Here is a 126,964-nt window from a genome sequence, read left to right on the forward strand (position 1 = left end):
GTTTTTTGTTTTTTGTTTTTTTTTTGCGGTACGCAGGCCTCTCACTGTTGTGGCCTCTCCCGTTACGGAGCACAGGCTCTGGACACGCAGGCCTATCTGCCATGGCTCATGGGCCCAGCTGCTCTGCAGCATGTGGGATCTTCCTGGACTGGGGCACGAACCCATGTCCCCTGCATCAGCAGGTGAACCCTCAACCACTGCGCCACCAGGGAAGCCCGCTTCTGTAGTTTTTTTTTTTTTTGAGGTACGCGGGCCTCTCACTGCTGTGGCTTCTCCCGTTGCGGAGCACAGGCCCTGGACACGCGGGCCCAACGGCAATAGCTCACGGGCCCAGCCGCTCCTCGGCATGTGGGATCCTCCTGGACCGGGGCATGAACCCGTGTCCCCTGCATCAGCAGGCGGACTCTCAACCACTGCACCACCAGGGAAGCCCCGCTTCAGTAGTTTTGACAGGCAGGCTCAGTAGTTGTGGCTCGTGGGCTCTAGATTGCAGTCTCAGTAGTTGTGGTGCATGGGCTTAGTTGCTCCACGGCATGTGGGATCTTCCCGGAGAAGAGCGTGAACCCGTGTCACCTGCATTGGCAGGCAGATTCTTAACCACTGTGCCACCAGGGAAGTCCCTGCTTTATGTGTTTAGGTGCGCCTATGTTAGGTGCATTTATAACTGTTATGTATCTTTTTATTAGGTTTATCCCTTTATCATTATGTATTGTCCTTAGTCTTGTGTGACTGTCTATTTTCAAATCTATTCTGTCTGATGTAAGTACTGCTACCTCGTTTTTATTTTTGTTTTTTTAATTTCCATTTGCATGGAATACTTTTTTCCATCCCCTTACTTTCAGTTTGTATGTTCAGATCTGAAGTGAGTCTCTGGTAGGCAGCATATATATTGGTATTGTTTTTGTAGCTGTTCAGCCATTCTATGTGTTTTGATTGGAGCATTTAGTTCATCTACATTTAATGTGATTTTTGATAGGTATGTACTTATTGCCATTTTGTTAACTGCTTTGGGGTTGTTTTTAATAGTTGTTTTTGGTCCTTCTTTTGATCTCTTCCCTTGTGATTTGAAGACTTTCTTTAATGTTATGTTTGAATTCCTTTTTTCTGTGTGTTTATATTATAGGTTTTTGGTTTCTAGTTACCTTGAGGTATCTATCTATCTGTGTGTCTATCTACCTACCGATCTATGATTATTTTAAGTTGCTGATCTCTTAAGTTCAAATGCATTTCAACAATCCTGCATTTTTACTAATCATCCCCCCATGTTAACTGTTTTTGACATCACATTTTGCATCTTTTTTTTGTGTGTATCCCCTCACTACTTATTGTGGTTATAGACAGTTTTACTACTTTTGTCTTTTAAGCTTCTTACTAGCTTTGTACATAGTTGACTGACTACCTTTACTGTATATTTGTCTTTACCAATGAGATTTTTCCTTTTGTAGTTTCCATTTTTCTAGTTGTGGCATTTTTTTTTTTCTTTTTTCCACTTAGGAAGTCCCTTTAACATTTCTTGTAAAGCTGGTTTGCTGGTGCTGAACTCTTTTAGCTTTTGCTTGTCTGTAAAATTTTTGATCTCACCCTCAAGTGAAAGCCTTGCCTGGTAGAGTATTTTTTGTTGTAGGTTTTTCCCTTTCATCACTTTAAGTATATTGTGCCACTCCCTTCTGACCTGCAGAGTTTCTACTGAAAAGTCAGCTTATAGCCTTATGGGAGTTCCCTTGTACATAAGTAGTTGCTTTTCCTTTGCTGCCTTTAATATTCTCTTTAATTTTTGCCATTTAGTTTTTTTAAATATTTATCAGTCATTTATTTTGGCTGCACTGACTCTTAGTTGTGGCATGTGGGATCTTATTATTATTTTTTTTTTTAGTTGTTCCATGTGGACTTCTTAGTTGCAGCATGTGGACTTTCAATTGTGGCATGCAGATTCTTAGTTGTGGCATGCATGTGGGATCTAGTTCCCCGAACAGGGATTGAACCTGGGCCTCCTGCATTGGGAGTGTGCAGTCTTACCTACTGGACCACCAGGGAAGTCCTGCCATTCAGTTTTTGTTTTGGTGTGGTCCTCTGGGTTGATCCTGTATGGGACTCTCTGGGCTTCCTGGACCTGGATGTCTGTTTTCTTTCCCAGGTTAGGGAAGATTTTAGCTATTATGTCCTCATATATATTCTCTGCCCCTTTCTCTCTTCTCCTTCTGAGACTCCTATAATGTGAATTTTGGTACACTAGATGTCCCTCAGGTCTCTTAAACTCCTCATTTTCTTTTTTTTTTTTTCTAATTGAAGTATAGTTGATGTACAATATAAATTTCAGGTATAAAACAGTGATTCACAATTTTCAAAGATTATACCCCACTTATAGTTACAAAATATTAGCTATATTCCCTGTGCTGCACAATATATCCTTGTAGCTTATTTATTTTATACATAGTAGTTTGTACCTGTTAATCTTCTGCCCCTATCTTGCCCCTCCCCTCTTCCTTCTCCCTTCTCCCCATTGGTAAACACTAGCTTGTTTCTATTTGTAAGTCTGTTTCTTTTTGTTACATTCACAAGTTTGTTTTGTTTTTCAGATTATACACATAAGTGATATCATACATTATTTGGCTTTCTCTGACTTATTTCACTAAACATAACACCCTTCAAGTCCATCCATGTTTCAAATGGCAAAATTCCATTCTCTTTTATGGCTGAGTAGTGTTCCATTGTATATATACCACATCTTATTTATCCATTTGTCTGTTGATGGACACTTAGGTTGCTTCCATATCTTGGCTATTGTAAATAATGCTGCTATGAACATTGGGATTGTCCTAATTTCTTTTTATTTGTTTGCTTGTCTGTTTGCTTTTTCTGTTCAGCTCCAGTGATTCCCACTACTCTGTCTTCTAGCTTGTGGATCCATTCCTCTGTACCATCTAATCTACTGTTGATTCTTTCTAGTGTATTTTTCATTTCAGTTATTGTATTCTTCATCTCTGTTTGGCTCTTCTTTGTATTTTCTAACTCTTCGTTAAAACTGTATAACTTTTTGCTCTGTTCAGCCATAGATATCTAAAGTTCTGAACATCATTATGATCATTACCTGGTGACTAGGGCTGTATGCTCTAAGGGTGCCCCCTATTTGGGCTGCTTGAACCCTTCTGTTGTGGTGGGCTGATTACTATGGGCCATCTTGGTGGGTGTGGCTGGCCCTGTTCTGGTTGGTTTCCAAGCCCTGCCTTGTGCAGAGGCTGCCATCTGCTGGTGGGTAGGGCTGGATTACAAGGTTGCTGGCTATGGGGCCCTGGGGGATCCTGGGCTCCAGCTAATCCACTAGTGAGTGGAGCCAGGTACTAGAGTGGATGGTTATGGGGATGGAGGTGGGGGAGTGTGTCCTCGATCTAATGTTGGCTTGCTGGTGGGTGGGGCCAGTTCCTGACACAGCTGGCTGCTGGGTCTGAGGTGTCCCAAAGCTGGTGTTGGCCCACTGGTGAATGGGGCTGGAGGCTGGGGCAGCTGGCTAATGGGTCCAAAGGGTCTTGGAGCTGGTGTCTGCCTGCTGGTGGGTGGGATTGGGGCCTGGGGGTTCCTGGGGCTGGTGTTGGCCTGCGGGTAGACAGTGCTGGAGCTAGTGCTAGCTCACTGGTGGGCAGAACTGCATTCCCAGGTCTCTGGCTGCAGGGCCCTAAGGGTCGTAGAGCTGGTGTCCTGCTGGTAGGTGGGGCTGGATCCTGGACCAGCTGGCTGAGGGTCCCAAGGTGTCCCAGAGCTGATTTTGGCCTGCTGTTGGGCAGGACCAGGGCCCAAAGGGTCTTGTGACTGGTGCAGGCCTACTGGTGGATGGGCTGGGTCCTGATACTGTAGGCTGCAGGGCTGAAGTGGTCCTGGGGCTGGTGTCCACCTGATGGTGGGCAGGGCCAAGGCCCAGGGTGTCCTGGGGCTAGTGCTGGCTCACTGGTTGGCAGATCCAGGTCCTGGGGTCTTTAGCTGTAGTGTCCTGGGGGTCTTGGAGTTGGTGTTTTGGCCTGGTGGTGGGTAGGGCTGGTGCCCATGGGATCCCGGGACTGGTGTCTACCCACTGGTGGGTGAGCCTGGTCCTGTGGCTAGTGCCAGCCCATTGGTAGGCAGGGTCAGGGTCTGAGGCCTCTGGTAGACAGAGCCAGGTCCTGGGTTGACTGTGGGCTCAGGGGATCTTAAGGCGGCAGGCCTCGTGGTGGGTGGGGCTGTCTCTCCACCTGGTTGGTTGCTTGGGCTGAGGCATCCCAGTACTGATAACCACGGGCTGGTGGGAGGGGCTGGATCCCAAGGCTAATAAGCTAGAGCAAGGACTCCAAAATGGCACTTGCCAGCAGTGTTCATGGGGTAGAGCAAACTCCCAAAGATGGTTGCTGCCAGTGTCTATGTCCCCAGGGTGAGCTGCAGTTGCCTCCTACCTCTCCAGGAGACTCCAAGATCAGATGGTGAGACTGATGCTCCTTTCAAATTACTGCTTATACTCTGGGTCCTGGAGGATGTGAGAGTTTGTGTGCACCTTTAAGAGTGGTGTCTCTATTTCCCACAGTCCTCTGGCTCTCCCAAAAGTAAGCCCTGCTGGCCTTTAAAGTCAGACATTCTAGGGGCTCATCCTCTTGGTGCAGGACTCCCCGGGCTGGGGAGCCCAATGTGGAGCTGACCACTCGCTCCTTGGTGGGTGACACACCCGCGGTATGGATCTTGACTACTACGTCACCACCCCTCTTACCCTGCTCATTGTGGTTCCTTCTTTATAACTTTGGTTGAAGATCTTTTCTGCTAGTCTTCCAGTTTTTCTCATCAATAGTTTCCCTATTGTAATTTTGGTGTGCCCATGGGAGGAGGTGTGCTCAGGGTTTTCCCTTTTCTGCCATCTTGGCCACATTTCTCCCCCATTATAATTAGTTTTGTTAAAATAAAAATTATATTTGAATATCATCTATTTGGATAATCAAAGGCAGTAGTCTGGATATGCTTCTTTTGTTTTGGAAGGACCATGCCTGCCCACTTTGGAAGTACACATATATGGGCAGTTGGGAGCCTCTAAGGCATCGAATAAGACCAACATGAGAGAATGATGTTACAATTTAGTAGGGCCACGAAATGCTGTTGTCTCCCTATCCTGTTCACTTGTGTTACCATATGGCAGCCTGGCTTAAGTGGTTTCTCAACACGTGATAGTTCTGAACGGTCTGGAAGGGATGTAGCTAGTGCATGGATGGGACTAGGGTTAGCTACCCTGTCACTTGTCAGCATGAAAAGCCCTATCGTAATTGCTTGTAACTCCTCTGTGTCATCTATGAAACTAAATTCCATGAAGCCAAGAACATCTTCTTGATTGTGATACACATACAGGTAGGTGCTCAATAAGAGTTTATTGAATGAATCAAAGCACTGGGACTTAAGTCTTGAAGCCGGCTTTAAAAGCAGGAGATTGTGGGTCCCAAAGCTAAACCAGGGTTAGTTGTTGGCATAATTTAGATTTTTAATTTTAATAAATGTTTTAAAGGTACTGATTAGTGTTTAGGTCTGTAGGCTGATGACAATAACTGCAAGTAGTCATTCATTGTATTGTGAAAAGTTGGTAGTTGCATTTTCTGGTTATGTGGATTCTGAATTGGGTTTTGATTTAGTATTTATAAAAAACTATTTCTTAATAATTATTTCTTTAAAAAGTACCAGTTGTTTAAAAGTTTGTAGCCATATTGTCTATCATGCAGCCAGCTTTCAATTAGATATGATAGGGAATTTTTGACATTTACAAATACTGCTTTAAAAAGATAATTATCTGAAAGCACCAGCACATTTAGAAGGTGCTCAGAAGTGTTTAATTATAATAACAAATTGTAAAATGAACTGTTAACAGGAACTAGCAAAGAGCAACAGAAAATAGAACAAGGGCATTGTGAAGTGACAAGCAGTTGGGAGACTCCACGTGTGTTTAGTAATTTACTAGCAGGTAATGTATTTGAAATTATATATTAAAATATTGTTAGAATATTATTATTTCGGATAAGAGAACCATAATTGATTGTTTTTAGGAGGGTGGTGATCCTAAAACATACTTGAATTCTTATCACTCTTCTAAAACTCTCCTTTAAAAATTCCTATTTTAAAAAATTGATAGACATTGCCTCTCTCTCTTTTTTTTTTTGCCGCGGTTTGCGGGATCTTAGTTCCCTGACCAGGGATGAAACCAGGGCCCATGGCAGTGAAAGCATTGAGTCCTAACCACTGGACTACCAGGGAATTCCCAACATTGCCCTCTCATCCTTTCAGTCCTATAGAGCTGCCTTCAGAATACAACTATTTATATGTTCACCCAACAACTTGAAGTCAGCGTAACAAAATATCTTTCATATTCACAATTTCAACTTTTTCAAAACATTTTTTTTTACTGTCATGTTAGGTGAATTTCATTTATTTCTCAGTTAAGTTTTAGTATTTTTATGTGCTTATTTTTGGTCCACACCTTTCCAGGCAATACCCTGTATTAGGCCTTCTTCCAAGATCACAGTAACATCTGCCTAAGTTGACTTCACCTTTTTTTTTTTTTTTTGGTTCATTTATAGATAATTTACAGATATCTTCATGTTGCTTCCCTGATTTAAATATTAAAAAACCCCAATAATTTCACTGCTTGTTGGACATTATCTCAGATGTTTGCCTGATCATTTTACTTTTACAGCTGTCTGTGGAACAGGTGCTTTCTTTTCACCACTCTCTTCTCTCATCTTTCTTGCTGCAACAAAGGTCATAGGCCTCCTGAGTCTCTCAAGACTTTTAATTTTCATCCTAGTGGACCGGGACAGGCTAAATTCAAAATAGCAGATCTGGTACTTACCTGCTTAGTGGACTTAGAATTAGAGACAATAAATGCATAGAGCCTGGGATGGAGTCTGGCAGGTGGGAAGGACCAGAAGTCGTTTAATATCCTTCTTGCATCCATTCATGACCATAAACCCAGTGAGCTAGACTTGAATTCACCCCGCCCTTTTTTTTCCCACGTTGCCTGGTACTCTGTTCACACTTAAATTCACTGCCTTGCTGCTTTGTATCTTTCAATAGCAGATTGTAACATCCTTTTGTGTTGCCTTGTTCCCCCAGGTGCCTCATCTAATGCATTGTGTGCACAGTAGGCATTCAGTAAAGGATGTTGCTTGGCAAGGAAATCAGCTGTGCAGTTTTCTCTAGTTTACAAGAGGACAAGACACTTGTAAGAATCATCCTGAAAAAATATTGTCCATGCAATAAATTACTTAAATGGCAAAAGAGAAACATTTTAAGGAAACAGTGGTCTTTAAAAGTTGATATGGTATCAGACTTGTAATAGAATTGGGAAAGCTTTTCTTAAAAACAGAACAGCCCTCTGTATTTAAAAAAAATACTTTTTTTCACCTTTTCTCACAATCGTTCATTTTTCTTTTTTAAGAGGCATGTGAGACCAGGTCTCTGTAGTTAAGCACTTTAACCACCAGGTGGAAGCACCGCATTGGGAGTTCTCGGAAGGCAACCGTCAGCTCCTAACTACTGGTAGGTAGATTCCTAACAGTAAGTACAGAATACTCCTGGAAGACAGATTGCTGGGCTAGAAAGCAAAGAAATAATGGGAGTTGTTACACATTTTGGTCCTGAAATCTTTCACTATTCACCCTTCAGGGCTTCATGAGACAAACACTGTGTAAAAATACTATATGTTAGTGTTGAAGAACATGTTCTTGATCAATTAGGGAAAAGTTTAATTAACTGAGCTAAGTTAATAAACTTATTTCAAGATCTGGAAATTTCAATGAATATGTAAGAAGGTGTAGCAATTGTGTACGCTGGCGCTTCTGAAATTTGAGGTTTCTTTTTTTTTTTTTTTTTTTTTTTTTTTGCGGTACTTGGGCCTCTCACTGTTGCGGCCTCTGCGGTTGCGGAGCACAGGCTCCGGTCGCGCAAGCTCAGCGGTCCCCAGCATCGGCAGGCGGACTCTCAACCACTGCGCCACCAGGGAAGCCCTGAGGTTTCATTTTTTAGATCAGTTGCTTTTCTTTCATTCTAAAAGTAGTTAGTAGAAAATTTCAAAAATGAAGTAGGAAAAAACGGAAACATACTACCAACCAAAAAGCTGACTAATCCTTTTTACAGTTTATCTTCTTTTACTTTTTTCCCCTCTATGTCTAATAGCTTAAAATTTAGTTCATTTGTACTTTGCTTTGGACGGTGGCGTAGGGAGTAATAAATGCTATAAGGAGCTGCAAATTTAAGGATCAACGTCTAGGGACTTCCCTGGCGGTCCAGTGGTTAAGACTCCACGCTTCCACTGCAGGGGGTGTGAATTCGATCCCTGGCTGGGGAACTAAGATCCCATATGCCGCGTGGTACGGCCAAAAAATTTTTTTAAAAAAGTATCAAAGTCTAGCTAAGATATACCAGGAAACTCCTGCTAAAGGCGGTCCTATATAATGAATTCTCTTTTGAAAATAGAAAAACTGGCCCCAATTCATCTTCAAAATTGAGACATTTGTCACTTTTTAGAAATTGGTACCTGTAAATTAGTTCCTACTCAGTCTTGTCTTATTTAAACTATTATTTGTTTAGCATGTTTCAGGGGGCAGACATACACTTAAGCCCAACCTCTCTGTCCTATGACTAGAAATTCGATGTTAAGAGGTTGCATCGATGAAGGGATGAGGGTTAGGGCTGTTAGTTATCCAATTCCTAGAAGAGGCAAATTTTTTATTATTCTGTGTTTCAAAAGCACTTTGAAATCTATAAAATATTATTCAAGACAAAAGACCCCTCCCTATATACCAGCATTTCCCAAAATTTCTAGATATATAAGTTCAAAGAGATGGTACTAGGCTAAATTATTTAAGAAAATGGTTCCATGGCTGAGTCTGTTTGGGGAATCCATTTCTTTCCTGCTTGATTTCTCAGACCCTTTACAGTGTGCGCTGGGAATTTTCCAAAGATTTTGTGTGTGTGTGTGTGTTTGTGGTATGTGTTTTTTGTGTGATTTTTTGTGTGTTTGTTTTTTGGGTTTTGTGCCAGTAGGCACACTTTTCATCCATTATCTCCCCCATGGCACAAAGTAATTTGGATAGGTATATATCATATAAACTTCTGGAAGGACTCTCTGGGCTTTGAAGAATTATTGCAATATTATTGCCTCATAAAAGGTCATTAGATTCGGTCTTTATTTGATGGCAATCAGTTCTCTCTGGTATGTGGACTTTGTACACTGGTGTAAGTATTTGTTTTCAAAGTAATGTAATGGAAAGAAACAGCATTTGTCGTTTACAGAAATATTAATTCTTTATTGAGAATCAGAAATATTCTTTTACTGAATTCAGAGGTAGTCTTGGCCCCTGCCCCATAACACTTTTTAGTCTTAGACAATTTGTGCATTTTAAGTTTTTAATTATAGTACAAAAGAAAATCACTGAGAAAACTTATAAAATCAGCTTATGCAACATTTATAAAAGGCTATGGAGTAGTTCATATGCTGAAGTATGATAAAATGGTTTGTGAGCAATACAGTACAATATCTGCTTATCAGTGATACAATGTAAAGTCTGTAATGAAGTTAGACTGTTTCCCCAAATTTCTACGTTAGGTGCTGTGAACTTTTTTTCACTTTAACCATCATAATTTTCTCCCCTTCCCGCCAATCTAAATCTGTCATGACATAGGCATCAACTGTATTGTCACCGTGTAGAATAAGAACCAAATTTCTCAATAAGCAACTTCCCCTGTCACAGTGAGACAATATGCTATGCTCATTTTTCTAGATTCCCTAGGAAAAGATATTTTTAATCCAGTGACAGATATTTTTACTTTCTAAAGGTAGAGCTAACCTCTCATACCATTTTAAGAAATACTACAAATGCAAATTTGCTTCTAGAACAAAAATGTTGATTTCTTAGACTTTCAGAAATATTGAGAAGAGGCTTTTTAACATTTCTGATACATCCAACAGCTCAAGTCTGTGATAAATTAAGCACCAAAGTCAACACTGATAGTACCTGCAGAGACTTAACATTTCTCTAAAATACTCCCCACCATTTAAATTCATTCATGTTAACATTTATTATAATTTGAGGAGGTACGTGGGTAAAAGCTGTGTTATTTCATGAACATTTCCTTAAATATTATTAAATGGTCATTCTAGCTAGCCACTGTTTCAGCTTTCAGACCAATTCTGTTTATTGGTCTCTAATAAGTTATACTGCCTTCAAAATATTTATGCCTCTTGAGTGTTAATTATCCTTCCTCCACCTGGGCAGGTACCCAAAACTGGCACCAGAGTGTGGCATCTTACACCGCTGCTACTGATAATCATAGAATCACAGTCAAGCAGAGACCTTCATTTTACAGGTAAGGAAACTGAACTGTGGTGGGTTGAATCACAGGGCTCCTGCCTCCTAATTATCATTCTATTATACATGCTATTTTCTTTTCGCCTATCTTGAAAATCTTTTACTATGTTGGTTTCTCTATAAAAGGAATTACACCTGAACTTAGAACCCGGGGAGCATAATCAACAGCCTAGGAGGGTGGAGAACAGTAGGAAAGGTGTTGGGGATCTGGTCTCACTGTAGTCAGAATTCCATGGTCGTTTTTTCTCTTGAACACGTCACTTGATGAGTGGAGGGTGTAGCTGGGATTCTACCATACTAAATCCTTGCAGCAAACTTCACTTTCAAGCACAGAGCTGTCGCTGCAAAATATACCTCAAACCTGCTCTGAACTAAATTCAGGTTTGGTTTATATTTGGTTTGGAAATTTTCTAAATTGTTTTGCTTGTCTCTAAATGGTTTTAAGTTTGATTCTGATAAAATTTCTGATTTTAAAAGCATTATTTCCTTCAGAAATTTACATTAAGGTTCATGTCCCTTCAGAATTGCTATCTTAGAAAAGGAAAAGTTAGAACTCAGAATGCCTGACTGAAAATTGTTTAGGACTTGATAGTAAATCAAGTTGAGTTTTGTATACTTTTATCTGTAATATTACCAAACTCATTTTCTGCAATATTATATTAATATATACTTTCAAGTATATAATAAATTACCACTTATTTAAATAAAAATGATCAAGATATTTAGGTTATTACCAGATTTAAAAGAGGTCTACAAATATTGCTGATATTAACATGTATGATTTTGTGCATGTAGAATAAACTGGCATAGGAATAGCTCCTAAATGCCCATGTATCTCCCTTTCATTTGTGGGTCTCAAGCAGGTACCAAGCCCAGTACAGTTTCTGTTTCCAGACCCTATGGGACTTTCAATTTAAAATAAGAGCCAAGGCAACTCACTTTCATGAGCGATACACAGCACTCAGAAACCTGCTCGCCAGAGTTGCTGGTCTGCTGTTTGATACCCCCACCTCCCCTAATTCTTGCATATAATGTTTTAAGAGCAGCAGTTTGCTGGAGCACTTGGTTCATTCATTCAGGTCTCACCATGTGATAGGGTTTAGAATAAGTTTTTCAAACAAATTAAATAGACCCTGGTCTCAGAGACCTCTCACTCTGCCAGAGAAAATCACTCATGGAAATAGAAGAGCATAATGCAGTGTTATAAATCCCACAACAGAGGTAACGTGTTTAATTTGTGGAGCAAAGGGGCTGGGAGGGGGTGAAACTGAGTGGAATGGGACAATGGTCAGCAAAGGTTTCCCAGAGGAGTTGATACCTGAACTGTTGTTGTTGTTTTTTTTAAGGGAATCATCATTGATCTTTATATTTTACTTGTTTACTCTTTAACAGACTAGTCTTTGTTTCTGTTGGAGTTTCACCTAAGTAAGATACGTAATTTACACAGCATGTATGCCTTGGAGCCTTCACTTTCTAGAGTACATTATTATGAAGCACCTAATGAAGCATTATTTTAATATTTAATAGTCACTATCCTCTTTTTTTATTGTGGTATAATATACATAACATAAAATTTACAATTTTAACCAGTTTTGAGTATACAATTCAGTGGCATTAAATACTTCACAATGTTGTACAACCATTATCACTATCTATTTCCAGAACTTTCTCATCATGACAAACAGAAACTCTGTACCTATTAAACAACCTGAACTGGGTTTTAAAGGAGGAGTGGGAAAGAAAATGTAGTGGGTCAGAATGTCATTGCAGACACAGGGGACACACAGTGTGTTATGTGTGTAGGAACTACAAGCAGTTGATTGCTGATTTTTGTTTTAAATAGACCCCTTTCCCCAGTGCTGTGTGGAGGTTGGATTTGAAGAGGAGAAAGCTGGAAGCAAGAGGCCAGTAGAGCTGTTGCCGTGGTACAGGTGAGCTATGATGGCCTAAACCTGGTGGTGTTAGTAGCCATGAAGAGAGGGTAGAATCAATCAACACATACAAATAACATCAATCTTTAGTGACTGACTGGATAGATGGGATGGAGGAGGAAGAGGAGGTATCAAGGGTGACTCCCAGGTTTCTAGTTTGGTGCTATCAGTAACTGAGACAGAAGGCAGGAGGAAGAGCAGCTCTGGGGAGAGAAGTATGTTCAATTTTTCAACATGATGAGTTTGAGGTATCTATGGGTCACATCCAGGTAGATGTGTCCAGTGGGCAGTCAGACCTGAGTGTGAAGCTCAGGCATTTGGGGGTCATCAGCATAAGAGAAAACTGTGGCATCTGGTTGCAGAAAGGCAGGGACCCTTACCTTAATTGACCTATTATTTTGGGGCTCAGTAGACAAATTTGTCATCCCATCAGGCCCATATTTTCTGTTTTCTCTCATATTTCCTTAGAACGTTGGCAAAACTTAATATTCCCAGTCCTATCATCATTTTTCCCTGCACTGAGAATTATATATGGCACTATCTCTTCACATATAGTACACATGGCAAGGTCTTGTATATAGTAGGTGATCAATAAATGTTCATCTTCATTGCTTATATTCAAATGGCTCTCTGTATACAAAATTACCTCCTTTTTTTCTTGCAGGAACTTCTTTCACGCTTCTCAAGTTTAACTTCTTACAAATTTCTAAGACTACTTCAAGATTAAGTGTAAGTGAGCAGTACTTACTTGATGGGTAGGTGTCTTCCATCATTAAGACTAAATCATTCCTTTCATTATCACCATACTTTGCTTGTTGCAGGATTTGGAAACAAACATTTCTCTTCTTAGGGAAGGACCGTGGAGTTTATCCAGTCAAGGTCCCACAGAGGGAGTTAGAGTTGCAGTAACCTGGCGTGAGTAAGCCCTGATTCCAGGTGGTGATGGGGGTTGAGTTTCACATTCTGCTTTATTTGAACAATATGTGAAAAAGAGTCACTAAAAATAAGAACAGACTGGGCTTTGTTGCAGCTGAGTGGCCTTGCAAATCTCTGTAAAGAGGAATTATAGGACATAAAGGATCTGATTCTGGGATATGATCCAATTGCCCTGTGAATGGAAGTAAAATATCCTTTTTAAGAGCACTGAAGTTCTGGGATTTTGGGGGAATAGTCACTTCTGTGAGATGTGGATTGTGTCCAGGGACTGTAACCTGAGAGGAAACAAGAAAGTTATCTGAGTGATTTCAGATGTTTTGTGGTGCCAACAGTGAAAAACACTGATATCCACCACTAAAATGCAGCCTTTATGAAACACATGTAACAACCTGCCAGGTCTCCCCAGGCTAGAAACAGCTTCAGTCCTGCTCGGTGAATGAGTTACCAAGTGCCTACTGATATGGACCGCAGTTGTTAATGCTGTTGCTGAGAATTACAAAGTGAAATAAAGACAGTTCCTTTATCTGAAGATGTAAGTCAGAAGCAATAGACTGATTTCTGTCCCCATCGTTTTCATGGAGCGCAAAGGTAAAGAGTTGACTGTTTCTCTTTGTCTCAAGTCTGTACTTAATATCCTGATTCTGTGTCAAGATTATTTATAAGTGGAATTTTTTTCTCAATTTATTCCATTTTCCTTGCAGCTGATCTAAGTGTATATATAAGTTATTGCTTCTTTAAAAAGCTTTGATTTTACCTGGTTTTGTCCATGAGTCTGAATCTTCAGCTAGATTTATCTTTTTGGTGGAGGAAATGATCAGGAAAATAATGACAAATACTAAACTAACTATAGACTATTGCTACTGAGAAATGCTTTTATTATATATGGTAGAGAGGGAAAAGAAAAACATTTATGTAACCACTAATTGGCATGTATTTTAGCCATTCATTTCAGCTTGCAGAGTCTGTCTTACCTTGTTTTTGTCCTAGAGCTAGTAACTAAAGCCAACTTGTGCATAACTTTATTCTATAAATATGTGGCTTATTTTTAAAATTTTTTATTGGAGTATAGTTAATTTACAAATTGTTAGTTTCAGGTGTATAGCAAAGTGAATCTGTTATACATATATCCAAGATGTGGCTTATTTATGGGATTGCATAAAAACAGTTTGTTGATAGATTCACTATAAGGAAAACCCTTTTTTTTCACAGAATGAAAATGTCACAGTAAATAACAGGAAAATAAAGGGTCTGTTTAGGCAAAGATTCATAGTGAGTTGAGGTCTTTCCAGCTCTATTCATGTCCTCGGTAGGAGGAAAGATACTCAAGAAAAGCATGAGCCCCTCACTCAAAGTGCTGAGTACTTTGGTGATAACCTATGGAGCAGGGGTTTTTAATCCTAGAGTTTTATGAACTGAAAACCATGCCCTTTATTATGTCCTAAAGATGAAACAACTACAAAGCCAGTTTTTACTACAGAATAGATGACTACCTTCTCTCAGGAGTAGCTCTATACGGAATGACTAGTATGGCTGGCGTTAGACCCACTAAGCAAACTAGATGAATCTTGACATTCTTAAAGTCACATCAAAGAGGAAGAGTCATAATCTGGCCAAATAAATCAGATACTTATTCATTTAGTTCATTCACTAAACTCACTCAGCCTCAAACTAGTCCATGCGTCCTTAGAGGAAGAAAAGCCTTAGAAACATGCATCTAAATAAAATTAAAATCTGGAATTTTACTTGCATTGATTGGAAAACTCACCATCGTTTGCTTATGAGCAGGCTGCAAAATATTTATCACTTAATATAGTGGTAAACTTTGTGGATCAAATTTTATTTGTAGTGAATTCTAAGGAACTTGTGTTGCAATCAATTTTTAATAGTAGAAGTTATGGTTCACGGAACAGATGTTCAACTGGTATTCCATGAAGCTTGGAAGAACTGTGGCCACATTGTATTTTTGTTTGTGTTTTTAAATTTTTATTGGAATATAGTTGCTTTACAATGTTGTGTTAGTTTCTGCTGTACAGCAAAATGAATCAGCTCTATGTATGTATATATCCCCTCCTTTTTGGATTTCCTTCCCATTTAGGACAACGCAGAGCATTGAGTAGAGTTCCCTGTGCTATACAGTAGGTTCTTATTAGTTATCTGTGTTATACATAGTAGTGTATATATGTTAATCCCAATCTCCCAGTTCATCCCACCACCCCACATTGTTTATTTATTCTTATTAATAAGGTTTGTTCCATTTTTTATCATAAAAGGTACCACCCGAAATGGGATTTGGCTTCTATTTGAAAAATTGCCAGTTGGGGAAAAAACATGATTTTCTGAGTTTCTTCCTATTATTGCCACCTCACCCACTCCCTGCTAAATGCAAGTTGGCCTTTTATTCTGTCCTGATATATCTACTTTTGGACTTTCCAGACTTATTTTAGATCCTTTCTAGGTAAGTAAGTATTGTGAGTTCTATAATATTTTAATAACAATAGTTATTAGCATTGTATACTTACCTCTATTACATAGACCCCAGGCAAGAGAAGGAGGTAATACTCTCCAAATTTGTTGGTTCTATAGGGGCAGACATGTTTTCTGTCTTGGACTTCTACAGTTACATTGGGTAATGGAGTCCCATTCTGATCAAAAATTTGACCCTTTACACCTGCAAGACAAAAAGAGAATGAAATGTTAATATCACATTTTATGGCATATGAAAAAAAATTCTTGTAATTATTTAAGAAAAATATGCCCAATATTTATTAGCTGTTTTGAGTTAATTGAGTGTTTCAGAAGGGATGGTAAACTTTAAAAAAATTTGAGATATAATAAAAATGTAACATATTAGTTTCAGGTGTACAACATAATGATTTAATATATGTATTGTGTAACAGTCACCACAATATGCCCAGTTAACATACACATTTTTTTTCTTGTGACGAAAACTTTTAAGATTTACTCTTAGCTAATTTCAAATATACAATACAGTATTTAACTATATTTACCATGCTGTACATTACATCCCCAGGACTTATTTATTTTATAACTGGAAGTTTGTACTTTTTGACTGCCTTCACCTATTTTTCCCCACCCCCTGCCTCTGGCAACTACCAATCTATTCTCTATATCATGAGTTGGTTTTTTTTTTAAAGATTCCACATATAAGTAACATCATAAGCTATTTGTCTTTCTCTGATTTATTGATAATTTCACTTAGTATAATGCCCTCAGTGTCTGTCCATATTGTCACAAATGGCAAGATTTCTTCTTATGGCAGAATAGTATTCCATTGTATAAATATACCACATTTTCTTTATTCATCCATCCAATTAAGTTGCTTCTGGGTCTCAGCTATTATAAATAATGCTGCAGTGAACATGGTGGGTGCAGATATCTTTTCAAGTTAGTTTTCTCATTTCTTTTGGATAAATACCCAGAAGTAGAATTACTGGATCATATGGTAGTTCTATTTTTGATTTTTCTTAGAATCTCTATACTGTTTTCCATAGTGCTGCACCAATTTGCATTCCCATCAACAGTGCACAAGGGTTCCCTTTTCTCCACATCCTTGCCAACACTTGTTGCTTCTTGTCTTTTTTGACAATAGCCTTTCTAACAGGGGTAAGGTGATATCTCTACTTGTCTTTAACTCTTGATACTTTAATTACAGTGTGTCTTGATGTGGGTCTCTTTCGGTTCATCTTATTTGGAACTCTCCAGGCTTCCTGGATCTGGATGTCTGCTTCCTTCCCCAGGTCAGGGAACTTTTCAGCCATTTTTTCTTCAAATAAGTTTTATATCCCTTTTTCTCTCTCTCCTCCTTCTTCTGGGACCCCTATAATGCAAATGTTTGTCTGTTTGATGTTGTCCCATAAGTTCTTTAAGCCATCTTCACTCTTTTTCATTCTTTTTCTTTTTGCTGCTCTGATTGGATGAATTCCATTGTCCTGTCTTCAGGTTCACTTATCCTTTCTTCTGCCTCATCTAGTCTGCTGTTGAACTCCTCTACTGTATTTTTCAGCTCTATGACTTTTATTTGGTACTTCCTTATATTTTCTTTCTCTTTGTTGAAATTCTCATTTTGTTCATGCATAGTTCTACTGAGCTCAGTGAGTATCTTTATGACCATTATTTTGAACTCTTTATCAGGTAAATCACCTACCTCTATTTCATTAAGCTCTTTTCTGGGGTTTTATCTTGTTCTTTCATTTGGAACATATTCCTCTGTGTTGACTCTCTGTGTTGGTTTCTATGCATTATATAAAACAACCATCTCTTCCAGTCTTGAAGGAGTGGCTTTGTGTAAGAGGTGAACTTACTGTTCAACCCTGCCCCAGCTCTGGGTTTTCTCTCAAACTTTTATGATTATCCAAGCAGCTTACTTTAGTCTTAATGGCTCCAGTAGTTGAGGGGGTGCCAAGACCTGTCTGTATCCCAAAGGGGAGTATCTCAGTCAGCACAAAGGTTCAGGCAGATTGGGAGCCAAACCCGCAGCTTCGAAAGTATACAAATATACCTCTTCTGGGGGAAGACTGGGAGATGGGTGTTTCTGTCTACTCCCTCTGCACTGAGCCCTGGGGTGACTGACAGCCAGTTAAGAACCATTTCTTTGTTTGCTTTGTTCATCTCTTGCACTCATGAACACAAGCCATGTTGGCCAAGAGCCAGGCTATCAAGGGATGTGTTCTCTGGGCAGTAGCCAAAAAAGCCAAGGGGTACAGATGGGTACACAGGCTCCTTTCTTGGAGACACTGGTGATCTGGGGTACGGCATAGGTTGAGAGTGAAGATGGTGCCCAGTGGCCTCTGATGAATGATTGTAGTCAGCCGCTAGATGTGTATTTAATTAGAATCCTGCTCCTCAGGCCACAACTATGAAGATAAACTAATAGTCCTCTTTCACAGAAAGACTGGGTTTTCAGTCTGCTGCCTCTCCACTGTGCCCTGAGTGTAGCTGGTTAAGAACTCCTTCTCTGTTTGTTACAGTTCTGTGGGATTTATGAACACAAGACGTGCTGGCCAACAGACCCAGGAAATCAAGGGGTAGCCTCTGGGTGGCAACTGCAAAAAACAGTGCACCAGACGAGTGCACAAACTCTTTTCCAGGAGATTCCAGGATCCTGGAGGGAGGTGGAGGAACAGGGCAAAGATGGCAGCCACAAGCATCCATCTTTGGAGAGTATTTCAGTTGGCTCCTAGATGTATGTTAAATTAGATGACTGCCCCTCAGACTGAAACTTTCAGACAAGCAGATACGCCTCTTTCACAGAAAGACTGGGCACTTTTCAGTCAGCTGCCTTAGTGCTGGGTCCTGGGCGGTAGCCAGTTAAGTCTTTAAGAACTGTTTCTCAGTTTGCTATAGCCTTGTAGGTCTCATGGATGTGAGCCCCATCATTTTCAAAGCTAGATGTTTCGAGAGCCTCCAGAAGGAACCAGCCCTGCCAACACCTGGACTTTAGCCCAGTGAGACTGGTTTTGAACTTCCAACCTCCAGAACTGTACATTTAAATTCACTGTTACTTGAGAGGAGACAAGATGGCGGAGTAGAAGGTGAGTTCACCACTTCTTATGGAAACACCAAAGTCACAACTAACTGCTGTACAACCATTGACCAAAAAATGCTGAAACCTACCAAAAAAGATACCCTGCATCCAAAGACAAAGAAGAAGCCACAACAAGACAGTAGGAGGGGGTGCAATCTCAATAAAATCAAATCCCATACATGCCAGGTGAGTGACCCAAAAACTGGAAACAGAAGTTCTCCCACAGGAGTGAGAGTTTTGAGCCCTGTGTCAGGCTCCCCAGCCTGGGAGTCTGGCAATGGAAGGAGGAGCTCCCAGAGAATCTGGCTTTGAAGGCCAGTGGGTTTTGGTCACAGGGATTCCCCAGGACTGGGGGAAACAGAAACTCTATCTTGGAGGGTGCACACAGGGTCTTGTATGCACCAGGACCCAGGGGAAAAAAGCGGTGACCTCATAATAGACTGGGCTAGACTTACCTGCTAGTATTGGAGGGTCTCCTGCAGAAGCAGGGGGTGGGGGCAGCTGTGGCTCACTGCAGGGACAAGGACACTGGTGGTGGTAGTGTGGTAGTTCTGGTCGGTACTCATTGGCATGAGCCCTCTTGGAGGCTGCCATTTTCTCACCGAGTCCTGGCCCCACCCAACAGCCTGTAGGCTCCAGTGCTGGGACCCCTCAGGCCAGATAACCAACAGGGTAGGAACACAGCCCCACCCATCAGCAGACAGGCTGCTTAATGTCTTCCTGAGCACACAGCTGCCTGATATACACACCCCCTGACATGGCCTTGCCCACCAGAGGGACAAGACTCAGCTCCACCCACCCATGGGCAGGAACCAGTCCCTCCCACCAGGAAGCCTACACAAGCCTCTTAAACAGTCTCATCCACCAGGGGGAGGTGACAGCAGAAGTAAGAAGAAATACAATCCTGCAGCCCACAGAATGGAAACTGCAATCACAGAAAGTTAGACAAATTGAGATGGCAGAGAAATATGTTCCAGATGAAGGAACAAGATAAAACCCCAGAACAACAACTAAGTGAAGGGGAGATAGATAGGCGATCTACCTGAAAAATAATTCAGAGTAATGATAGTAAAGATGATCTGAGATCTCAGAAAAAGAATGGAGGCACAGATCAAGAAGATACAAGAAATGTTTAACAAAGACCTAGAAGAACTAAAGAACAAACAAACAGATGAACAATACAATAACTGTAATGAAAAGTACACTAGAAGGAATCAATAGCAGAGTAACAGGTAGAAGAATGGATGAGTGACCTGGAAGAGAGAATGGTGGAATTCACTGCAGTGGGACAAAGAAAAACGAAAGAAAAGAAATGAGGCCAGACCAAGAGACCTCTGGGACAACATTATATGCATGATCATTCTCATTATAGGGGTCCTAGAAGGAGAAGAGAGAGATAAAGGACCTGAGAAAATATCTGAAGAGATAACAGCTGAAAAATTCCTTAACATGGGAAAGGAAACAGTCACCCAAGTCCAGGAAGCACAGAGAGTCCCAGGCAGGATAAACCCAAGGAGGAACATACGAAGACACATAGTAATCAAACTGACAAAAAATTAAAGACAAAAAGTGTTAAAAGCAACAAGGGAAAAGCAACAAATAACATACAACGGAATTCCCATAAGGTTATCAGCTGATTTCTCAGCAGAAACTCTGCAGGCCAGAAGGGAGTGGCACGATATATTTAATGTGATGAAAGGGAATAACCTACAACCAAAAATACCCAGCAAGGCTTTCATTCAGATTCAATGGAGAAATCAAAAGCTTTACAGACAAGCAAAAGCTAAAAGAATTCAGCACCAACAGACCAGCTTTGCAACAAATACTAAAGGAACTTCTCTGTGGGCAAAAGAAAAGGTCACAACTAGAAACAAGAAAATTACAAATGGAAAAACTCACTGGTAAAGGCAAACATACAGTAAAGGTAGGGAATCATAGGCACACAAATATGATATCAAACCCAGCAACTGTGAGAAGAAGAGAGCAAAAATGCAGGATACAGGAAATGCATTTGAAATGAAAAAACTGGCAACTTAAAACAATCTTGTTTGGGCTTCCCTGGTGGCGCAGTGGTTGAGAGTCTGCCTGCCGATGCAGGGGACACAGGTTCGTGCCCCGGTCCGGGAAGATCCCACATGCCGCGGAGCGGCTGGGCCCGTGAGCCATGGCCGCTGAGCCTGCGCATCCGGAGCCTGTGCTCCGCAATGGGAGAGACCAGAACAGTGAGAGGCCCGCGTACCGCAAACAAAACAATCTTGTTTATGTATAGACTGCTATAGCAAAACCTCATGGTAACCACAAACTGAAAATGTACAACAGAGACACACACAAAAAAGGAAAAGGCATTCAAACACAATGCTAAAGTTAGTCATCAAATCACAAGAGAACAAAAGAGGAAGGGAAGAAAAAAGACCTACAAATCCAGAACAATTAACAAAATGGCAATAAGAACATACATATCAATAATTACCTTAAACATAAACAGATTAAATGCTCCAACCAAAAGACATAGACTAGCTGAATGGATACAAAAACCTGTATATATGCTGTCTACAAGAGCACTTCAGATCTAGGGACACATTTAGACTGAAAGTGAGGGGATGTAAAAAGGCATTCCATGCAAATGGAAATCAAAAGAAAGCTGGAGTAGCAATACTCATAGCAGACAAAATAGACTTTAAAATAAAGACTATTACAAGAGACAAAGAAGGACACTACATAATGATCAAGGGAGCAGTCCAAGAAGAAGATATGACAATTGTAAATATATATGCACCCAACATAGGAGCACCTCAATATTTAAGGCAAATACTAAAAGCCACAGAAGGAGAAATTGACAGTAACACAGTAATAGTAGGGGACTTTAACACCCCACGTTCATCAATGGACAGATCATCCAGACAGAAAATCAATAAGGAAACACAGGCCTTAAATGACACATTAGACCAGATGGACTTAATTGATGTTTATAGAGCATTCCATCCAAAAGCAGCAAAATACACATTCCTCTCAAGTGCACAAGGAACATTCTCCAGGATAGATCACATCTTGGGTCACAAATCAAGCCTCAGTAAATTTAAGAAAACTGAAATCATATCTAGCATCTTTTCTGACCACAACACTATGAGATTAGAAATGAATTACATGGAAGAAAACGTAAAAAACACCAACACATGGAGGCTAAACAGTACGTTACTAAATAACCAAGAGATCACTGAAGAAATCGAAGAAGAAATCAAAAAATACCTAGAGACAAATGACAATGAAAACACGACAATCCAAAACCTATGGGATGCAGCAAAAGCAGTTATAAGAGGGAAGTTTATAGCTATACAAGCCTACCTCAAGCTACAAGAAAAATCTCAAACAATCCAACCTTACACCTAAAGGAACTAGAGAAAGAAGAACAAACAAAACCCAAAGTTAGCAGAAGGAAAGAAATCATAAAGATCAGAGCTGAAATAGAAACAAAGAAAACAACAGCAAAGATCAATAAAACTAAAAGCTGGTTCTTTGAGAAGATAAACAAAATTGATAAACCATTATCCACACTCATCAAGAAAAAGAGGGAGAGGACTCAAATCAATAAAATTAGAAATGAAAAAGGAGAAGTTACAACAGACACTGCAGAAATACAAAGCATCCTAAGAGTTTGCTACAAGCAACTCTATGCCAATAAAATGGACAACCTGGAACAAATGGACAAATTTTTAGAAAGGTATAACCTTCTAAGACTGAACTGGGAAGAAACAGAAAATATGAACAGATCAATCTCAAGTAATGAAATTGAAACTGTGATTAAAAATCTTCCCAAAAAACCAAAGTCCAGGACCAGATGGCTTCACAGGTGATTTCTATCCAATTAGACAAGAGCTAACACCAATCCTTCTCAAAGTCTTCCAGAAAATTGCAGAGGAAGGAACACTTCCCAACTCATTCTATGAGGCCACCATCAGCCTGATACCAAAACCAGATAAAGATACCACAAAACAAGAAACTTACAAACCAATATGACTGATGAATATAGATGCAAAAATTCTCAACACATTACTAGCAAGCAGAATCAGACAGCACATTAAAAGGATCATACACCAAGATCAAGTGGGATTTATCTCAGGGATGCAAGGATTCTTCAGTATATGCAATTCAATCAATGACATATTAACGAATTGAATAATAAAAATCATATGATCATCTCGATAGATGCAGAAAAAGCTTTTGACAAAATTCAACACCCATTTATGATAAAAACTCTCCAGAAAGTGGGCATAGAGTGAACCTACCTCAACATAATAAAGGCCATATATGACAAACCTACAGCAAACATCCCTATCAATTGTGAAAAACTGAAAGCATTTCCTCTAAGATCAGGTACAAGACAAGGATGTCCACTCTCGCCACTATTATTCAACATAGTTTTGGAATTCCTAGCCATGGCAATCAAGGAAGAAAAAGAAATAAAAGGAATCCAAATTGGAAAAGAAGAATTAAAACTGTCACTGTTTGCAGATGACATGATAGTATACATAGAGAATCCTAAAGATGCCACCAGAAAACTATTAGAGCTCATCAATGAATTTGGTAAAGTTGCAGGATACAAAATTAATGCACAGAAATCTCTTGCATTCATATACGCTAACAATGAAAGATCAGAAAGAGAAATTAAGGAAACAATCCCATTCACCATTGCAACAAAAAGAATAAAATACCTAGGAATAAAACTACCTAGGGAAACAAAAGACCTGTATGCAGAAAACTATAAGACAATGATGAAAGAAATTAAAGATGATACCAACAAATGGAGAGATATACCATGTTCTTGGATTGGAAGAATCAACATTGTGAAAATGACTATACTACCCAAAGCAATCTACAGATTTAATGCAATCCCTATCAAATTACCAATGGCATTTTTTACAGAACTACAACAAAGAAACTTAAAATTTGTATGGAGACACAAAGGACCCCAAATAGCCAAAGCAGTCTTGAGGGAAAAAAGCGAAGCTGGAGGAATCAGACTTCCTGAGTTCAGACTATACTACAAAGCTACAGTAATCAAGACAGTATGGTACTGGAACAAAAACAGAAATATAGATCAATGGAACAGGATAGAAAGCCCAGAGATAAACACACGCACATATGGTCACCTTATCTTTGATAAAGGAGGCAGGAATGTACAGTGGAGAAAGGACAGCCTCTTCAATAAGTGGTGCTGGGAAAACTGGACAGCTACATGTAAAAGTATGAGATTGGATCACTCCCTAACACCATGCACAAAGATCAGCTCAAGGTGGATTAAAGACCTAAATGTAAGGCCAGACACTATCAAACTCTTAGAGGAAAACATAGGCAGGACACTCTATGACATAAATCACAGCAAGGTCCTTTTTGACCCACCTCCGAGAGAAATGGAAATAAAAACAAAAATAACAAATGGGACCTAATGAAACTTAAAAGCTTTTGCACAGCAAAGGAAACCATAAACAAGACCAAAAGACAACCCTCAGAATGGGAGAAAATATTTGCAAATGAAGCAACTGACAAAGGATTAATCTCCAAAATTTATAAGCAGCTCATGCAGCTTAATAACAAAAAAACAAACAACCCAATCCAAAAATGGGCAGAAGACCTAAATAGACATTTCTCCAAAGAAGACATAGAGATGGCCAAAAAGCACATGAAAAGCTGCTCAACATCACTAATTATTAGAGAAATGCAAATCAAAACTACAATGAGGTATCACCTCACACCAGTTAGAATGGGCATCATCAGAAAACCTACAAACAACAAATGCTGGAGAGGGTGTGGAGGAAAGGGAACCCTCTTGCACTATTGGTGGGAATGTAAATTGATACAGCCACTATGGAGAACAGTATGGAGGTTCCTTAAAAAACTAAAAATAGAATTACCATATGATCCAGCAATTCCACTACTGGGCATATACCCAGAGAAAACCATAATTCAAAAAGACACATGCACCCCAATGTCCACTGCAGCACTATTTACAATAGCCAGGTCATGGAAGCAACCTAAATGCCCATCAACAGATGAATGGATAAAGAAGATGTGGTACATATATACGATGGAATATTACTCAGCCATAAAAAGGAACAAAATTGGTCATTTGTTGAGATGTGGATGGATCTAGAGACTATCATACAGAGTGAAGTAAGCCAGAAAGAGAAAAACAAATATTGTATATTAACAGATATATGTGGAACCTAGAAAAATGGTACAGATGAACCAGTTTGCAGGGCAGAAATTGAGACAGAGATGTAGAGAAGAAACGTATGGACACCAAGGGGGGTAAGAGGTGGGGTGGTGGTGGTGGTGGTGTGATGAAATGGGCGATTGGGATTGACATGTATACACTGATGTGTATAAAAGTGATGAATAATAAGAAAAAAATGCAAAACGTATTTTGTATACACTGATGTGTATAAAAGTGATGAATAATTAGAAAAAAATGCAAAACGTATTTTTTTTTTTTTTTTACAATTTAAATAAAAACTTTGGTTTGTAAAGGAAGATTATACAGCTTTTGAGGACATGGGTTGGAATACTTTTTAAATGTAATTAATCTCAAATAAGCCAGGCAGAGGAAGACAAATACTGCATAGAATCACTTATACGTGAAATCTTAAAAAAAAAAAAGCCAAAGGCTAGAAGCAAAGCAGAAAAGTGGTTGCCAGGGCGGGATGTGGGGGAAATAAAGAGAGGTTGGTCATAGGGTACAAAGTTTCAGTTATAAGATGAATAAGGTCTGAGGATCTAACGAAAAACATGGTGACTGTAGTGATAGCAGTGTATTATATAATTGAAATTTGCTGAAAGAGTAGAACTTAAATGCTCTTACCTCCCCCCCCAAAAGGATAAATATGTGAGGTGATGGATGTGTTAATGAGATGGGTGGAATCCTTTCACAATGTACACATACATCAAATCACCACAATGTACATTTTAAACGTCTTGTAATTTTATGTCAATTGTACCTCAATAAAGCTGAAATAATAGGTTTAAACATGTTTTATTCATATTGTTTATACTTTTGGATTTACTTAAATTACTTGAAGCTCTCAAACAGTCTAAGAGTTGGACCTGAAAGAACAGGTCTCCATCAGAGACCAGAAAAAATAGAACTCCTCTCAGCCATTTAGCATTTATCACCACCAGTACATATACAGTCTTTGGTTCATTTGTTGTCTAAAGCTATGTTGCCATGGAACTACTCCTGAATATTTCTTTTGGCCTGTCAAACACATGCTATAGTTTCAGTGAAACCACGGATTCCTGCCCACCTTCCCCCTCCATTTTCAAGGAACCAAGTAGTTATTTTGGTATGAAGGTCTAAAAATCGTGTATTATGGTAGTTAAGGGTGACAAATTGCAACAATAATAGAAAAGATTAAACAACCAGAGAGTTAAAGTGAATTCAAACAAACTTTTTTTGTCTGTTCTATTTGGAGTGGGTAAATTCAAAAACCACAGAACAGTTTTTGACATTATTATGACTGAAAGCTTGAATAGCTTTCCAGTTTTTTTACTTGTAGCTGGAATATGGTTAAGGCAGAAACATACTTATTAAAATGACAGAGCAAATGGTATGGTTGTTTTAATATGTGGCTAGATAATCAAAATTATGAAAGTTCTATTTGGCATATATTCCAAATTTCTTTTAAAAATCAACATTCAGGAGAGCTTGGAGAAAATTCTCACCTATTGTTATAGAATGTGAGCTGCAGTACTCCTTCCTATGCTATAAAGAAATTTAGAGCATATGAGATGGAAGAGACCATACCAGGAGCTATTGTTCATTCTGTTAGTTGTTTTGAGGCTTTTAAATTAAATATTGAGTAGCTATAAAAGAAAGCTTATGAAGCTTACAGAAGATATAAAGAACATTACTGTTACCTCTGGTATTTCTTATGTGCCTCTCCCTGATCCTATTAACTTCTTTTCCCTTTGAGAGAGCACCATCCTGGATTTTGTAGTTTTATCATATGTGTTTAATCATTTTGCATGTTTTTAGACTTAATCCTATGGAATTTTATTACATCTTCTTTCATGGCTTCTTTTTTTCAATATTATATTCCAGTGATTCACCCGTGTTACTGCTTGTAGCTGTATTTCATTGATTTTCATTGCTGAATACATTCCATTATGTTAATATGCTATAATTTCTAGTATCTATTTTACTGTTGATAGGCATTTGGGTTGTTTCCATTATTTATTATTAGCGGTGCTGCTGTGAACACTTTCTGTTTGCTGCTCGTTTATAGAAATTTACTTTTGATTTGATTTGCTAACGTCTTAAGGAATGTTCACATCGTGTATTTGACCTGTAATTTTCCTATTTTGCAATGACATGTTTAGATTTTGCTATCAAGGTTATTCTTGCTTCAGAAAAGGAGTTACAGAGTGTCTTTTCCCTTTTATGTAATCTGGAATAGTTTGTTTAAGACTGGAATTACTAGTGTGTTTTTCCACTTGGTAGAGCCTGCCTGTAAGACCTTCTTTTTTGAGGGAGGATTTTAAACTACTGACAGATTTTTAAATTGTTATAGGATTATTCAGTTTTTCTGTTTCTTAAGTCTGTTTTAGTAGGTTACAGTTTTCTAGAAATGTATCAATTTTGTTTATGATTTTAAAAAATTAGTGGCATAAAGTTATGTATAATATCCTCTTATTTTTAAAGAATATACTCACAGTGCCCCCGTTATTCTCTGTAGCATCTGTACTTGTTCCTTATTTCTCATGTTGTTTATTTGTACCTCCTCTCTTTTTTTCTTCATTCTCACTAGAAGTTTGTCAATTTTGTCAGCTTTTTCAAAAAACCAAATTTGGACTTTGCAGATTATTGTGTATCTGTTTTCTATTTTGTTAATTTCTGACGTTGTCATTTAAAATTGCCTTTTTTCTGTTTCCTTGGGCTTATTTTGCTAGAGTTTTTTGCTCACCTCTACAATGAATAGGTGCTCAGCTCATTGTGATTGTTTTAAAATGCTTTGACACCCTTTCCTTAAAAAAAAAATGGGACCTGATTTTCCTCCTCTTGTGAACAAGACTTAGTGACTCACTTCTCACAAATAGAATGTGGCAAAAATGATGGTATGTGGCTTCCAAGAATAGGTCACAAAAAGAATAGCTTCTGCCTGGCTTTTCCTCTTTCGGATCACCCACTTGGGAGAACCTAGCCACCATCTAATGAGAACATATAAGCAGCCCTCTGTGAAGGGCCAGGTGGAGAGAAACTGAGGCCTCCCTGCCAACAGCCAGCACCAGCTTGCCAGCTAACAACCTTGGAAGTGGATGCTTCTCTTTCATTCAAGCCTTCAGATGATGTGACTGCAACCTCACGAGACACCTCAAGCCAGAACCATGTAGCCATGCTTTTGAAATCCTGACCCACAAAAACTATGAGAGAAGATAGATATTTATTGTTGTTCTACACCATTAGCTTTTGATGTAATTCATCTTGCAACAGTAGAGACTATTATAATATATTCATTAATCACCAGCCCTTCTACCCTGACATAAGCATTTAAATGCTATAAATTTCCCTCTACACATTGTTTTAACTAAATCCCACAAATTTGGATAGGCAGTATTTTTCATTATCATTAAGATTTAAATATTTTCTAATTTCCATTATTTCTTCTTCTTTGACTTATGAGTTACTTAGAATTATGTTTCATAATTTCCAAATATATATTGCATATTTGTTATTGATTTCTAGTTTAACTGCATTTTGAACAGAAAATATAGTCTATATGATATAATCCTTTAAAAAAAAAAACACGTGGGGGCTAAACAAATGCTACTAAACAACCAATGGGGTATTGAAGAAATCCAAGGAAGTAAAAAAATAACTATAGACAAATGAAAATGAAAATATGACAATCCAAAACCTACATGACACAGCAAAAGCAGTTTTAAGAGGGAAGTTTATAGCAATACAATCTTAGGAAACAAGAAAAATCTCAAATAACCTAACCTTACACCTGAAGCAAACAGAGAAAGAAGAACAAACAAAATCCAAACTTAGAAGGAAAGAAATCATAAAGATCAGAGCAGAAATAAATGAAATAGAGACAAAGAAAACAATAGAAAAGATCAATGAAACTAAAAACTGGTTCTTTGAAAAGATAAACAAAATTGACAAACCTTTAGCCAGACTCATCAAGCAAAACAGAGAGAGGGCTCAAATCAATAAAATTAGAAATGAAAAAAGTTACAATGGACACCACAGAAATACAAAGGATCATAAGAGACTACTACAAGCAACCATAGGCCAATAAAATGGATAACGTAGAAGAAATGGACAAATTCTTAGAAAGGTATAACCTTCCAAGACTGAATGAGGAAGAATTAGAAAATATGAACAGACCAATCACAAGTACTGAAATTAAAACTGTGATTAAAAAACCCCCAACAGGGGCTTCCCTGGTGGCACAGCGGTTGGGAGTCTGGCTGCCGATGCAGGGGACGCGGGATCGTGTCCCAGTCTGGGAGGATCCCGCATGCCACAGAGGGGCTGGGCCCGTGAGCCATGGCCGCTGAGCCTGCGCGTCTGGAGCCTGTGCTCCGCAACGGGAGGGGCCACGACAGTGAGAGGCCCGCGTACCGCAAAAAAAAAAAAAAAACTCCCAACAAACAAAAGTCCAGGACCAGATGGCTCCACAGGTGAATTCTATCCAACAATTAGACAAGAGCTAACACCAGTCCTTCTCAAAGTCTTCCAAAAAATTGCAGAGGAAGGAACACTTCCCAACTCATTCTATGAGGCCACAATCACCCTGATACCAAAACCAGATAAAGATACCACAAAAAAGAAAATTACAGGCCAATATCACGGATGAACACGGATGCAGAAATCCTCAACAAAATACTAGAAAACTGAATCTGTCAGTACATGAAAAGGATCATAAACCATGATCAAGTGGGATTCATCCCAGGGATACAAGGATTTTTCAGTATCTACAAATCAATCAGTGATACACCATGTCAACAAATCGAAGAATAAAAACCATATGATCATCTCAATAGATGTAGAGAAAGCTTTTGACAAAATTCAACATCCATTTATGATAAAAACTCTTCCAAAAGTGTGCATAGAGGGAATCTACCTCAACATAATAAGGGCCATATATAACAAGCCTACAGCTAACATCATACTCAACGGTGAAAAGCTGAAAGCATTTCCTGTAAGATCAGGAACAAGACGAGGATGTCCACTCTTGCCACTTTTATTCAACATAGTGTTGGAAGTCCTAGCCATGGCAGAGAAGAAAAAGAAGTAAAAGGAATCCAAACTGAGAAAGAAGAAGTAAAACTGTCACTGTTTGCAGACAACATGATACTATACATAGAAAATCCTAAAGATGCTACCAGAAAACTACTAGAGCTCATCAATGAATTTGGTAAAGTTGCAGGATACAAAATAAATACAGAAGTCTGTTGCATTTCTATACACTAGCAATGAAAGATCAGAAAGAGAAATTAAAGAAACAATCCCATTTACCATCACATCAAAAAGAGTAAAATACCTAGGAATAAACCTACCTAAGGAGGCAAAAGATCTGTATTCAGAAAACTATAAGATGCTGATGAAAGAAATTGAAGATGACACAAACAGATGGAAAGATATACCGTGTTCTTGGATTGGAAGAAATATTGTCAAAATTGTCAAAATGTCAAAATTGTCAAAATATTATCATATTGTCAAAATGACTATACTGCCCAAGGCAATCTACAAATGCAATCCCTATCAAATTACCAATGGCATTTTCCATAGAATTAGAACAAAAAATCTTAAAATTTGTATGCAGACACAAAAGACCTTGAATAGCCAAAGCAATCTTCAGAAAGAAAAATGGAGATGGAGGAATCAGGCTCCCTGACTTCAGACTATACTACAAAGCTACAGTCATCAGAACAGTATGGTACTGGAACAAAAACAGAAATATAGATCAATGGAATAGGATAGAAAGCCCAGAAATAAACCCACACACCTATGGTCACAATCTACAACAAAGGAGTCAAAACTATACAATGGAGAAAAGACAGTCTCTTCAGTAAATGGTGCTGGGAAAACTGGACAGCTACATGTAAAAAAATGAAATTAGAACATTCTTTAACTCCATACATAAAAATTAACTCAAAATGGATTATGGACCTAAATGTAAGATCGGATACTAGAACACTCTTAGAGGAAAACAGGCAGAACACTCTTTGGCATAAATTGCAGCAATATCTTTTTGCATACGTCTCCTAGAGTAATGGAAATAAAAACAAAAATAAACAAATGGGACCTAATGAAACTCAGAAGCCTTTGCACAGCAAAGGAAACCATAAACAAAACGAAGACGACCCACAGAATGGGAGAAAATATTTGCAAACAATGCGACTGACAAGGAGTTAATCTCCAAAATTTACAAACAGCTCATGGGCTCAATTTCAAAAAAACAACCCAGTCAAAAAATGGGCAGAAGACCTAAATAGACATTTCTCCAAAAAGACATACAGATGGACAAGAGGCACGTGAAAAGATGCGCAGTGTCACTAAAAATTAGAGAAATGCAAATCAAAGCTACAATAAGGTATCACCTCACACCAGTCAGAATGGCCATCATCAAGAAGTCTACAAACAAGTGCTGGAGAGGGTATGGAGAGAAGGGAACCCTCCTACACTGTTGGTGGGAATGTAAATTGGTGCAACCACTATGGAAAACAGTATGGAGGTTCCTTAAAAAACTAAAAATAGAACTACCATATGATCCAACAATCCCACTCCTGGGCATATACCCAGAGAAGGCCATAATTCAAAAAGACACATGCACCCCAATGTTCACTGCAGCACTGTTGACAATAGCCAACATATGGAAGCAACCTAAATGTCCATCAGCAGAGGAATAGATAAAGAAGATGTGGTACATATATACAATGGAATATTACTCAGCCATTAAAAAAGATTGAAATAATGCCATTTGCAGCAACACATTAGAATCCCAGCTCCCAAGTCACTAAACATTCCCAAGCCTCAATTTCATCACCTATAATATGGGGATAATATGTATACCTTCCAGGATTGTTGTGAAGATCAAACACAAGTAACAGAACAGGAGGCTCAACGAATATTAATCCTTTCTTAATCCTTCTCTTTCTTCTTATTTGGATAAGAAAAATGATACAAGGAAAAGAAAGACTAACTATATAAGTTTGAAGTTGACACAGAAATACTGGATAAGTTGCTGGGGTCTCAGTTCATCTTTGTTCCACAAGAGCAAGAATATGTGAAGGAGGAAGCTATGCTTATTTCTTCCTTTCTTAGGTCTCTGAACTAGCTTATAGTCTTCCTGCCACTTTGAAAGTCTGTGCATTTGAGCAAGATAGCTTGTAGTAATGGCAGTATGTGTGTTGGCATCTTTTCTATTTTTCATTGTCGTCTTCAAAACCAACAAAATCAAACAAAACCAACCCAAACTCATAAAAAATTAAGCTATCTTTGAAATTGACTTTACACCAAAGATTCAGGATGCTAAGGCAGAAGACACCAAGAAAAAAAATGTCATGGTACCTTAAAAAAAATTTAGCAAACAGTAATCAAAACAGCATGGTACTGGCACAAAAACAGACATATGGATCAACGGACGAGAATAGAGAGCCCAGAAATAAACCCACACACCTATGGTCAATTAATCTTTGACAAAGAAGGCAAGAATATACAATGGACAAAAGACAGTCCCTTCAGCAAGTGGTATTGGGAAAGCTGGACTGCTGCACATAAACCAATGAAGTTAGAATACACTGTTACACCATACACAAAAATAAACTCAAAATGGCTTAAAGACTTAAATATAAGACACGACACCATAAAACTCCTAGAAGAGAACATAGGCAAAACATTCTCTGACATAAATTGAAGCGATGTTTTCATAGGTCAGTCTCCCAAGGCAATAGAAACAAAAACAAAAATAAACAAACAGGACCTAATCAAATTTATAAGCTTTTGCCCAGCAAAGGAAACCATAAACAAAATGAAAAGACAACCTATGGACTGAGAGAAAATATTTACAAACTATGCAACTGACAAGGGATTAATCTCCAAAATATACAAACAGCTCATACAATTCAATTAAAAGAAAAAACCCAATTGAAAAATGGGCAGACAACCTAAATAGACAGTTCTCCAAAGAACACATACAGATGGCCAACAGGCACATGAAAAGATACTCAACATCGCTAATTATTAGAGAAATGGAAATCAAAACTACAATGAGGTATTACCTCACACTAGTCAGAATGGACATCATTAAAAAGTCCACAAATAACAAGTGCTGGAGAGGGTGTGGAGAAATTGGAACCCTCCTACACTGTTGGTGGGAATGTAAGTTGGTGCAGCCACTATCGAAAACACGATGGAGGTCCCTCAAAAAACTAAAAATAGAATTACCATATTATCGAGCAATCCCACTCCGGGGCATATATCCAGACAAAACTATAATTCAAAAGGATCCATGCACCCCCTATGTTCATAGCAGCACTGTTCACAAAGGCCAAGACATGGAAACAACCTAAAATGTCCATTGACAGATGAATGGATAAAGAAGATGTGGTATATACATACAATGGAATACTACTCAGCCATAAAAAGGAATGAAATAATGCCATTTGCAGCAACGTGGATGTACCTTGAGGTTATCATATTAAGTGAAGTCAGAAAGAGAGAGACAAATACCATGTGATATCACTATATGTAGAATCTAAAATATGCCACAAATGAACATATCTACGAAACAGAAACAGACTCACAGACATAGAAAACAGACTGTATTTGCCAAGGGGGAGGGGGTGGGAGAGGGATGGATTGGAGGTTTGGGATTAGCAGACGCAAACTATTATGTATAGAATGGATAAAAAACAAGGTCCTACTGTATAGCACAGGGAACTATATTCAATATCCTGTGATAAACCATAATGGAAAAGAACATGAAAAAGAATATGCATATATATTCAGCTATATATATTTATAGCTGTACAGCAGAAATTAAGACAACTTATAAAACAACTATACTTCAAATTAAAAAAAATTTGCAAATGCCTTCTTGGCTGGAATTGGTTGTTACACTTTAACAGAACAGATTTGAATTTTTTTGACAGTCTATGAACAGTGTTTTTGGATGGCCTTAGGTACCCACACAACACCCCTATATCATGTGTCAAACTAAACAAAGACTTCCAGGGACTGGTAGTCTGACTATCCTCAAACATGGGAAAAGGAAGAGTAATTTGGATTCAGGTCGATTGCCAAAAGTCTTCATATTCCAGTTTTGACTCTCATTCAATGTCCTCTAAAGATTAAAAGATTCATTTCTGTATGACCCTTAGCCAAACCTAGAGACAATTGTTCAAGCTGGGAATATCTGAATATCACTCTGTTACTGAACAAACACAGACCATTCTTAAATACAGAATTTCTATTAGAGGAAAACCCCATAGCACCTGCCAAATATAAGCTGCCTTTGATCTTATACGTCTTTTCAATATTCTGTCCAGGCACCACCAAACTTTTCACTTAGAAGGAAGTGATTGTTTTACCAGAAGAGATTATTTATTTCTATATGCTGAAATCAAAAATTGAAAAAAGACCAGAAGATCCAAAGAGATGCAGAGACAGCCAGCACTATGACATCAGGAGAACAAAAAGCAAAATTTTGAAAAAAGCTCAGATAATAAGCAAAGGAGAATAAAATCTGAGACTTAAATTTTGTGGCCACATCTGGAAATGAGGGGCAGAAATGTAAAGCTCTCCTTCCCTTGGGGATGTATCAAGCTGTGTGGATGAAAAGCCCATGCTGGGCAAGGACTGGCCACAGCGCAGAGTCTGAGCTGGTGGTACTCAGGAGACTGTTCACTCCCATGTCCTCACCTAATGATTATAGCTGCCACTGACTTTGGGTCTGATAACAGATGCCTATCTGTGTCTCACAGGCTTCTGGAACTCAACACATACCAGATTCTCTCAGGTCCAGGTTGCTTAGGTTTCTGGATGCTGTGGGCCATCCCCCAAACCTCTGGGTTCAGATCTGCTCTGAGGAGTTCAAGGGAGAGAACAGCAGCAGGTAATATCACATCTTGCTCATCTTTGCTTCTCCCCAGAGAGGGAACAAGCAGGACATTCCAGATCCCTAGAATTCACACTCAACTTAATGTCTGCCTTACCCTCATCCCAACAGGAGCCTAGTCAACCCTCTAAGCATGACAACACAGCACCAAAGGACCTGAGTTTACATTGAGGTTGGCAGTGAGATTTAATTGAAAGAATGACCCCATCGGAGCCTTAGAACAAGCTGGGGTGAGAAAAGGCATATGCTATTACTCCCAGCTATCAGTTGACCAAAACCAGTCGAGACAAGTGGCTTGCAAAGTTTCACACAGGGGCAGATGACAGAACGGCTTAGGCCTTACCCAGGCTCCTGCCGTCTAGGCCTAGTCCTTCCATTAGAGCAGGAGGCCTTTCCTTCCCAGACAAGGTAGGCCAGAGACTTTGACCCATCTGGAAATCTCAGAGACCATCTTAGCAAGTGGTGACACTGAACCAGTGAATGTGATGCAGCTTGACAAACATCAGTGATTTTCTTAAACCAGAGCAATAGCGGTAAAAAGATGTTTGCTTCCATTACTCACAATCAAAGATACTCTTTGGCTTCCTATTGGGCACCAATAAGGAGAGAACCTCTCTATCAAGTAACAGTAACCACACTGTATCAGTGTTTTGAAATAGGGTTTCATTATTAAACTAGAAAACAAAAACAAAACAAAAAACCCTGTCTTAAACCACAGGGGGTAGGGTTGATGTGTTAATATATACATATGTTTTTTTAAGTAAGCTGTGCACATCTGATTATAGGGATAGGTAGATATATTCTTTATAAAACCTAGTTAAATGGACTAGTAAGCACTTTAAATTAATAAATAACAATGGTTAGGCTGTAACTTGTATGTTATTTAACAGTTGACAAAGCTCCTTCACTGGCAATGTTATTTCAGCAGGATACTTCAGAGCCCACCTTAATTCAGGGCTCAGTAAATAACCTTTCCAGCTAGATTGAAATTCCGAAGATAGCAGTGCAGTTCATGGAGTGTATTTCGTGTTCAGTTGCACTCCCATGCTGATGCTTCTGAAGGAGGAATTTCAGAAAAGGACAGAGTACACACTAAAAGTTGATATAGGTAGAAATACAGTAAAAGTAGAAATGTGCCTCATGAGAAAAGTCAAGTAGAGACATACCAGAATACAAAGTCTGGTGACACAATGAAAAAGGAGAAAGACCCAATAATGAGCTTAATAAAAATTATTAAGATGCTGGTGAAAAAGAAAGATGACATTTCGTAATCTCCCCCATCAACCTACCCCATAAATGTCTCAGCCAGTTAGATGCAGCTCTGCCAATTCAAAAATAACCTTTGTTACTTGTGTCATGGGGGTGAAGAGGTTGGGAGTCAAATATGAAAGGGGGAAGGAGTAGCCATGGTAGGGATGTGTGGCCAAGGGAAGCTCCTAATTTTCCTTGCACTCAGCCCTGTACCCCTCTGCTTCTGACTTTTCCCTGCCTCAACCGTCTCCATCTCTTTTCAGCAGGTGGGAAGCTTTGGTGTGAAGCATGCAGAAAATCCAGGAATTATGCAATTATGCAGCAGGCCCACGATGCAAACCTCTTCAGCACAAACACACATCCTCCACTTTGGCTTGATGTGGTAGCATAACTGTCGCCCTAATTCCTGATACCTTTCTCCCCCAAGCCGTCCCCAGTGGAGAAAAATAACTAACCCGGGCAATGCAGAAGAGCCTTCCACACCCTGCCGAGGATTCCATCATCATCACAAGCAACGTGTTGCTCTAGTACAATGGTTTTCGAAGAGTAGTCCCTGGACGAACCCGGGCAATGCAGAAGAGCCTTCCACACCCTGCTGAGGATTCCATCATCATCACAAGCAACGTGTTGCTCTAGTACAATGGTTTTCGAAGAGTAGTCCCTGGACAGGCAGCGTCAGCATCACCAGGGAAGATGTTAATCATTCCAGACCCACTAAATCAGAAACTCTGGGGATGGGGCCTGGCAATCTCGTTTTAACAAACCCTCCTGGTGAGTCCACTGCACATGTTTGAGAAGGACCACTCTTGTCACATTAAGTCTGCTCATCTGTGATAAAGGCCAGACAGCCATCAAAAAACAGGCTGCAAAGACTCCCAATGCCAGGTCATTTGGCAGAGTTGAGGGGTGGGAGGGGTTGAAGCTAACGGTGCTAGGTAACCACCCCAGTTCTAGAAGAAATGCAAAATGGCATGTCCAAAGTTCTCTGGTCTGTGATATTACATGGCAAGTGACAAGCAAACTTGGCTTCTTTCTAAATGGGTGATAAATGTAACAGAGTAACAGCCTGTTTTCCTGATCTTTTGCCAGATTTCCAGGTCATTCAACTTGTAAAATTAGAAGCACCCTGGATTTTACACCCCCATATTAAAGTAACACACCATGCTTTCTCTTATATGAACCGATAGGTGCTGCACTTCTCACAGGCTGCAGATGTTCACGCAGAGAGAATTCTGAACCATTGTTCTGGTACTAAAAATGAGGCTATACCTAGAAAACATAAATAGGGGCTTGCATTTTCTCAGCCCAGAGGGTTTGCCAGATGCTATATTTTGTGTTAACAGGAATTAATAAGAAAATCTTACAAACCTATGTGCACCTGTTTTATATAGTCAATCAGTGAGTCTTTGTTTTCGTTCCAGAAGCTTGGAAGCTTCTCCTTGCGAGGATATTTACAGCATGACAGCTCCAATGTAATTTCAAAACACTGGGCCCAGATGTAGTTGTAATCTTGCATTCCACCTAAACACAAGCATATTTAATTTTTTTAAGGTCTGAAATTGGAGTGAAGCCAAGTATCACGTACCTTGGGGACAGGTGAATCATACAGTGGTAATGAAAGTACATGTAAACAGGAAAAGATGAATTTGACATATTAGCAAGTACAATTAGAGCTTGACATTTTATTATCCAGGCATGACAAAGCAATCCTAAATACTCCCATATGGGTAACTGAATCAGAGCTGACTGATGTTTAGCTGTGCATCAAAATTAAGTGAGGGGTAGAGGAAGGGTCCTTTTTAAAAATCACAATTACAAAAAGGATTCTTGAAGGGTTTCCCTGGTGGCGCAGTGGTTAAGAATCCGCCTGCCAATGCAGGGGACACAGGTTCAATCCCTGGTCTGGGAAGATCCCACGTGCCACAGAGCAACTAAGCCCGTGTGCCACAACTACTGAGCCTGCACTCTAGAGCCTGCAAGCCACAACTATTGAAGCCCGTGTGCCTAGAGCCTGTGCTCCACAATAAGAGAAGCCACTGCAATGAGAAGGCCACACAGCACAACGAAGAGTAGCCCCTGCTCGCCACAACTAGACAAAGCCCACGCACACCAATGCAGGCCCAACGCAGCCAAAAATAAATAAATTTATTTTTAAAAAGGATTCTTCAAGTTACATTTCTTCCTAAATTACATTTTAAACAGATATAAACTAGAGTGATATTTTCTTTTAAAATATTTCTACAAACCATTCATAAACACATTTATTCTGTAAAGCTAAGTATATGAATTTGGAGGAATAATAATGCCAGTGTTTACTGAGCGTTTGCTCTTGCTAGGTACTGTTTGAAGAGCTTCACCATCCACTCATTTAATCCTCACAGTAATTATCACTCGTATTTTACAGATGAGGAAGCTTAATCACAAATGGTAGGTCATGTGCCCAGGGATTCTTGCCAGTGAATGGCTGAGACTGGAGCACAGGCCATCTTCCTAGCGCCCCCGTGCTCTCAGCCATCACACCGCACTGCGTTTGGGGATGAGAGGGAAGGTGCCATGCTGATTCTCAGGGAGCAGGGGAAGACCCAGGCCCCTGGTACTTCTGGGGTTACCACTGCCCATGCTCACTTTCTAGTTCTTACCTCTCAACACCCTATTTTCAAAGGGTTATAACCGTATTTTATAGTTTCTAAGATGCAAAACTTTTCATCTTTTAAAATCTCTGAATTGGGAAGTATCTTAAATTTGATGGCTGAATAACATCATTGGGTTATTAGTTTGGCTGACAACTTTTTTCTTGCTTGGTGGGACATGTTTTACAATCAGTGGCATCTTGGATTTGGAGAAATATGGTAACTTTGAAGGAAGTAGTCTCTGCCAGATTTTAATTAGTTACACTTGATATCTGCCCAGTGAAATAGTATTCTCAATCTCATCAGGGTATTTGGGGAGTAACGAAGTAAAAAAAATTTATGCTCATAAAATGGTCAAAATATTATGTCAACATTGAGTAATATCTATGTATGTACAGATTTTAGCCAGGAAGAATTACTCTGTCCTTTCTTTTCCTTTACTTACAAGTTTTGTATTTCTCTCTGACCTCATTCTCACCAGGAAATAGAAGAAGGAAAAAAGGAAGAGAGAAATGAAACAAAACAAAAGCCCTTGGCTGGATGGCTGTGTCTCAGGTAGAAAGAAGTTAAATGGCAAAACAGGCGTGCAAAACAGGTGTGCAAAGCACGCTGGATGGAGAATACCAAGTGTGGAGGGTGTGTGCCACCCCAGATAATGCCAGGCAGGCCTGGCCGAAAAAGCCTCCAGGCTGAGCCAGAATGCTCTGTTCTAAGCGCCTCAAAGTTTCTGGCTCTGCCCTCTTTTTTTCTCACAGAGATACACAGCTGACACAGGCACACTAGGGAACAACTCCCAATAGCAAAATTAGGTTCCTAGTTAATCTCCCACACATCTGGATCTGTCTTGAAAGTTACAGACAATGCACATGAAGGACAGCACTGCCACTGGGCAGGAGGGGGCCCTCTCCTCCCTATGGAGAGTAGTGAGCGGGGACTAGGCTACAGGCCTGTGGTGGGAGTGGGGAGGCTGTCTCTCGGACATCGGAGAGAAGTTTGGGATGTTGTGGTATCTGGCTGGTCCTGGTTCCTCTCACTTGTGGTCTATGCTTATTTATATTATCTGGAAAGCTGGCAGAGACCTGCCCAGACACAAAAGTCCCAGCTTGTGCAAGACTACTTGATAGCCTGCGCATCCAAAGTGACAACTGAGGAAGTAGGCTGCGTGCAGAAATGCAGGATGGGGGTTGCTGTTGGTAGGGTCAGCTGACCTGTCTGGAAGGGGGCACTTGCCACTGAGGCAGTGGAAACCTGGTTCCAGCCCACTGTCTCCCCTCTCACCCTTCTGTCCTAGGTCCCTCCTATTCTCTGTCAATTTCCAGACTAGGACTCTGACACCCCTGGGCTTCTGCTTATATTATTCCTTCTGACAAGAACACCCCTCCACCACGTTCCCTACACAGCCAGCTTCTCACTCCCTCCCTTGCCTGGCCGTCCTGTTCCAAGGGAGAAAAACTAGAGGGCTCTTTCGTTTAGCCTGCAAAGTGGTTTTAAAATCAGGAGACTTCATGGAAATATCCAGCTTTCTTCACAAACTGGAAGATCTGGCAATATTGCCCCCACTGCTGCATGGCAATAATTACCTTGTTCTAAGTAGCAGCTGTCCCCACTGGATGAGACATAAGCATTACATTTCTCTAAGGCCTTCACTACTCCCTGATGTATTTTGGATTTACACCCCTGTGATACACTGTACCTTTTCTAAATCTCTACTTTTAAAAAATTTTACTTTTTTTTTTTTTGGCTGCGTTGGGTCTTCCTTGCTGTGCGCGGGCTTTCTCTAGTTGCGGTGAGCAGGGGCTGCTCTTCGATGCGGTGGCGGGCTTCTCATTACAGTGGCTCTCCTTGTTGCGGAGCACGGGCTCTAGGCATGTGGGCTTCAGTAGTTGTGGCACGCAGGCTCAGTAGTTGTGGATTGTGGGCTCTAGAGCGCAGGCTCAGTAGTTGTGATGCATGGGCTTAGTTGCTCCGTGCAACTGAGATGTGAGATCTTCCCAGACCAGGGCTCAAACCCGTGTCCCCTGCATTGGCAGGCAGATTCTTAACCACTGCGCCACCAAGGGAAGCCCTAAATCTTTACTTTTATTCACATTACATGCCATCACAATTATTTATTTGTATGTTGCTCTTCTCTATTAAACTTGGGCTTAATATCTGTGTCCTGTTCATCTTTCCTGGCACAGTTCCCAGCTCCAAGGTAGATGCTGAACCAGTGTCTGAAGTTAGGAGGCTTTGGCAGTGGGGAACATGTCTGAGCATCTCTCAAATGATCAGTTCCCCTCACTGCTCTGTGATATTAGCTGACAGAGACATGACTGAAGGGACTGCGCTGTGCCTAACTTTTGGCACCTCTGGGGTGAAGGCCAGCTGGCACCTCTGGGGGAAGGCGGTAAGGAGAATAGCAGAATGAAGAGAAACTCACCTTTGAGTGGATACCAAAAGTATCCATTTACAATTCCACCAGGAAACTCTATTTTAGTTCTACATGGATTTCTTTTCCTCATGTCGGGATTTCTTGAAGCGTAGGTACGTGCAAGATATTGAAAAACATCATCATCAGGGGTTAAGCTCCGAGAGTATAATGTTCCAGTGGCTGTACATGAAAGACAGACCAAGACCTTTTAGTTGAAGTTATAGTTGGAGGAAACACACAGCATATTAGCACATACATCATCACATCACACACAAAGGCTCTAATTTCCTAGTGAGATCCTCTACCCACTTCCACGAATACTCCCTTTACTCCTCTTCCTAGTTTTTAATGGACATACAGAAGGCAATATTACACAAAACAACCATGTCCATGTCTAAACTCCTCAGTCAGCTTAAAAGTTAAATACCCTCTTAGTCACCCTTGCTGATTTCTGGAGGTCAGTAAACTTTCCTTAGGTACTGTAGGGATTAAATGAAGCCACTCGAATACTTTAAGTCCTTAGTATATACCTTATCCCACAGTTTTAAGAGGAATCAGGAACTATTACTTACATGATTAGTTTTATTTATTTATTTATTTAGCCGTGTTGCCTTTTGTGGGCTAATTTAAATCCCAATTTTACTGTTTCACTGATGAATGTCAAGTAATCCCGTGTTGTTATCAGTTCAGCCACCTTGCCCATCTACTGTTTATAAATTGTAGGAAGGATAGCTGGGGGTCAAGAGAATGGGGCTCTTTCTATCCCTGCCAGAGAAGTTAAGGGGGAGAGGAAGAGTGTATCCCCATTCAGAGGCAGAGAGTTTGCAGTTTCACTCTGGACTTAGAAAGCAAGAGCTGGGCCCAAGTTTGCTTACCTGGAACACCATTATCAAATGGGTAACTGGCCACCAGGGCACCACCGTGGAGGTTTGCAGAAAGGACAAATGTCTCTGTATTCAGCCACTTCATGACTGCCACCGTTTCAGGCTGCCTTGGTACAGTATTAAATTCAAAAGCATCGGGGAAATTTCTATTCAGGTCATAGAAGTTACTATTTTCCCTTTAAAAGAAAGAATTTTTTAGGGTTTACTATTGCTGTCTGAGGGAGCAGATTCGTGCAGTGTGTAGACCTTTGATTTGGGTTCCAGGTTTTCCAAATATGAATACAGAGGTGGTGGATGGTTGCCTTGGCAGCCTCCAGTGAATCACAGCTGGGATTCACACAATATGTTGTCCCCTCCCGTGTCACTTGTTCTTGCCAATGGGACAGTAGTGATTTGGCTGTAAGCAGAGGTCTGATAAGTGTTTGCATTTCGGGGCTTTTGCTCTCGACACTCCCATTTGGAACCCTGAGACCCCAGTGCTATCCACGTCAAGGGTCAATGTGCAAGAATGAGGAACCCAGGTGACAGCCAGAACTGAGACTCTAGAGATACGGTCCCAGCCAGACCCCAGCTGAAGCCCCTGACATCATGGCATAGAGATTAGCCATCCCTGCTCTGCCCTGCCCAAATTCCTAACTTACAGAGTGGAGAGTAACTAAAGAGGTGGTTGTTTTAAGTCCCTCAATTTAGGGGCAGTTTGTTCCATAGCAATTGGTAACAGAAACAGGAACATGCTATTCTATACAAACGTATTTCTGAAAAGTGGACTGGCCATGTTTAAAGAGGCTAAGAAACTTAAACGTGGGAGGGAATCAAGTGGTGATTTATTAATCTTTGGTAAAAACAAAGTTTTAATTGCACAAATATCAGTGTTTATCAGACATTTGAGAAATTCCAAACTTCCTGAGGCTGCTTGAAACACAATAAACTTCAAATCAGAAATACTACAAGACTCACCCTTCTTTGTGATTAGTTCGTGTGCTGGCTTAATAAATCAACCTGTTTATTGAGGGTCTAGGTACTACCCTAGGCCCTGGGATTTAACAGGGATGAACACACGGGCAGCATTCCTGCCTTCAGGTAGACATTAAACAAGAAATGAGACATTAAAGATTGTGCTATGAGGGTAAAGTGCCAGGTGATGTGAGAATAATTGGGGCTCTAATATCTGATAGGTTAGGGAAGGAGGCTTTGAGGAAATGCTGTTGAAGCAGGGTGCGGGGGGGGGGGAGGGGGGGGGAAATGCCAGGGGTGAGAAGGCAGCTGGTGGTTGCAGAAGATGAAGGGAGGTCTGAGCAGCTGCGGCAGGGTGAGTGCGGGGGAACAGGCAATGAAGCCGGAGCAGTGAGGCAGGCGCAGGGGTAAAGCAGCCTTGCTCAGTATTTTACTTCTCAAGGTCAAAGCAATGGGCAGCCCTGAAAAGTTTCCAGCACAGCAGCGACATGACACAGGTTATGAGATGGTTCGCTAACTTCTCTTTACAGGGCGAAGGGGTCTGATCTGATGGGGGGCTTTTTATGCTTTTGTTGTTTTAAATAAAGATAGACTAGCCCGTGCTTACCTTCCCTTATTGTAAAAACAGTCAGGCTTTAGAACAGCTTCGAATCCATCTGGGTTCATTGAAGGCATGATGTGTATCCGGGTACTATTAATTAGATTTGTGATTTCAGGATCTCTTCCATCGCTGGTGACGAGATATTCAATTAAATGGAGCAGCAGTTCCCGCCCTACAGCCTATAGGTGTTAAACAGAGAAGAGGATATTGTTAGGTGAGAGGAAAACAGTCCCCAAAGCACAAATTCCCCAACAAGAAGCACTACACATGATATGTGAGACCAAAACCAGTTGTCAGACCACCGTTCCTCTGGTATACTGACACTGGCACGTGGCAATCCATCACTGGTGTGCTGCAAAACCTTTGTGAGTAAAAGGTTTTTTTTAAGTTAACTTTAAAAGAAGCACCTATAAGTAAATAATTTACTAAAAATGAATTAAGAGTGGAGTAAAGGTTATTCTTATTATCCTACTTCCAGTTTGTCTGTCTTCCAAATACTTCCTGGAGTGGTGGCGAGAGGGGGAGCTAGAGATCAGGCAGGGAGTTGTGCGTCTCCACAAGCGTGCCTGGCACACGGGAGAGCCGTGGTGCGTGTCTCGGTGGATGATTCGTGGAGAACCACTGCAGTAGATATGTAGATTTTAATAGAGAAAAATCTGAATTTGTAATATGCATGATTTAAGTAGGTTAATTTAAATAGGTCTGATTTTCATATTCCCCCGTTTCCAAGTTCTTTTATCTCCAAATTCCCCTCCTGCACGTTTGTGCAATTTTTGCTGTACCTCTGTATTTCTGATTTCCACATCCTCATGTTTCTTTGGCACAACATCCTCACAATTTTTTGCCATATCTGCATATTATCTATACTATTATTTAGTTTGCATTTTCTTTAAATTGGCTCACTTTTTACTTACATTAAAAATAAGAAACTTTGTATAATTACCATTTTGCTAGATATGTTTCTAACTGTATAGTAAAATAAAAGCATGACTGAAAATAAACATGGTCACATTCACCTAAAATTACCTTATGTACCAACAATGATTGGGAAACTGAAGGCCTGTGAAAGAGCTTGCTTTATAATCCCCAAGGGAGAGATCTACTTTTTTTTTTTTTTTTTAAAGGAATTCACATATTCAACCTTATTCTAGAAAGATTTGATTAGGCTATATTACTTTTCCCCTGTAATCCTGAGTTCAAAGATTCTGCTTCTAAGTAAGGAATATTTACCTCTTACATGTGATCAGATGTTGTAGAGCAGTTAGTATATGGGAAATCAGGGCAGCAGGTGGTTAAATAAGGACAGTGCTTCTGGTGCATTAATGAAGGCCGTGGGCAGGAAAAGAATTTTCATTTATGACTGCTCTGTAGCAATTCATTGTTGGGACAAAGGATGAGCAATTCCATACTTTACGCCCCTCGCTGGCAAGCAAAGAGATCACATTTTATGAATTTGTTACCCTAATGAACACAGAATAATTAAAATGGAACTAAGAAAATTTTAAATATGTAAGTTACATATTTATAGGTAGCCATAAAATTCAGAGTAGAAGTAAATTCCATTCTGACTGCAATTTTTTTCCTACTCATGTCTATCTTCTTCCACCACTGTGATTTTTGTTTTTACAGTCAAAATTGTCACTTGAAAAAGGTCCTTACAAACCTTACAAAAGGTGCTTAATAACCAAAAAAGTCAAGTGAGTCACACACTGGGTTTCCGATTCAGTGTTTTGGAAGATCACGCACATTTGGACACTCCTTACTGGCTTCCCTGAAACCAGAGGAGGAGGGGCTGGCAATTTTAAGCTGTGAAAGGTGGCTTTAAAGGTGGACAGTGTAGTTGGTTGAAGGGGCTTTTCTGGACAGGGGTTGGGGAAGAGAAAAGGTCAAGGAAAGAGAGAAGGAAGTGAGATTTCTAAATGCTGGTTGGAGACTGTAGGATGGTTCCATTAGAGGGACGTACCAGGAAAAACCTGAGGCCCCTCTGAGTCCCAGGTTAAGTACCAAGTGAGATATATTGGAATCCCCGCATGGTTCTAAATGTGAATTTCCTCTTAACTATCTGAATCCTACATTCTCAAGCACGCCCAAACTCAAGACAGGAGTTGGCAATTAAATTCATCCACCCACAAGAAAATGAAAACAAAGAGTAAGAAGCTGTGATTAAGCTATAGAACTAAATTAAGCAACTGTGGTGGTGTGGGTATAGGATAGAAGGTAAAAGTTAAGGTTTATAGCTAACGGCAAGGGTGGGTGCCGGGGGGGAGAGGAAAGGAGAGGACAGAAGACTTTTCAAACTAATTCCTTCACTTTTCCCAGGAATGGGTCATAGGATATTATCCAAAGTTTAAAAAATATATATATTTCAAATCATTATAATTTCAGTTTTTCCTATTTTTTAAATTCTTTTCTTTTTTTTAAAAACCCCACATTTGTTTATTTATTTTTTGGCTGTCTTGGGTCTTCATTTCTGTGCGAGGGCCTTCTCTAGTTGTGGCAAGCGGGGGCCACTCTTCATCGCGGTGCGCGGGCCTCTCACTATTGCGGCCTCTCTTGTTGCGGAGCACAGGCTCCAGATGCGCAGGCTCAGTAGTTGTGGCTCACGGGCCTAGTTGCTCCGCGGCATATGGGATCTTCCCAGACCAGGGCTTGAACCCGTGTCTCCTGCATTAGCAAGCAGATTCTCAACCACTGCGCCACCAGGGAAGCCCAAAGTTTTTCCTAATTTTTTGACTTTAGAAGAATCTTCTGATAATTTCTTATTTTGCTTTTCTTTTTTTTTTTTTTGCTGTACGCGGGCCTCTCACTGTTGTGGCCTCTCCCGCCGTGGAGCACAGGCTCCGGACGCCCAGGCTCTGTGGCCATGGCTCACGGGCCCAGCCGCTCCGCAGCACGTGGGATCCTCCTGGACCAGGGCACGAACCCGCGTCCCCTGCATCGGCAGGCGGACTCTCAACCACTGCGCCACCAGGGAAGCCCTGATAATTTCTTATTTTGAGAAAATACCAAGTTCGCCAATTATTTTCATTTCACTTCAGTTCTATTCTGTTAAATTCAAGTAAAGTTAAATCTCATACTTCTTATTTAAAGATAACACGTATAATATGACACACATTTCATTTTATATCCTTTTGACTCCTCTCATTCTATTCCTGTAGAGATACACAGATGTCTAGAATAGCATCTGGCAAATACTAATGATGGTGATTTCTGAGCGATAGTATTCTGAATAGGTTTTATTTCCTCTTATTTTTCTAGTATTGCTTTTTAAATTAAAGAAACCTATGTTATTTTTACAAAAACAATAAAATCATGATTCTTTCAAGGTAACGAATGTGTGACCAAGGTATTTTCTGTTTGTCTCCATATTCCAAAACAAACCACAAGTTCGTAACTGCAGAGGGTGAAAGAAAAATCTTGGAAGTATGATAAAGAACCAATTAAGAGTTAGATAATTAAAAAAAAAATGGTGAGGTAAACAGATGCAATTTCAGAGGGAGTTAAACAAAGTCCTCTTGTTTTCTTGGACCATATTTTCCTGTCTCTGTAACAGCAAATTTATGCCACATATTATTCAAGTTAATTCTTCTCAACCTTAATATAAATGTCTCAAACACCCATTCATGTTTTATGTATAGACCTCCCTTCGTTTAAAATTAAGTCTTTGAATATGAAACCTTAGAGAGACTAAAATTTTAAAAAAGAATGGTCAAAACTGTTTCCGTTAGCTTAACCAGCCTTTCATTTAGCTCCTTTTGTGAGAGTGTGGACTTAATGAAAGAATCCCTAATGAAGAGCCTGAAAGGCTGGGTGAGCACACCAGCTTCTAGAGTCTTTCTCTGATAATTCATCCGGTCATTAAGATGGCAGGAACCCAGGATGGACCTAGAGATTGTCATACTGAGTGAAGTAAGTCAGAAAGAGAAAGAGAAATATTGTATAATATCGCTCATATGCAGAATCTAAAAAAAAATGATACAAATGAACTTATTACAAAACAGAAACAGACTCACAGACTTAGAAGAAGGAACCTATGGTTACCGGGGGGAGAGTGGGGGGGGGGAAGGGATAGTCAGGGAGTTTGGGATTGATGTGTACACATGTCTACATTTAAAATAGGTAACCAACAAGGACCTACTGCATAGCACAGGGAATGCTAACAACCTAAATGGGAAAAGAATCTGAAGAAGAATAGATACATGTATATGAATCACTTTGCTGCACACCTGAAACTAACACAATATTGTTAATCAACTATACTCCAGTATAAAATAGAAAGTTAAAAAAAAAAAAGATGGCAAGAACCCAGAAAGCAGAAATTCTCTATCAGTTTTCCTTCAATTCAGTCAAGTGGGAATTTGTTAGATAGATAAAAATCAATGTTCTAGCGCTTCTAAGAACAATTGGAAAACAATTTTGAAGCAACAATCCACAACTGGGTAGTGTACTGTGCGAGAGTGAATTAGAGGGTAGTACCAACACTTCAGCTCTCCTAATGGTGGAGTCCATTCTTGAAATGCTACACTGTAATGCAGCTTCTGGGGGAAAATAAGCCTGTCAGTTCTGGGGCTCCACATGGTGTGTTACAGACTTAACTCATTTGTCTTAATGCCTAGCTAAATCCTTCATCTTCAGATATTAGCCTAATATTACATCATCGAGCACACTTTTCCGTGGCCTCCCCAAGTCTGGGTTCCATGACCTGCCTAGGCGGTCCTTTAACTCTCCTCACCTGTGCTCTCCTGACAGTGTTCACACATATTACAATGACCTGACTGACCCTGACTGACCCCCACCCCCACCCCTCAACGCCACCATCCAAGGTTTGATGGCAGCGATCCTAACCAGCTTCCTGTGTAGCCCTGGTATCTCACCCAGCTCCAGGTATATCATGTGCTCAATAAATGATTGTTGGCTACTGTTGCCAAATCCACTACAAAGTCATGACTATTCTGAGGAGGAACTTTCTGAAAACATGAGGACTTAAGGTTCTCAGTGAGAGGGGGTATACAAATGATCAAGTTAGTTCATTGCAAGGACATTCAATACTGAACACACTTCACAGGGCTGGGGGCCAGCAATTCTGATCATGCCAAGGACTCGACACCCTGGTCCCCCGGCCCACCCTCACCAAAAAAGGGAGATGGAGAGAAAGAGGATAATTATATGAGGAACTTAATACATGCTTAAAAGGAATTAGACACTTTGCCTGGAATAAGGATTAGTTTGGTCTAAATGCAAAAAGAAATAATTATCCAAAGCCATGCTGTGTAACTGAGGACATTTTGTCATCCTCTGGGATAGTGGTGGAATAAAGGGCTTGAGAAGTGGCAAGCTTTGTTTTGTCTTGTTTTAGTAAGTTTGGAACCTCTATTGCATGTTGACTACACAGCCCAAGATCTTCCAGGATAGGCACAATCCTGGATATTATGTCCTGTTGTTCACGTAGAACATTAAAATACCCTCTAAATGTAGACATTTAGACATACAAACTACTGTCTAAATGTCTCTTATACCTAGAAGGTGTGCAAAAAACCATTTAGCCTTTATGTTTAGGTTGAAAAATATGATCACTATTATCCATATTTTTGCAATGTTTTTCTTTCCATTATGTACCTGGAATCCAATAAACTATAAATTAATGCCACCAAATGTGAAATTCTAAGTGTGATGTGGGTATTTCAGAACTCTATACCCAAATAAACCATCATAGGAAAAATAATTCATTGATGTTTAAGAAACAGAAGCTTAAAAAAAAACAACTCTAGAAAAAAAGAAGAATCAGAATTGGCAATTCAGTTATGCTTAACAGACATAGACTGAATACCTCCCCCCATACTTAAAGACCATGGGCCCTGCAGTCAAGGGAACCTGTGGACCCAACCTCTCACCTGCACTTTGCCTGCTCCTGGATTAGCTTAAAATTCCAGGCACCTAACTTTTTAAACACATAGTCATGCCTCACTCGGATATTTCCATTAGACAGGGATTAGAGATGTCTTAACAATCTAGAGATCGCCCAGATATAAGATTTTCTTTCCTGAAAAAATTTTAAAACATGGGATGGCAGATAGGCACAAAACATAGAACAGGGAGGGCTCGAGGAAGGAGCAAGGAGTGATTTTCCAGGCTTCTCTCCTGCACCCACATTTAGGCTGAGGGTACTAGATGTTTCCATTTCCAGGGGATGGTCCCAGCGTTCATTAAAGCTCTGATTTTAGATTATAGGTAATAGTTTACTACAAAGCCAGCCAGTAGCAGAATGAGGTGTCGGAGGAGGGCGAGGGGAACAAAGACCCCGCTCCCAAACGATGTGAATATTTGTGGAGCAGGGGAATGGCAGAGAGCCCCGCCCAGGGACCTCTGGTCTCATCCCTCCCAATGAATAACAAGGATTGGATGTCAGGTGTGCGCACACTGCCGATTAGGAGCCTGTGTGAATGACACCCGGGACTGGGGCTTCTACAATTCCACACGCTGATGTGTGTACAAACAAGAACCTGGATAAACCAGGAAAACACCTGCTAGTCTTACTAAAATGAGAAAAGTTAGAAGCTCAGAAATGTCTCCCTCACTCTGAAAAAGCATGAACAGCAGGTGACAAAGGTTTATCAAGGGCGGCGGGTGCTCTTTCCGTCGGCTCCCCCGTGTGACTCCCCAGCAATCAGGGAGGGGAGGCGGGCAGCAGGCATGAGACAGGGACAGAGAAAAGTGACACGGAGATGCTCACTCCAGTCTTACTCTAAGAGTTTGCTACGCTTTCACACGGTGAACGAGCCCAAATCTTCTAATCAAACGGGGCTGGAACAACTGGGAATCCATCCAAACAAAAATTAATTTGAGATAGATCATAGATCTATATGTAAAAAGGAAAACAGTAAAAACAGAACGTTCCAAAGGCAGTGGAGGGGGTCAAGGAGGCAGAGCCATAGCTGGGAAAGGCTCACTGCTCAGGCTCTGATGCAGGCCCAGAGGACCAACAGAAACCTGCATTCCCTTCCTGGTCAACACTAACAAACATGCCTTCTGCAGAAGTGAGCAAAAGAAAGGCCGCCCACAAAGCACTTAGCGTAGCCCATGCTCAGTAAGTGTTGGTTACTGTTACTCTTTTCTTGTCGGCGAGTACTGTATGGAGGGGAACTTGCCAGCCTGATCGATGCAGCATCGTGAGGACATGAGCTCATGACAAGGTGACTGAGAACAAGAGGAATATCATACAAAACCAGAGGAGGTTTGACTTCATTCTCTTGTAACAATTCTCACCTGAAAATGGGCTGTTTCAAGTAGATTTTGCTCCCCTCAGTGTGCTTCATGCATTCCGGATGTAGCCAGGCTAATTAGCCTGGACCTTCGGCACCAGCCAAAGTCACCCACCTTCGCGATTCTGAAGATACACAGCAGCCAAAAATGTTTCACCTGAATCCCACGAACCTTTAGATTTAACTTCCAGTTTGAAGTAAATAGAGGGATGAGAGGCACAAAATCGATGATATTATAAGGAAGGAAACAATCCAATCTGAGGGATGTTCTGCAGGACACACAATGGATCAACGTTCTCGCTTAAGTCTAGCGTCATGAAAAGATTCTTTATATGCTAGATTAAAGGAGATTCAAGGGATATGTCAACCACATATGATGCATAATCTTGGACAGAATTTTGAATGGACACTGTGGGGGACATTTTGAGGACAACTGGAGAAACTAGAACATGGGATATAAGGTAAAGATAGGATAAACATTTACTGACATGAAAGGGTAGCTTGTATTAACTGAAAAATGTTACAAAGAGCAAATTAGCATTGCTCATTTGGTGCAACTGCACACACAAAAATATCTGGAAGGATGAATGATAAGGAATCGACAGTCCTAATTTGTAGAAGGTCAGTATACAATGTTTTCTTTTTGTTTGTATTTCTTCTAAGATGTATGTATGTTGATTTTGTAATAATAACAGGTTATTTTTAATTTAATAAAGACCCAATTCTAAAAGAAGGCATCACGAAGTAGGTGAAAATTCATGGGGGGAAAATGGTGTGTGTGATCAACATAACTGGTCTTCCTGATGGTGCTGAGGTGGGGTCCAGGGAAAAGAGGAAACATTTAAAAAATACCGTGGTCAATTCTGTCCATCACACTACTCGGTACACATATGACCCCTGCTGGGCTTCTCCACGTGAGAGCCACAAACTCCTAGAAGATCCATGGACCCTGAGATCAGCATTCAAAGTTTGTGCCAGAATAGCAAGGAATCCAACCAAAGGTTAAGAACTACTGCCCCCAAATGTTATCTATGTTGCTTTTTAATAGTGGGTTCTTGAAAATGCTCTTTCAATTCCAAAAGGCCTAAGAGAAGAAGGATGAGTAGGGTGATTAAACCTTCTAATCCAAGTGACCCTTTGGCTCCTGGGTTACGCCATCACTTTCCCCAGCTCCTAGTGGCTCCAGGAGGACAGAACATACAAGATCTAAAATTCAGGATAATAAGTTTCTCAATGGCCCCCAGAGCCGCCAGATACTGCTACCAGCTGGGACACACAGGGGATAGCAGGACTTCAGGTTCCCACACCCGAAACACACTGGGACTTTTCCCTCTGAGTCACCTCAGTCCTTAGCATTCCTCAAAGAATCACAGTGAATGAGAGAGCCCGATTTGATGGGCTACATTAACTACATGGAAGGCAAGATGTCAGAAATTTGGGAAAGTACAAGTGAATTCAGGGGTGAGTGAGAGGAAGGACGCTTGCTTTTCTTTGGAAGTTTCAACTGAGAGGATTAACTTCTAAGCACCAGGCTGCAACCTCTGAAATGCCAGGAATTCAATAAATAAACTACTGGAGTCAGTGTCTCATTAAAAATGGATCCCACAGGACCTCGATCAATTGACTAGATAGCAAAAGAGAAAGGAAGTCTGGGCTGCTGTCTGTCATGAATAGTTGTTTTGTTTAAAAACAACTATGGTCAGACTCCCAGCAATATCAAGCCTTTTCGAGCAAAGCCCATTATGCTTAAAAAAGTAATTTCCATCCACCCCCAAATCAGGTTCAAAGACCAACCACTCTCTCAAAGGCAAGTGTTTGCATCTGAGCTCCAGTGACAAGAAGTCCCCTCGCTCGGCAGGACCAGGGCGGGTTGAGCAGCGTGCCTAGGAAGGGCAGAATGTGTGTGTGTCATGCGGGGTGGAGCCTGTTCCTAGAAAGCTTGGGGTTGGGGAGGGTTAAGCCGGGACAGGAAGCCCAGCGTTCGAGCAGTGCATGCCACCCACGCTACTGCAGACCTGGAAGTGTCGTAGCAAGTCAGCAGGTTATACTTATAGGAATATTCCTGTTCTTTGACATTCCTTAAAGTTAAGTGTGTTTGATATTCCTACGTCAATTTTCTTTACTGTCAAGACCGGGCACTATCTTTCCCTCCCATTGTATTGCCCAGTTGTGTGGGGTTCTGGGGAACAGAAGACCCTGCAGTTGTCATATTCTCAAAATACTCTGAGGAAGAAAGGTGAGAAATGGAGAGAAGCATCTTCAAATGCCTGGCAAGAATGGCTGGGCAGGCAGGTGTGGTAAAGGGTATTTTGCAAAATATAAAATAAATAACATAAACAAAACAAAATAAAAAGAGAGTTGATCCCCAGTAAGTTGGAAAAGAGGCAAGACATCATGATGGAATTTAAGGGTTTGTTGAATGATGGGGATGACAGAGCCCTAAGCTTGATGGTCTAAACCAGGGGTCCCCCAACCCTGGGCCGAGGACTGGCACCGGTCCGCAGCCTGTTAGGAGCCGGGCCGCACAGCAGGAGGTGAGCGGCGGGCAAGCAAGCAAAGCTTCATCTGTATTTACAGCCGCTCCCCATCGCTCGCATTACTGCCTGAGCTCCACCTCCTGTCAGCATTATGGTGAGTTGTGTAATTATTTCCTTATATATTACAATGTAATAATAATAGAAATAAAGTGCACAATAAATGTAATGCGCTTGAATCATCCCGAAACCATTCCCCACCTCCTTCTGGTCTGTGGAATAACTGTCTTCCATGAAACCGGTCCCTGGTGCCAGAAAGGCTGGGGACCGCTGCTCTAAACTTAAGCATTGGAAACGCTAAGTGTCAGATTAAGAGAAAGTGACAAAAGCATTCAAAAAGCCAGCTCCTAGGAGTCTGGATAGCTAGTTGGGATCTGATTGTTTTAGTTCAAATAGAATATTGCTCCTCTGCTGGGTCACCTCAATGCTGAGCAGGAGATGGGGAAAACCAACACAGGCAGGAGTTCGGGGACTTGCCGGCAGTCCAGAGCTGGGGCACTGTTGTTCTTCCAGACCCCAAACAAAAAAAGTTCCAGTTACCTGCACAGGGCACTGGGTAAACAACCAGATGGCTGTGCTGGTTTTTGGAACCTGGTTCCTTCAATCCTCTCAGAAGGCCTCACCAGAAGACCTTTCCAGATTCTTTGCTACAGTGTCTGCTGCTTCCTTTGCATTTAGACAGAGCACAAGAGACCAAGGGGAAGCTTCTCTGGTGACATGTCAGATATTCAAGCCATATACATACCTCATCTCCATGCATATTTGCCACGTATTTGAATTCTGGAATCCCGATTCTGTGTTCCTTTGGAAAGCGTCCCACAATAAGAACCCACAGGTTTCTGCCTTTACAGGGAAGAAGAGTATAGAAAAATGAGTTGTCTTTTGAAATGACGAAGGAACTCTGGGAGAATGAGAACAGTGAACAAATGATGCTGCTTCTCCCACCTGACGAATGTTTCACAACCACCTCAGTTCATGTAACTAACGCTTCCTTGCTTAAAACACTTTTAGCTTCCAAAACCCTTTCAATTTAGCACAAATATTTAAGTTCTTATTCTAGAATGTGACTTTTTTAAATCGAAGACTTATTAGGCTATGTAGATCTTATTTTTCCAAAAGGTTTCTATAGTTTGCTCTGAGTTTCTGGTGCTTTATAGAAGCGATCTTGCTAGTTCACACAATTACACAAAATTATTACTGATAGTCGATAGGGAGGGTGCCATAACTCAGTGCAAGGAACGTGAAGAAAGCAACACCAAGAAAATATGTGACTCAGAAGGGAGATTGTTTTTACAGTAAATCCTGAGTCTTGTCATATTCAAATGCTCATGTAACACAGCCCCCCAGCAATGAGTGTCCTTGATGGGCATGAGTCCTGCCACGTAAGCCGGGAAGCACAAGCCATCTTAACAATGCCTCAAGGGAAACTTCTAAGTCCTAACTCTGCCATAAATGGTGTGATTTGGGCAAGGGAGGACAGAGACTCAAGATTGTTGAACATCTGCTCTGGGCAGATGTTACCATTGCATCTCTGGTTCATGTAACCTGAGGCAATCCCTTGTCCTGACCCAGGGAGATGGATTTTTAAACGGACTTTACAAATGAAAACACTGACCTTCAAAAAATATTAAATAAACTGCTTATGATCACACAGCCAGTAAGAGGCTGTGATTTGAGCCCCACAGCCAAGACCTGAATCCTGGCCTATGTGACTCAACTCTAGGGCTTCTGCCACTAACGAAAACTGCCTGTCTCTCAAGAAGGTTGGTGTCCTAATCTCTAAAATGAAGAGGTTTCTTTCGATTCTAAAATCATCTGGCTCTTTTAATACAAACACTTTAAAATTAGAGATTGGGTAACTATTTGATATCTAGCACCTAGATACAAAGTTCACATATCTGTGACAGCTAAGCCTTCTGTGGAATTCAAGTACCCAGGAAAGGAGTTTAACAGCAGCTCGTGGGCTAACGTTGAGCGGATTTCTGCAGAATTTCAGGTGTAGCTCCTTCAACCTGGGGCTGGGGTCCAATGGGCTGGGGAATACCCAGTTGCCATAAGGAATCCAGGGAGAAGCAGATACTGGACTTGTCTTTTTCATCATTTATTGTTTTTTTAGAAAGGTTTTTGTTGGGTTTTTAAAATAAATTTATTTTATTTATTTTATTTTTGGCTGTGTTGGGTTTTGGCCGCCGCACACGGGCTTTTTCCCAGCTGCAGTGAGTGGGGGCTACCCCTCGCTGTGGCGCGCGGGCCTCTCACTGCGGTGGCCCCTCCCACTGCAGAGCACAGGCTCTGTGCGCACAGGCCTCAGCAGTTGTGGCACGTGGGCTCAGTAGTTGTGACGCATGGGCTTAGTTGTTCTGTGGCATGTGGGATCTGCCTGGACCAGGGCTCGAACCTGTGTCCCCTGCATTGGCAGGTGGATTCTCAACCACTGCGTCACCAGGGAAGCCCTCACCATTTATTCTTAATTTATTCTAACAATTATAGGGAAATTCATCTTGACAGGGTGATGCTTTAAATTTAGTAACTGTAGAAATTGTCAGAAAACACCCCCAAAAGGCAGTCTATCTGATTGGTGCCACCTGTTCAGTGCAGCACGCTCACATCATTCATTTACACATCCATTTATTTAGTACCACTATATCCAGGCATTTAACCAGGTGATTAGACCGTACAAATAAGTCACACTCTACGCCCAGTGAGTTTCTGGTCTAGTGGAGAACAGCAGCGTGCAAACATCATTACACTAGACTGTGACATATACGACCTTAGAGTGTGTATAAGGTACTGCTGTGGCTGTAGAATAAACGAGGAACTTTTTCCAAGGAGTGGGATCACATAAAGCTTTACAGATGCAGGGGTTTAGAGCTGCCTTCTAAACCGAGTTCTGAAGAATGACTCCGAGTGAGTCACGTGGACAAGTACAATCCATCCAGTGATTTCCTGCCAGAACCGCTGCACCAACCAGAACCTTTCATCCCCCAATAGTACCAATTCTCAGGTCATCTAGGGCTTCAAATCTACCAAGTTAATATCTTCACGTGAAGCAAGGGAGAGGTTTTTCTGAGCTTTTTTTCTATTAATCCTGGCTCTTTAGTTTCCTACTGGGGAATTCTTTTCTGTAGCTATTAATGCTTTTAAACCTAGAATAACCACAGATTTATACAGACTATGGCCTAGTTCCCTCACAGACAAGGGAAAAAATTCAGCATCATCTCAACATAATGTTTACTAGTTGTTATATTTCTAACTCTGCATTTGCAACAGCTGACCTGTAATATAAAGGATAGTGTAAGACAAGAAAAACCTGACTCGACATGGGTATCCAATATTATTTGGTTTAAGGAAGGAGGGAAATCAAAATAAAACCTAAGTGAAGAAGAACTTGGGTGGTAACTCAATCTCAATTTTGGCTCGAACGGCCCCTAAGTAAACGGCAAGATGAGAAACTTCCCTTGAATAACCTCCATGGCACAAAGTCTGAGAATGAAAACCTGGAGATATTCACCAGGAATGACAAGCCTCTTGAAGTTTTTTAACCAGCCTCTCCAACGAACACTGATCTCTGGCTTAGACCAGAGTAAATGCACAAAGGACAAACTATTGACTTTTCACAGCTTGATTGCCAAGGTGAGGGTAATTTAAATAAGATTTTTTTCTGCCAAGGTTGGACAGGCTGCCTTTATTCCTCAAAGTTCCTGCTAATACCAGGTGTGCTCAAGAGTTCTGAAATGCTCGGCCACTTTCTCTTCACTACAAAGTAAACAAAACCTGGATGCCAGGATTTCAGTATCTATATCCAGGAACCCACTCAGAGCTTGACACAAAGCCCAGGGATGTGACATGGTGCCCAACTGAGTTTGCTTGTAGGACCAGGAAAAGTCTTACAATTCAGAAGGCTTCACAAAGATCCACGAGGCAAGGAAACAACGCTCTAGGCGTTCAGGAGAAAGTAGAAGGAGAAGCTTGGTAAACGCAGTACAGCTTCAACAGGTAGAAATGGGGGGAGTGTCATTCCCACATCAGAATTGCCAGGATCCTTGGAAAAGCACCAATCCCTGATCCCCATCTCCTAAATCAAAGCCTAGGGGGAGGGCCCCAAACCTGCACTTAACAGGCTCCCTTGGTGATTCTGAGGCCCATTGAAGTTTGAAAGCTGCTGATCTTGAGGCAGTGAATATCCAGATAGATTTGGGAGGCAGTGGATCTTGAGGTAAAATCATCTCCTTTTCCATATAATCATGAACATGTTTCTATATTAACAAATAGACTTTGACTACATTCTTTATAAATGGCTGCTTAGTATTTTATTACACAAATGCAGCACCATTTATTCAACCAATGTTCCATCGTTAGGTGTCCAACTCTAAGTAATTTTATGTAAATTACAGCATGTCCACTCAAATTACGTACAGAATTTATAATGTAAAACTACTTTATCATGTGAAAGAAATCAGAATGCATAATTATTTAACTACAACCATATAAAACAGACTGTTCAGTAAAAAAATACCATGGAAGAAAACAGATCCAAAGCATATAAAGCCTTAAATGAAATAATGGGTGAGTCCCTACAAGAACTGAAAACTGCACGTTGTCAGTAATAAGGGGCTAAGTGATAGGATGATAAAGCCAAGTACTTTTTTTCCCCCTCACTTTTCCGTCTTTCCAGTTTTTAAAAAGTAAAATACCAAATCTTATCATTTATTAAGTTCAGAGACTGTGCCGGGCACTATGCTGCACACTTTATAATACTTGATCTTTACAATACCTCTGTGTGGTGAGTGATATCCACAATCCATTGATTTAAGTGGAAGAACCAGGGTTCAAACTCAGGTCTGTCTGATTCCAATATCTGTGTTCTTCTGATGACACCAGGCTGCCTCAATCTCCCTGAAAGTACTAGGTAGTCCAGGGCCAACCCCACCCTGGGTGGAAAGTTCCCCGGCAGTTCTTTCAGCATGGCGCTGCCATAATTTGCGCCTGGAGCAAGTTCCAGGCTGCTACCTGGCTTTGACGATTGAGCCAGAGCAAGACACCCGAATCGAGGGCTACCCTACAGGGACGGTCCATACTGAGTGTTGGCATAACGACCCCATCAGACTCTCTCTACTCCCAGAGTTTCAGCGGGACATGCCCAGAGAGAAGCGGAGACGCTGCATGGGTGGCCCGGTCCCAGGAGCAGAGCTGCAGTGTCGATGAGGCTGGTTGTATTCATTATCCCACCCACCAGGCTCTGATCTCCAGGGAGATGGATCAGTTGTTTCCTAGACTTCCATATTTCTCTTTGTGTCCTTACAATTACCCTTGGACCTAAGTCAAACCTTGGGGGAGCTTTCTCAATGCATGAGTTTGTGACCTCGTACATAGTGGGAATAACAACTCCATTGGCAAGGCTGATGTAAGGCTGGCGAATTCCTCCTGCCTTCTCTAAAAAGAAGCCAATGATCTGACACCAAAACTTCAGTCTCACTTAGGTATGCTCCCATTACCACACACACAAGGAGCTGAACACAGCACGCAAAGCCCTATTTCAAATAATGTCCCAGAAGAGCTGAAAAATTGCAATGACTGCAGTCAGGTTAAACACTCAGTCTCCAAAGTCATGTGTCCTTGGGCTTGGAGGTGGAGGAAGAGGTTCCTGCTAAGTGGCTCACGACAAAAACAAAACAGACGCAAACAAAACAGGGACAAAAGTCTCCAGTTTGGCTGTGCTTGCACGGTAGTATAACTCACAGCTCAGACATTTTACATATATTCACTTAGCCCTGAAACCACAGTGGTAGGCACAAAGATTATCCTTTCACACAGGTGGATGCCATCTTAGGGAAGCTCATAAGGCCATGGTTCTCAACGTGTAGTCCCAGGACCACCATCATCAGTGTCACCTGGGAACTTGTTAGAAATGCACATTCTCAGGCTCCACACCTAGGTGCTGAGTCAGAGACTCTCAGGGGGAGACCCAGCAGTTTGTGTCTTAACAAGCTCTCCAGGGGATCTTCACGTACACTAAAGTTTGAGAACCAAAGTAACAAGGCATGGTGCAGGACAGTCTATTCAGAGCCAGCTCTGTTCTTAACCACTATGCAGCACTGCTTCAGTCACCTAAGAGATGGAAAATATCAAAGAAATGTGAACCTGTGTCCCAAGCTTGCCATGTCCCATTTCTGGTGTTGAGATTTTTTCTGTCTCCCCTTGGGAGAATTGGAAAAGGAAGGAGGAGGTTGACAGGATCCTATGAGGATGGTTTGAGAAGTTAAAGCTATCATCTGCTCCCTTTGGTATGCAAATCTCAAATTGGTTTGCCAACTGATGTACCAGTTTGTCCCTGAACTGCTCTCTATTCAAAAACTACAGGCAAGGCAGTCCCGCCCATCAGGAAGCTTGCACAAGCCTCTTAGATAGCCTCATCCACCAGAGGGCAGACAGCAGAAGCAAGAAGGACTACAATCCTGCAGCCTGTGTGGAACAAAAACCACATTCACTGAAACACAGACAAGATGAAAAGGCAGAGGGCTATGGACCAGATAAAGGAAAAAGATAAAACCCCAGAAAAACAACTAAATGAAGTGGAGATAGGCAACTTTCCAGAAAAAGAATTCAGAATAATGATAGTGAAGATGATCCAGCACCTCGGAAAAAGAATGGAGGCAAAGATCGAGAAGATGCAAGAAATGTTTAACAAAGATCTAGAAGAATTAAAGAACAAACAAACAGATGAACAATACAATAACTGAAATGAAAAAAAACACTAGAAGGAATCAATAGCAGAATAACTGAGGCAGAAGAACGGATAAGTGACCTGGAAGACAGAATGGTGGAATTCACTGCTGCAGAACAGAATAAAGAAAAAAGAATGAAAAGAAATGAAGGCAGTCTAAGAGACCTTGGGGACAATATTAAACGCAACAACATTCATGTTATAGGGGTCCCAGAAGGAGAAGAGAGAGAGAAAGGACCCAAGAAAATATATGAAGAGATTACAGTCGAAAACTTCCCTAACATGGGAAAGGAAATAGCCACCCAAGGGCAGGAAGTGCAGAGAGTCCCAAACAGGATAAACCCAAGGAGAAACACACCGAGACACATAGTAATCAAACTGGCAAAAATTAAAGACAAAGAAAAATTATTGAAAGCAGCAACGGAAAGATGACAAATAACATACAAGGGAACTCCCTTAAGGTTAACAGCTGATTTCTCAGCAGAAACTCTACAAGCCAAGAGGGAGTGGCATGATATACTTAAAGTGATGAAAGGAAGAAGCTACAACCAAGATTACTCTACCTGGCAAGGATCTCATTCAGATTCAATGGAGAAATCAAAAACTTTACAAACAAGCAAAAGCTAAGAGAATTCAGCACCACCAAACCAGCTCGACAACAAATGCTAAAGGAACTTCTCTAAGTGGGAAACACTGAGAAGAAAAGGAGGTACAAAAACAAACCCAAAACAATTAAGAAAATGGTCATAGGAATATATGTATCGATAATTACCTTAAACGTGAATGGATTAAATGCTCCAACCAAAAGACACAGGCTTGCTGAATGGATACAAAAACAAGACCCATCTATATGCTGTCTACAAGAGACCCACTTCAGACCTAGGGACACATACAGACTGAAAGTGAGGGGATGGAAAAAGATATTCCATGCAAATGGAAATCAAAAGAAAGCTGGAGTAGCAATACTCATATCAGATAAAATAGACTTTAAAATAAAGAATGTTACAAGAGACAAGGAAGGACACTACATAATGATCAAGGGATCAACAATCTAACATATAAGTATATATGCAATTTAAATTGCATAAATATAACAATATAAATATATATGCCCCCAACATAGGAGCACCTCAATACATAAGGCAACTGCTAACAGTTATAAAAGAGGAAATCGACAGTAACAAAATAATAGTGGGGGACTTTAACACCTCACTTACACCAATGGACAGATCATCCAAAGAGAACATTAATAAGGAAACACAAGGTTTAAATGACACAATAGACCAGACAGATTTAATTGATATTTATAGAACACTCCATCCAACACCAGCAGATTATACTTTCTTCTCAAATGCACACAGAACATTCTCCAGGATAGATCATATCTTGGGTCACAAATCAAGCCTCAGTAAATTTAAGAAAATTGAAATCATATCAAGCATCTTTTCTGACCACAATACTATGAGATTAGAAATCAATTACAGGGAAAAAAACATAAAAACAAAAACACATGGAGGCTAAACAATACATTACTAAATAACCAAGAGATCACTGAAGAAATCAAAGCAGAAATCAAAAAATACCTAGAGACAAATGACAATGAAAACACGATGATCCAAAACCTGTGGGATGCAGCAAAAGCAGTTCTAAGAGGGAAGTTTATAGCTATACAAGCCTACCTCAAGAACCAGGAAGAATCTCAAATAAACAATCCAATATTACACCTAAAGGAACTAGAGAAAGAAGAATAAACAAAACCCAAAGTTAGCAGAAGGAAAGAAATCGTCAAGATCAGAGCAGAAATAAATGAAATAGAATCAAAGAAAACAATAGCAAAGATCAATAAAACTAAAAGCTGGTTCTTTGAGAAGATAAACAAAACTGATAAACCATTAGCCACACTCATCAAGAAAAAGAAGTAGAGGACTCAAATCAATAAAATTAGAAATGAAAAAGGAGAAGTTAACAACAGACACCACAGAAATACAAAGCATCCAAAGAGATTACTACAAGCAATTCTATGCCAATAAAATGGACAACCTGGAAGAAATGGACAAATTCTTAGAAAGGTATGACCTTCCAAGACAGAACCAGGAAGAAATAGAAAACATGAACCGACCAATCACAAGTAATGAAATTGAAAATGTGATTAAAAATCTTCCAACAAACAAAAGTCCAGCACCAGATGGCTTCACAGGTGAATTATGACAAAAATCACAGAGGAAGGAACACTCCCAAACTCATTCTATGAGGCCACCATCACCCTGATACCAAAACCAGACAAAGATACTACAAAAAAAGAAAATTACAGACCAATATCACGGATGAATATAGAGGCAAAAATCCTCAACAAAATACTAGCAAACAGAATCCAACAATACATTAAAAGGATCATACACCATGACCAAGTGGGGTTTATCCCAGGGATGCAAGGATTCTTCAATATACGCAAATCAATCAATGTGATACAGCATATTAACAAATTGAAGAATAAAAACCATATGATCATCTCAATAGATGCAGAAAAAGCTTTTGACAAAATTCAACACCCATTTATGACAAAAACTCTCCAGAAAGTGGGCACAGAGGGAACCTACTTCAACATAATAAAGGCCATATATAACAAACCCACAGAAAACATCATTCTCAATGGTGAAAAACTGAAAGCATTTCCTCTAAGATCAGGAACAGGACAAGGATGTCCACTCTCACCACTATTATTCAACATAGTTTTGGAAGTCTTAGCCATGGCAATCAGAAAAGAAAAAGAAGTAAAAGGAATACAAATTGCAAAAGAAGAAGTAAAACTGTCACTGTTTGCAGATGACATGATACTATACGTAGGGAATCCTAAATATGCCACCAGAAAACTACTAGAGCTAATCAATGAATTTGGTAAAGTTGCAGGATACAAAATTAATGCACAGAAATCCCTTGCATTCCTATACATTAATGATGAAAAATCTGAAAGAGAAATTAAGGAAACACTCCCATTTACCACTACAACAAAAAGAATAAAATACCTAGAAATAAACCTACCTAGGGAGCCAAAAGACCTGTATGCAGAAAACTATAAGACACTGATGAAAGAAATTAAAGATGATACCAGCACATGGAGAGATAGACCATGTTCTTGGATTGGAAGAATCAATGTTGTGAAAATGACTATACTACCCAAAGTAATCTACAGATTCAATGCAATCCCTATCAAATTACCAATGGCATTTTTTTACAGAACTACAACAAAAAATCTTAAAATATGTATGCAGACGCAAAAGACCCTGAGGGTCTTGAAAGAAAAAATAGAGCTGGAGGAATCAGACTCCCTGAGTTCAGACTATACTACAAAGCTACAGTAATCAACACGATATGGTACTGGCACAAAACCAGAAATATAGATCAATGGAACAGGATAGAAAGTCCAGAGATAAACCCACGCACCTATGGTCAACCAATCTATGACAAAGGAGGTGAGGAGGTACAATGGAGAAAATACAGTCTCTTCAATAAGTGGTGCTGGGAAAGCTGGACAGCTACATGTAAAATAATGAAATTAGAACACTCCCTGACACCATACACAAAAATAAACTCAAAACGGATTAGAGACCTAAATGTAAGACTGGACACTATAAAACTCTTAGAGGAAAACAAAGGAAGAACATTCTTTGACATAAATCACAGCAAGATCTTTTTTGATCCATCTCCTAGAGTAACGGAAATAAAAACAAAAATAAACAAATGGGACCTAATGAAACTTCAAAGCTTTTGCACAGCAAAGGAAACCATAAACAAGACGAAAAGACAACCCTCAGAATGGGAGAAAATATTTGTAAACGAATCATCGGACAAAGTATTAATCTCCAAAATACATAAACAGCTCATGCAGCTCAATATTAAAAGAACAAACAACCCAATCCAAAAATGGGCAGAAGACCTAAATAGACATTTCTCCAAAGAAGACATACAGATGGCCAAGAAGCACATGAAAAGCTGCTCAACATCACTAATTATTAGAGAAATGCAAATCAAAACTACAATGAGGGGCTTCCCTGGTGGCAGTGGATAAGAATCTGCCTGCCAATGCAGGGTACAGAGGTTCAATCCCTGGTCCGGGAAGATCCCACATGCCATGGAGCAATTAAGCCCGTGTGCCACAACTACTGAGCCTGCGCTCTAGAGCCCGCGAGCCACAACTACTGAAGCCCACATGCCACAACTACTGAAGACTGCGTGCCAAGAGCCCGTGCTCTGCAACAAGAGAAGCCAGAGAAGCCTGCGCACCGCAACAAAGAGTAGCCCCTGCTCGATGCAACTAGAGAAAGCCTGCACACAGCAACGAAGACGCAACACAGCCGAAAAAAAAAAAATACAATGAGGTATCACCTCACACCAGTTAGAATGGGCATCATCAGAAAATCTACAAACAACAAATGCAGGAGAGGGTGTGGAGAAAAGGGAACCCTCTTGCACTGTTGGTGGGAATGTAAATTGATACAGCCACTATGGAGAACAGTATGGAGGTTCCTTAAAAAAATAAAAATAGAATTAGCAAATGACCCAGCAATCCCACTACTGGGCATATACACAGAGGAAACCATAATTCAAAAAGACACATGCACCCCAATGTTCACTGCAGCACTATTTACAATACCCAAGTCATGGAAGCAACCTAAATGCCCATCGACAGACGAATGGATAAAGAAGATGTGGCACATGTATACAATGGAATATTACTCAGCCATAAAAAGGAACGAAAGAGACGTGGATGCATCTAGAGACTGTCATACAGAGTGAAGTAAATCAGAAAGAGGAAAACAAATGCCATACATTAACGCGTATATGTGGAACCTAGAAAATGGTGCAGATGAACCAGTTTGCAGAGCAGAAATTGAGACATAGAAGTAGAGAAAAACGTATAGACACGAAGGGGGGAAAGGAGCGGGGTGGTAGTGGTGGTGGTGTGATGAATTGGGAGATTTGGATTGACATGTACACCCTGATGTGTATAAAATGGATGACTAATAAGAACCTGCTGTATAAAAAGATAAATTAAAAAAATATGGGGGCTTCCCTGGTGGCGCAGTGGTTGAGAGTTCGCCTGCCGATGCAGGGGACACAGGTTCGTGCCCCGGTCGGGGAAGATCCCACATGCCGCGGAGCGGCTGGGCCCGTGAGCCATGGCCGCTGAGCCTGCGCGTCCGGAGCCTGTTGCCCCGCAACGGGAGAGGCCACAAAAGTGAGAGGCCCGCATACTGCAAAAAAAAAAAAAAAAAAAAAAAAAAATATATATATATATATATATATATATATATATATGGAAAAATAGGTCAATTAAAAACAAAAAATAAAACAAACAAAAAAAACACAGACTACAGGCAAGCCTTAGTGGCTTTGCCCCAAAGTTGTGGAATCTGGAGATGACTGTAGTTCATAGATCTGTCTGCTAAGTTGACTAGGCTGAAAAAGTAGGGTGGGTGGAACAGCAACAGAGAGACATGGACGAAACCCCTCTGCTCTCCAAAGACCCTGTCTCTGGGGCCCAAGATTCACACACATGCCCTCCCGTCACGGCAAATGGTCCAGCATTCACTGTGGCTTCTGCACTGAGTTGAGCGGTCTGGCCAGCCCACGTGAATGCCTAGTCTGTCTGATTCTGTAGTTGCAAAGCTGCGAACCCACTTGGACAGATGCAATGATCCCCAACCCCCCCAAGTCAGCCACATGACCCCAAGAAGCTTCGCTGACATTTCCCGTGTAGTGGGCTAGGAATTCCTGAGCTTGTTCATGAATGGAGGAACTTGTTAAGAAGGGGTTCAGGGGTGCAGAAAGGAATCGGGCATCCCGGGGGTCCTGCAGCTATGGTGATGAGAGCGAGCACTCTGCTCTGCCTGGAAGCAGCCGTGGGACAGGGCTGCCTCTTCTAAATTCCAGCTGAGGCCCTGAGCTTCGGGGCCCAGTTGGATATGGGGAGGAGGTGGGCACAGGAGGCATCCCAGGACCGATAGGCAGGTGTTTCATGCCGAAGTCTGCTGCACTAGAATTTCCCACTACAGAGATCTCGGTGTGGGGGTCCAAAGTGCGGCCACCTGCTGTGTGAGGGTGAGCCGGGTCCCGCAGGAGGCTGTGGGACTCAGCGGTCCCAGAGCTTGTGCACAGGTATCAAGCCTGCGTGCCTTAGACCTGGGAAACATGTCCATCTGCACTTTTCCAACGGGTCCACCAGCAGTAGATCCCAATGGCCAGCTCCTTTAGACCAAGCATTCCTGGTTTCTTACACTGATGGGTCAGGCCTGGACAAGGGAGCTTCGATCAGCGGAGGGTGTGAATCCTGCTATCATTGGGGGGCAGGGCTGGCTGTTACCGAGGACCACCTCACTTGCACCAGCCTCACCAGTGACTTGTCATCCTCCCCACTCCACCCCGTGGCTGCACCACCACCATCACCAGATATAGCCTGGTCATTCCCTAATACGGTGGAACTCTTCTTCATGCATTTTTCACTCTTTGAGATTGTAAGCTTAATCATTTTGTTGTGTAATGGCCACCTCAACTAGAACGTCACACACGAGCACTGCCGGTGTGTTTGCCATTTTGTTGGGTTTGCCTGTTTTATTCACTGCTATATTCTTGGCACCTAAAGGTGCCTCGTGTGTAGTAGGCGTCCAATAAAGATGTACTGTAGCTTTTCCAAAGTTACGGGTGCATCGCAGGACTACTTTTTCTTGGTAAATACCGGCACATCTGACCCAAATCCCTCCCCCCGGGGTTCAGGGTCCTCCACCCCAGACCTCCACCCGTATGGCCCACCATCTGCTAACACAAGTGCTCTCACTAGCATCAGGCTCAGCCCCATCTTTACTTGTGTCATCCTCAGCCTAAAATGCATCCCTGAATTTTCTGCCTTTTTTAAATCCAATGCATTCAGTTCCAAGAAGTTTCCCCAGGGTACTCTGGCTCACCCTGATTTCTCCTTTTGTAGGATATTTCTATAAAAAGGCATCACAAGCTTTGCCACTGAAAACACTATGTCGACTATTTCTCAATAAAACAACCAAACAAACAACAGTCTGCCTTTCAGTTAGTTTTCTAAGGGTTTCATGTGGAAGAGTCTTGTTTGTAAATCCTTGTAGGAGCTAAAATCAGGTACACCTTCATTATATTAGCTACCATCCTGTACAAAGGCTTAACCCTTCACTTTCTCATTTATTCATTCAACAAATATGCCCTGAATGACAATCCTGAGCCTTGCATTAAGTCAGCTGAAACAAATGTAAATCACTAACTGATTAGATGCCCTGAAAAACACTAACTTTTTGCTTTCTGACATCACTTTCAGCATTTGAAAAAACAAAAGTCCAAAAGAAAAACAACGTTTGGTAAACTTTCCATTATTTGGTGGGTAGTCCTCTGTCTACCTTACCTGATCTAAGTAGCCAACTTCCACTTGCCTGTCCAAGGCTCAACCAAACGCCCCCTCCCATCCATCACCTTTCTTACCCTTCTCCTTCCTTGATCCTATATTTTACCAGCCTGAGTTGCTCTCTCTTTTCAATTTCTCCCACAGTGCTTCTGCAACCCCTCTCCTAACACTGAAACCACAGGTTTTCCTGTAGGCAAGGTATTGTGCATCTCTGTGCTTGCAGCATCTAGTGTAGTGCCCGGCACATACACAGTAGATGGTCAATAAATGCTTGCAAAAGGAACGGATGGCTGGATAAACGACCAAATAAGGGAGTCCAGTTGGAGCCAGGGTCACCCCTGGTCCAGTATTGAAGGAAATACTGGACTAGTCTCTCAAGAGCTATCTGGGGTGGACTCTGAAAAAGATCCAGATTTCTAGATCAATTCCAGGGTATGCAGACCTTCTTAGGGATATTTCCATACAAGAGAGTGCTAAGATCCAAAGAAAATATCTGGCTTCCAGTTAGACTCTTCTGTCATCACGGGGAGATGGGATTTCATTTGCTTACACACGTGTCCCCATGGCACTAATGTTGTGAAAAGATACCTGAGAAATGGAGAGGTCAGTTCCATTTTATTTGTTCCTGAACAGCTCAATGGGAGGTTTGGGGGTTTCAATTTCTAAATCAGGGATTCTTCTGATTGCTTGGGGACATGACCTTTTTCAACTGAAAAGAGAAAAGGAGGGCTTCCCTGGTGGCGCAGTGGTTGGGAGTCCGCCTGCCGATGCAGGGGACACGGGTTCGTGCCCCAGTCCGGGAGGATTCCACATGCCACGGAGCGGCTAGGCCCATGAGCCATGGCCGCTGAGCCTGCGCGTCCGGAACCTGTGCTCCTCAACGGGAGAGGCCGCAACAGTGACAGGCTCCCGTACCGCAAAAAAAAAAAAAAAAAAGAGAGAAAAGGAAAAATCTGAAGATGAACTGAGTTGGAGGACATTTTCCTTTCTTCTTCTTCTTCTTTTTGATTTCAAGACTAGTCGTGACTTCAAGAGAAGCAAAGCGCTTGTCTCATTAATCACCACCCGTCAACCCAAACAGGAACAGGGCAGGCAATTCCTCTGCCTCCATCCTCCTTCCAACACCACCTCCTCTGTTCCTCCCACTCTATGCCCAGGTCAGAAGCCAATACATCTGCTCCACTTCCTCTAAAAAATTTTAATTTTTAACCTATAAAATTAAAAGAAGCTTTTAGAAAATTGAGTTTTAAAAACTAGCCATAATTCACATGTTCCAACCACCCTAATTTCTTTATGTTCCCTTCTAGTCTTTCTTTCATACAGAGACAGGAAACTCATTTTTAAATCCCCAAAGTGAAAATCTCTAGAGGCCTCATACTATAAAAAGCTGAGAACTTCCGTTTTTTCTTTTTTTTTTTAATAAATTTATTTATTTATGGCTGCATTGGGTCTTTGTTGCTGCGCACAGGCTTTCTCTAGTTGCAGCGAGCGGGGGCTACTCGTGTTGCGGAGCACAGGCTCTAGGTGCACAGATTTCAGTAGTTGTGGCACATAGGCCCAGTACTTGTGGCTCGCGGGCTCTAGAGCACAGGCTTAGTAGTTGTGGCGCACGGGCTTAGTTGCTCCGTGGCATGTGGGGTCTTCCCAGACCAGGACTCGAACCCATGTCCCCTGCATTGGCAGGAGGATTCTTTTTTTTTTTAGTCTTCTTTCTAAATTTAATTTATTTACTTTTTATACAGCAGGTTCTTATTAGTTATCTATTTTATACATATTAGTGTATACATGTCAATCCCAATCCCCCAATTCATCCCCCCCCCCCCCACTGCTCCACCACTTTCCCCCCTTGGTGTCCATACGTTTGTTCTCTACATCTGTGTCTCTATTTGGCAGGGGGATTGGTAACCACAGAACCACCAGGGAAGTCCTGAGTACTTCTGTTTTTGGTCCCTTAGGGGAGAGGTCAAACAAAGTCAGATCCTCTTTTTTTTTTTTTTTTTTTTTTTTGCTGTACGTGGGCCTCTCACTGTTGTGGCCTCTCCTGTTGCGGAGCACAGGCTCCGGACGCGCAGGCTCAGCGGCCATGGCTCACGGGCCCAGCCGCTCCGCGGCATGTGGTATCTTCCCGGACCAGGGCACGAACCCGTGTCCCCTGCATCGGCAGGCGGACTCTCAACCACTGCGCCACCAGGGAAGCCCAGTCAGATCCTCTTTTTGAAAAGTGGTTCAGTAATAACAGCCAAGCTGAATGTCATCTTAAAGTACAAACAAGTACTTGAGACTTTTAAAAAATGCTTGATTTTAAAACATCAATAATTACAGTTAGCACTATATGTGTTCTGTCCGTTGGTGGGTTCTCTCTTATGGTTTGCAGGGGCATTCTGGTTCAGTGTTGGTGTTTTGGTTCTTTCTCCCCAGTTGGTGTTTTCTATTTCTTATAAGTTCCTGTAGGTGTCACATAGCTGTGTTTTACAATGAGGTCAATTCAGATTCATTTGAAGCCCCCCAACCCAACCCCCGCTGCCCAAAAAACCTCAGTTTGTTGGAGGCCTGCTTATCCTCATTGCCTATTCATTGCTACCGTAAGAACTCATCTTTTAGCGGCAGGGAATAATGGCAATTAATTTACTCGTTTCCTCATAAGCTACTTAGGAGAATAAAGACCTTTTCTCTCAGCCATCCTACTTGCTGAGTTTGTACCTAAAAGGCTTTCATTTGAAAGTGAAGGAAGCCAGGGTCCAGACAGAAGGATGCTGAACTCCTGACAATGGGAGAAGCCCCGAAGTTGCCAACATGAGGTTCCTTCAAGGTCTAAACTTGATGCATTTGATGCATTTGTGTGATTGTGATGCATTTGATGCATTTGTGTGATTAACGAAGGTGGACTTCTCATTGGTTTTACCATTCTTTGTCTCACAAACGGGTCTATAGTTTGGTAAGCACATCTAAACCAGAATTTCAGCACAACATACGCCTCCAAACAGCATCTGAGAGTTCCTGAAGGTTACACAGGGTCCCTTTAGTGGCACCTTATGTAACAATGCGTGGGCAGGTTTTAGAATCAAATTGCTAGTGTTTAAACCCCAGCTCTGCCTCTTAGTACCCATATGGTGTTGGGTAAACTGCTTAATCTCACTGAGTGAATCAGTTTTCTCATCTGTTGTAGGACTGATGGTACCCACACCTCATGGGGTTTCTATTTCATGTAATCCTCACAAGTTTTATATACAGTGCCAGAAACATGGTAAGCACATGTTTGTTTGAGGGCCTTGAGTGCACAGAACTGGCTGACGGTGCTATTATCCCTATAGGCCCTAGGAGATGATGCAGCATCAGAGCAATTAAAGACAAATTTCAAATGTAAACAGTGTCCCTAACATATTGACAGAAACCTCATGCCAAAAAAATGTGTCTTTCAGAAGATCTGCAGATCAGTTCAGGTAGATCAAAATCAACTAAAGTTTTTAAAAAATTGAAGTGTGGATTCACAGAGCAGAATGGGCTGTCTTGAGAGAACATGTCCTTCAAAATCGATGGTGACAGCGTAAAAATGGTCACGAACCTTCACACTACCAGAGGACTGAACCTCATTCAGAACTCCCAGAGCAAAATGCCTGAGGCTGGTGCCGAGTCTGGAAGCAGTGAGCACACGTTGCCACGAGGTCAGGGAGGAAGCAGGTCGCCTCAGCCTATCGTGCTGGACCATAAACACGTCTTCCTCAACATGTTCTTATGTGGTCTATTGGCAAAGTGATTGAAGCCATCCCTCAGATTTTAACCATCTCCAGGTGAATGAGGCTGGGAATCATGTTAAGATTTCCAGTCTGGTCCTGATGTGGAGAGATTCCAACTCATCACTGTAGCTGGGCAACCCCAGAGTTTGTTGAAAAGGAACTGGTTTGTTAGGAATCAGTTAGTGACACCAAACTGGTCCAACAGGAGGCGGTCAATGTCAACAAAAGGCAGGGGGACTGTGCCAGATTATGAGACTAAAGAGATAGAACACTGCAGACAATGTGTTTCCAATTTTTGATTGGATTCTAAGAGGAAAAAAAAGTTATAAGAAGCATTCTTGGAACCATTGGAGAACTCTGAAAATGGAGCATATTGTTCATTGAGTATTTATTATTTTCTTAATTTAATAATGGTGTGCTGTGGTTAGGAAGAAGGTATCTTTAGATGGTACATGCTTAAGTGTTTGTAAGTAAGCTTGCTATTTACCATTTCTAATAATGCAGCAAAACGTACAGATAGAGCTCATGAGAGAAAGCAAATGTGGCAAAATATTAACAGCTGTGGATATATAAATGAAGACTGAGTATTTAATATTTTTGCAATTTTTCTATAGATCTGAAACATTTCAAAATAAAAAGCTGGGGAGCAAAGATGTTTTTAAAGGTAAAGGTAAAAAAAATCATGGCCTGATTCACTGGCTTCTGTAGTCTAAGGTGAGATGCAGGGTCAAGATGTTCACCTGAAAGGTGAAGCCATGGGGGGTGGGGAATGGAGGCCCCAAGGTGAGAAATTCACAGGCTGCCTCTTCCTGATGAAAACACAGAACTGTACTAGAAAAGGGGTTAAGAAGTTACTATGGGGGACTTCCCTGGTGGCGCAGCGGTTAAGAATCCACCTGCCAATGCAGGGGACATGGGTTTGATCCCTGGTCCAGGAAGATCCCACATGCTTCGGAGCAACTAAGCCCGTGTGCCACAACTACTGAGCCTGCGCTCTAGAGCCCGCAAGCCACAACTACTGAAGCCCATGTGCCACGACTACTGAAACCCACATGCCTAGAGCCCATGCTCTGCAACAAGAGAAGCCATTGCAATGAGAAGCCTGCGCACTGCAATGAAGAGTCACCCTCGCTTGCCGTGACTAGAGAAAGCCCGTGTGCAGCAACGAAGACCCAATGCAGCCAAAAAAAAAGAAGTTACTATGGGATTTCCCTGGTGGCGCCGTGGTTAAGAATCTGCCTGCCAATGCAGGGGACACGGGTTCAATCCCTGGTTCAGGAAGATCCCACGCGCTGTGGAGCAACCAAGCCCGTGCGCCACAACTGCTGAGCCTGTGCACCACAACTACTGAAGCCCACGCTCCTAGAGCCCGTGCTCTGCAACAAGAGAAGCCACCACAATGAGAAGCCAATGCACCACAATGAAGAGTAGACCCCACTCACCACAACTAGAGAAAGCCCTCTCATAGCAATGAAAACCCAATGCAGCCAAAAAAAAAAGTTACTATGCAAAACCAAGGCACAATAGCTTATTAAATCTCCACATATATTAAGAAAGAAAAGTCATTTCGATGCAAATGTGAATGTTAACTACAGGATATTTTAAAACTTCTATTACAACCAGAAAAAAATTACAGAAATATTTTTAAATCACATGATTTATGTGATCATTGAGTTTTCTGGTCACAACATTAACTAAGTCATTAACTTACCAAAGGCAAAGTGATTAACATAGGCTAAGAGTAAGGGATCAGTAAAGCTTGGATGGTGGGCAGTTTTAATTGTGACTTTCGTGTCTTCCTCCAGATTGGGCTTTGGATCAGGGAAAAAAGGATGTAAATGGTTGGAACTGTTCCCTCTGCCTGCATTTGGTCACCACTCCCCTCTGGGGTTTGGGTAGAACAGAGCGGTAAGACCACTACAGGGAGGAATGGGAGGGGAGGCAGGGACAGACCATGGCTGCTGAGAAGGAGAGGATGAAAAAGTGCCTGTGAACGTGGGCTCAGAGTTTGTGGCTTTCAAGGGTCCTTTCAATTTATCCCTTAGCAAAATCACAGCATATGTTTGTTGTCAACCACCTTAAGAAGCTACATGATAATCACTCAACCTCTTTCAAAGGAGTGGTGAGTATGAGATTTATTTACCTTTCTGCTTCTGTTTACTTTTAATACAGCCAAGAAGAATATGAGCATATTCAACACTATGGTTCTAGATCATTTAAGCCACAAGCTGGTGTTAACTTCGGTAACAAAGTAACATGTTAAATTCATTGCAAAGTCAATACAAATATAAATATTTACTTAAACAAAAACAAAACAAGAATCAGTGCTTTGGCAGTCACATCATTGCAACACCCAACCTTCAGAAATTATCAACGGATTTCTCAAGCTTACAAAAGAGTTGGCAATGATGCTTTCAGCAGACCCGTCAACAACCGTCACTCACTGAGGGGCATTATAGGGTGAGCTGCTTTAGTAGGAATTTCTATTGATTTGGGGCTTTTCCAGTGTTGCACTGAGAATTTGATTACTAGGATTACAGAAGGGGTAGCATATTTAAATGATGTCATAGTCATGGAATTTGAGGAAGAACTCAAAGATTTCAGGATTTTATCTACTTAAAATCCTGATATTTTTACATAATTTCCAAAGTGTTTCACACACTTCCACTCTTCATCTTGCCATTTAATCCTCAACAGAAACCCCACGAGACAGGTAAGGCAATTAGTATTATCTTCATTTTACAGTTGAGGGAATAGGCTCTGACAGCCTGGGGTCAAACTGGCTTTTTGTTTTACTCTAAAGATTGTTTGTTTGTTCCACACTGCTCCTTCTATGTAAAGTGGAACTTCCTGTTATGATCTTAGATGCAATAAATGTTTATCTTTCTTAGGACAAAGAACTTGAGGCAGCTAACCCCTAAATCCATGAAGCATCTGACTCCTAAAACAAAGCCAGAGCTTCATCTCCCATGTCCCTCTCCCTGCCCGATAAAAGCAATCCTTAATAAGTCACTTCTCCATTACTGGCATTAGACTCATCAATAAGAAGCTTTTGGAAAGTCCTTTGTTTTCCTTTTGTGTCTAGAAGATCTTTGAGACACTAACTCCTTACCATTCAAAGTCAATGTTATCTGCAAAGTAGACCTATGTCCACATGGACAAAGAAATCATTTATTTTGGAAGTTGCTAAGTTTCCCAACTGTTTCTCTGGCTGTGTATGTCCAAGTGACTGATCATACGTCTTCCTAAACTGAAGATCATAGCTTTAATAGTGCCATCTTGTACCTATAACTGCAACTTCGGCTTAGTATGTCCAAGGGAGCAACACTGAATGTTCAGGCTCTGAGCTGTCTGTCAGAGCAGACCCGATACTTTACATGGGCCACTGCGACTGAACATTTCAAGGTCAGAAAATCTTCCAGATCCAATTTTTCCACTTCAAACCACATAATTAGCTTGCATCTCAGATCAGCTCCTACCTTAAAATGTGGGTTGAGAAATGCCCATTTCTAAGGAAGCGTGAGGAAACGCAGCTGTTATCCAGCCACCAGAGTTTACTCACCCACTAAAGCACATCTTATCTCGATCTTTGTTTATATATATTTAATTAACGATTTATGCCCTTCCAATTTCACAAGGATACAAGGCAGCCTGGTCACAAAGCACATGGCTCACTGGCAAACTATTCTGAAGGGAGAGTGGGCCAGATGCCATGTCCAAAGGCCTACGGTCAATTTCATGCACATATGATGCAAGTCAGGCCTCTTGAAAGGCACCTTCTTTTCCAGGGGCTGTGACACAGGAACCTTTAGTGAAAAGTCCAAATGGTCATAAGGAGCCATTCCAGAGGCCCTTTTTGACTATATTAGACACTTTCCTACAATGAGTCAATGTAGCCCTGGATCATTTCACATCTGCTGCAACAGAGGCAGCTCTGCACCTATCATTTGTCACACATGGTGGCCGGCCTTTATCCTCTCAGACAGTGTGCCTCTGTTTACCTCAACTGAGTTTCAGACATGTGTATACAGGGACCTCCTTCAAGCTGTCCCCTATTTCACCTGACCACACCCAATCAAATGGTTGGGATATACAGATGAGGCAGATTCTTAAGAAAGGTTGGGCAACGAGATTTGCCAGGGTTTCTCGTTGTTCAACAAGCTAGCAATGCTGGGCCACAGAATTACTATTAGGGCAACACCTTAAGATGTGCCCAACCGTTCCTCAGAATCAGGTGCCAGCGATAATGTGCTGTTCAAACCGCCCTCCCCACTTAACATGTGTGTAAGTGGGCATGAAATGGTATGACAGAGGCCCAACCGGGGAAGCTGGGGGGAGCAGTTGTAACCACAGCACTTGCATTTGGGTGGAAGGGGAAGTAGAGACAGTGGAGGACGTGAACGACGATAGTCATGTACAGATGACTTCTATCTAATGGAGATAAACTTGAGTAGAATAGAGCCAGGCCTGGAGTTTATGCTCTTTTCATTAAAATGCAGGAAGATTTTTAAATACCTCTCACGCAGGCATGAGAAGGATTCAGAAAAATCTTGTTGTAGGCATTTTATACAGTGTTTCCGCATTTCTGTGGATCTTTAAAATCATATAAGATATATCTCTTGAATAATCATCCTCAAATAATTCTTTTCCTCAGCTTACATAGTCCTGTTGCTGGCCAGGGTTAATCAGGTCAACGGCAGACTGTGTTACTTACGAGCAGGTCTCTGGGCTGCCTGCAGCAGAATTATCTGGGGTATTTGTTAAAACTGCAAACTCGTGGTCCCCTAGATGTGAGTTCAGGAGTTTGCATTTTTCCCCTCAGCTGACTATAATATACACCATTAAAAACAACAACAAAAACCTCTGCAGTGAAATACAATATTCACACAGAAAGCTATACATTGCACAGCTTACTGTTGATTGTATAAACTGAACACACAGTTGCTCATCCAGCAACTAGAGGCACCCTTGTGCCTACTCCCCAGTGCTATCTATCCCCTACTGTGGATTCACTCACACTGTCGTGTGTAAATGTAACTCCTTCTCAGGAGCGTGTAGTATTCCATCCTGGGTTGCAAACCAAATGGAGAACCAGTCTTCCAGAATGTAGCAGACTAGCCCTGCATGGATGTGCCACGCGTTATATCTACAGGCACTCTTCTCAGTTTTTACTACAAGGCTAGACTTTGCCAGGAACTACGGAACTCACGTTGGAACTGAAGTCAGAGGGCTGGTCTGGAGGGCAGATGGGCCAGCTGTCTTTCTGCTTTTTTTTCAATAAATTTATTTATTTTTGGCTGTGTTGGGTCTTTGTTGCTGCGCGTGGGCTTTCTCTAGTTGCGGCGAGCAGGGGCTACTCCTCGTTGTGGTGCACAGGCTTCTGATTGCGGTGGCTTCCCTTGTTGCGGAGCACAGGCCCTAGGCACACGGGCTTCAGTAGTTGTGGCACGCGGGCTCAGTAGTTGTGGCTCACGGGCTCTAGAAGGCAAGCTCAATAGTTGTGACGCATGGGCTTAGTTGCTCCGCGCCATGTGGGAGCTTCCCGGACCAGGGCTCGAATCCGTGTCCCCTGCATTGGCAGGCGGATTCTTAACCACTGCGCCACCAGGGAAGTCCTGTCTTTCTACTTTAAAGAGGCTCCTTCCTGGGTGATCTGATAACCATAGAGGCATTACAACTATCTTTTCCTGATACTGGTTTTTCAGTTCTGCCTCATGAGGGCTCAGAGTATAGTAATTCTTTCCTGACCGCTGCATTTGCTGAAATCGCCAGTGTGGCGGCAGCATTAGCTAGTGGTTATGTTTACTGGAGCCACACCACCTCGGTCCAGGCTGTGATTCTGCTACTTCTTGTGTGATGCTGGGCCCCTGTTTAACTCCAGAGCCTCAGTTTCCTTGTGTAAAATAAGGCTTATATCTGTGCCTCATGGGGTTGTTATGAGGAGTAAGTGAGCTAACATTTGAAAAGCACTTAAACAGAGCCTGGCACAAAGCAAGCAAACATGTTTGATAATTGGATTGGTATTTTTTAAACTCATCAGCGTAACACAGCCACTAAAGGATCATACGGATCTAATGCCAAGGGAGAAGGGTACCAGGTGGTTTTGAGTGGCTTAGCCCAGACTAGACCCCACCCCACCCCGCCTTTAAAGCATTATCTACTGGAGTTTCATTCACTTGTTACCCTTATTTCTGCCACACAACATTTGCTTTCTTATATCTAAAAAAGTGTTCATCAATATGCCACTTATTATTAACCACTGGTAGCCAGAACTAATGGGAATAAAGTCAATCATTAATGCAGGGCTGGATTATTTTTAAATAGGGAATTATCCCAAACTCATTTTTGTCCCAGATGATGAATTAACAAATTCTATTATATTACTACTAGAAATACCAAAGAATCCAATCTCTGATGCATTCTGGCTTGTTTTCTCATTCTTGTATTCTGAAGTTGACATTTCGTTTATTTGAGATGTTTCATGTATTGCCTGAGTTGCTGTAGCTCCCAGGACACGAGGTTAGCCAGGGGCTCTCTTTCTGTCTCTGTCCCCATCTGGATCCACTGTGACCCAAATCCACTCCACAGGCCAGAGGCTTCTTTTCCCATCACTTTACCTTTTCTCCTCTGGACATCCACTCCCTAAGTATCTTTTCAAAATCATCATCACTCTTGCTGTTTATGAAAATTATACATACTTTTAAAAAATTTGAGCATTTAAAAATATATACTGTAGGATGTGAAATCCATCCACAGACCACTCCATTCACCAAAATAGATTCCAGATGGATTCAGGTGCTAGATGTAAAAACTAAAACTATAAAAATATTGAAAAAAGTATAGGATACATTTATGACCTTGGGGGTAAAGAAGGCCTTTTAAAATGAGACATAAAACATAAAAGCATAAAGAAAAAGATTGATGAATATGACCTCATAGAAATTTAAAACTTCTGTAAGGCAAAAGCTGTTGAAAACAACATTTGAAGACAAGCCACAGAATGGGTGAAAATATTTGCCACGTATATAACAAAGACTACTCAGAATATCTAAGAAGGCCTTCACGCAAGCAGAAAAACAGGCAAAAGGCATGAGGAAATAAAAAAGGCCAGTGAACTTTGAATGTAAATTCCACAGGACAGCAATTTGTGTGGGTTCACTGTCTCCAGCATCTAGAGCAGTACCTTGATGTTCATTTAATGTGAAGTAGACTGTGAAAACATGCTCATTCTAAGTTTCAATCATAAAAATGCAATTTTAAAAGGAGACATTTTACACAGCGGATTGGAAAAAAATTTCAGTGTTGGTTAGGATGTGGGGAAATGTCCACACTCGTGTGGTGTTGGGAGCGTACATATACATCCTATCGAAGGGCAATTTGTAAGTATCTACCAAGTACAAGAATGCACATGCCTTTTGACTTAGCAATGCCTACCTCAGGAAATTACTGAGGGTATCAATCACAGCATTGTTGGAGAAAACTGAAAGTTGTAAATGACCTAAATACTCATCAACATGGAATTGACTGAATAAGCTATGGTAAAATCAAACCATGACTAGTATGGGGCAGTTTAAAACAATGAGGTACGCCTACAGGTACCAACCTCCAACACACATAAGTGAAAAAGACAAGCTGCATAACAATACTAGCTAAGCAATACCCATAAAACTGTAGACACGTGCATATGTTCTCTATGTAAATGCACAGAAAAAAGTTTGGATATGAACTTTTTTCCTTCACATATATTCTGGAATCTTCCCGTGTCAAAAGAAAACTCTAACTTGTTCTTTTATAAAGGTTGTGGAATGTTTCATTGACCGGGTATAGCATAAGCTAATCAATTCCCTGTTGATGAATGTATGGTTATTCTTGGACAGCTTTACTGAGATATAATGCACATACTACACAATTCACCCACTTAAAGTGTACAATTCAATAGTTTTGGTATATTACATTATTAATTTTTTAAAACTGATAAAATATAACATAAAATGTGTCATTTTAACCATTTTAAGTGTACAGTTCAATGGCATTAATTAAATGACTATATCATTTTCATTTTTACTATTATAAATAAATGCTGTAAATCTACATCCTCATACATACTTTGTGCCAATGTGCTTCTCTATAGGACAGAAAGCTCTCATCTGCTGAGGGCCAGAGATAAAGAGTGATAAAGAGAAATATGGGTGGGTTTCTTCCTAAGCTTACTACATTACTGTTAAATGTGATTTTTTTTTTTTTTTTTTTTGCGGTACACGGGCCTCCCACCGCCGCGGCCTCTCCCGCCGTGGAGCACAGGCTCCGGACACGCAGGCCCACCGGCCACGGCTCACGGGCCCAGCCGCTACACGGCATGCGGGATCCTCCCGGACCGGGGCACGAACCCCTGTCCCCTGCATCGGCAGGCGGACTCCCAACCACTGCGCCACCAGGTAAGCCCTAACTGTGATTTTAAACCTCTCAAAGAGATAGGGGATTTTCCAAAGCAAATGCAAAAGTGGAAAAGCAAAAACTCCTCATTTTCCTATGTTCATTTAAGTTGTCAAGTACATAAAAACCAGTTAAAGCAAAGGATGATCTGTCATCTAGTATCTGAGCATGCATATGCTAGATCCCAATGGAATCCGTTATCTGGTATCTGACAACTTATCCTGAGTCTTTTTCGTCAAACATACCACAAGCAATTGGACCCTACGTAGAGAGACACAGCCTTAATATTAGATCTGGTTTCCTAATCTGAACTTCTCAGTCTAACTAAAGGGTGACGGCTGGCAATTCACTTAATCCAATGGACTAATGTCCCTGCTTTGTAAAATGGAGGGTCTAGCCCGGATGCTAGAACTTGTGTGGGCCAGGTCACAAGGTGTGCTGGTGGGAACGAGGTCAGCCTAAAACCGCAGATATGCCGGAGGCAAGCTCTATAGTCTGGGAGCTCTGGTCTGAATGTGCCAGCGACTTGTTTTGCGGCCCCAGGCATGTTACTAAACCGCTGACACATCAGTCTCTAAAGCTGTCAATTGGTATTTACCTTACTGGGTGTTGTGCTGGTTCAATGAGACAAAGCACGCATACTGCCTCGCTTGTGTCTGACACCAAAGATGCCCTCAATAAAGGGTAGCTTCAAGGGTTTTAAACACCAAAGCATGTGTCAGTGCCATTCATCCAAGTTGCCAAATATCCCAACTTATGTAACAGCAATAGTAGCTTATACTTCTGTAGCATTTATTACGTGCCAATCACATCCTGAGTGCTTAACATCTATGAACTTATTTAACCCTCTGGTCAGCCTATGAGATGGATACTATTACTTCCATGTAACAAAAGAAGAAATAGGCACAGAGGGTAAGAAACTCATTCAAGATCACAATTACTGAATAGCATAACCAGTCTTTGAACACAGGCAATCTGTACTCTACAGAGTCTGTGTTCTTAGGCACTATTAAATGCAAATATCTGTGTATTTATAGGTGTGGACATAAATGTGGTATTTCCCCCTTTTCTGATAGCTCTCCAGTTTCAATACCTGGTATCAACATCCCTTCCTTACCAAGATGTAAAAAATTAAGAGTACTTCGATAAAACACTCAAATTTCACCCTACCACCTAATTTTAAAACCTATTTTTTAAATGACTGCCAAATGAGAACTTGTTTTAAAGGCAGCTATAAAAAGAATGAATATAAGCGAGGATGTTATTAAACTTCTCATTGGTCACTCTAAGATTACACTGTGACTCCTGTGAGCCTAAGGTGTTTTGAAACTCAAATGCCTGGAGAGTTACCTTCTCATACTGAACAGTATTCTGTTTCATTAGCTTACTCTATTTCCCTAGAGTTTCCACTGAAAATTGAACAGTTTCTCACTAGATCACATGTGCTTTTAACATCAGCTCATAACATGCCTCTCAGAGGAAACAGGCTTTGGACTGCTCATGGAGCAAACCTCAGTGTTTAGCAGCTGGGATTCTGTTAATTTACCCCATGTAGAAGGTTACTTTTGTTTTCCTCCCTTAATTCACTTCTATCTCCATCTCTAGCATACAGGGGAAAGCTTTCCCCCTCTAGCAAGTAGGACCCCAGTGGTGAGGAATGACACAGTTACTTGTCTGACCCAACCATCTGGTTCCCGGGATGCACAGGAGGAGTTCAGTCAGGCCAGGGCAGCTCAAGCACCCCTATACTACACCAGCAACTTCTCCTCCCAGACATTAAGGACGCTGAGTACACTCTGTCCTACCCATTGGGTGGCAGGGGTCCTGCAGCCTTAGCATCTAAGGTATCTTACTCTGCTCATTGGAAAATCCAAAGTTCTTGATGGCCAGATTCTGCTCTCTACCCCTCATCCATCAATGGAGGCTGTATAAGTCTAAATCTCAGTTGTCAGGACAGAGCTCCTGGGCCCAGACAAATCAGTAGAGGTGGTGAGAGTGTTTCTGAGCATTCTGAGATATTTAGATAGACTATGTCTGCCCAGAGTATAGCAAGGATGTAGGCATGGGAAGGCTCACGAGGGAGATCTTTTGTCTAATCCAACACATAGGTGATCAGGCAAGATACTCTTATTTATACAAGCATTTGGCTTGATAGAGTATATTCAATGTTTTCGAACAGATACAATCTTGTTTTGATCAGTTTCAGAGGGCTCTGAACCTTTGTAAAGCATCACATATATATGTCCCACTAAAAAAGAACATGCCAAAGGGCAGAAATTAATACCCCTCAGCACCCGCCAGGAAGTCTGGCGTATTGCCTTGTTCATGGCACTACCTCAGTCTATTGCAAAGACTCCATAGTCAGTGCAGTAGTTTTCATGTTACCTGCCCCTGGGTCATGGAACCTTTATGCCAATAGATTCTTGGATGAAGATCCAATGTAAGAAGTTAAAGCTGAGCTGCTCTGGTTTAAGGAAGGGGAACCCAAGCTGTTGACTGTCTCCTTACTCACTAAGTCATCTTGACAGAAGCCTCCAGGTTCTAGAGACCATTTGAAAACTGGAAGAACTGGTACTTTGAAACCTGGGTTTGAGTTCCCAGCTCTGCCCCTAACCAGCTAAGTTGCCTTGGGCAAGTCACCTTTTCCCCAAGCCTCAGTTTCCCATCTGTAAAACCTGGATAACACTACTTAATTCCCAGGTTGATGGCAGGATTTAAAATAAGGCATGAAAGTAGCTAGTACATAACAAGCATTCAATAAAGTGTACAACTTTATTACTAATGGTCGAATACCCCCTTTTATTACTCTTTAAACATATTTTCCCAAGGACAGAGAACAGAATGTCCTATGGAATCATAGGCCCCTGGGGGCTACAAAGACTGCAGTTTTAGTGAAGAGTTTACGTGAGTCAAAATATTTCCCTATTTATCACTGTCCTTTGAACAATCTGCTTAAAAAAAACAAAACCAAACCAAAACCAAACCCATAATGACAAAATCCTTCTAAAACTTCGTATTTTCCAGTGAGCACAAACTAAGATACCCTAGATGCTAAGATACATTAGAAATCACCATCAGCTCTTTATCCTTGACCGTGTACAGGGGCAGCATTCAGTGCCCCAGCTGCTTCTGGGAGAAAAATCTCACCCTGCCCCTTAGCTCCAGTCTGTTTTCCCGTTCACTTTACCGGGAATTCCTACCCCCTCACCTATCTGCCTGGGAACAGTCAAAGCTTTGTCCAATTATCAGCTTCCCTGATAAGCCTTTCTCGACTTTCCCAAGCACCCTGGAGGCCAGGCCTTTGAACGGTCATGGCCCTGTTACAGTACTTTTCCCATTAAGGTGATTGGGTGTAAGGCCCAGCCCTAGTTCCTAAAGAGAAAGGTCCAGGTTCTTTGTATCCACCTGCCCAGGTTCTGGTAGACAACAGGAGGGCAATAAATCGTTGTTGAACGAACACGTAAATGAATTCCTGAAAGACACATTTGGATTACTAACCCAAATTTATCAGTTACCAAGACATAATTTTGGATCATCAATTTCTTCATCTATGAAGTCTCTTTGCTCTCAGCTCTAAAACGTGAATGTAAGTAACTTAGAGTTTTCATATAGCTTAAGTGAGGAAAATTTGTGAAGGGCTTAGCACGGTGCCTGGCACATGACAGGTACTCAGTAAAGAGCAGCTGCATTTCTTTCATTTTCCCATCCTTGCTGCTCTTATTCAATAGCTTACCTAGAAAATGAGCCCAAGATTATGTCCCCTCTCAGTGCTGCTATATATCACCTGAAAAGTTCAAGTGGCTGTACAGTTGACCCTTAAACAGTGAGAGGGGTCAGGAGTGCCAAGCCTCTGAGCAGTCAAAGTCTGTGTATAACTTAGCTGGTCCTTGGTATCTGTAGTTGCTCAGTGGAGGATTCAACCAACCGTGGATCATGTAGTTTGGTTGTATTTACTATTGAAAAAAGATCTGCGTGTACGTGGACCAGCGCAGTTCAAGCTCGTGTTGTTCAAGGGTCAATTGTACTTCATAATAACAATATTCCAATACTGTTTTAAAATAGAAGGTAATCTGTTTCTATTTTGTGCACTGTTGGCGGGAATGTAAATTGGTACAGCTACTATAAAAAAATTAAAACCGTAACTACCATGTGATCCAGCAATTCCACTTCTGGGTATTTATCTGAAGGAAAAATGAAATCAGTATGTCCAAGAGGTATCTGCATCCCCACGTTCAATGCAGTATTATTCACAATAGCCAAAACATAGAAACAACCTAAATGTCTGCAGATGGATGAACGGTTAAAGAAAATGTGATATGTACATACAATGGAATATTATTCAGCCGTGAAAAGAAGGAGATCCTGCCATTTGTGACAGCATGGAGGAAATAAGGGCATTATGCTAGGTGAATTGAGACAGAGCTATGATCTCACATATATGTGGAATCTAAAAAAGCTGAACTCATAGAAACAGAGTGGATTGGTGGTTGCCAGGCACTGGGGATCAGGGGAAATAGGGAGATGTTGATCAAGGGGTACAAACTACCAGCTCTAGGTTCTGAGGATTTACTATACAGTACAGTGACTATAGTTAACAATACGGTATTATATAAAGTTGCTGAATGATTAGACTTAAATGTTTGCACCACCACCACAACAAAATAGTAATTGTGTGAGGAGAAGGATGTGTTAACTAATCTTTTTATGGTAAACCTTTTACAATACATGTGTTATCAAATCATCACGTCACACACTTTAAACTTACACAATGTCATACGCCAATATTACATCTCAATACCGCTGGGGAAAAATTTTAAGTGTCTGTTCCTAGGTACTCTGACATTTTTCTTTGAATTCTAGATTTAATTAATATTTATCGCTTTCTGTATAAGTCTGGCATAACCAGAATTTGTCTCCAAAATGGCTGATTAAAAAATCATTTCTTTTTGTGTGATCTGGGCTCTGTGAGGGCAAAAAGACACTATGATGTGCGATGAGCCACTGAAATGTTTCTGGTAAGCTGTATGATAAAGATAAGTGATCGTTAAGGTTTAAGTGAATAATCTGATCCAATTATGCTATTTAAATCAGAACTCTTCACACTGACAGCTCTTAGGAACTGTTATTATTTTTACAGATTTCTTATTACGTTTTGTTGGTGCTCTCGTTTATTCACCCTGGCATGTTTGTATTTTCTCACTGATTTCTTATTCCAGACATGGCTGTTTCACCTTATTTCTTAAAGGGAATCTTTATTGTAATGCAAAATGAATTGTAAAATTATCAGGAATTTTCCAATCAAGAAAACAAATCTGTCACTTTCCTATCAGGCGGGAGTCCCTAGGATGACGTGACTCCCTTTGGATGAAGCAAGAAGTCTTTCACAAGGTGGGAAAGGTCTTCCACGATCTGCCCATCTTGCCTCCTCTCGTCCCTTCATGCTTTCCTCTCCAGCCACACTCAACTTCTTTTGCTACACAAGGTCCACATGCTCCTTAACCACCAGGTCTCTGAACACGCCACTTATGGCCTTGCCTTCCCCCTTTCACCTGGCTGACTTCTGTCCTTCCGATCCCCTGCCATCTACTCCCCTAGGGTGAATCTCATCTGTATTTACTAGGATGTCTCTTCCTTCCCACTCACCCCTCAGATCATCGGCTCCATCAGGACAGGGACCATGTTTGACTTCTTTACCTCTATATTTTTATATATAGTTTGTGGCCAGCACACGCCACAAACTATACTAGGCATTCGATACATGTTTGCTGAATAAATTGAATGAATCTGTCTAGAGATAAATAGATTTAACTAAGGCTACTTTGGGATCTGTCAGTTAACTTTATGGCTCTCAGTCTTCACTTGTAACTGCATCCAACATGGTTGGCCACGACCTCAGTGAGGAAAGAGTTAACACAGCTGGTCTGTTTTATTCACTTCTTGCTTATCTCTGGAACACCTGCACTCATTGTAATGACTCTTAACCAAACTCTGAGCACTAAACTTCTTCAGTGTTCACTAATTATTGATGCAAGACAGAGCGTCAGCGTGCACCAGGCGGAAAGCATTGTTTAAAGTAAACGTGAAGATTCATGATGGGCACCTGGGATCTAGTGTGGGTCTGCACCCTGTGGGTCACAGTAGTCATGTGACCAGCTCCTGTGAAGAACTCTGGGCCTCCAAGACTCGAGTGGGCTTCCCTGAGTGCACAGCTGGAGAGAAGCATGCATCTGTGGGGTCCTCACCGAGGGAGAACAGGCAAGCCCATGCTGACTCCTCTAGTCTTTGCCTGCATGTATCATTATTCTGCTGTGCCTGCACTGTGTCCTTGGCTTCATAAATCTTGGCTGTGAGTATGACTTTATTGAGTCACGAGTCCTTCCAGCAATTCACTAGTGGGTGGTCATGGGACCCCGAGACAGCCTCCTTTTTGAACTGCTGCCCTTCCTTCATGTCTGTGATATCACTCTTCACCTTTCTCCTACTTCCTTGCTGAATTTTTTTTTTCCATCTCCTTTGCTGGCTTCTATCTCTACCAGACTCAAAATACAACAGTATCCTCTGGCTCTATTCTGGCCCTCTTTTATCTCTACTTTCTTGTTAGATTATTTTATAATCCCATGGGTTTCAATGCCATCTACATGTTGATGACTCTCAAGCTTATTTCTACAGCCAAAACTTTCCTCCAAACTCCACCTACACACCTGCCTACTGGACGTTCCAACTGGATGTCTATTAAGGATTTCAAATTTTAAAAAATTGTCTAAATCAGAGGTCTTGATTTCAACCCAAACTTGTCCTCTTCTAGTATTTCCTATCTTGGTAAATAATACCTCAGGTGCTCAGCTGTCCAAGCTGAAAACCTCAAGGTCATCCTGGATCTTCTATTTTTCCCTATCTCTGCCCACCCCCTTCCAATCCATTAAGGAAGTATTGTTGGTTTTATTTCCAAAGTAGATCTCTAATCCCTCCACTTCTCTCCATTTCTAATACAGCATCTTCATCCAAATCACCATCATCAACAGTTGCCTGGATTATTATAACTGGATTAGTCTCCCTGCTTCTATACTTGCCCCTTTCTAATTAATTCTCTATTCAGCAGCCAAATTTTTCCAAACCTACACAATTTTTCCAAACCTACATCAGATGCCATCATTTTTCCAAACCTACATCAGATGCCATCATTTTTCCAAACCTACATCAGATGCCATCATTCCGATTAAAACCCTTCAATGGTTTTCCATTATTCTTAGAACAGAATTCAAACTCTCCCTGTTTGAATTAGCACACCAGGCACTCTGTGAACTGTCCCCCGCACGCCTCTCCAGCTTCACCCAGTACCACTCTCTGCATGCTTACTGTGCTCCAGCACCACTGGCCTCATTTCTGTTCTTGGAATACAGCACAATCCTTTCCACCTCAAAGCCTCTGGACTCTCCGCCCACCCCTACACTGCGAGCTAGAGTGCCGCTGAGACTGAACACACATTTTGTGCATTTAGAAGTATATGTCATTAAAACTCACAAGATACCCAGGCCCAGCTACATGTTTATTAAGGCTAGAATGTGGTATTTCCCAATTTGTCTTTCTGTTTTTTCATAAATAGAAAGGAACTTACCGGTAACAAATGGTAATCCCACTAGGCTTATCTCTAGGTTATCTCTAGTAGAGAGAGATTATTCATCTCATTCTCTAAGAGTAACAGAAAACAAATAAAATGTGTTCCTTAACTGAGCAACCTGCATCTCAAATTTAACCCCACGTGCATTTGGTATTACTACTAAGGTGTAAGTAAATCTAATTTTAAAATAATGGGAAAACTCCTGTGGAATTGCCCCATGTTAAAATGATCTGTTCTCCCCATGTGTCCACACTTTCTCAAGAGTGAACAGCCCCCTTTAAAAGAATTTTAATGGATGGGCTTGACTGAGTTACCAACAACGGGCAAGAGAATGGATACTTAACAGGGACTAAAAATTAAAGTTAAGATACTTTCAACCTTCAGCCTGTCTACCTGTTTATTTCCAAAACCTGAACATCTTAAACCTGTAAAGCATTCCTGAGTATGGAGGGGAAAAAAGACCCTTAAAATCGAGGGATTCCAAGTATCTGCTTAACTTTTCTGGTGGGGGGGGAGGGGGGAGGCTTCATCACATGGTCCTTTTCTCTTTTTCACATTCTCTAGATAGACACTTGAACTATTTTTTCACTGTTCAAATAAAACCAGGGATATTTACTTAACCTCTTCTTAATGGAGGGTGTGTGTGTGTGTGTGTGTGTGTGTGTGTGTGTGTGTGTGTCTCCTATATTTGCTCTCTCTTCTCTTAATACATGTTTGGTTAGTGTTTGGGGGCTGAGGGAGCCAGAACCCCTCTAGGTGTGTCAGTGAATGACTCAGTTATGCCCTTGACTGCCTGAAGGACACTAACCTCCCTGTTGCCCTCCAGCATGAGCTGTGTCACAATGAGGTCCTCCTATACTACCTCTCCAAGGTATCATGTTACTTCCCATAACATTGTTTTATTGCAGTATAACCTGTTTTTGCTAAAACTATTTCATTTTCCTGAGAAACTGAAGTATTTACTACATACAACATATGTATAACTACATAACGTTGCGTATATAGTTACATATAGTATGTGTAACTATATAAATGTATATAAAAGTATATATATAAATATACATCCTATATACTTATACATAATAGCATACTATATACTATACTGTATAAAAGTGTATAAAAGCATATTTACACTAATGTTTCCTTTGCTATGCATGGAAAAACTCTTCAGCTGTGACCCTCACTGTGCCTGTCACATATAATCAGCACATAACTGGGTCTAAGATACGAAGATGAATGAAGCCTGGTCCCTGCCCTCCAGGTACAACATAGACAGAGCTCCTGGAAGATGCTGTGGAAGAGGGGCGCAAGGAGATTCTAACTCTGCCCAGGCGACTAGAAAAAGACTTCCAGGAGGAGGTGACATTTTGGACCAAGCCTCAATCAACTGAATAAATGATCAAGTGGTCTCTAACATCCATTCCTGCTCTAAAAATGTGACGTTGTGCTCAATTTCACCTGACTGTATTCATAGTATACCCGTGCACTTTGTCAGAAAGGAGGCTGAGTTATGTATTTGGATAACTGTCAGTTCAGGTGACTTTGGCTGTGCTCCTTAAGTGTGGTTCTAGTTTCCTCAGAGAGATTCCTATCAGAGAAATTTTAAAAACTGAGTAAACAACTAACTGAAAGTTCTTTGTTTATACAAACAGAGGGTTTGCTTTCTTCTTCTAGACTCTGTGACAGTGCTTGCATATTTGAAGGGTTTACCCTGTCATTAATGCCTTTATACCCCACCACGAAGGCTGCTATCTTCAGCTCTGAGGAAGTTCGGGATATGTCTGTGAAGCTAGTTTGAAGGCAACTTGTTTGAAGTTGGCGGCATTTTTGTGATGCCAAGGAGAGTAAACCTCCAGTTGAGCTTTTGACGAAGTTATGTACAGGAAGGGTCACAGACCAGAAAATGGACACTTTTTAAACATCTGACATGTAGCAGTCCTTGTAAAACAGGGTTGAGAAAACATTTTTAATGTGCAACTTATGTCTGTTTTATTTACTTTATGTCTGTTTATTTGCACACAAACTCAAATTAGGATTTCCTAACCTCTCAAGCAAACTACTACCCTATATTACATTGAATGGCTACGGAGCTAGGAAGAATACCAATTCTTTTCAATCACTACATAGGAAGTTCCGATTTAATCTTCTTCCCCTAACCCAAATGCATGTTGGTATTTGATATAACCTTCAAAACTTTACCTTTTTTTGGGTAATAAACTCTAAGGGAAAAGAATCTGCAAAAGAGATCTATATATAACTGAATCACTCTGCTGTACACCTGAAACTAACAACATTGTAAATCGATTATATTTCAATAAAAAACATTTTTTTTTTTTTACTTTAAGATTCTTCTTATCTTACGTTCTGACTTTGCACTCTTCGAGAAAGGGGCATTCTAAATTCACAAACCAAAGGAAGGAAACAGGGCGAATGGCAGTTATCTCTCAACTCTAGATACTATTCGTCACTGTCACTGCGGTGTTACCACTAGGCACTCGTGTTTTGATTAAGAACGGAAACCAAACACCTTCTGTATGCTGGCTACATAAATTTGAAGTGGGTCTTATCAGCTCTCTGCATCTGTGGTTTCAGACCAACAGTCCCTAACCCTATCAGTTGATGCCTCTTTTTTCACGTCCAAGATTTTGCAGCTCCTCCTTCACCATGCTGGCATGAAATCCACAGAAAATAATATTTGCATACGTAATTTCAGAAAGATTGATAAAATGTTCAAACTTTACATAAAGGGGAAATAAAAAGAAAGCAACTTATAATAAGAAAAAGCTGCTTAGATCAATTCTTGAGATTCACGGTGAAGGCATTTATTACAAACGCAGACTGATTCAGCTGTGTGGTCACTGATGCCAGGATTTTAAGAACGTGAAATATCTCGGAACCAAGTTCAGAGAAAAATATAATTGAATTTTCCCTCAATTTGCCTACAGGTACTATTCCTGGAAAGTTTGGTACATATTAAAATTGTGGGAAAAAAGTATTTTGTGTTTGTACATAATTCGGAACTGGTTTTAGCTGGTAAGCTGGTCTTGCACCTATGGAAGACATTAGAAAATGTGGAGGACGATTTTTCACTAGGCACGACTATTCTGTGTGCTGCTAACAAGATCAGGAGGATGCATCAGCGAGGTCCCCCCTCCAAAGACTTCAAAGTTACGGCCTAAACCTCCCCTCAATTTCCAAAATTCCCCCTAGGGGGCAGTACTACTCTTAATGAGAACCACTGTTCTCAACTCAGGAGACAGCATTTTGGTGGGTGGGTGTCCTGAAAGTGTGCAAACCAGAATCTCACTCTTCTCCTTTTGCCTCATAACCAAACAGTTTTAGTATATAGAAAAAAAATTAAGTCTACACCAAAATATGTAATTCACACTGCTTTGGATGAAACTGTAAATACTGAAAAGGGGTCTAGGATTCCATAGCCTATCACTCCGCACATAAAATACATTTTACACGGGCCTTTTCTTGGATGATGGAGGATGCTCCTCAGCTTTTGCAGAATCACAGCAGTCGGGGCAAGGGGAGGAGCAGGATGTATGGGGGAGGGGAAAAGGGACAAGAACAGAGAAAGAGGTAACTGGAGAAACTTTTCTCTACAGCAAAGAGCTTTAATGGTCCACTATTTGGCACAAGACAGGCTTTGGTTCCAATCACCCCTCTGTCATTTACTAACTGTGGACGATTCATTCAATCTCAATTCTTCACATGTAAATTGGGGGATAATAATGGTATTTCGTGCCGTTGTTAGAGTGATTGAGGGGTATATGTAAAGTGCCAGGCAAAGAGTAAAATTCACTTAATGTTGGCTGCAATTATTATTTTTTTAAGTTTCAAATGCCACTAAAGTATTGGTGGTTGAAGCAGAGTAACATCTGTGTTACTTTTTGGATATTCTGTCTCTTCCTCTTAAAATCTCATACCACAAATATAGTGGAAATCTAAATCATTTCCTTGTAAGAAAAAAAGGCAGTGTCTTTAAGAAACTTAATGGTTATAAAACAAGGCTGAGGTTCCTAAGGTGTTTTAGAAAAGGACTTTACATTTCAAGTTAAAGAAGGGGAAAGGCTTGCTACCCCAATGTAACTTTAAATCACAAGTATGTATATTACAGCTGAAATTCCCAGATTTTAGTGGCTGTCTTGCTATTTAGTCCTCAATATGTCAATATTTACATCACAGAAAGCATTTTATACAGGATCTCAAGCAAACTGGCTTGCCGATCACACTTGAGAAATGAATAGGGTGACAGAAAATCGAATGCTGTGGCAAAATCTCGTATCAAGTGTCCTTTTCAGAGGGTAAATCGCCAGCCGGAATCTACCCAGGCAAGGGGAGTAGGCAATGAGAGGTCTGTGTACATGAGCACGGTACATGCCTCTTTGGGGCACGAGTCTTAAGCCAATTCTAGCGAGATTTTTGAGTATCTGCAATGTTATGACGACTCCTGGCGGAGGAATTCAATAAATATCTGTTGAATGCATATGTGAAGGTGAGAATCCTTGGGGGAAAATGCAGGAGAAATAAATTCTCCTTTAAACACAACAACGAAAACTTTATGCTACAGTGATCTTTCATCATCATCATCACTATAACACTTAGCATAACATCTACCCTCATAGCAAATTTTAAAGTAAACAATATTGTTAACTATAAGCACTCTGCTGTGCAGTAGATCTCTAGGACATATTCATCCTGTATGACCAAAACTTTGTACCCTTTGACAAATACTACAGTAATCTTTCAAACCAGGAATGCCTGATTTATGACTGGTATAAGAGAAGAGGTAAGGGCTTCCCTGGTGGCTCAGTGGTTGAGAGTCCGCCTGCCGATGCAGGGGACGCGGGTTCGTGCCCCGGTCTGGGAAGATCCCACATGCCGCGGAGCGGCTGGGCCCGTGAGCCATGGCCGCTGAGCCTGCGCGTCCGGGGCCTGTGCTCCGCAACGGGAGAGGCCACAACAGTGGGAGGCCCGCGTACCGCAAGAAAAAAAAAAAAAAAAGATAAGAGGTAAGCATACATTTCTTGAGATCATCAATCAATACTCCTTTTGGAAATCAATTTGGTTACATGTATCAAATACATAGAACTGCTTTAAGACCTGGTAATTTCCTTTTTGGAAATATATCCCCAATAGCAGGTAATGTATCCTTAACAGCAACTCTTATGTAGTACTTATTATGTGCCAGGAATTATTCTAACCATCCAGTGTCACACTGCTACAAAGTAGAGGATGTAGAATTTGAACTTGGGCCTTGTAGTTCCAAAGCCTGCGTGTGCTCTGACAACTTTTGCTGTCTTAGCTACAAAGGTGTCCACTATGGCACATTTTTTTTTTTAATAACAGGAAAATTTAGAAACAAACTAAATGTCAGTGGGGTGTAAGTTAAATAAACAATAGTATATCCATTGATAGGACAAAAAGCAGGCATTAAAACTCAGGTCTTAGAAATAACATGTTTGCAGGGGCAAGCAAGATATTTGGCTCCGTGGGAGGGGAGAAAGGCACAAAACAGGGCATATAGTCTTTCAGGTCTACTAAGTGTTTCCTTTGGACGGTGAGATTTTATTTTTCTCCTTGGTGCCTTGTTGTATCGTCCCAATTTTCTAAATGAACTTGAGTTCCTTTTGTACTCAGAAAAAGAAAATTGCTAATAACAAATTTCCGTCTAGATCAGCACAGCCCAATCAAAATATAGTGCAAGTCATATATGTAATTTAAAATGTTTTAGAAACCACAACCATATTAACAAAAGTAAAAAGAAACAGGTGAAGTTTTTTTAAAATGTTTCTTATTTAGCCTTTATATCTAAAATATTACCACTTCAACATGGAATCAATATAAAAATATTAATGGGCTATTTTACTTTTTTGTATGAAATCTTCAAAGTCACTTTTAGCACACCTTAATTTGGTCTAGTCACATTTCAGCTGCTCAGTAAACAAGTGGCTACTGGCTACTGTGTTGGATCCTTGGTAGAAGCTTTACTTTCAGATCCAGTGTGCCCAAAACGTGACTCTGAAACCCTCCAGTAACTACCTCAGTCTTCATGTGACCAGCCACATCTGTGTCAAACCGCTTCCTTAATGAGAAAGAGATGTGCTTCAGAGAAGGTGGATCTGAGTTTGAAGCCTCCCTCTAACACTTATCAGCTGTGTGATCTTCAGCAAGTTAATTAACTTCTCTGTGCCTCATTGGATCCTTTCTGTAAATGAGTATAAGGCCTATTTGAGTTGTTGAGATTGAAATAATGTATTACAACACCAAATACATGGAAAGCACTTTAGAACAGATTTTATTATCTAACCCTTGCTCTTTGCAACCTTCCTTATTCAGATCAAGGTTAGACTTAGCAGGAGGAAAGACAAGATTCTTAGAAAAGAGATGTAGGAAATCTCATTTAAAGTGGTCCTAGAACTAATTTGGGGGGATGTGGAGAGAATAGCTGGGGAATCTATAATAAATACATTTGTATTTTAAAGGGGGCTACCTGACAGCAGGGCACAAATGGCACAACTTTTTGCTTGCTTCACATTAGCTATCCCTCAGTAAATAGTCAAGCCACTAAACAAACAGATAAAAATCACTGAACACGTGCCAGGAACATGCTAGACAAAGGGGCTTAGGAGTAATTAAAAAAAAAAAAAGGATAGGAGAGGTGTTCCCTTAACTGAATGAAGGAATGAATCAATGAACATTGTACATTTTCTGATTTTTCTCAACTCAGCTGTCTGTTCTTTTTGTTTTATAGTTGCCTCTGTTGTTTTACCTAAGATTTTCTTTACTCTGATATTAGGTAGTGGGATTTCCTCTGGAAGGCTCAGCTGAAATATGGTCTGTCTACTATGGCAGAACCTAGGTGAATGTATATATGTACTCAGCTTTTGGGTAGCTTTCAAACATTTCAAAATTAAAAACTGGAAAAAAACCAATTATAATAGAAGGCCATTAATCATGACATGTATCAATGTTTTTTTTAGCATCACTGTTTATAACAGAGGCCACCAGAAGCTATATAGATGCCGCAAAGAGGTGAATGACTAAGAAATTCACATAATCGAGGAGAAAGACTATATAGCAATAAACTCACACCTGCAGACCTTTCAATTCATGGAAATATGTAATGAAATAATGTGAACTGGGGGAAAAAAAGCAGAAGAGAATCCATGATTACAGTAATGAAAATACACGTGATATGCATCTACAAAAACTAAAAATGTATTTGGCGAGGTAGGAAGATTACTTTCCCTTCTAGGTATGTTGCCCACATTCACAATAACAAAGAAAAATAAATAACACATATGGTAAATCTTGTTTGCTAAGCAAGCTATCTTACATCAGAGGGCAGGATGGCCAGGGGAAACTGTGCATCTAGTGAAAAGAGTACCAACAAATATGCTTGGCAACCGACTCCCAGTTACTAGCGTGCAGTTTAACCTACTACTCAGAACCTAATAGCAGATTTGGGATTTTTCTTAACCGGAGTAATTATTCAGAACATACTCAATACAAATATTTGACCTAAACTAGTGTCAGATTTTATTTTTTACACGGTAATTCCTCAGTCCTTTAACCACAATAGTGCACACCAGGTAAAAACAATTAAGCCCGCTGCCTTTCATTATTACCGTGGTCTGATAGCACGCAGGGTAGATCAAAATAGCTGGTTGACATTGAGAGTCCCGTCTCAAGCACTTTGTGCTTGAAAAAAATAAAAACCAAATCATTTAGTACTTAAAATTAACAACACTGGCATCACCTTGTGGGTTAAATGACTGAACAATAACTCAAGTTAGTTGTGTTCTATATTTCCTTTATTAATGTAATTAGTATTCTTAGATCTTTTAAAATTGCTCTTCTCTAGCCCTAGGGGAAAATGATTTCAAAAGGCTGAATACATGTGCTGATTCAAGATACGCTTTCTCATACATCCAACCTCTATAAGTTTGGATGATACAGCAAAATATAGAGTAATTCTGGCTCCAACTCCTTAGCAACGTTGTTTAAAAACAAAAATGCCATTACACACATAAGCCAAGAATTTTTATGTTGCATTGCACATAAACAAATTTATGTAATACTTTTAAAATATAAAAACCATGACCTTAATTGTTTGGAAAACGATTACTTAAGAATATGGTAATTAAGAGACTCACAAATTGGTTGAAAAACTCAGAGCTAAAATTCACACAGGGTTGAAATACACCTTATAAAGAGCTGACATCCAAATTACATACACTTGACAAAACTTATAATTTAAGCATTAAGTTATTTGCTAATCTCTTTGGGGAGGTACCAATATAATAAAAGATTGAGAAATAATAATATCTGGTAAAATTATTTGCCTTGTCCCAAAACGGCTAAGCCTTAAAGTAGAATCAGCTGAGTGCCAATCCTGGTTATAAAACTCACTCAAGATTTGAGTGTTCTAGGGCAAAATACTTAATTTCACTATGATTCAATTTTCCTATCTACTAAAATTAGAATATATAGTTGTATATTTATACTTAATATATGGTTTCTAAATTAAAACAAAGTAATTAATAATGAACTCGAAAATACTAAGAGCAATACCAATCACTGCTGTGGTACACTTATTACCCAGCAATTGTCTCATTCAAATGGATAACTTTTAAAATAGCCTTTTAATCAGTACCAAAGCCACTTTTTTGCATAACTTTAAGCCATAGGGCTAATTATACGTGACATAGAAATCTCACCAACAGAACTGCCCTGTTTTAGTTTAAAAGAGGCTTGAAGACACGATCCTAACAGTCCGAGTCATATTTAAAGAAGCCATCAAAAAGGGAAACAAACCTGAGATGGGTAAACAGACTTCCTTGGCAGAAGTTCATGTAGAAAACTAAAACCTAAAGTACTCATCCCAGGAAATCACTGTCTGCAAGATCCCAAAACAGAACGCCATTAACGCAAAGCACTCAACACCGAACGACAGCGGAGACGTTTAGTAAAATTCAGGTCTTACTACTCCCCTGACAAAAAGCAACACAACACACAAAAGCAGAAACAACCAACACGCAAGGCAGGGATGGAACCGCTCGAGACCCTCTGAGTCGCTTCATGGAGAGGGGACAGGAGGCTAAGGCATATTTAATGAATGAAACTGAGGACTAGGGGTTTGGGAAAGTACACGAAACGGACCCTACCTTCCACAGATTCCCCGATACTGTGTAAGTGAGTGATAGAACTGTAGTTTTGGGAAATACTCTTCAGGAACGCTTCCATCTCTGGCTGGTGGTGGTAGCTGAAGTCCAGCGCAGCTACCACAGGCAGCAACAGCCCTAGCCAGAGGCGGGCGCAGTCCATGGTCTAGAGATGAATAAAAACAATAATAAAGCTGAGCAGGTGAGGAAGGGGGTAGTGGGGAGTGTGCACGTTACTCGCTTCGGCTCCGCTGTCTAGTCTCAGATCTCCCGGCACTAACACTCCCAGCTTCCGAAGGAGGTAAAAGTTGGAAGCAACAGCTTCGAGAGTTAGCGCACCCGGAACACGGGTGCCCTCCATCCCGCCACCCACCCTCTCCTCCTCCCCACGTCTCGGCCGCTCTCCGCCGCCCGACAGCTGCAGCAGCTGCGCCCGACCCCCCCCCCCCCCCACCGCGTCCCGCTCCTCACCCCGAGCCCAGGCGCGCACCGCCGCCCGTCGGCTGCCACCAGCCGGGACCCAGTATTAATAGCCCGGCCAGGGTCCCACCCACGACGCCTGACTGACGTCTCTCCGGCCCACTCAGGCGCCGCGAGGAGCACTCCGGGGCGGGGCCGAGCCGGGCTGTCCGGGCTCCTCTGCCTCCTTCGAGGTCCCTGGGTGCGGCGGCGAGCTTCCCGAAACCGAGTTACCTCGCGCGGCCCCAGTTTTTGCCGGCGCCCCAGGTTGGCAGTGCGCTCACCCCGGCCACGGCTTCGTCCGCTGAAGGGGTCCGGGGCGCTCCACCAAAGGGGCACGAGGTGTCTCCAGCAGCAGCGAGCTTGGAGACGCTAAAGGCTTGGACGGCTTTTCGAGTTGGGTGGTGCGGGCCGGCGCGTATTGGGCTCACCTGGAGCCCCACGAGGCGCCGCGAGTCCCGGGCGCCCGCAGCCCCGAGCGGGCTCCTTTGCTCTTCGGCGCCGACCCGAGTCGCCAGGGCCGCACTCCCAGCTGCGCCAGGCGGCCCAACCCTGCTCTGCAGTCGCGTGGCATTTCAGAACGTGCGTGTAGAAGTTTTAAATGCTGTCGTGTGGAGTCCAGGAAATTTTCCGACAAATATTTATAGTGTATGAGATTTGACTAAATCAGCGTTACATTGAAGACTGGCAATCTGGAAACCACATGGAAGAAGGCATCAGAGGCATCACTGTAAAGTCAACGCTGCCGCCACTAACACTGCCTAGGCCAGTTTCAGTTATCTCTACCTAAAATGCTTCTTTCTGGAAGGATGGGGTGATCTGTGTTTGCACTAGAAATAGCAAGGACTTTGCCGAAACCCAGAGGGTGTGTGGGACGGGCAAAGACTGCGCACACCTGTCACACATTACCTATCAGAGTAACGGGAGGCTTGTGCCACGGGTCCACTGAATGTAAAACGTTTGAAAAGCACTGATTTGGGATAACATTCCCCTTTAACAGATTAAAAACAGTAATGCCAGGGCCCCACCCCAGATAGGTTGAACAAAACTTCTGAGGCCCAGGAATGTGAATGGAACGTGCCCTCAAGAGCTGAGAACCGCTAGTGAATGCCTGTCTCTTTTTTTGTTGTTAAATAAGTTATTGTTTTATACAATGTTTAAAGGTTACTTTTCATCCTGCCTCTTCTTTGTTTGTGATACAGATACTACTGTAGAATTGAGCAGTTTGGAACCTGAGGCCCCCTGTGATTCCCGGGTAGCGGAGTAAAGAAGTTTGAGCTATGATTATAGCATCACATGATATGGGTCCCTGTCCTTTCTCTGACACTCAGTGGTTGTGTCAACTCTCTGTGCCTTAGTTTCCTAGTCGGTAAGATGGAAATGATAATTGTGCTTACCTAAATAAGGTTGGCGGGCATATTGTGAGAACTCTGGGAGGTATCTATTAAGTAAATAACCAGTTTAATTCATAAATCTAAACAGAATTCTCTAAGAGTTGGAAAATCTTAATACAATGGTGTTGGGTTTTTGAGTGGATTAAAAGAAAAAGTATGCAGCAGTTGCTATGCTAACTGTGATTTTTACCAGATGGTTTGAAGAAGTTCTTTCATTGTCGTTCATTGACTGGAGGCCTGCAAGGAGGTGGAATAGGGTCAAGGAGATTAAATTTAGGCAAAGTTACTCTAAGGAATGGGAAAGGGAACTGTCAAGGAACAAAGTGAAGGATTTCTGATCTGACTTTAGAAATCAAACATTTGTTACAGAAGGAAGTGGCAGTTTTGAGATTTCCTTTAGTGATGCTGTGGCTGGAGCCTGGAGAAGATGGTGGCTTGGTCAATACTGGGATGGAGGTCGCCAGGGTTCTTATTCCAGATAAACAAAGGGGTGAGGTATAGTTGAAATTACTGCCCTTGGGGTTCACACTAGGTAAGGAATGGAAGCAAATTCAAGAGAGAGCCAGTCTCCTGGGGTTTGAGGGCTGAAGGTCCAGAACCTAGCCACTCAAAGTGTGGTCCAGGACTAGCATTGACATCACCTGGGAGCTTGCCGGAAATGCAGAGTCCCTTGTCTCACACCAAACCTACTGAATCAGAACATGCATTTTAATAAGATTTCCAGTCCTATGTACGTTCAAATTTTATTTGCAATGGTCTAGAGGTCAAAGAAGTTTAGTGTTAGAGTGTGAAAGACATGGAGGAATAAAACGTTGGCCTAATAGACTAAAACACTAAAGTTTAAGACTTCAGAGGTGATCTTTCTAAGCACGACACCACTAAAGGTAAAAACATAATAAAAAGGCAGATAACTTAACATCATAAAAATATATACCTTCTATAAGGAAAACTCAGCATAAAATTTACCTAAAAAATTGCAAACTGGAAGAGTTAATAGCTCTTACAAAATCAAGAATGGGCAAGGCCATTAATAGGTGGTTCATAAAAGCAGTAATACAAATGGTCAATAAACATAGTAAAAGTTACTGACCTGGTTAGCAATCAAAGAATTACACATTAAAAGGGGAAAGTAATATTTTGTTTTGCTTACCACCAAGAAAGATTAAAAAGATTGATAATACCTAGAAATGAACAAGATCTGGGGAAATGACATTTCTGCTATTTTAATGGTATTATAAACTGATACACCTTTCTGGAGGAAATCTGGGGAATAGACATCAAAGTTTTAAATACGCTCTTTCTTGATAAAAACTTAAGCTATAGAAGTAATTTGGAGAAGTGCTGAGTTTATATGTTAGGATCTTTATAAGCACCACTGTTTTTAATTGTGACAAAGTAGATAAACAAACAATAGCAGGTTGATTATATCAGTGGTTCTCAACTGGGCGTTAACATTGCCCAAAGAAGACATTTGGGATTAGGTGGAAATATTTTTGATTGTCATGACTGGTGTGTAGGGGTGGGGGGCAGGGAGGACAGTGCTACTGGCATCTAGTGGGTAGAGGGCAGGGATGCTAAACATCCTCCAATGACAACACAGCCTCCCACAACAAAGAATTATCCAGCCCCAAATTTTGGTGCTGAGGTTGAGACACCTTGGGTCAGATAAAGAATATTATAGCCATACAATAAAATATTTTCAGCCACATTAATGATGATATAGGTGTGTATTTATTGGCTTGAAAAAATAAGTCATTGAGTGGCAAAAAGCAGGTTGTAAAAGTAAAATGAATAGCAAATTCCCATTTTGAAAAGCAAACAAACAAAAAACTATTCCTAGCGAAAAGTTTTAAGGGTTACAGAATGCTGAGTGGTCGGCTCTAAGTCGCCAGGTTTTGATTTTTCTTTTTTAAATCTTTCTGTATTTTCTGAAAAAATTTGCAGTTAAACGTGTGTTACTTTTCGTCGGAAGAACAATGAAGGCATTTTCATCTAAAATCAAAACAGAGTGAAAAGCAAAGAAGTGTCAGAGGTAAACAGTTCTAAATGAAGACGGGATCTACAATTTCTGTGGAGTGAATTACAGAAGTGAAGGTCATTGGAAATGGGATATTAAGGAATTTGAAACTAGCGTGGGTAGATGATTCTGTCAAAGGACAGAACTCTGAAGTTCCCTGAGATAGTGGTAGGAATTGGAGCAGAGGGGAAGACTAAGGTCAAGGGCTAAATACCTCAATAGATGTCAGCAAAAATGGGGAGACCAATGAAACTAGACTTTGTGAACTTCCAGCTTGCTTTTTCCTTCTTCTAAAAGTCTCACAAGAAAATATGAACAAGGTAAAAGAAATTTTTTAAATCTACAAATTCCATTTACCCAGAAACAATCATCTTAAAACAAATTTAGGTATTAATTAGTCCCCTAATGTTGTACATTTGTTTCCGGGATTTCACTGTTATACACAGTAAATAGTCTTAGAGCTAAATTTTTGAGCACATACTTATTTCCTTAGGATCAATTCTTAGACATGGAATTTAAAGCATTTGGCCAAGCTGTATTCCTATAAAATGTCAAAAGTATAATTTCAAAATGTTTGAAAAAGTTCTTATACAAATATAAAGTAAACGTAAGTCAAGTTTTTAACTCATTATTAAGGAAGCAGCAGGAAACAAAACTGGTTCCAAGAAAGATATGGGAAATAATGTTTTATATATATCAGTGTAAGAACAAAAGAATACTGAAATCATTCTAAATTATTGATAAATTAGATATAAATCTGATTAATGTCCTGCAGAGCAGTAAACTATAACTTTTTGTGTTATCTTCTCTACAGAGCAGAAATCATTTTCATCTGTAAAGGACAAAAGTTATTTGTATCTCTATTAGACAAAAATATTAGCATCTTACCAATTTTCTACAAGTTAACATTTAAATTTCTTTTTATTTCATTTTATTTATTTATTTATTTTTGCGGTATGCGGTCCTCTCACTGTTGTGGCCTCTCCCATTGCGGAGCACAGGCTCCGGACGCGCAGGCTCAGCGGCCATGGCTCACGGGCCCAGCCGCTCCGCGGCATGTGGGATCTTCCTGGACCGGGGCACGAACTCGTGTCCCCTGCATCGGCAGGCGGACTCTCAACCACTGCGCCACCAGGGAAGTCCTAAGTTTCTTTTTTTAAAGACAAAATTTGACCTATATCTATTAAAGAAATTGATCAATAACTAATAACCTTCTAAAAACAGAAAATGCCAGGCCCAGATGGGTCACTGGTGAATTCTACCAAACATTTAATGAAGAAATTTAACTAATTCTCTACAGTCTCTTTTAGAGTATAAAAGCAGAGGGAATACTTCCTAACTCATCTGTGATGCCAGCATTATTCTTATACTAAAATCAGAAAAATATATTACAAGAAAAGAAAACTACAGACCAGTATGTCTCACAAACATAGATGCAAAAATCATCAACCAAATATTAGCAGATTGAATCCAAAAAAGTATAAAAAGAATTATACATCATGACCCAATTAGATTTATGCCAGGTATATAAGGCTGGTTAAACATTTGAAAATCAAATAATGTAACGTATCATTTCAACAGACTAAAAAAAGAAATACCACGTGATCATATCAATAGATGCAGAAGAAGGCATTTGACAGAATCCAACACTCATTCTTGATAAAAACTCTCAGTAAACTAGGAGTAGAGGAGAACTTTCTCAAATTGATAAAGGCTACGAAGCTGATTCTCTTCATTGTACAGCAGAAACTTACACAACATTGCAAAACAATTATACTCCAATAAAAAATAAAATAAAATTCATTTGCACAAAGCAAAAAAAAGAAAACCCAAAAAGAAACCTACAGCTAACATCATGCTTAATGATGAGAGACCTGAAGCTTTTCCACTAAAGATCAGGAACAAAGCAAGGATGTCCCCTCTCACCACTCCTTTTCAACATCATACTGGCTGCCCTTGCTAATGAAATCAAGCAAAAAACGGTAAAAAAAATGTACACAATTGGGAAGGAAGACACAAAACTGTCTTTGTTCACAGATGACATGATCATATATGTAGAAAATCTGAAAGAATTCACAAAACAAACAAAGACAGCTCCTGGAACAAATAAGTGATGGTTACAAGGTTGCAGGATTCAAGGTTAGTATATAAAATCAAATGTTTTCCTATATACTAACAACAAGTGGAATTTAAAATTTAAAACGTAATGCTATTTACATTAGCAACCCCCAAAAAGAAATACTTAGGTATAAATCTAACAAAATATGTACAAGATCTATATGACGAAAACTCTGATGAACAAAATCAAAGAACTAAATAAATGGAGAGAGATTCTGTGTTCATGTATAGGAAGATTCAATATTGTCAAGATGTCAGTTCTTCCCAACTTGATCTGTAGATTCAATGCTATACCAGTTAAAGTCCCAGCAAGTTATTTTGTCAGTATCAACACACTGAGTCTACCGCTTATTTGAAGAGGCAAAAGACCCAGAATAGCCAACACAATTAATTAAAGGAGAAGAACAAATTTGGACTGACATGATCCAACTTCGTGACTTACTATAAAGCTACAATAATCAAGATAGTGAGGTACTGGTGAAAGAGTAAACAAATAGATCAATGTCAGTAACCTCCTGTAACTGACTCTGCACCATCAACATCCTCTTTTGTCTTTTTTTTTTTAACATCTTTATTGGAGTATAATTGCTTTACAATGGTGTGTTAGTTTCTGCTTTATAACAAAGTGAATCAGTTATACATATACATATGTTCCCATATCTCTTCCCTCTTGCGTCTCCCTCCCTATCCCACCCCCCTAAGTGGTCACAAACCACCTAGCTGATCTCCCTGTGCTATGCAGCTGCTTCCCACTAGCCATCTATTTTACGTTTGGTAGTGTATATATGTCCATGCCACTCTCTCACTTTGTCACAGCTTACCCTTCCCCCTCCCCATATCCTCAAGTCCATACTCTAGTAGGTTGTGTCTTTATTCCCATCATTAATCATTAGAGAAGTGCAAATCAAAACTACAATGAGATATCATCTCACACCGGTCAGAATGGCCATCATCAAAAAATCTAGAAACAATAAATGCTGGAGAGGGTGTGGAGAAAAGGGAACACTCTTGCATTGTTGGTGGGAATGTAAATTGATACAGCCACTATGGAGAACAGTATAGAGGTTCCTTAAAAAACTACAAATAGAACTACCATATGACCCAGCAATCCCGCTACTGGGCATATACCCTGAGAAAACCATAATTCAAAGAGTCATGTACCAAAATGTTCCTCTTTTGTCTTATCTGAGGATGGTATTTAAGGTGAGGCTTCAGCCATTTTGGCAAGTTGCTCAGTTTTCCTGGTCTCTCCCTTGTATACACATTATTAAACTTTGGTTTGATTTTCTCCTGTTAATCTGTCTCATGTCAATTTAATTCTTAGACCAGCCAGAACAATCTGGAAGGGTAGAGCAAAATTTCTTCCTCCCTGACACAAATGAACATGAATCATGAAAAGAATAATTGATAAGCTGAACTTCATTAAAATTAAAAACTTCTGCAGAATGACAATATCAAGAGAATTAGAAGACAAGCCACAGACTGGGAAAAATTATTTGCAAAAGACACATCCGATAAAGGATTGTTATACAAAATATACGAAGAACTCTTAAAACTCAACAGTAAGAAAACAAACAACCTGATTTAAAAATGGGCCAAAGGGGCTTCCCTGGTGGCGCAGTGGTTGAGGGTCTGCCTGCTGATGCAGGGGACGCGGGTTCATGCCCCGATCCGGGAAGATCCTACATGCAGCGGAGCGGCTGGGCCCGTGAGCCATGGCCGCTGAGCCTGCGCGTCCGGAGCCTGTGCTCCGCAACGGGAGAGGCCACAACAGCGAGAGGCCCGCGTACCCCCACCCCAAAAAAATGGGCCAAAGATCTTAACAGACTCTTCACAAAAGAAGAGATATAGACGGCATATAAGCATATTAAAAGATGCTCCACATCATAAGTCATCACGGAAATGTAAATTAAGACAACAATGAGATTTAATTACACACCTATCAGAGTGGCCAAAATTGGGATCACTGATAACACCAAATGCTGATGAGGATGTGGAATTCTCGTACATTGCTGGTGGGAGTGCAAAATAGCCACTTTAGAAGACAGTTTGGTGTTTTCTTACAAAACAAAACATACTCTTACCATACAATTCAGCAATCTCGTTGCTTGGTATTTACCCAAATGAGTTGAAAACTTATGGTTACACAAAAAAACTGCACAAAGATGTTTATAGCAGCTTTATTTATAACTGTCAAAACTTGGAAGCAACCAAGATGTCCTTCAGTAAGTGAATGTATAGACTGTCGTGCATTCAGACGGTGGAATGTTATTCAGTGCAGAAAAGAAATGAGCTACACAGACGTAGAGAATAAACGTATGGATACCAAGGGGGAAGGAGGTGGTGGGATGAATGGGGAGATTGGGATTGATATATATACACCATTGATACTATGTATAAAATAGATAACTAATGAGAACCTACTATATAGCATAGGGAGCTCTACTCAATGCTCTGTGGTGACCTAAGTGGGAAGGAAATCCAAAAAAGAGGGGATATATGTATATATATATGGCTGATTCACTTTGCTGTACAGTAGAAACTAACACAACATTGTAAAGCAAGTATACTCCAATAAAAATTTTAAAAAAAGAAATGAGCTATCTAGCCATAAAAAGACATGGATGAACTTTAAATGCATATCACTAAGAGAAAGAAGCCAATCTGAAAAGGCTACATCGTATATGATTCCAACCACAGTAAGTCCCCTATATATGAACGAGTTCCCTTTCGAGAGTATGTTCGTAAGTCCAATTTGTTTGTAAGTCCAACAACGTCAGCCTAGGTACCCAACTAACACAACTGGCTATATAGTACTGTACTATAATAGGTTTATAATACTTTTCACACAAATAATACATAAAAAACACAAAAAAATAAAGAAAACACTTTTAATCTTACAGTACACTACCTTGAAAAGTATAACAGCTCTCCCATCTTTTCACCTCACTCCACTCTCTCAATTATTTTCACTTTTGTTTCCATCGTTATCACTTGGCCCTTCTTAGCAGTGCCAGCTACATCACCGCGGCTTTTACGCTTGTTTCCGGACATGCTGGGCTTGAAATAAAGATACTGTCCTACTGTACTCTATACAGTACCGTACAGTAAAGTACACAAAAGCACAACCACTTGTAGAGGATGCATGCATGTGACAATGTACGGCAGACACGTGAACTAACTTAACATGATTGGACACGCGAACGCACGTTTGCATCTTTGAAGGTTTGCAACTTGAAGGTTCTTATGTAGGGGACTTACTGTGTAGGACATTCTAGAAAAGTCAAAACTATGGAGACAATAAAAAGATCACTGGTTGCCAGGGTAGGGTTGAAGGGGTGGGAGATGACTAGGCAGAGCACATGGAATTTTAGGGCAGTGAAAATACTCTGTATATTATAATGATGGATAAATGTCAATTACACATTTGTTCAAACCCATAGGATTTACAACACCAAGGGTGAACCCTTAGGTAAACTATGGATGATTGGGTGTTTATGATGTGTCAGTGTGGGCTCATCCTTGGAGGAAAATTTACTATTCTGGTGAATGATGTTGTTAATGGGGAGGCTATGCACATATAGGGGCAGAGAGTATATGGGAAATCTCTCTACCTCCTTCTCAATTTTGGTGTAAACGTAAAAGTGCTCTTAAAAACGTCGCCTTTAAAAAAGACAAGTTTCCTTGAAATTTCACCTGTAGAATATGATGCCTCATACTAATACCACTCAATGACTCCACTGCCTGCTGCTTCCCATATAGCTGAGAGGGGTATTTACTGTAAGCCTGACTCTCCCCCGTCAGTCCTGCCCCTACCTCCCGCAAACTAGCTCCCCCAAATCAGATCCCTACCTCCACCGAAACGGAATCTGTTAGTTCTTGATAAAAATAAGAGAAGAAAGTGACTTTACAGTGTTGAAGGATGGAAAGATTACTATTTTTAGTCAGGGGTATGAAAGCTGTCAGTGAAAAGCGAGATGGTTTCCAGTAAGGTCCAAGATTCTGTCCTTCTCCTAGACGACCACAGAGTGATATCTAAATGGTGGGACCCAGAAATTTAAAGAACACAGTTCAACTCAAACACTCTGTTTGAAACAAGAACTCTGTAGTCTGTGCTGTATCTTTTTTTCTTTTTGGTTGTGCTCCTTTATTTTTTAGAACTGTACATCTCTTTAATAAGCATTTCTCTAGGGATGGTGATTGTGTTTTTTACTTGTTATGCAAGCTTCTATTGAAATCCAAGCAGAATAGTTCTTTCATCTTGGCTGTGCAGCTGGAAAAATGTTAGCATTCCTTTGGGAGATTTATAAAGGATTTGTGTACACATCTGTGTTCATGATAAATTTCTGAATTCTAGAATTTTTGATAGCATACGGAAAGAAAGAGCTGAAAAATGCTAAGTCATCAAAAAGCACAACGTAGGTCCTGGAAGGGTATAACAATAGATAGCAGTGACTACAAAAGCATCCACCATTATCACTCTCCCCGTGGTCCCTCTTCAGTGCTGCATGCATCACTGTGGGAGTAACCCTATTTGTTGCTCTGTCCACCCTTCCTTCCCTCCTTCCCTCCCTCCCTCCCTCCTTCCTTTCTTCCTTCCTCCCTCTCTTTCATTCATTCATTCTTTTCTTTATCAATTATTTATTGCTTACCTGTGCCAGGCACTGTGCTATCTCCTAGGGAGTACAACTGTGAACAAGACAGGCCAAATCCCTGCCCTTATGTAGCTTACATTCTGGAATCAAAATTCTCCGCTAAAGAAGCTCATATGTTCGAAGAAACCTGTGATCTTTCTTGGGAGCTGGCTTGACATTACTTTCTGCCTCTTATGTATTATCTGCAGGAGTTTGGACCACATTCTACATGGCAAAGCATGACCTTCGTGGCTCAACCTTTTATCTATCTACTGACAGTGGAGCAGAATGAAGGTTTAATCAGATCAAAGCTTAGATCTGACACTCCAGGGTGTCCTGACACACCGGTTGAGAACCACTGTCAGGAAAAATCTAAACAAGTGTGGTATGTATTGAATTTAGGTCAGGAAGGTACCCCAACTAGAGTGAGTTGTGCTCCACAGCATCTAGGTCAGTGCTTAGCATATGCTTGCTGATTTATAAGTGTTACTCTAGGAGGAAGAGAGCCTAAATATATGTTTACATATTAAGCAATATAGTAAATTGCTCAAAACTAAGTCTGTGGAGCCGGATCACCCAAGTTTAAACCCAGGCTCTGCCACTTACTGTTTGGCCTTGAGCATGTTACTTAACCTCTCTGTGTTTTCATGGCCTTACCTGTAAAATGGGGTTAATCATGGTATCAATCTTACAGGTTTGTAGGGATCTTATAGGGTTGCACATATTAAATGAGTTATTATATGCAAAGAGCTTATAACAAACAGCGACTGGCATATTGTAAATTCTTCATAAGCCCCAGACTGGAGCTATTGTTGTTATCATTATTATTATCACCTAGGGAAAATGAGCAAGACAGAAAGGGACAAAAGATATAGTAGACTGCTTCTGTTCCTCTCTTTTATTTCTATATCCCAGCTTCTTCCAACATATTCCCAATAGTGGAATAGATCTTAATCAACCATGATAATCTACTGTTAGGGAACAATTGTTAGAAGTGACTTTTTCTCTTATAAGCTTTGAGTGCAAAAATAATTCTCACTTTTTCTGCTATACTTTATATGATAGATTTGAGAGAAAGCTCCCTGGGCCAAATAAGGCAAATTTCCAAAGCCAAGATGGTAACATTTAGCAGCATTTAATTGGGTCACTGGATTATGTAGCTATCAAACCATCTGCCGTAAGAGCAGATGATAAATGTACTCATGTCTGTTTAGGAAACAGTATAATCACTGAATTCCATTTTCTTCTCTAGCTTTCTTTTAAATGTTGAGAAATTAATATCTTTTGGCTCATTAAAAAAAAACCAAACCTGTGTATTTGAGAAACGGTTCTCCAACTTTGTTAATATCCCATACCTGCCACGAAAAGAAAAGGGGTGGGGGGCAGGGAGAAAGAAAGAAGAAGATGTGTATGTACCAGAATGACAGACTATTTGCATATAGTTGATACTTGTAAGTTCATCTAATTATTTACTTTTCAGTGATCCTTTTGAAAATAGCCCAAATCATGTCCATTCAACAATGATCTCCACAAAATCAAATTATAAATATACTTAGACAACACCCAGAACAAATTCTCATCTCCTCACGATTGCTTGATTGATTCAGGCTGTCAATAATTATTTATTGACCATCTAATAATATACTAAGCACTGTGAATACCATGGTGGAAAGGAGAAACATAGCTTTCACGCTAATAGAGTTCATATTCTATTGGGGAAGTCGCAGAGATCAAGAAACACTCAGTGACCATTTTGATGTGTATCACAAATAAGGAAATTACAGGGTGTTATGAGACAGACTAACAGAAGGAACTAATCAGGTTGGGGTGGACATGAGTGGAGGTCAGAGAAGGCTTCTTCAAGATGTGTCTCTTTAAGCTGAAACCTAAAGGATGGAGAAAGGGAGGGTCCAGACAGAGAGAATAGTGTGTTTTATTTTATATACTCATGTATTTTTTATTACATTTGTTCACACCCATTAGAAACAATATTGAGATGAGTCATTGCATTTTTTATACATTTATACTGTCATATTTTCTATCCATTTCCAACATCCTGACCTTCCAAACAATTCTAATAGCTGTTTCTCATCTAAAAGCATCTGAACACCTAATTTCAATGTGGGGACATGGGGTTCCCCCCCCCACCAACAAGCAGTTCTCTGGACACAAACTGGGTGCCTTACAATTCAACTCAATTCTGACACTACTGAAAACTAATAAACAGAAAACGTTTAAAATGGAATGGGAAGGCCAGAAGAAGGGGTTCTCAGGCCCTATCTCTCAAATTTAATTGCATTACTAACAGCAAGAGACATATCTTGAATCTCCAACAGGAAGAAAGCTACTACTTTACCACCCAGCAGGAGGAAGGAAGGCTTTCTCCTTTTCCGGCCACTGCCCTGCCAATGAGACTGTCACAAGTCAGCCAATAAAAAGCCACTACACTTCAAACTCCTGTTTCCACCAATGGACTCTTTGTTTATAACAGCTCTTCCAAACTTCCTCTTCTCCTTTATAAAAGAACGGTCCTCTCCTTTGTTCTCTGGACTTGCCCGTGCTTCTCCATAAATTGCGTGTCCTGAATTGCAATTCTTTGCTGTTTCTTGAATAAACTCATTTTGATGGTAAAACAACTGGCTGCTTTATTGTTTTAAATCAACACTATCTGCACAGAGATAGTATCAGATTCCACAGGTTAAGCGTTCAGTCCTACAAGACTGGTCCCTCATCCTCCCATCCACCCACCCACCCACCTTCAGCTGAGAATCACAAATCCAGGTTATCACCTGAGCTTCTGATCAACCGGCTATAGGTTGGAGGTTTCCACAACCCCCATTCCCTTGGGGTCAATTAATTTGCTGGAACGGCTCACAAGACTCAGAAAAACATTTTACTTACTAGAGCACCAGTTTCCTATAAAAGGATATAGCTCAGGAACAGCCAGATGGAAGAGATGTATAGAGCAGGGTATGTGGGAAGGACTCTGAGCTTCCATGCTCTCCAGGTGAGCACCAAATCTCCACCAACCCAGGAGCTCTTTGAGCCCCCTCCTTTGGGGCTTCATTACAAAAGCACGATTGATTAAATCATTGGCCATTGGCAACTGATTCTCTCTCCCTCCCTGACCCAGGGGGTAGGACTGAAAGTTCCAACTCTCTAATCACAGTTGGTTCTCCTGGCAACCAGTCCCTATCCTTAGGTGCAAAAGTCATCTCATTTTTATATAGCAAGAGACACCTTTAAGCTCTCATCACTTAGGACATTCTAGGCGTTTTAGGAGCTCTGTGCCAGAAACTTGATGAAGACAAAATACATATTTCTTATTATAAGTCACAACGTCACAGCATCTGAAAGCAAATTCTCAAGGCCCCAAATAGAATCTAACTAACAAACAAATAGGACCCAAACATTTAAGGGTTCTGTGCTTTTGCTGGGTTAGGCCTTTATTTAACTCCTATTGGGAATTATCTTCAGACTATGGAGGAGTCATTTCAGTTTCACCTTTCCAGAATCAACAGAACTACTGAAACTTAAGTTTTATAATTGTACCCTTGATCTGTTCTCCCAAATAGCCCAGGTTTCACTATCTACCTATCATAGCTGGGATATGGGTATCAGAAAAATACTGCTAACAATTTGTTTTCTGGAGTTTTCAGTGGAAGTGTGAAACTACCTGTTTTATGATCTTAAATGATCATTCTCTGAGGAAGATGGAAGAGGGGTGATGAGTGGCCTTGTTCATCTGTTCACTTCTGAAGTGAAGGTGGAGACAGCTGCTCCTAAACCAGATGGACTAAGAGAGTAGAAGAAAGTCTGGCTCCTCAGAGGGAAACTGAGGCACATACACTAGAAGAAAGTGAATAACTAGTGCACAGAAAGACAAGCGCCTGTTACAACCCTCTAGATTTTCACAATTCCAAATTCCTGATTGCAATGCTGTGAGGAGAGGTTCCTCTTTGATTAAATCAAGCATGAACACATTCCATTCTGGAGAACATATAGAACTACTTTGGGAGAGCCATTCAGCCAGGACAGCCACTCCAAGTACAGTTTGGGGGGAGGGGGTCCCAGAAAAACTAGACATGAGATTAGATAGCTGATGTAGGCAAGCCCACTCCGCACTTCAGAATTATGGGAAGCAATTGGCATGAAAATAATTATTAAGGTCATCAATATACTGCATAATATTGTATAGTATATTAATGTTATAAATATTGGATTTCAGGAAAATGGAAATCTTTTTTAACTTGTAACAGAAAAGCAACTAAGAGAGGGAGTGAAGTAGATTTACACTGTGGCAAGTAAACTAAGCTGGAACTGTGTTTCCCAGAATTCCTTTCCCTGCATAATTCTGGGTTGCTATGGTCACAAGAGATGTTTTGCCAAGATTTGGAAGGTGGGAGTGACGCATCTATTCTTTTTATGCTCAGAAGATCAGGGCAGAGCCTCAGAGCTGTTGCAGCTCAGGCTTCTCCGTTGCTTCACCTGGTTGATGTAGAGCAGCTGGGCCCACAGCTCTTCCAGACCCGCCCAGATCTCCTCCTTCAGCTTCCATGATCCCTGGGCCAGGTGTGTGCTTACCCTTGACAAAGGTGCTTACTGTTCATGGACGTCTTTCTCGCATGGAAGTTGGAGGCTTGAGGCAGGGGACGTACCAGTGTGGGTTCGAGTCTGTCCTGGAGGATTCTAGCTGGTTCCCACAGGCTCCTGTTTGTCCTTGCTCTCTCCCACTTCATGTCCATCTTTCCCTCCTGACTACTTGCCCTGCAAACTGCAGGCCCCAGCACCAGACGCAGAAGCAGTAGCCTTAGGTGGACCATTTAACAAGCTCCAACAATTGCCCATTCAAGACCAATCCTTAAAACAAATCCCTCACTCTGTATCATTCTTAGTGGTGCTACTTCTCTGATTGAACTCCGACTGACACAGGGCGTTCACAATACAGACTAAAGTCTGACAGTATGACGGCACCACTTCCAACCGTGTGACCTTGGGCAACTTAACCTCTCTGATTAAGAGACAGATCTTAATTACTTTCCCCATCTGTTAAGTGGGAACACTAATCCTTTCCTTCTAATATTGCCATGAGATAATGAATGAAAATCACTTAACAGCGTCTGGCCGCCAACAATGTTCAACAATTTGTGTGTGTGTGTATGTGTGGTCGAGGGGAGGAGGCTGCCAGGTCTGGGGAATACAATGGAGAACAGGCAAGCTAGTCCCTTTGCTGATCTTGCTTGGGGTTCAGGGGGGGATGCAGACAAGTTTGCAAGAATTATTAAGTGCAGTGGGATATTTTTTATAGCAGCCCAAACAGAGGAGGACAAGTGCCTTCTGCATCTGTGTGTTGGGTTATGGTGGTAATCCAGAGAGACTTAGTACCCGCCCCTGTGGTGCTGGCGGCCAGGTGGTGGGGAGAGTTCTTGTTAGATTTTGAAGGCAGGGACCACTTGTGACTCATCTTTATGTCTCCTTCCCCAGCAATACAGTCCCTTCCCTTTACTAGCTGCTCAATAAAAATATTTGCCAAATTAAATGGAGTATGATATGACACTTGACACTTTGTGACAAGTGTAATGAAAGTCTGTCACAATTCCAGACCAATGTTTTGCTATTGTGGGAATTGCTATAATACGAATGCCTTAACCATGGAAGTCAATATTCTAGGTTTATGGTAGCTTCATTGTTAGCATTATAACAGAGAAATTCATCAGGCGTGATTAATTCCCAGTCAGGTTTTTTCTTTTTGTTAGACTTTTTACAATTGCTTTTATTAGTTATTCCTTCATGATGTCTTGGAGAGCTACCCCATAAAATTATTAATGCTGGTTGCTTAGGAGTTCCTTCATGGATTTCAAGATTTATGGGCTATGTAGGTGGCAATGAAAACGTCGCAGCATTTTTTTTTTTTTTGGCTCTGTGTTTTCTGTGTGCCACACAGTTTAGAAAAATAAAAAAAAACCTTTGAGAAAACATCATGTGCTCCTAGACCAGCACAGCTTTGGTGGTATTGCCCAACCTGGAAGAATATAACATATACTTCTTCGGTTTCCCTCACTCTGTTTCCATCGCTCTGAAACTGTTGCCTTGTCAAGGCTGCCAAAGACCTCCAATGACCACACATCTGTCTGCCTCTTATGCAGCCTCTTATCAGCATCCAGCACATTTCACACTCCCTCTCCATGAAACACACCCTCTCTTGTCTTCTGAGACACACATAGTCCAGATTTTTATCCTTCCCAGTGGCTCCTTTGCTAACTTCTCTGCTTATCCTCTAAGTGGTGGCATTCTCTATGTGTGTGTGTGTTTAATTGAAGTATAGTTGCTGTACAATGTTATATGTTAAAGGTGTACAATATAGCGGTTCACAATTTTTAAAGGTTGTACTCCATTTATAGTTATAAAATATTGGCTATATTCCCTGTGTTGTACAATATATACTTGTAGCTTATTTTATACCTAATAGTTTGCACTTCTTACTCTCCTATACCTATCTTTCCCCTCCCCTCTTCCCTCTCCCCACGGGTAACCACTAGCTCTCTAGATTTGTGAATCTGCTCCTTTTTTGTTATATTCACTAGTTTGTTGTATTTTTTTAGGCGGTGGCATTCTTGACTCTTCATCTTCTTCATTTACCCTCCCTCCTTAGATAATCTCGTCCTACCCCGTGGCTTTACGTTCCATTTATATGCCAATGACTCTCAAATTTAAAATTTTATCCCTGACCTCTCCTCTGTGCTCCAGGCACACATCCAAATGCTCACCTGACAATTCTACTTAGATGTTTAATAGACATCGCAAACTCAACATTTTCTAAAAACATAACTCTTGATTTCCCTCTCAGAACCTGTTCCACCAAACTCCCCCTTCCACCCAGGTTTTCCGTCTCAGAAAATGACACCACCATACGTTCAGTTATTTAATGGTGTGCAATACATCATTAAGTTCTCTTGACTCTGTCTCCAAGATATATACTGACGCTGCTGCTGACACCTCTGCTGGTGCCATCCTCCCCAAGCCACCATCAGCTCTGTCCTAATTGCCCTCCCTGCTTCCTCTCTGACACCTATAGTCTAGTCACAACGCAAATGCCAGAGGGGTTGTTTTAAAACATAAGCAGAACATATCATCCCCCTGCTTAAAATGCTCCAGTGGCTTCTAATCACACTCAGAATCAAACCCAAAGCCTCTTCCTGGTCTCTAAGACCCCACATGAACTGGCCCCTGCAAAGCCCTCCCCCTGACCCACACTTCCCTTCATCATCCTACATTCTAGCCACAACAATCTTGAACACACAGAGCTGCCTCTCCTCTCAGGGCTTTTGCACTAGCTCTACCCATGTGCCAGAAACGTTCTTTTTCTAGACTATCCCATGTGTGGTCCCTTCTTATCATTAGGGTCTCAACATTAATGTCATCTCCCCAGAGAGTCCTTCTTTGACCACTCAGCTATAGCCCTTATCTCATGCTTTAGTAGTCTCTTCTTTTCACATCACCGGGTTTTATTTTCATCGTGGCACTTATTATTACCAAATATGTTATTATTTGTCCACAGGTTCCCTCCCCACATGCCTAGAATGTAAGTTCCATGAGAGTAGGGACCTGGTCACCTTGTTCCATGATGTATGTCCTGGCACAGTCTATGTAAGTCCTCAGTGCATGTCTGATGATCAAATGAAGAAACGAATAAATATCTTTTAGAAAGAGCCAGTCTTGTCCAAAGACTGCCACCTAATAAATTGACTCAGAGGTGTTTCAAAATCCCAATTGCTGAGCCAGAAATTTCAACCTTTAGAATCATTCCATGAGCCACTGTCTTAAAATATCATTGTTATTATAAAAAATACTACCTAGGGCTTCCCTGGTGGCGCAGTGGTTAAGAATCTGCCTGCCAGTGCAGGGGACACAGGTTCGAGCCCTGGTCCCGGAAGATCCCACACGCCGCGGAGCAACTAAGCCCGTGTGCCACAGCTACTGAGCCTGCGCTTTGGAGCCCGCGAACCACAACTACTGAAGTCCACACGCCTAGGGCCCGTGCTCTGCAACAAGAGAAGCCACCGCAATGAGAAGCCTGCACATCGCAACAAAGAGTAGCCCCAGCGCGCCGCAACTAGAGAAAGCCCACGCGCAGCAACTAAGACACAACACAGCCAAAAAATAAAATCAAATAAATAAATTAATTAAAAAAAAATACTACCTAAAGGAGAAGTTTCATGCTACCTTGTTAAAACACGAATTCATTGAAACATGAGCCTGAGTTAGTAATCAGATTATGTTCATTTTGGGAATCAGAGGGAATGGAACAAAAGACAAGTAAATTATACAGGAAGCATGAAAGACAGAATGTGATGTGCTGACTACCTGGGGACACTACCCAATCGGGACAGATATGGGTGAAAAATTAGCAGGCGGGAGGAAGTTGATCCCCTAGAGGCCAAAATTGGAAAGAAGCTGAAAAGAAGTTTCACTCAGTACTTTCCATGTGTGAGCATTGTGTTAAGTGTCTGATGGATAACAAAGAAGTGAAACACAAACTTTGGATCTCAGTGCCTTCTGGGAAAGCTGACTCTATGGTGATTTCTGGTGAGGAAGGATGATCAGGTTTAATGTATTGTAATGCACAAACATTTCATTCTGCAATATCCCTGGTCTTCTCTCCCAGCATCAGTTAGTATCTCTATAAGCAAATATCTCTATAAGCAAAAGTCAGTTAGCCTCAGGATTTATAAAATTCACTAAAACATGGAAATGTAAACATAAATGTTACTCTGCTGATTTGGAATGGATTCTGGCAACAGGTCTCAGATACAGATACATACGTTCTTTGTTCATTTACATGAACGGCCCTTTTATGGCTTTAGAGATATAGTCCAAATCAGTAAATGTAAGAATTGGTGTTTCTGATAGGTGTTGGCCTTGTAACACTAGAAAAGAGAAGTCACATTTTCTCTAACATGAACGCACAAGTGATTCATTCCTGGCTCAGGATGGAAACGTTTATTTTTGGCATTCTTGGATACTTCTTTCTGCATTAGCTTCACAGATTTTTCTCAATAAGATGTAGGCACCGGATGGATTTCATTGACAAGGAAACAGCAAGATAAATGGAGTGACTAACGTTCATCAGTTTGAAACTTATAACTATTTATGAGAAAATTATATCTGTCTTTGTGAGGATTTCTGTTGGAATCTCGATGTAACTATTACGTGGTCTAGCCTCTCTTTAAATTGTGGATTCTAGCATTAGTATTGCAGTGCTACATGGCAAAACTAGTATGAAAATTTTGTATAAAATGGCTACATTGAATCTTGAATAAAAGGGACAATTCTTCTTCTATACTCATATGACCCTTCCCCCAGCTGAGCATCACACTTTGGAATCAGTGACCTAAGTCCCGGACCAGCTAGATAATCTGTGGGACCCAGTGCAAAATAAAAATGCGGGGCCCCTTGCAAAAAAGTTATTAAGCGTTTCAAGATGGCAAGAGAAGAGCATTAAACCCAGCATGAGGCCTTTCTAAGCATGAGGCCCTATGTGGCTGCACAGGTCTTGAGCCCAGAAAGCTGGCCCTGCATAAGTTTTTATTTTAGATGCTCTAAGCATGACTTGTTGAAGTGAACTTGCCATTTTGAACCTACCTTTCCCTAATTGTGCAATAGGTAAGAAGAACACAGTTTCAATTAAGCATGCTGATTGCCTATAATATCTGAGGGAGGAAATCAAGTTGTTTTTGTAATTGTGATCTTTAAGTAAGAAAAATAAAAATTTAAAACAAATCTTATAGTATAAGGGTTTCTCCTGACAAGGGTCTTCTCATTTAAACTTGGAACTCTTTTGTAAGAGCTTCAAAATCCTTGCGAATATTAGTCCCCAATATTTACTAGCCCAGGCAAATATTTTAATGCTTTCCCTACCATTTAGTGGTTACCAGGCCTGGCTGATCATCATAAATATTAGGAGACCATTTAAAAAGTACAGACTCCCACTGCAAACCTATGCAGAGTCTCTTGGGCCTAAGTTCCCTGTGAGAAAGTAGATAGAAAAAAATAGTAAGTAGAACATTCTTTTGGGCCTATTTATCTTGACTTTTTACTATACTCAGACAGGCAGATGAAAGGCCATTTGAGGGACTCCACAACTGAGTGTTGGGAACTGCCATCCTCGGTAACAATTACGAAAGTTTGTTAATTTTAACGTACTGGGTTGGTAACCGTCCTTCCCAAATCGAATGCTCAGAGCAATGGTCAGGAGGAAAAAGTTCTGACCCAAAAGTGTCAGAAGGATAGAAGCGGTCATGAGAAAAAGAATGCAAACACATTCTTTTCAAAGACTTAAATTTTAAATTTAAAAATTGTATTATATATTTTTTATTTTAAAAACCACTGTATGAGCTGGAAAGCCATCATAAGTATGCTTAAATCAGCAAACTTTTAAAATATTAGGTTATTTTAAATATCATATTTCACTTTTTTAATAATTTTTAAAACAATTTTTTAGTTGTGGTAAAATACACATAACATAAAATTTACCATCATAAGCATTTTTAAGTCTACAGTTCAGTTGTGTTAGGTATATTCACACTGTTGTGTAACCAAGCTCCAGGACTTTTTCATCTTGCAAAGACGAAAGTCTGTACCCATTAAACAGCTCATTTCCTCCTCCCCCAGCCCATGACAACCCCCATTCTATTGTACCTTCTGTCTCTGGATTTGATTACTCTAGATACTGTATACAAGTGGAATTGCACAGTATTTGTTTTTTGTGTGTGACTGGCTTAGTTAACTTAGCGGTGTCCCCAAGTTTCATCCATGTTGTAGCACGCGTCAGAATTTCCTTCCTTTTTAAGGCTGAATAATACTCCATCATATGTACATATCACATTTTATTGATCCATTCATCTACTGATGGACACTTGGGTTACTAGTCTTTTGTTTTGTACTCCCAAAAGGTCTTATCAAGATATTCCTTCAAAATAAGTGCAGTGTTCTCCCCCAAAAGAATCCTACTGAATAAGATGTTTCCATTATTACCAACAGCAAATTTGTGTTTTGGCTGCCAGGTTTAAAAAAAGCAAGTCAAGCCATGATTAAGTAAAGTATTGCTACGGTTTGAGGAAAGTAACATCATCTGCCTGAGAGTCCAGGGTCCCCACTGGTAAATGTTTGCTAAAGAGTGACCTTGACTCACCTTTGCAGCTCATTTGTGCACAGTAGCTTGGAACCAGAAGAATTAATGGAATTAATCCAGCCAAGAAGGATTTGATTTTGAAGGACATTTTTCTTGCCGATATGAGTTCACGGAGAAATGAAGCTCATCAAGTTCGTGTAAACTCAGCTGGAACCTTTACATACATGTGGTAGAGTTAAGGAACTCCACGAACTTTCCATAAACATCCAAATATGCTGTTATGGTGCTTGCAGACTTCCAGTCAGCTCCCTTGCTTCCCTTTCCCTCCATCTCCTCCTCTTTGATTAGAGATACATGCAGCTTCCATCTTGTATGAAGCTTATGCTTGCCTTGTATAAAGGAAATAAGTAAGACCTCTTCTATATGGAACAGGTCCTGCCCTAAATAAGAAGAGTAGGTGGTGGCCAAGAAGTACATGAAAAGCTGCTCAACATCACTAATTATTAGAGAAATGCAAATCAAAACTACAATGAGGTATCACCTCACACCAGTTAGAATGGGCAACATCAGAAAACCTACAAACAACAAATGCTGGAGAGGGTGTGGAGAAAAGGGAACCCTCTTGTACTCTTGGTGGGAATGTAAATTGATACAGCCACTATGGAGGACAGTATGGACGTTCCTTAAAAAACTAAAAATAGAATTACCATATGATCCAGCAATCCCACTACTGGGCATATACCTAGAGGAAACCATAATTCAAAAAGACACATGCACCCCAGTGTTCACTGCAGCACTACTTACAAGAGCCAGGACATGGAAGCAAGCTAAGTGTCCATCAACAGATGAATGGATAAAGAAGATGTGGTACATATATACAATGGAATATTACTCAGCCATAAAAAGTAGTGAAATTGGGTCACTTGTAGTGACGTGGATGGACCTAGAGACTCATACCTAGTGAAGTAAGTCAGAAAGAGAAAAACAAATATTGTATATTAACGCATATATGTGGAATCTAGAAAAATGGTACAGATGAACTGGTTTGCAAGGCAGAAATAGGGACACGGATGTAGACAACAAATGTGTGGACACAACGGGGGGTGGGGGGGTGGGGGTGGGATGAAATGGGTGATTGGGATTGACATATATACACTAATATGTATAAAATGGATAACTAATAAGAACCTGCTGTATTTAAAAAAAAAAGAAGAGCAGGTGGGGTTCATTGAGGGTAGAAGGACAGGGAAGAATGAATGAGGAAGCCTCAGAACAAAGATCCACACAAAACATGTCAAAGACTTAAGGTAAGTGAACAGACATATCTTCATGTTTAAGTTGATAAATTGGACCAAAGAGAGATTACCAAAGGACCTGGCAGAAGTTGAAGGCATAGAATGGGAAGACATAGGACACATAATCAGCTTTTTGCTTCTATTATTTTTTTTTTAATGTGTGTTGTTTTAGGCTGCTGATTTGTGGTAATTTGTTACCATACAAATTTTTTTTTTTTTTTTTTTTTGGCTGTGTTGGGTCTTCGTTTCTGTGCGAGGGCTTTCTCTAGTTGTGGCAAGTGGGGGCCACTCTTCATCGCGGTGCGCTGGCCACTCACTATCGCGGCCTCTCTTATTGCGGAGCACAGGCTCCAGACGCGCAGGCTCAGTAGTTGTGGCTCACGGGCCTAGTTGCTCTGCGGCATGTGGGATCTTCCTAGACCAGGGCTCAAACCCGTGTCCCCTGCATTGGCAGGCAGATTCTCAACCACTGCGCCCCCAGGGAAGCCCTTGCTTCTATTTCTTGAACTGAGATAACTGGGACATGGATTTGCTCCCATGAGTCTACAAGGCAATGTGGAAAAGTTGATTTAAAATATACTGAATAGGGCTTCTGTTTGAACTTCCAATCAGTCTCCTATTGTTAACTGAGGGGGTTAATAAGCAAAAGAGACAAAAGTACTGTTCTCTATGAGTTGACATACTAATTGGGGAGAGGAGCAGAAAACAAGTGGGTAAAATATATAGCATTTTAGAGGCAATAAATGCTTTGTATAAAAATTAGGTGGTAGTGGTTATGAAATGGCATTTCCAGAAGGTATTGCCATAGTAGATTCAGTTCGAGTTGGGGAGGAAAATCACAGACATCTATTCAATCCGCCATCTTCATCTGGAAGCTTCAGTTCTGAACGACTTGAGTTCCTGAAACTTGGCTGTGCTAATGCCCAGGCTTTGCTGTATTCCGTTCCTTCAATCTGGAACACTGAACTCCTCCGTTCCACTTTGTGTGCTGACTTCGGAGGAAGAATGAGATTTGGGGTTGTGCTTAAAAGTAATTGGTTTAGCTTTACTCATTTATTTTTATTTGCATAATCTGCACAGGAGGAAAAAGCTTCAGATGTCTTCCGCCAAAAAAAAACAGTCTTTTATCCCGGTTGAGTTCATTATAACAGCATCATTGAGGTCTTACTAGTAATTATCACAAGGCAGGTGAGCTAGTTTAACCTCCCATGACACTTTACAACCTCAAGTGAAGAAACATGGTTCTCTGCAACAACAGCCAAACATGTAGAATGTAGTTGTGCAGTACAAATATCCAGTCTCCATGTTATGAATCAACAGTCCTTACAACTAAACAACATGTCTGAATATTACAGGAACACTTTTTGCCCTTCTCAGTAAACAGAGAGAGGGAAACCTAACTTTACCATTACAAGGTAAAGAATCATTACAGATTGAACATAAATTTAATGGAAACAGGTGTGTAAACATTCTCTAACCTCCTTTTGTATTTTTTAAGAGAGGGTAATGACCAATCCAGTGTTATGTGATGTTAGAAGCTCTTCTCACAACTCGAAGTTTCTCATTAAGCACTATTGAAATGCTTATGATCACAAGTACAACTTTAAATGAGGATGAGTCAAAAAAATTTGAACTTACAATAATTTTATTTCACCCTTGACAACTCAGTATGGCCATCATTCCTTCCAGAAGCCTTCCCTGATCCTCCAAGAAGGGAATTGCAGTCTGTACCCCCATTCCCTTATATACTTATCGCATTCTGATTGCCTTTGCCTATTGCCTTTGCTTGAACACCCTAGTAGACTGGACATTTTTGAGAGCAAGAACAAAGTTTGTCTTTTTCTCAGTTTATACATATTTCTAAAGATATAAATGAAAAGTTAAACATCATAATAGGGCATCAAATAGTTTCTATATTTTTAATCTCAGCAGTTGTCTACTATTATTTATTAAGATGTTCATTTAGATTTAAAATAACATTTAAAATGCCAGATTAAAAAATTAAATATTGAACTCTGTTCAGATGTTGCCTTCTCAGCGATGCCTTCCCTGACCATCCTACCTAAAATTGCACCTGAGTCACTTGCATTCCCTTTAAGCTCCTTCTTGTCACGCTGCTTATAACCACTGAGGCTATACATCATCTGTCTTCCGTTCTACGGGAGCTCTATGAGAGTATGGATCTCAGTATTACCACTGTATCCTCAGTGCCTAGAACAAGGCCTAGCATTTGATAGCAGCAAATGAATAACCCCCTTTAAAACAAATTTAAGTTATTAAGCAGAAATAGAGTTACAGATGTAGAAAATAAATTTATGGTTACCAGGGGGTAAGCGGGGGGGGGGGGGGGAGGGATAAACTGGAAGATTGCGATTAACATACACACACTACTATATATAAAATGGATAACTAATAAGGACCTACTGTATATGTATATATAATATACACATATATATGTATAACATTCACTTTGCTGTACAGCTGAAACTAACAACATTGTAAATCAACTATACTCCAATAAAAATTAAAACAAAAAAATTAAAAAATTAAGTTATTAAGGGCTATGTTAATGAGCAGTAATTGTTGGGGTAAGGATATAGTTAATTAAGGATTCTTTCTTAATGAGAATAACACTGGCTATTACCTACAGTCATGTGCTTTTATACCTATGTGACCACAGCCCATAGTAGGGATACATTTGACATAGTGACCTGGCATATCATATGAAGTTAACACTAACCTTTATTAAATGTGTACTCTTTTCTTGTTTTTTTCCTTTCTTTTCCCTTCCATTCCATTTCATTAAAAAAAAAAAAAAAGCCAGTCTGACCCACTTAACTGATTTCATTACTTACTCACAGTTTGAAAAACTCTGATCTAAAGCGCTTTTATTGGGCTTCCCTGGTGGCGCAGTGGTTGAGAGTCTGCCTGCCGATGCAGGGGACACGGGTTCGTGCCCCGGTCTGGGAAGATCCCACATGCCGCGGAGTGGCTGGGCCCGTGAGCCGTGGCCGCTGAGCCTGTGCGTCCAGAGCCTGTGCTCCGCAGCGGGAGAGGCCACAACAGTGAGAGGCCCACGTACCACAATCAAAAACCAAAAACCAAAAAAAAAAAAAAACAAGGATATAAAGTGCTTTTACTTGACAAAATACCCAACTCATGAAAATAAAATAATGAGTGTCTTCACTATGGCTCTACAAGTATGTCCTGAAAGTTCCACCATAGCTCTTTTGATTGCTGAAAATAGACCAAGAGTTAGTTCCAGCTCAGTAAGCTTATTTAATTTTTAAGGTCTGTTGGACACAATTTTTTTCTAAACAATTTTATTTATTCAGTGTTGTTCATAGGGGAATTTTATGCTGTGTAAATAAATTTGTCAAAGTAATGGCCCAACATATTAGCTAAGATTACTTTGGGGGGGCATGTTTAGAGGAGGAAAAAGGGGAAATTTAAATGCCATTATGTTAGAATTATCAAGCATAGATGAAAAATAGCTTTGGCAATGGATGATTATAATAAATTTATAGAGCATATAGGTCCCTAGATGTTGTAAAACTTTTCATTTTATGATGAGGTAGCACTTTATTTTTTCTAATTAATTTTTATTGGAGTATAGTTGCTTTACAATGTTGTGTTAGTTTCTACTGTACAGCAAAATGAATCAGCCCTACATATATAAATATCCCCTCCCTTTTGGACTTCCTTCCCATTCAGGTCATCACAGTGCATGAGGTAGGACTTTAGATGGGAGAAGATTTTAGACCCTGAGTTTTGATATGGAGTTATGTAATAATATATTCTCTAGAAAATGAAAAGACTTGGGTCGCAGTAAACAAGGACATACTGTATAGCATAGGGAACTCTACTCACTATTCTGTGATAACTTATAAAAGAATCCAAAAAAGAATGAATACATGTATATGTATAACTGAATCACTTTGCTGTACACCTGACACTAACATAACATTGTAAATCAACTATACTCCAATAAAATTAAAATTTAAAAAAAAGAGTTGGGTCAAAGTAATCATCATGGTGTGACTGTTCATTCTTACTCAAAAGGAAATGGTCCAGGCAGAAAGCATTTGCAACACACAAAAGAGGAACTACAAATGACTAATGTATGGAAAGTGATTAACCTCAATGGAAATAAAAGAAATACAAATTAAAACAATAGTAAAAAAATTTTAGCCTATCAAAATAGCAAATATATTTAAAATATATTTTAAATTTTGTATCTATTAATTTTTTTTTTTTTTTTTAACGGTACGTGGGCTTCTCACTGTTGTGGCCTCTCCCATTGCGGAGCACAGGCTCTGGATGCGCAGGCTCAGCGGCCACGGCTCACAGGCCCGGCCACTCTGCGGCATGCAGGATCTTCCTGGACCGGGGCACGAACCCGTGTCCCCTGCATCGGCAGGCGGACTCTCAACCACTGCGCCACCAGGGAAGCCCGGTATCTACTAATTTTTTAAATGAGTTGCCTAATATGAGTAAGAGTACAAGGACATGGTCGTTCATACATTGCTGATAGGAATGAAAATTGATGCAACCCTTTCAGAAAATAATTTTGTGATATGAGCTTAAAAATGTGTATTGTGGTAATTCTATTTCTAGGAACCTATCCCAAGAGCATCATTTGAAATTCAGAAAATGGTTTTTTCATAAAGTTAGTAATCATATTATTTATAATAGCAAAAAAAATTGGAAAAAAGGTTTAAGCTAAAGACAAATGGGCTATAACCTTTGTTAACATATTGGCACTTATCTATCCATATGTTTTTTTCTCTGCATATATATTCATATATGGTTTTTTGTTCTTTCAAAATGGGATAATTCTGGACTTTGTGGCACAGTGGTTAAGAATCTGCCTGCCAATGCAGGGCACACAGGTTCAATCCCTGGTCCAGGAAGATCCCACATGCCAAGGAGCAACTAAGCTTGTGTGCCACAACTACTGAGCCTGTGCTCTAGAGCCCGAGAGAAGTCCATGTGCCCTAGAGCCCATGTGCCACAACTACTGAACCCACGTGCTGCAACCACTGAAGCCCACATGCTCTAGGACCTGTGAGCTGCAATTACTGAAGCCCCCGCACCTGGAGCCCATGCTCTGCAACAAGAGTAGCCACCACAATGAGAAGCCCGGGCACAACAACGAAGTGTAGCCCCCGCTCGCCACAACTAGAGAAAGCTCGCGTGCAGCAATGAAGACCCAACACAGCCAAAAAAAAAAAGGGATAATTCTAGTAGGTTTTTTAGTTACCAATATGTTGTCAATACCTTCCCATGCCAATAAATATAGTTCTACCACATTATTTTTAATAGCTGCATGTATTCTGCATTATGACTGTACTGTATTTAACCAAATTGGCCATTTTTGATATCTGTAAACCAGTGTTTTTCACACTGCAGCTCATGACCCTTAGTAGGCCATGAAATAAATGTTGGAGGTCATGACACAGTCTTATTTATTGCATTTTATTTACTTTTATAATATGTTTTGTTAAATAATTGATAAGACAAATCCTTCCTTTACAATATTCTCCTGTTTCTCTAAATTATATTGGTTATTCTTATAAGTTTAGTCTAAAAAATTGATGTTTTTTTGAAAATTATCTTGAATAGGTCCAAAGAAAAATACAGTGGAAAGTTTCACATTAAATTTATAAATGAATTTGGGAATTGGTGCCTTTATAATAATGAATCTTCTCATCCATAAATAAAGTGTGTCTCTTCATATAATGTCTTTTTTTATGCCTCTGAGTAAACTTGTAGAGGATTCTTCATGTAGGCCTTCGTGTTTCTTAAGTTTATTCATTGGTGTTTATTATTTAGTTTTGCTATTGCAAAAATATTTCCACTAGTTTTTTCTCAACTGAACACAGCCATCTGTAGGAAAGATTCCAATGTTTATACACTTATTTTGTAACTGAGCATACTGAATTCTAAAAATATTTTCCCATCCATGTGGAAGTGAAATGAGAATGAGGGTTTCGAAATGTAACTGAAGAGTTTTCCTCCCATCCCTCTTCCTCCCTCAATCACGTTTTATTTGAGTCACTTTCATTTCATTAAATATTAGTGCCATGAAACCAAAAATAAGAGCATAAGGACATCCGTACAATCAAATCTGTTTCTTGAAAGAGCCGAGTGAATTTCCAAGTAAACACGGTTAAACAGTGCATAAGAGGACCCACCTGCAGTGGTTTATTCACACGCCCCCCTTTGTCAGCAGCTGGACATCCTGAAACCATGCTCTCTCTGAACAGGAAGAACATAAAGGGCCCCTCGGACGGGTAAATCCTGTTCCTGCACGTTGATGAAGGTTGTTACCTGTGTATATGTCATGTTGTACTACCATTATCCTCATTTTACAACTGAAAAAACTAGGTCCAGAGAAGCTAAACATTTCATTCACTCATTCAATTAATAAGTACTGGCCTGTGAAGAGATTGTATCATTTTGAGGAAGTGATGACTAAACTTACTCTGAAGATACTGAATGAAGACTTAGCCTGAGAACCTAAATAGGGGCTTGGAATATGTTTCCCACTTTTGGATACTGGTTGTTTTGTTTTTGTTTTTATTTATCTTTTTTTCTTGTTGAATTTCTTTTTTATTTTATTTTATTTTATTGGCCACGCCACGCAGCATGTGGATCTTAGTTCCCTGAGCCCCTTACAGTGGAAGTGTGGAGTCTTAACCACTGGACCACCAGGGAAGTCCCTGGATACTGGTTTATAATGAAAGGTTATGGACTCTTTTGAGTTGGGAATGGCTTACATGGCATTATGGCTCCTCGACCTGGTGTGAGACCACCCATGGGCCCACACATTGGGCTTCCCCCTGCTTGAGGGACACCCATAGGCAGGTCCCCTCCAGGAATGAGACCCCCTCCACCAGGAATTAGAGGTCCACCTCCCCCAGGAATGCATCCACTGAGACCCTAGGATACTATTGGTCCTTCTTAGTCACTTTTTTCCCTGCCATGCATCTCGTGAAACTGTATAAAGTGTTTGTGAGCTTTTGTCCCCTCTTTGCTGTGTTAATACTAACTAATAGAGGCCTAGAGCAATTAAGCTGTGAAGAAGTAAGTATTGCACACCTACTATGCCTTAGGTCCTCTTCTATGGCTGGGAGCTAGAGAAAGTTCTCGCCCTCATGAACGTTACTTTTTAAAGGAGCAGACATGCTTAAATGAAAGTGTACCTTGTCCAGGGTCATACAGCTGAATTGTAAGTCTGGCTGCAGAGACTGTGGGCTTGACCTCTACCCTATGCCACATGGAGAGAACATGGGCCTCGGAGGTTACCTGCCATCTCCTGACAAGCCTTTGAACATGACATGACTTGGATGAGTTGACCATAGTCCAGGGTGTGATCTCATTCTACA

At 40.7% G+C, this 126,964-nt stretch overlaps 1 protein-coding gene across 1 annotated transcript; it reads right to left on the reverse strand.

The window, feature by feature from the left end:
* Window positions 1-9,286: 9,286 nt before the first annotated feature.
* On the reverse strand, window positions 9,287-97,062 carry CPM (carboxypeptidase M). Its single transcript, XM_004281875.4, has 9 exons — window positions 96,997-97,062; window positions 96,529-96,691; window positions 54,166-54,263; window positions 43,634-43,806; window positions 42,064-42,248; window positions 41,198-41,368; window positions 37,517-37,669; window positions 15,748-15,896; window positions 9,287-13,503 (listed from the first exon to the last, which is right to left on the reverse strand). The coding sequence occupies exons 2-9, from the start codon at window positions 96,686-96,688 to the stop codon at window positions 13,261-13,263; spliced, it is 1,332 nt and encodes a 443-aa protein (XP_004281923.2). The 5' UTR covers window positions 96,689-96,691; window positions 96,997-97,062; the 3' UTR covers window positions 9,287-13,260.
* Between the last annotated feature and the right edge of the window lie 29,902 nt (window positions 97,063-126,964).

The sequence above is a fragment of the Orcinus orca genome, chromosome 11 (assembly GCF_937001465.1).
Source record: "Orcinus orca chromosome 11, mOrcOrc1.1, whole genome shotgun sequence".
NCBI classification, from domain to species: domain Eukaryota; kingdom Metazoa; phylum Chordata; class Mammalia; order Artiodactyla; family Delphinidae; genus Orcinus; species Orcinus orca.

What these genes read in the sequence shown, in the direction of transcription:
- CPM (XM_004281875.4), bottom strand. Translation starts at nt 96,688, where the DNA reads ATGGACTGCGCCCGCCTCTGGCTAGGGCTGTTGCTGCCTGTGGTAGCT. An exon ending in TGTTTTTACAATAAGGGAAG is followed by an intron (nt 42,249 to 43,633) that starts GTAAGCACGGGC and finishes TTTCTTTTAAAG; the next exon opens with GGAAAATAGTAACTTCTATG. An exon ending in CTGGGGTCTATGTAATAGAG is followed by an intron (nt 13,504 to 15,747) that starts GTAAGTATACAA and finishes GTTTCCTCTCAG; the next exon opens with GTTACAGTCCCTGGACACAA.